Consider the following 143,171-nt stretch of genomic DNA (forward strand, 5'->3'; position numbering starts at 1 on the left):
AACAAAATGGGATCGGGAGGGAGACAAACCATAAGAGACTCTCAATCTCACAAAAGAACTGAGGGTTGCTGGGGGGAGGGGGGAGGGAGAGGGTGGTTGGGTTATAGACACTGGGGAAGGTATGTGCTATGGTGAGTGCTGTGAAGTGTGTAAACCTGGCGATTCACAGACCTGTACCCCTGGGGCTAATAATACATTATATGTTTATAAAAAAATTTTTAAAAATTATAAAAAAAAGAAAAAAGTAAAAGAATGGGAAAAAAAGATATGTGATGAAAACATCTGCAAAGATAAGAAAGATGAAGTGGTTAGTCACTGGACAAAATATACTTTAAAAATATTACTAGAGATAAGGAGGGTGATTTTATAATGATAAAGAGTCAAATCATCAGTAAGGTGTAACAATTGTAAACATATAAGCAGCTGACAGCAAAGCCACAAAATACATGAAGCAAGACATAATTGAAGGAAGGAATAGGCAATTCAACAGTAATAATTGGGAGACTTCATATGTCATGCTCAGTAATAGATAGGACAATGCCATAAATCAACAAATAAAAGACCTAAATATCATTATAAACCAAGTAGAACTAACAGACATCTAAAAACTTCCCACCCAACAACAGTAAAATATACAATTTTTTCAGCTGCACATGCAACATTCTGAAGAATAGATCATATGCTGGGCCATAAAACAAACTGAAATAAATTTTTAAAGATTGAAATAATACAAAATATATCCTCTCACCACAATGGTATGCAATTGCAAATCAATAACTGAAAGAAATTTGAGAAACTCACAAATATGTAGAAATTAACAATACACTTCTAAATACCCAATGGATCTAAGAAGAAATCACAAATGAAATTAGAAAATACTTTGAGATAAATGAAGATATAACATACCAAACTTATAAGATGCAGCTAAAACAGAACTTAGGGGGAAATTTATAGCTGTAAAGACTGATGTTAAAAAAACAAGACCTAAAACCAAATAACCTAATCTTCCACTTTAAGACAATAGAAAAAGAACAAACCAACCTAAAGCAAGCAAAGGAATGTGATTAACAAAGAACAGAGTGACTATAAATGATGCAGGGAACAGAAAAATAATAGAGAAAAATCAATACAACCAAAAGTTAGTCCTTTAGAAAGATCATCAAAATGGACAAATCTTCCTACTTTGGTCAAGAAAAAAGAGAAAAAATTCAAATAACTAAAATAATGAAAGAAATAGGAGATATTATTACTGACAGAAATAAAAAATATGTTAGAGGAATATTATGAACAATTGTATGTTAATAAATTAGATAACAGATGAAATGGATAAATTTTTGCAAAGATACAAACCACCAAAACTGACTCAAAAAGAAATAGATAATCTAAATAGACTTAGAACAAGAAAAGAGACTGAATTCATAATAAAACCCCAAACCATACACACAGAAAACCCAGGCCCATTAATGGTTTAATCCCACCAAATATTTAAAGAAGAATTAATATCAATTCTTTACAAACCCTTCCAAAAAATGGAATGGGAGGAAACAAAATCTTTGTAAAGTCAATATATATATATATATGTATATTTTTAGAGAGGGGAAGTGGGTCAGGGAGAGGACAGAGGGAGAGGGAGAGAGAGAATCATAAGGAGACTCCATGCCAATGTGGAGCCCCATGCAGGGCTTGATCTCCTAACCCTGAGATCATGACCTGAGCTGAAATCAAGAGTCAGATGCTTAACTGATTGAGCCACCCTGGTGCTCCAATAAAGTTAGCATTATTTGGATATTAAAATAAGACATGGACATCACAAAAAAAGAAAACTACAGATAATATTTCTTATGATTATAAATGCAAAATTCCTCAACAAAATATTAGCAAACCAAATTGAGCAACACATGAAAATATTTATACACTTAGACCAAGTGAGATTTGTCCCCAGAATGCAAGATTGGTTTAACATCCAAAAAATAATTAATGTAATACATCATATCAATACACTGAAAACAACAACCACATGTTTATTTATCAACTGTTAATAGATTAGACAGCAGGAAAACTATTTAATAAAATCCAACCCCCTTTCATGATAAGGCATTTAACAAACTAGGAGTAGAAGGGAACTTCCTCAACTTAGTAAAGGCAGTTACAAAACAAACAAACCTAAATCTACAGCTAACATCATACTTACTAGTGAAAGATTGGATACATTTTCCCTAGGATCAGGAACAAGACACGGATGTCTGCTTTCACTATTTCTTATTCAATATTGTAATGTAGATTCTAGCCAGGGAAATTAGGCAAGAAAAAGAAATAAATGGAATCCAGATTGGAAAGGAAGAAATAAAAGTTTCTCAGTTTATAGCTGACATATCTTATAAAAAGTAAATTCTAAGGAGTCCACAAAAAAATTGTTAGAACTGATGTATGAATTCATCAAGGCTGCAGGATACCGGCACAATATACAAAAACCAAAATCAAAACCAAACCAAGGGTATTTCCATACATTGGAGTGAAAAATACAAAAACAACATTAATAAAACAGTATTAAGAGGAATAAAATACTCTGGGATAAATTTAACAAAAAGAGTATAAGCCTTGCACATGGAAAACCACAAGAAATTACATAAAACTTAAATGGAAACACATTCCATATTCATGGATCAGAAGACAATACTCCTCAAATAGATTTACAAATTCAACACCGTCCTTCCCAGAGTTTGAGCTGGATTTTTCATGGAAATTAACAAGCTGATCCTAAAACTCATGTGGAAGCTCAAGGGGCCCAGAATAGCCAAAATAATCTTTAAAGGAAAAACAGTGTCAGACAACTCACATTTCCCAATTTCAAAATTTACTACAAAGCTGTATTAAGACAGTGTGGTATGGGCATAAGGAAAGACATATAGATCAATGGAATAGATGAAAGTCTGGAAATAAACTCTCACATTTACATTAGTTGATTACTAATTAGTTGATATAAACAAAACAAACAAAACAAAACAAACAAAAACAACTAATTAGTTGATACAAAAGGATCAAACTAATTCAATGAGCAAAAACCAGTCCTTTCCACAAATGTGCTAAGACAACTGGATATTCACATGCAAATGAAAGAAATTGGACCTCTACCTCATACCACATGTACAAGTTAACTCAAAGTGGAGTAAAGACCTAAAGTAAATGTGAAAGCTATAAAAATTTTAGGCAAAAGCATAACTTTTATAACTTTGGATTTGGAAATGGTTTCTTTCTTTTTTTTTTTTAAGATTTTATTTATTTATTTGGCAGACAGAGATCACAAGTAGGCAGAGAGGCAGGCAGAGAGAGACAAGGAAGCAGGCTCCCTGCAGAGCAGAGAGCCCGATGTAGGGCTCGATTTCAGGACCCTGGGATCACAAACTGAGCCAAAAGCAGAGGCTTTAACCCACTGCGCCACCCAGGTGCCCCTGGAAATGGTTTCTTAAATATGACATCAAAAGCACAGAAAACAAAATAAAAAGTAAATAAATTAAACTTCATCAAAATTAAACATTCCTGTGCTTCAAAGAGCACCATGGAGAAAGTAAAAGCTGGGGCCCCTGGCTGGCTCAGTTGGTAAGCATGTGACTCTTGATCTCAGGGTTGTGTGAGTTTGAGCCGCATGTTGAGTGTAGAGACAACTTAAAAAAAAAAAAAAAAAAAAGTAAAAGCCAACCCACAGAATGAGAAGAAATATTTGTAAGTCATATATTTAATAAGAAACTTGTATCTACAATATAAAAAGAACACTTACAACTCAATAATAAAATGACTAATAACCCAATTAAAAGTGGGCAAGTAATCTTGTAACCCATGTTGTAACCCAGACTACACTGATAAGGGGGGGTGAGTCCAGGATCTCAGGCAAAGTTACTGTGATGAAGATTCACTTGCTAATGTTGTATAGACTATGGGGGCAGTGTTCCTTCCAAGTTGTCAGGATGCATCAGCTCCATCTTTCAGGCTTTAAGAGGTATGCCAATAGGACACACATCCAACTCAGGCATGCTCAAGAAAGGCCTCCTGGAGCCTCTAAGCTTTAATCCCCAGCTGCAATGTGAGTCAAGTTCATTCTGCTAAGCTCATGAGCTAAGCAGGGTAGCACAGCTGAAGGACCAGCTCATCTTTCCCCCAGAACGTGCAGCCACAGGGATCCTGATCCCTTCCTGAACCATAGCATGCTGCTAAGAATAGTGAAAGTACAGTATATGTGTCTCTGAAGATCTTCCCATGGAGTCATGAATATTTACAAGCTTTCCTGGGATAAAGAGATCGTCAGCCTGCAGTACTGCTCTGAGTGGTCTCTCTCTTCAGAACACAATCTTAAATTCCTGTCCTCCAGGAATCATATCCTGATTTTACCACAGCGTTCTAATTAAATTTATGGAATGGTGAAACCTGAATTTGGCTGATGAATAAGAATAAGAATAAGCCAGGGCTGCTTGTAAACTAGGTCTGCTAGGCTATATAAGGGAGGACGCTGGCCCTAACATTTCTTAACCTAGTTATCCCTTTTTTGGGTAAAATAATATATGACATGAATATTAGTTATAACTCTCTGGTTGCAAGTGACAAAAACCTAACCCAAACTTGAGCAGTAGCTGGGCTGATGGATCTAGGGATGCAGTGCTACAATGACATCGTCTCCTTTGTGGCTTCTGCTCTCTTTTAGCATTGCCTTCATTCTCTTCTATGGCACACTGTCTTTCTTCTAGAGCATGGCCCTAGAAACTTCCAGGATTGCCTTCTCATGTATTTGCCACCTGAGAGGAGTGGTCAGTCCTTCTGACTCTAGGAGTCCTTCTGACTCCTAGTTCAGAAAATCCCTGGGAAGGGCTCGGATTAGCTCAGTCTGAGTCAGGTGCTCACCTGTGAGCTTATTAACTATGGCTGGGAGGTGGGTCAGACTACACTGATATGGAGAGGGAAAAATCCCCAAGGAAAGAAGTGCTGTTTTTAGAGGAATGGGAGCATGAGAGGCAGAAAGACAACAGACCTCTGTTACATGATGCTGACTGGATTCTTTGATGTTGAAGCTGGTCAGGTTGATAAACTCCTGGTATAGCAGGCCAAGAATGATATTTACTATTTTTTGTCTACACAGTACTCATTCACCTTTTCCATAACAACCACTGCAGTTTCCTCTGAGCAACTACTCTACTCCTATTTCCAGCCAATGTGTTGATATGGGACTCCAGCCCAGTGAGGAGTGCAATCCATAACCTGGACTGGTCAGTTAGCATAGAACAAGCCCTATGGCCAGCTACCCTGATGGTTCCTATGAGTGTCTTCGGGGCTGGAACTGTGTGTCACTCAGTGCTGGGTCTTCCACAGCAGTGGTTCCCAAACCTGGATGACCTCACAAACACTTAGGGACTCCTTCCCAGATGTAAAGAATCTATAAATGTGGGGTTTGTCCTTGGCATGCATCTATCTATCTATCTATCTATCTATCATCATCTTTTTTTTTTTTTCCTGGGCATCTGTATTTTTAATAAGCTTCCTAGTGAATAGGGATGTTTGGGTTTGGGTATCATTGCTCCACCATGTTTGTATACAATAGGTAGTTTATGATTGCTGGTATACTGGAAAAGCTTGGGGTCAGTTTTCCAGATGTGATCATACTACCTGTCTTTGAATTGCCTGTGGGAATAGAGCTGCCAGGACTCCCTTGATGTGTTTTGAGGTGGTCCTGCTACTTTCAGCTAATGATCTAGGTCCTCGTTTTTGGTGACATGCCACTTGCTGATGGAAACAAGGTCTTCCAATTCCAGGAGCTGGCAGAACCCCAGAGGTCTGGGACACTTGAGGAGACAGCCAAGCTTGAAATGGGCTTGCCGGGTTAGTTCCAATCAGGCCAGGATGACTCAGTTTGAATGTCAGGACCTTCTAAAATTAATCTGCAGCCACATCTAAAATCAGCACCTCACACAAAATCACCAGCTCCCTCCTTGCCCATGGAGGATTTGGGAACCTGGGGGAGCTGGGACTGGACCATCTCCATTTTTCAGCCCCTCAGACATTTGTCTGAATTTAAACTTGCTAACAGACAGTTTTCCTTCTGCTTTTTCTCTTCTTTTCTTTTAAAATTCTTTCCCTTCCAATTGCAAGCAAAGGCTATTTTTATGTCCAGGAGTTTCATTTCTCAAAAGGAGGATGACAGGCGGTAGATATTTTAGTACCATGTCCTTAGTTCTTATTAATGGAATTAAGGTACAAATTTAATCCAAAATATTCAGAGCTTTTTTTAAAGTTATTTTTTCAATTAAAATAGTTGTATACCATCATTGTAAAAAATCAGATAATACAGAAAGTTCTAAAGAAGAAAGTAATAATTATTGGAAATTTGTCATCCAGAGATAAATAATTGCTGTCATGTTGGTGCAAGTCTTCCTAATGTTTTTTTAACTAGTCCTCAAATTATGCACACTTAAAAAAAATAAAAAGGTATAAGTTGCATAAATGGTAAGCCCAAGAAAGTCTTTGGACTCTTTATCCAAGACAGTCTCCTAGAGGGAAGAAATCAGATATTGAGAATCTCTACATCAATGTTACTTTAAAACTGTCTTTAATTTTCATAGTCTGTTGGTTAAATTATAAATAAGAACTTTCTGGAAGGCAATTTGGTGTTATGTATTGAAAAAAACAATCCTGCATACCACTTGAGGCAGCAAATGAATTGTAGGAATTTATACTAGAGCACAGCTTCCCAAACTTTCTGGTTTTTGGTGCCTTCAGGGTCTCAGAAATTTTTTCACAACATCTCCTAGGCCAAGGAAGCACGTAATAGTTCCATTTATTAAGTAATTATGTCCAAACAACTTAAGTATTTATGTCCTAACAACTTAGAGGTCAACACTATTTCAGATTCTCTTGCACAGGTTCAGCAAAACAGGAGTAATTATTATATTTATCTCATAAAATTAAATGAGTTTGACAGCATCCTGGCATTTGATTAGCACTCCATAAATATTAGCAATTGGTATTAGTGGCTAGTCATTTAGAACCATGTTTCCAACATGTAGTTCACAGGAGGAATGAGAGAGGGCGCCCGTGGGTATCTTCTGAGCTCAGGGCTGTCTCAGGAGCCTCCGCCCCCCACCTTTGCCCCCAGGTGGGCAGACTCCTTACATTCCCTTGGCTCCTCCTTACCTCCTCATCTCCCTCTTTACATTCTCTCCCACCATCCTGCTTTTCCCACCAAAGAGGAACAGGAAGTGAAACTAATGAAAGACAAAAAGGAAAAGGATCTTTTCTTGTAGGGTAAGGATGCCTCCTGATTGAGTGGGCTCCCAACCACCCTGATCTTGGATATGGGCTCTTTGAGGGCAGCCTACAGGACTTCCTGTGTGTTCTGTGTAGAATTCTCTGGAGAGTATGCTTAAGGCTTGAACTAACTCTTGTAAGATATTGGTCCTGGCATGCCTTGCTCATTCTGTAGTGGAGGGGTCTGATTGCCTACTTCCTTGCAATGCCCAGACTCCCTGAAGTCCACCAGTCCAGCTGCTCCTTAGTGTTGAGACAGGCCAGGGGATTGTAGCAGAGGAAAGCTAGTGACAGCAGATTCTCCTTAGCTTTGATCTGGCTCAATTTCTAACATCCCTTGGGCATAAGGATCAAGCTAATTCCTTTGGGAGAATGCTTGAAGTGGACAAATCTAATCATCACCATCACACAACAGCTGTTAATTTAACACCTACAATGAACCAAGAGCGATACCTTTTATGTACCTTATCCCATTTAATAATGATAAATACCATGTACAATATATGTCATTTATCTCATTTTGCAGGTGAGGAAACTGACAACCAAAGAGGTTAAAATTTGTCCCAAGTTCACACAGAGGGCAAAGCTAGTATCAGTCACAGTTTGTTTGTCTTGGAGATTAGTATTATGAAATCTGAGAATACTATTTGCAAGATTGATGTATAATCACAAAAAATTGGAAATTGGCCTTAATTTCCAACAATAGCATATTGATTACATAATGTGTAATACATCCATACAATGGAGTGTTGTACAATGAGTAAGATTGGCAGTGTGATATTTATTGACATGGGATGTTTTCACAGTATATTTTCTTTCTTTCTTTCTTTATTTGACAGAGAGATCACTGCAGAGAGGCAGGCAGAGAGAGGGGGAAGCAGGATCCTTGCTGAGCAGAGAGCCCGATGCAGGGCTCAGGGTTCGATCCCAGGACCCTGGGATCATGATGTGAGCCGATGGCAGAGGCTTTAACCCACTGAGCCACCCAGGTGCCCCTCACAGTATATTTTCAAGGACAAATATATAGTATGATTCTATTTCTGAAAGATAAAACAAGTGTTCTAAGACCTTACAAATATTGTTAGGTTAAAAAAAATGTATGGAAAGAAAGATATTTAGAAGTATAAATGCCAAAATATTAGTCTTAGACCTTTGCAAAGTGGGATTGTGGGTGATTTTTATTTCCTTCTTCATTGTTCACGTCTATTTTCTTGTCTTCCAAAGTATCTGTGTATTGCTTATAAAAAGACAGAGGTGATGAGCACTGGGTGTTATACACAACTAATGAATCATTGAACACTACATCAAAAACTAGTGATGTACTTACTATGTGCTGGCTAATTGAACATAATAATAATAATTAAAAAAAAGACAGAGGAAAAGGGGATACAGGTCTGGAAATAAGGAAATTGTGTTCTAATGCCAGCTCTGACTTATTTTGAGCAAGTCATTTTCCTTATGAGTTTTGGCATCTTCATTTGTAACATGAGTGATTGCTTAGTAGACAGGAAAACCCATGAGAGTAAAGACCATGTCTATTTTGTCCTAGAAATGTTTGTAATGCAGGCTTTACTAAGTAGTGAATTAATGAACGAATGATAAGAGATTTAAAAATTCGGGGCTATGTGGTGGGAGAGTTTCAGAGACATGGCATGCAGCAATGGTCCTCAAATGCGATCCAGAGGCAGAAGACTTAGAGATTGTGGGATTTTTTTTGTGCACACCATAAAATAATCATGAGACTGGTCTCTGTTACATTCAGTTTGGCAGTTTGGGAAGTTGGTTCAGCTCTGGGCTTAGTATTGAATGGACTTGGGTTCCAGTTCCTATCTGCTCTTTGCCAGCTGTGAAATCTTGAAATTATATATCTTTTTCTGAGCTTATTTTCTCATCTGTAAAATGAGAGTAATAATTAACAGTTAGCTCAGGGTTGTTCTGAGCATTTAAACACTCTGTTTAGAAATTAGTTCAGAATGGTAGACTAAACTCTAGCCACTTTTTCCTATTCCAAATACTTAGAAGCATTAGAAAAAAGAAATTTATATAATCCATAATGTTCTGGCAAACAAGAAAGAGCAATCTCAGTGGAACTGAAATTGTGAGGAATTGACGAGAGCAAAAAAGATGCCGGATTTGGAGGAATGAAAGCAGTGTCTTAAACATGTGCAGGAAAGACCTATGAAAGGTGGAAGTGGTTTTGATGGTGCTTCAAGCTTGAAGACAGTGGATGGGGCAGGGGGTGGTGGTAGCTGACAGGGTAATGTACTCAGATGTTGCGGTAGGAACAGTCAAGCCAACCAGCTACTTACTCCTCCCACCCCATCTTTCCCCCTTAGCCAAACAGCAGCATCAGGGATATTTGCCTCCATCATACAAATGTGGGCACTCAAACTGGGGAGGCAAGGCAACATCTAGGAAGAACAGACATCAGGGTTTTTTTTTTGTTGTTGTTTTTATCATTTTGTTTCTTACACTCTGTCATCTGTCCCGTGTGATGACTGGAGACATCACCCATAGATTAAGTAACAAAGAATCTCAAATCCAAGGTGAGTGCACAACCTAGAACCACTGGCCACTGAGAAAAACCACTACAATGACACAGGCACAGGGTTTAATAAACAGAAACACTAGCTCCCAAAGAAACAGAACTAGAAGAACAGACAGATTAAACATTTAGAATGAGCAAAAATATCCTCAGAGAATTATTAGAGAAAGTCTGAGTTCTCAGAAATAAGATAATAAAATTCTCAAAGGCATCCTCAGTAAATGGGCTATGAACAGGTTAGACATAGATGAACAATAGCATATAAGTGATCAAATTGAGGAATTCTTTTACAATACACTGCAAAAAAAAAAAAAAAGGAGAAAGCATGAAATACAAGTTAGGATATATGAAAAGTTGATCCAGAAGTTTCAATATCCATCAGATAGAGGTTCCAGAAAGAAAAAGAGAGACTAGAAGTGAGGAAGACTGAAGTAAGTACAGGAGGAAGTTTCTCAAGTTGATGAAAAACAAAAGTCCCCATCCTGAAAGGGTCCACCACATGACAAACAGAACAGAAATCTTAATATGACGAATCGTTATGCTATGGTGAAATTTGGAACATGAAGCATAGAGAAAAGGAAAACAGATTACTCATAAAGGGAAGCAGATGAATGTCAGATTCAACTACAACACTGCACACTGGAATATCTTCAGAGATCTAAGAAAAAAATGATTTGTGCCAGCCTAGCCATCTCTCAAATGTGAGGGCAAAATATATAAAGACAATTTCAGGCATCCAAGGATGAGTAAATAAATTACCTTCAGTTTTTTCCTGCAAGAGGATGTACTCTAACACAATGAAAATAAATCCAAGAGAAAGCTATAGGATTCAAGTAGCAGTGATGAGTAAAAAAATTATAGGAATAGTAGATGTCTAAATAACTGTTAACTGAAAAAAACAAAAACGTCACCATCTGGAATTGAAATCCTAAAATGTACCATTGTAGGTGGGGAGAGAGGAGGCGGAAAGGAGTATGAGAGGAGAAAGGTCTCTGAGGTATGTAGTGGCTGCTCATGAGAGGCACGACACTTATATAAGCCAAAAAGGACAAAAAATAATGACCAGATAATGGAGTTAAAATTTAAAAGTAAGCACTTGAACATCAGAAATTAAATCAAGAAATTAAATCAATCCATTGACAAAAAGTACAAAAGTGGGGAAAAATAGAAAACATGATGAACACAAATATAAAATAAGACAGCAACAATAGGCCTGCATATATCAGTAATTATAATAAATGTGAGTAGGTTAAAGTGACTTATGAAAAAAAAAATAGCAGATCAGGAGAAAAAGAAGTCTTTAAGATGTAGCTTCAGAGTGTTTCTAAGAGAGATAGCTAAAACGAAATGACAGAGACATTGAAAATGAAGGGGTAGAAGATATGATGAATATATGCTGACAAAAAAGGAAGAATGTCTAATCATATTAACATCAGAAAAAAATGGAATATAAGACAACACGAATGTTACAAGGAATAAAAAAGTTCATACATAACGGTATAACAATTATGAACTTTTATTCACCTAACTACCTAATGTTAATATATAGAAAAGAAAGCATACTTTAAAAAAATGGAAGCCACAACAAAATGGGGTTTGTTTAATAAATATAATCTGTTAATAAATTCAAAGTTCAGAAGACTATATTTCCTGTTGATGCTGGAAGGGTATTTGATAAAATCCAATGTTGTTAATAGAATAATTTAACGAACTAAGAATAGATGGACTCCTACTTAACATGATAAAATATGTACATATTGCCACCAAGAAGGGGAAGCTTAGAAATGTTCTTGCTACAGTTAGGAAGAAGAGAGGCTGCCCCATATCAGTAATATTATTTAATATTGTTCTGGATTTATCAGTTAACATAATTGAACTGGAGAATAAAATAAGAGCACTAAAAATGGGGAAAAAGTAATATTATTTTTACTTGTAAACACTGTTGATTACTGGGGCAACTCAAGATAATTTATTGGAAAATTTTAACACATGATAGAGAATTCAATAAGTTTGGTGTGTGTAAAATTATATACAGAACACAATAAACTACATATATATAACCAACAATCAAAAGTTATAATGGAAGAAACGACTTAACTTACAACAGCAATAAAAGAGATGAAATGCTAAGGTTGATGGTGTCATGATGGGTTAAATTGTGGGACAGACTCACAGCTGGTGTTGCATGCAGGATTGTTTGGTGTGTGGAAAACATGTATCTGGTGTCAGACGCGAGGTAGTGTGGTAGTAACAAATTAAGAGTAGAAGAGACTGGAGATGTAAGTTTTATTTTAATTCTTTTAGGGTAGAAAACCTTAAAATATTCCATAAAAAACCTTGGTTGGAGCTAATAAATTCAGCAAAGTTCCAGGATACAAAGTCAACATACAAAACCAAGTTCCATTTCTATATGCCGATGAATAATCTAAAAAGGAAATTAAGAAAACAATTCCATTTACAATAGCATAAAAAAATATTTGTGCCCTGAAGGCTACAAAAAATTGCTGAAAGAATTAAAGAAAACACAGATAAATAAATGAACACATAAATTAAAATCCCTTGGTCCTGGACTGGAAAACTTAATATTATTAAGATATCACTATTACCCAAAGTGATCTACAGATTTAATGCAGTTCCTATCAACATCCTAACTATGATTTTTGCAGAAAGAGAAAAAGCCACAACTAAAATTTATATAGAATCTTAGGGGACCCTGAATAGCCAAAACAATCTTGAAAAAGAACAAAGTTAGAAGACTCACATACCTTGATTTCAAAACTTACTATAAAACTACTGTAATTAAAACAATGTGGTACTGACACAAAGACACACATACAGATCAATAGAATAGACTAGAAAGCCTAGAAATAAACCCTTGCATATATGGTGCCAAGACTTGAATAGGAAAAAAGATAACCATTTAAACAAAGGTATTGGGAAAACTGGATATCCACACGCAAAATAATGATGCTGGGCCCTTATCTTATACTATACACCAAAATTAACTCAAAATCAATAAAAACCTAAAAATAAGAGCTAAAATTTAGAAGAAAGCATAGGGGAAAAAGCCTTTTGATAATGATTTGGCAATGGTATCTTAATATGACATGAAGAACACAGTCAATGAAAGTGAAAACAGATGAATTGGATTACATCAACCTTAAAAAACTTTTGTGAATCAAAGGACACAATCAATAGCGTGAAAAGGTGAAGAGGGGAAAATATTTACAAATCATATATCTGATAAAGGGTTAACATCCAGAATATATATACACATAAAACATCCAGAATATGTATATATTTAACTCTTACAACTTAACAAAAACAAAACAACCTGACTTAAAAAAATAGGCAAATGGAGGCCCCTGGGTCACTCAGTCAGTTGTGTCCTACCCTTGATTTCAGCTCAGGTTATGAACTGGTGGTCTTGTGATCAAGCCCCTGGAGCCTGACTCTGCACTCTGCAGGAAGTCTGCTTTAGGTTCTCTCTCTTGCTCTGCCTTACCCCCCTTTCAAATCAATCAATCAATCAATCAATCAATCTTTAAATTCTTTTGGCTATATTTCCAGAAATGGAAATGCTGGATGAAATATGGTAAGTCTATTTTTCCAAAGTTTTGGGGAAACCACCCTACCATCGTTTCAGCTATGGTATTGTCTTACATTCCCACCAACAGTGCACAAGGGCTCCAATTTCACGTCCTCAACAACACTGGTTATTCTTGACTGCACAGAGGGACCAGACAGACGTGTGAGGGAAGAAACTTCCAGCAATTCCAGCTTGCAGCCACTGGGGGCTTTTCAGTGAGATCCTAGATATGGTTGGAGCAGAGGAAAACCAATTCCCTAGAATCCTGCAAAACTCCTCACCCAGAATCTGTGGCTTTCTACAATGGTTGTTATTTTATGCCAAGTTTGGAGTATTTTGTTACCTGACAATAAGTACCTGGAAGACACTTTTTGTGGGGAGGAGGGGACGAACACATGGAGGGGTTCGTACCCACATGAACTATCTCCGAAGGGCCCACAAAAAACTAGCTACAGTGGCTACTTCCCAGGGAGGGGACCTGGGTGATAAAGGGGATGGGAAGGAGAGACACTGCCCTTCCATTTTAGGACCTCTTGTCATACACATTCCTGTGACTCAAAGAGGAAATAAAATGTGAAGGTACTGGAAAGGAAGAGACAAACTGTTCTCGATGCCTTCTACCTGGTTCTAGGAGCGTTGTTTTGGCAATGGTTAAAGTGAATAAGGGGATGTAGCATGCTGGTCAGGTTATATGAGGTGAATGCGGCGCTTTCTTAGGTCCCAGTGACAATCAGGTTGAAAATGCCACAAAAGCATTTTCTTCTGGCCTGCCCTCTAAAATGAAGCTCCAGGACAGCCATCTTTACTCTCCTAATGTCGCAGGTTGAATGGCTCTTTCTAGAGTGCAGGGAGCAGCTGGGAAGAGGCCCGCCCAGCTGACATGGGGAGTCAAAGGGTGCAGGCAACAAGGGGACGAATCTTCTTACCCTGGAAGAGCTGCTGGTTTAGGCAGGATGCAAGCTGGCAGCATTGAGGAGCCTTCAGCCAGCAGAAAGAGGGCTGGGAAACCACGCAGGGAGGAGGTTAAGTAATCTCTGATGGGACTGCAGCCAGGGTCGCACTGGACTGGCTCTCCGGTGGAAACGGCCCTCCTCCACGCCTCTGCCTTTCCTGGCTGGAACTCATCAAGAGCCTCTGAGTGCAGGGCAAAGTCCAAGAAATGGAGGATGGAGGATATGTTCCAAAAGAAGGGTTAATGCCTAAGCCAGTGCTTCTAGGCCTTTTGTACCCCCAGAACCACTGAGTGGGGACGTGCTGCAGAATGCAGTTACCAGGGCTCCTCCTCACTCCCCCCACCCCAGAAGCCCTCCTTGAGCAGTCATGATGGGGTCTGGTATGCAACAAAGCAGGGAAACCCAGCCCCCAAACTCATGCATAAGCAGGGGTGGGGACCTCTTCTACCATGATGGCCCTCAGGAGGTCCAGCTGCTGGAAGTGTGTTGGTTGTTCTCTCTTTGACATCTCCTCACTCTTGGGGTCCCATCACCTGCTCTCTTCACCTTCTGACTTACTCATTTTTTCATCATCTCTTCATCTCCACCATTAATGATGGCAACAACCAATTTAAAAAAAAAAATCCAGGGCACCTGGGTGGCTCAGTGGGTTAAGCCTCTGCCTTCGGCTCAGGTCATGATCTCAGGGTCCTAGAATGGAGTCTGCTCGGCAGGGAGCCTCTTTCCTCCTCTCTCCCTCTCTCTCTGCCTGCCTTTCTGCCTACTTGTGATCTTTTTGTCGAATAAATAAATAAAATCTGTAAAAAAAAAAAAAAAAAATCCCAATGCCTTTGCCAGTGCTCCACACCAATTCAATACACATTTCTTGGGGTAGGTTCCCAAGCTCATGGTTTTTTGAAGGTCGCCAGGAGATCCTATGTGCAGCGAAGACAGTCATTACTGAAGGGTAACCCCTTTGCCCTTGCCAGTGATAGGCTCAGAAATGGGCATGTGACTCGATTCTGCTCAATGAGACCTGAGAAGTCTTGGGGGTGAGGCTTCTGAAAATCTAGCAGTTCTGGAAGATCATTCAGTTGTAAAAAGGAATGAAATACTGATGCATGCTACAACATGAATGCATGGGATGGTGAGTTATCACTCACTGGTTATGAGGGCTCCTTCCCGGGTGACGAAAATGTTCTGGAACTAGACAGGGGTGGTGATTGCACAACACTGGGAATATACTAAATGCTGTTAATAGTAAGTTTCATTACGTGTGTTTTACTAAAGAAGATGGCACTTCTCCTTTGTGTCACAGTGAGAAGAGCAGCCTGAGGAATAAGCCAAGAGTAAGAAACACAGAACAGAAAAATGGGGGCAAATCTGGTCACATATGACAGGGTTGGGCTGCTGAATTGGCACGCGCTGGGGTCTGTGTTACTTCCAGGGATCTTGTCATAGGTGATGATAAATGCCCTTATGGTTTCAGGCTGTCTGGGTCAGAGTTTGGTATAAAACGTTTTAGATTTTCCTTCTCTAGTCCTTGGAACTGGATGATATCAGGTGGCCTCTGAGCCTGCCTGACTGAGACCACCCACCTCTGCACAGAATGCCCACCAGCTCCCCAAGGCCACTCCATCTCTTCCAGCTCTCATGGGCAGCAACACTGGGCACCAGACCTTAGTTCTGCAGGAGCTCTGAGAGAATAGCATGCTTTGGCCATTGATTGGAGGGTCAAGTCCTCCCTAAACTGCCTCCTGTCTTTCTAGATGGAGAGCAGCTTCAGTCAGATTCCCCACAAAGAGATTATTAGTGTGTCAGTGACTTCAAGACTGAAGGGAAAATTGTCATGAGCCTCATGACCAACTTCCATTCTAAATTAGACCTCTTGGGTGACCTAGCACTTGGGAGACTCAGGCTTGAGGCTTTCTGACACCATCAACACTGTCATGGATATTGGACTAGGAGTGCTTCCAAGCTCCTCTTTGGAGTTAATCATGCCCCCAACCCCCACAGGAGAGCTCTTCTCTCAGTCCTCTGCCTCCCACACCCCTCCATACTGCCAGGGTAATGCCCACCCCGGCAAGGCACCTCTCTGTCCATCCTCCCCACCCCATTCCTTCTCTCTCCCACCACCTGGAGTTCCTGTTCCATAGCCAAGATGTGCCTGTATCACAAATCTTTGTGTAAACTTCCAACCTTTTCCTCTCATAATGGATGTGAATGGTCTCTAGACCATACACTTCACTTGGTCACCCTTTCCTTTGTCCCGTTCCATCTTGGGGGTGGGGAGATGGGGCCAGCAGACTCTCAGCTTCTTTCATGGCCATTTTCAGGCCTTTGCTTCCTCATTTATTCCTCATACCTCTTCTTCTCCACTGCACATTCCAGCTTCTCTACATCTTTCCCCATTCCCCAAACCTGAGCCCTCTCTATTCACTGAAGCTCTGCTTCTCCCCTTTCAACTCTTGCCAGCACTGGGACCAATGGGGCATCTGCTCCATGGCATGTCTAACCAGCCTCACCATTCCTGGACTTCCCATCTGTTATTATGGCCAAGTTATACTGGGTATGGGTAGGGGCCAGACCTTGCCCACTCACCTCACAGCCTTCTCATAACAGACCCATGTTGAGGCACCATTTTCAGGCCTGCACAGTGAGGATGATCATGTGAATGCCTGCTCTTCTTCTAGGTGAGGGCTGCTCCAGGGCCTGCAGCTTCAGGATTTGACAGAGTGATGCTCTGAGAGTAGGGCTGAATCATCTCATGGTATTAGGGACTCAGTGTTTGGGCTTCAGGGGTAAGGGGAATAAGTAGCCAGCCTGACTTGTTAGGATAGATACCCTGGAGTTGGTAGGTTGGCTAACAGTATGCTGGGTCATTGTCCATAGATACTTCTTGGACAGGCAGCTGAGATCCTCTGAGCCCTTCCCATCCATCCGTCCATCCGTCCATCCATCCATCCATCCATAAAACAGTGCAACTTAGTGCAGGCTTCCAAACTGTCTTGTGTACAGGACCATGTGGGTACCATGACTGAGTGGAGCAGACCAGGAGGAGGATGGTCACTAGCTTATGACACTTGCTGGAGGTGCAATAGAGAGCAGTGAGGACTGGGGGAAAAGTAGGGAGAAGAGTCTGATATAAAAGGATCAGCTCAGTCAATTATTGGCAAGAGGAAATATGGGCCCAACGGGACCTGATATCCTGATTTTTCTAGAAAATCCAGAAATGTGAGCTTTTATATAAACTCTCCCAATGTTAAATGTTAATGACTAATCAAATTTAAAACTTTGGGCAGGCTCCAGTTATGCAAGTCAAGCAAAACATGTACGGGTTGGAATCAGCCCTGGGGCCCCCTCTGGCATGAGATCCAAAACACCGACTTTGGAAATGTTCTAGCACTGGCTAGCTGAGAGATTCAGGGCGAGTCATTCACTCACTTTGAACCTCAGTTTCCTCTTCTGTAAAACGGAGTAAGACCTACAGGGTTGATATGAGGGCTGAAGTGGACAACGCATGAAAAGCTCTGCACAGTGCATACTTAGAACACATGCTCAAATGGGTGGCTGTTGTCACTGTTTTGTTTTGTTTTGTTTTGTTTTTTTTGGTTTGTTTTTTGTTTTTTAAATAGCAAGTATCTGCTCTGGGCCTGGCACAGAGGCAGACATGGGCAGTGAGGACCCTCACAGGCTTGGTGGTGCTGACTTCAGTGGGGCTGGTGCCCAGCAAGCTCCAAGGACATGGACAAGGATGACGGGCCTCCCAATCTGTACCCAGACTTCCCCTTCTCTCCTTCCACCTTCCCTTGGCATCCGCCCCTAATCTTTTTTGGTTCCTTCTGCTGAAAATGAAAAGGGGAAAGGCAATTTTTAAAAAGCAGAACAGAGGTTTTGGTTTTATTTCTTGTTTGCTTTTTAAGCGTATTTAAAATCCCGGTTTCCAGAAAAGTCAGCAAAGATCATGGGGTAAGTGCAGGGAATAGAAGAGCTTGTCTTTATGGGGGGTCAGAGCCTAGGGTACTGGGAACCTCTATGCTCAGAGGCCTTTCCTCTTCCACGTATCTGCTCAGTGAGTGTTGTGGGGCAAGAGGTGCTGCAACAAGCAGGCAGGGGCTGTCATACACTTCATAGCAAGGGACATGTTTCCCTTGGTTTCCCTCTGTGTCCATGTCAAACATCTTCCTGGTTGCTTGAGTTGACCTCAGTTAGTTTCTGTTATTTGAATCCCAGATGAGTGGCTTTGGTTCCAGGGAGCAGTGATCTGCCCACATTCTTATAGACTGAGGAGGGGTTCACTGTGGATCCCCAGCAGCTCTGCTCTGGCGTTGGGCACCCCAGAGCTCTGCTTGTTTCCTGTGATGTCACTATAGCTCCTGCCTCTCCTGTGACTGCTGTAGGTCCAGCTCCAAATCCCTCTAACTGGGGCCAGTGGTCAGAGTTGGGGCCTGGGCATGCCGGGGTCCTTGGCACTGCTCCTGCTTCCCTCTCCTCCTCCCCTTCTCCTCCCCTTTCCTTTCTTCCTCTCTCCCCACCACCTCCTTCCTCCCTCCTCCTCTCAGCACCCTTCTATCCATCTACCCCGCACTGAAGGAGCTTCTCCAGGTCCCCAGTTCAAAGAAGAAGACATCTGGGGGGTGGAGGTCTGAGAAAGTTTCTGGTTGATTTGGCTCCTGTCTTTGGTTGCTGCCTGTTCTTGGACTGATTACCCTATATGGGTCAGGTGTCAGTTCTAAGTACTGGGTGATCTTGAGCAAATTCCTTCACCTCTCTGAGCTTCCATTTATCCAATCTGCCAAATGGGACAATGATATTTATCTTACAGAATTATGTGAAGAATGCAAATATAATCCAGGTGCTGGGAATTCCTTGAGACCAGGGGCAATGTCTTATTTATGTCTGAATCCTTAGACTCAGGTTCATGTAAGTGCTCAATACTTGGCTGTTGAATTAACTTGTTTCTAGGTGGTATATATGTATATATCAGTTAAGAATACTTTCTGGGGTTGGGGGAAGGGCAAAATAGGATAAGCGAATTAAAAGACATAAACTTCCTGTTATAACATAAATTAGATTTGGGAATACAAAGCACAGCATAGAGGATGTAGTTGATAATATGTAACAACTTCATATGGTGCCAGATGGCAGCTAGATTTATCATGGTAATCACTTGACAATGTATATAAAATGTTGAATCACTATGTTGCACACCTGAAACTAGTATAATATTTTATTCAATACAATTCAAAATTAAAAAGTAAATAGATAAAAATAAGACATAAAAAGATATTCTGATCAAAATGATAATATTTAAATATATTTATCAATTGTGATTCATATAAGTAATCATTGTAACTTGTACTTGTGATTTCTGCATAAAATATTCAAACACACACACACACACACACACACACGAATACTTTTTGCTACAAGAAATGGAAAATGCTCTCTGTAGAGCCCTAGTCACATAAAAAGATTCTCCAAATCATGCAACTGCTTGCATTGGTTCTGTAACTCACAGCATCAGTATAAGCTTATGTGCAAATCTCTTGCTTGTTGTCTTGTGAAAACAAAATAACTGCTGGTGCTCCAGACATTTCATTGTGTTCAAAGGCAGCAGGAAGGAGGAAGAGCTGCAATTTCCTTTTATTTATTTTTTATTTTTTTAGAAGATTTTATTTATTTGTTTAACAGATAGAAATCACAGGTAGGCAGAGAGGCAGGCAGAGAGAGAGAGAGGAAGGGAAGCAGGCTCCCTGCTGAGCAGACAGCCCAATTCGGGGCTCTATCCCAGAACTCTGGGACCATGACCTGAGCCGAAGGCAGAGGCTTTAACCCACTGAGCTACCCAGACGCCCTGCAAATTCCTTTCAATCAAGCAAAGCAGAAAACTTTCCCAATCCCAGAGAATTTTCACTTAAGTCTCATTTCCCAGAGCTAATGTCAAATGTCCACTTGGTTTCAGGGGAGGCTGGAAAGTATTTAATTTTCCCAAGCACTTTAAGAGAGGTGGCAAGAGACAGGGGAGAAATCCTACTGGTTTAGACTACTGCAGTCTGCCCCAGTTTGTGGTGCTCCTGCCCTCTGCTTTCTGATGGAATTGTGGGATAGAGGCATTTTGTGAGCTTATCAGGTTAATGCCTAGAGTACATAAAACAGCAAGTCAAGTGTGGGATTCAGGATGGGTCCAGAGGTTTGTCTCACTAGAAGGTGTGGCCATCGTTTAGTTCATCTTTCTTTCTCGATTTTGACTTCGAGGCTCCTTAAAGAGCCTAACTGGACAAGATGGTGTCTGAGAGCCCCTTGCAGCTTATTATGGTCTACCTTCATGACTGTATGAGTCCAGAGAGGAAGGAAGACTAGGCTGGAAGGCAAAGAGTTAAAAACAATACTATGTATGATTATGTGCACATAGGTATAGATGCATTTGTAGACAACAGGAACAGAAATGCTGGTTTGAAGCATTCCCCACGCTTGGTCAACTGAGGCAGAAGTGAGAAAGCTATGGGTTTCTACCTGTGACAGTATCAACCCGGCAGGCAGTCCTGGGCCTCAGAGAGGGCTCCAGCCACGCTGATCTAGCCTGGTGGGGAAGAGGGCCGCACGGGCCCTAATCATAAAAGAATGAGTCAGGGTATCTTGGACTCATTTCTCCTCCTTCTTCCTTCCAGGAAAGCACTTCTTTAGTATTAGCTCCAAGAGCAATCTCTTTCTCGAGCTTGTCTGTGCTTTCCACCTTTTCTAAAAGCCAGGTCTGGGCTTATAGCAACGTTTGACATCTCTTAAAGGAAGAAATTCTCCCTTACCTCAAGTGTGGGCTTAAATTACATTTTAAAAATAGCTTTGTTTCTTTAATTATTATTTTTTAGTTTGTGACAATGCTCTAGGCTAATTATAAAGAAATCATTCACTGTAGAAAAATACAAAAACTGAATTTGTAAGTTTTTGTTGTTTTTTCTTTTTTACTAACTTTGTATGTTTTCTTGTTGCTTAAGAAAGAAGAGCCTATAACAGGTTTTGTTGTGAGATCTTTACTTGAAACTATGACCTAAATGGTTTTGATTATAATGTTCTTACATATATAAAATATAAAATTAAGCATAAACTCCTTATGCTTATGGCTCTTATACTGCTATAAAACCAAAGCAAATTTAGAAACCATATATAAAGAGGGTACCTGGGTGGCTCAGTCAGTTCAGCATCTGCCTTCAGCTCAGGTCATGATCTCAGGGTCCTCGGATTGAGCCCCTCATAGGACTCCCCTGTTCAGCGGAGAACCTGCTACTCCCCTTCCTCTTCTCTGCCCCTTCTCCCATTCATGCTTGTTCTCTCTGTCTCTCATAAATAAATAAAGAGAAATCTAAAAAAAAAAAAAAAAAAGAAACCATACATAAACACAATGACAAAACCAGTAAGATTCAAAATAATATTAATTTAACATGAAGGGTGTTCATATTTTACTGAAAATGAGTAACTTATAATATGACTGGGAGACATAAAATGCTTTACTTTTGTTTTTTGTTTTGTTTTGTTTTGTTTTATTCTTTGTTCAATATGCCTACACTTCAAAAGAATTGAAAAAAAAATCTTAAACTTTTTACTTAAGAGTTTTAGTCCTCCAGGTAATATTAGTAATGTAATTTTGGACTTATTTGATGCATGGTATAGGAGAAAGTGAATAAGTAAATGAATAAGTAAATGCTAATTAAAACCAAGATTTTCAGCCTAAGGGGAAAAAAGATATAAATACAAAATCAAAGAAGTTGATAAGGATATGTAATATTTGCAATATTAAATTTGAATTTGAAATATTAGTAAGAAAGCATGATTTTCTTAAATGTGAATTTTCTAGCTCCATCCACAAAGAGGCCCAAAGAGCAATCATATCTCAATGGGCAATGGGCAAACTGACCATCCAGATTTTGTTTGTTTGTTTGTTTTTTAAGATTTTATTTGTTTATTTGACAGACAGAGATCACAAGTAGGCAGAGAGGCAGGCAGAGAGAGAGAGAGAGGGAAGCAGGCTCCCCGTTGAGCAGAGAGCCTGATGCGGGACTCAATCCCAGGACCCTGAGATCATGACTCGAGCCGAAGGCAGAGGCTTAACCCACTGAGCCACCCAGGAGCCCCCAGATTTTGTTTTTTACTGCCATTTTCCACTGCAACAAATTAGAACTTTTGGAGAATTGGCTCATTGTTGGAAAGGAGAGAGAAAATAAAAGGTAAGTTCAATACTTACACAAGAATGGTGAATTTTATGTATTAGCTTAGGCAAGGTTATGGTGCCCAGCTGTTGGATCAAACACTAATCTAGTGCTGTTGCGAAGGTGTTCTTTGGATGTAGTTAACATCTAGAATCAATTGACTGTGGGTAGGGGAGCTCACCCTTGATAATGTGAGTAAGCCTCATTCCGTCAGTTGAAAGCCTCATGAGCAAAAATGGAGGTTTCCTGGAGCAGAAGACATTTTGCCTGACTATAACATAAAAATCCTGCCTGTGTTTCTAGCCTACTGGCCTATCCCACAGATTTCAAGTTTGTTTGTCCAATTGTGTGAATTATATTATAATTATGTAACAAATAACAAAAAACTTAAATATTTGCATACATTTATATATAAATATATAATTACATATAACATTAATATACATTACTATATATTAACACATTAAATACATTTCTATATTTAAATAATATATAAATAATTATAATAATTATAACAGTATTATAAATTATTGGTTTGGTTTCTCTCAGAACCCTGACTGATACCCCTTTAAAGACTAGTAAGGAGATGGGCATCTGGATGGCTCAGTCCTTTAAGCATCTGCTTTCATTCACTTCATGGTCCCAAGGTCCTGGGATTGAGCTCCCACATTGCATTGAGCTCCCTGCTTGGCAGGAAGTCTGCTGCTCCCTCTCTCTCTCCCCTCCCCCTCTGCTCATGCTCTCTATCTCCCTTTCTCTCTCTCTCAAATAAATGAATAAGATCTTAAAAAAAAAAAAAAAAAGACTAATAGGAGCATAGCAAAAGAAAAAGGGGCCAGGTAGATGGGACAATTTGAGTATCAAATTTGGGACAATGCGAGTATCAAATAAAAGGACTGAAGTGACTGAAAACGCTCAATAAGGAAAAACCCATGAGTCCATAGTAATGTTTAAAAAGAAAGAGAGGGGCATCTGGGCGGCTCAGTTGATTAAATGTCTGCCTTCAGCTCAGGTCATGATCCTGGAGTTCTGAGATCAAGCCCTATGACAGGCTCCCTGCTCAGAGAGAAGTTTCCTTCTCCCCCCGACCCTCCCCTATCTTATGCTCTCACTCTCTCTCTAAAATAAATAAACAGGGGCGCCTGGGTGGCTCAGTGGGTTAAGCCTCTGCCTTGGCTCGGGTCATGATCCCAGGGTCCTGGGATGGAGCCCCATGTCTGGCTCGCTGCTCAGCACGGAGCCATTTTCCCTTTCTCTCTCTGTCTGCCTCTGCCTACTTGTGATCTTTGTCTGTCAAATAAATGAATAAAATCTTAAATAAAATAAAATAAATTAAAATAAAATAAACAAAAAAAAACCTTAAAAAAAAGAAAGAGAAAGAAGAAGAGGAAAACTCCATTTCACTTATTACTTTAGATGGTTATTGTACCAATTCCTAACCTAGAAATAAAGAGAAAGAATTAAATATTCAAACTATCTTTTTAGCAGAAAATATAGAAGGAATGTTAGAATGAAAAATTATTTTGCAATCCCCAGTGAAATAACTGACTTAGCTCATCAGTAGACATTAAAACCATTTAGTTGAAAGTGTGTTAGGATCAGGATACTTACATGACATTTCTCAGTTCATCTGCTGATTGTAAAGCAAAAGCAGAGCTTCACAATGGAAAGAGTAGGCTGTCACCACCTTAGCCAAGTGACCAAATGAAGTATCACTAATAACGGCATGAGCCTACATCATGTACTTCCTGTTGTGATATGGTGTGAGGTACACAGCCTCAGGGGTCAAGTGAGCCTGCTGATGAGTGGTTAGACTGAACCAGTTGCTAGTAAGTTCAAGGGAACAAGTCAAACAAACCTTGAGGAAGCGTAGTTCAGAACATGGGACAGTCTATAGGACAACTGACCTGGTTTCTTCAAACAGGTAATATCATACCCTAAACCCCCAAAGGAGGACGGTTTGAGATGGACTAAAATGTTCCAGGAATAAATGCAGTATGTGAAACTTAACTGACTCCTGTTTCCAAAAAAAAAAAAAAAAAAAAAAAGTGGGGGGGGAGAAAAGGAAAAAAACCCAGTAAGAGTAAAATTAAATTGGTAAAACTGGTAGAATTAAATTAAATTTAATATGGATTATATGTAAGATGCTATAGACATATTACTGTTAAATTTCTTAGGCATGATAATGGTCATTAATTTATGAGGTGCACACAGAAGCCTCTATAAGTGAAATGTCATGATACTCGCAGCTACACTTCAAATAGGTCATATATATTATATATTTATTTAAATTATATGTTATATATAAATTGTGTATACATTATATATAATATAGAAATTATGTATACTATATGTAAGTTATATATATTATATATGTTATATGAATATCATGTATATGTAATGTTTTACTATATATATAATGTGTCCAAGTGTTCACAGCTGTTGCACTGAGGAGATGGGTATATGAGTGTTGTGTTATTTTTTTCAAAAGAAATTCTAGTATTTATTGATAAATGAAAGACTGATGCTAATAAAACACATTTTTAAAAAAACTGAAGTCTAGTTAAGATACATTGTATTAGTTTTAGGTGTACAACATAGTGATTTGGCAACTGTATACATTATGCTCACTGTGCTCACTGCACCATCTGGCGCCATACAAGTTATCACAATATTATTGACTATATTCTCTATGCTGTATTTTTTATCCCTGTGATTTATTTATTTTATAACTGGAAGTTTGTACTACTTAATCCTCTTTGCCTATTTTGCCCATTCCTCTGTTCCTTCCCTCTGGCAACCACCAGGTGTTCTCTGTATTTACGACAATGTGTGTGTGTGTGTGTGTGTGTGTGTGTGTGTGTGTTTGATTTATTTTTTTAGACTCCACCTGTAAGTGAAATCATATGATGCCTGGCTTTCTCTGTCTGACTTATTTCACTTATCATAATAACTTCAGGGTCCATCCATGTTGTCTTGAATGGTAAGATTCCATATTAATTATGCCTGAGTAATATTCCCTTGTGTATATACCACATCTTTATCCATTCATCTATCATGGACACTTGGGTTCCTTCCATATCTTGGCTTTTAAGAATACTGCTGCAATAAACATAGGAGTCCATCTTTTCAAATTATGTTTTCATTTCCTTTGGGTAAGTACCTGGCAGTGGAATTAACTATTTTTAGTTTTTTGATGAACCTTCATACTGTTTTCCACAGCTGCACCAATTTACATTCCCATCAACACTACACAGGGGTTCTTTCTCCACATCCTCACCAATACTTGTTATTGCTTGTCTTTTTGATATTAGCCATTCTGACAGGTGTGAGGTTATATCCCAATGTGATTATGAGTTGTATTTCTCTGATGATGAATGATGTTGCACATTTTTGCATGTGTCTATTGGCTATCTGGATGTCTTCTTTGGAAAAAAAAATTCAGGTCCTTTCCTAATTTAAATAGGATTACTTGTGGATTTGTTTTATTTTTTATTCATTTATTTATTTGGTGTTGAGTTGTAGGATTTCTTTATATATTTTGGATATTAACCCCTTATTGGCTATATCACTTGCAAATATTTTTCCCTTTCATTCTGTTAATGGTTTCATTTTTCTGTGCAAAAGCTTTTTTAAAAAAATATTTTATTTATTTATCTGTCAGAGAGAGAGAGAGCACAAGCAGGGGAAGCAACAGGCCATGGCAGGGGGAGAAGCAGGCTCCCTTGCTGAGCAGGGAGTCTGATGTGGGACTGGATTCCAGGACCCTGGGATCATGACCTGAGTCAAAGGCAGGCAGTTAACGGAGCCTGAGCCACCAGGCATCCCACTGTGCAAAAGCTTTTTAGTTTAACGTAATTCTAACAGCTTATTTTTGTTTTTGTTTCCCTTGCCTGCAGTAAGTGAGGAGACAGATCTGGAAAAAAGTTGCCGAGGTGATTGTCTAAGAGATTATTGCCTATGTTTTCTTTTAGGAATTCTATGGTTTCAGACCTCACATTTAGGTCTTTAATCCAATCTTAGTATACTTTTGTGTGTGGTGTAAGGAAATGGTCCAGTTTCATTTTTTTACATGTAGCTGGCCAGTTTTCCTAGCACCATTCTCTTTTTTTTAAAGATTTTATTTATTTATTGGACAGACAGAGATCACAAGTAGGCAGAGAGGCAAGCCCAGAGAGAGGGGGAAGCAGGCTCCCCACTGAGCAAAGAGCCAATGCAGGGCTCGATCCCAGGACCCTGGGATCATGACCTGAGCCGAAGGCAGAGGCTTTAACCCACTGCGCCACCCAGGGGCCCCTCCTAGCACCATTCTTTGAAAAGACTTTCTTTTCCCCCACTGTATATTCTGGCCTCCATATAAGCGAGGATTTATTTTCAGGCTCTCTATCTTGTTCTGTTGATCTATGTGCCTGTTTTGGGGCCAGTGCCGTAATTACTGGCACTACTATAGCTTTGTACTATAGCTTGAAATCTGGAGTGGTTGTGTTAGTCTTTCTATATTTCTTTATGCTTGAAATTTTCCATTAGGGAAATTTGGAAAAATCGAACATAATAAAGGACCTTGCCTTATAAAAAAGAAGTCATGCTCTCCAGAGTGGCTAGCTGGATGCTAGCTCTTGCTGCTGTTTTAATTCTCACGTGCAGCATGCCCATAGAAAGTAGTTCTGGGAGAAGACCCAATTCTCCAACCACTTTCTCCCTTCCAACTATTGTCAAACTTTTCATGGGGCAGTATGACAGTGTTTGGCCTTCTCTCAACTTAATGTCAACATTGACATGTTAAATCTGCTGGCTTTTTTTTCTTCCATTTATCATTAGACACAGTAATTTACTTGGTGCCAGCATGATTCTAAATGGAAACAGATTCCAGAGCTTCTACCCTGGTGTGGCTGACAGCACTCACTTATGAGATGGTCATGCAGATAATCCAGGTGCCGACACTGGTTTTTGCCTGCCTGGCTCCCTTTTAACAGCACATTGATGACAGCACAGTGCTAGCTTTTTAAAAGACAAATTATTTATTTATTCATTTATTTAGTAAAGGCAGAGGGAGAGGGAGAGAGAGAATCTCTAGCAGACTCCATAGTGAGCACAGAGCCTGAGGTGGGGCTTCAATTCATGACCCTGAGATCATTACCTGAGCTGAAATCAAGAGTAGGATGCTTAACTGACTGAGCACTCGGGTGCCCCTAGCACAGTGTCACCCCTTTTTATCCCCCCAAAGATCTTATTTGTTTGTTTGACAGAGAAAGAGAGAGAGAGAGAGAGAGAGAGAGAGAGAACACAAGTAGGGGGAGCAGGAGAGGGAGAAACAGACTCCCGCTGAGCAGAGAGCCTGACATGGGACTTGATTCCAGGACGCTGGGATTGTGACCTGAGCTGAAGGCAGAGGCTTAACCAACTGAGCCGCCAGATGCCCCATGGTGCCAGCTTTAATGCTCATGTTCCCAAACTCTCTTGTTGCAAAGCATGACATGTGACCCAGTTCTAGCCAATGGATGAAGCAAGTCATTCATGGGGTGAGACTGGTGAAGAATCTCTGTACCAGGGACACACTTGGAGGGCACGAGTCTTCAGTCTTTTACTCTTTGCTCCTCCATTTCTCCCTGGCTAAAATTGGAGGTGCAGTAGCCATATTGCTGCTATGAGCACAAATGTCCTATAAGCTAACTAGAGTACCTTAGCCAGCAGATGGAAGAAAAGAAAAGAAAAGAAGATGGAAGGAATCCTATGTCCTTGATAACATCTTTGAATAGTTGCATCTGCCCTAGACTGCTTTTCTCCAGACTTCTTTCTACATAGAAAATATATGCTCATGTGTTTAAGCTGGTGTTTACTGGCTTAACTTGCAAATAAATATATTTCTGTATGATTCATCCTGAATATACTAATGTTAGATGTTTAGGTTACCATATATGACATGAATGTAGATGCAAAAATTCTTAACGAAATATTAGCAAATATAATTTAGCAATATATAAAAGAAAATATACACCATGACAAAGTGGGATTTATTCCAGTGATGCAAGTTTGGTTCAATATTAAAAAAAATTAGTCAATGTAATCTATTACATTAACAGTCTAAAGAAGAAAAATTATGTAATTTCCATTGATACAGAAAAATCATTTGAAAAATTCAATAATTATAATAAAAACTCAGATAACTGAGTTATCTGAGTATATATATAATATATATTATTATATATAATATAATATATATAAACTGAGTTTATATATATAAATATATATAGCATATATATTTATACTATAATATACTAAAGAATTTTACTGGAATCTGTCCCTTGTTCCTTGTACAAATTTCTCTGTATATGTTATTATATAATAGCTAATATAGTATAAATTTCTATATATATATAATTTAGTAATAGCTAAAACAGTTTTGAAAAAGAAGAATAAAGGGGGAAGAACCACTTTATCTGTTTTCAAGGCTTATATAGCTAATGTTATTAAGAATATCTGGTATTGGTGAAGAGAGAGACACATAGATCAATGGAAAAAAATAGAGAAACCCAGAACAGACCGACACATGTGGCCATGGTGGTGGTTTATATTAATCTACACATGTGACAAAATGACAAAGAGCTTCACACATATGTTGTACCAATGTCAGGGTCTGGGTTTTGTTTTTTTTTAAAGATTTAATTTATTTATTTGACAGAGACATAGTGAGAGAGGGAACACACCCAGGGGGAGTGGGAGAGGGAGAAGCAGGCTTCCCTCTGAGCAGGGAGCCCGATATGTGGCTTGATCCCAGAACCCTGAGATCATGACCCGAGCCAAAGGCAGATGCTTAATGACTGAGCCACCCAGGTGCCCCAGGGTCTGGTTTTATATTGTATGTGAGATGTTAACTCTGGGGGAAACTGGGTGTTAGCTCTGGGGGGAAATGTGAGATGTGAGATGTTAGCTCTGGGGGAAACTGGGTGAAGGGTACACAGTCTTTCTTGCTACTATCTTGCAACTTCCTGTGAATTTGCCATTATTTCATGGTTGAAAGTAAAGAAAAAATGGGAGCAAAATCAAGACTTTTCCAGAAAGAAATTATAATAAAGGATATGGACTGCCTTGTGCACTTCATTATACTTTGCTCCCCTCCAGAGCCCACAATCCCAGTCTGAGAATCAGAAAGGTAGAGAGGCTGGATTTGAGTCCTCCTATGTGCAGATGCCGTCTGCTTGCCCTGGGGTTGGGGGCCCTGATGGTTGGCAGAGCTTGTCCCAGAGAAGGGCTTCACCTAGTCAAAAAAGGTACAAATAATAAAATAGCCCTTGCTCTCTCTTTCATTCTCATCTCAGCTTCTCCCATGCATTTGAGTGCATTCCACCTCAGATGCTGTGGGCACGGACCTCTCCTTGGAGAGACAAACAATAATACAAAATAAATGCTATGGGATTGCAGAGCAAGGGCACTGGGCTGCCTGGTTGACCAGAGGAGGCTTCTGGGTGGTGGGATTCTTGAACTGGGTCTAGTGTTGAGCTAGAAACAGTGAGGCAAAGGGGAGGATGCGGGTCAGACCCAGGGAACAGCTTGTGTCAAGGCCTGTAGAGGAGAGCTGGCAGGTAAGGGTTGGGGCTGTCTTTGAGCCTAGGTGTGTGGGAAGAGGAAGGTACAGAGGCAGGTGGGAGCTGGGGCACCAAGACCCTGCACATTAATATACAGTGTTTGGAATTTATTTTAGAATCTCCGGAGGCAGTGAAGGGCCGGAGAGTTGCACTGTCAGAATAACATTTGAGAAAAATCTCCCCAGGCAGAGGAGAGAGCAGATGGGAAGGGAAAGGTCAGGGTTCAGACAGGAGGGCAAGGCAGATGGAAGGTGGGAGGACTGAAGAAAGACAGCTATGGGCACAGGAAAGAGGATTCAGAGGGAGACGGTTTGGAGGGGCAAAGTTAAAAAGGGCTGTGTAGACACAATGTGGCTATAATGGCTTTAGAGCCCAAGCCAGGTCCCTTTCAAGTATCTCTGGAACACAGCTTTCTCCTGGCTGCCAAACTGTCCCCGCCTGGACCCTGGGGCAGCGTGGGTCCAGCCCTGGGCTACCTCATAGCATTCTCAGAGATGCTGAGCCAAGAGCCTGGTCATGGCTTAGGAATGTCTTAATTTCTGTAGATGACTTGCACCAATGTCAGAATTTTAAAATGGGTATGTCAAGGTGCTCACTGCAGGGACCTCTCCCTCTCCAGGGGGGCTGCACCTGCACTGGTGAAGACCTCAAGCACAGGGCCCACACAAGGCAGTTGCTTTCCTCCTGAGGTGTCTACATTTGTGTATCTGTAAAAGTCAACCAATTCGAAATACCTACCTAGTTCACGTTTCCTTCCCCCTCCCACTTGCAGAATTTGGGGCAAAAGGCAACATTTTACTATGTTACAAGTTATCATTTACTATGGGTAGTTCGTAGAGTATTTCCTGTACCCTTCCAGACTGAGGACTCCTTGCAGGCAGGGACCTGCTGTATTCTCTGCTGCGTGTGTCCCCAGTGTCTGGGGCCAGCCGGCCTAGTGCTTGATGATGGGTGATCTGGAGATTTCACTCCCCGGAGGGCAGACAGTTCTTCCAACAGCCTTTGTTTCTGTACTTATAGGCAGGCTGTTTTGGGGTCTAATTAGGCTGTAAAAAACACCTCCCTGCTTCATGTTTATGGTGGGGTTTACATAAACTGTATATATATTATATATACCTACACACATGTAATTTGCATAAACCATATATGTACATAAACTGTGTATGATATATACAGTATAGCATTGGGAATGCTAACCACTGCTTTGTCCCTTGGCATTTCTGTTGCTCCTGACCTTTCCTGATTCAGACAGATGAGCTTCAAGGGACAGGTCAAATTTTTGGCTTCTGACACTCGAAAGCCAGGACCCGTTTGTAAGCCAGTATACCGGGGGCAGTGCCGTATGAGTTAGCCTAGTCTGTCTCCTATCAGACCAGAAAGTTACTCTTAGGGTGGGACTGTGGAGAGTCAGAGGGAAAGTGAACACAAATTAGATGCTGTAGGTTCTGATGGAGACCAGTGCCCAGGCACAGGGAGGGTGATGGAAATCCCAGCCAGGTCTGGAAGAACGTGAGAGCATAGTACACTTTGCACAGAGTCCTCCCAGAAGTCATGCACTAGGCACGGGACGCTCTGCTGTCTTTTCTGGACAGTGGGCTAAGGAAGCCTCAGAAGGTTACCCATGGCCCCAACATGGAGGGGCAGGCAAAAAGTTTCCTATGTCTGCCTCACTGCCAGAGAGGTGTCCTAGGACATAAATCATGAAGGATGTAAGATGTAAGATGTTCCTCTGTGGGTGACACAGAGAACCCAGGCTGGAAAGAGATGGAGGAGGCACACGATGGTGTGGAAGTGGCCAGAAGACAAATGTGAGGACCAGAGCTTTCTAAGTCTGGAGAAATGAGAAAGGGGGAGGGAATGACTTCTCGGTGAAATAAGGCTTAAGAGGGAAGAGTAAACGAAGTCAGTTAGTTCTAGCATAGCCCAGACTGTGGCTGGAGCTCTGCCCCTACTACCTATGAATATGCATATATTAAGCCATTTTTAATTTAAGGAAGCATTGTGTTTTGGAAGCAGAAGCCATTGAATTGGACATTGTCAGATGTTTACTTAAAGTGAACAAAAACTATTATGTTCTGTGTCCCAGTCCGTAAAATATAAAATACGAGAAACATGATTTCATGGCAAGAGTGCTGCAGGCCACCTGCACTCCGTGAATGTGGATCACTGTCTGTGCGGCCGCTGCCGCAGCCCACACGGCAGGCCTGCCAGTCAGAGCTCAGCTGGACCCTCGGTGCCTCTCCCAGCTCCCAGGGGGCCAGGAACGAGGCTGGGTGGTAGAAACCGGCTTAAATGCAATGCCGGTCAGCAGGAAATAAGTGAATGAAGAGGCATGGCCAGTGAGTTATAAAACCATAAGTAAATACAGCGTCCTAATGCAGCAAGTGTCAGCTAGAGAGAGAGGAAGTGACAGGGGTGGGACCTATGTGAAGACAGAAAGGCAGGTGACTTTGATTGAATACAGCCTGCCCACGAAAGAGACACCAGCTCTAGGTAGGTCTCCTCCACCTTGGTGCTGAGTGCCTGGGCTGACCGTGGGTGGACCATGCCCAGAGCCAGGTGCAGTGGCAACATTCTAGCAGGATTTGCTGAGTGTCTGATCCGTGCTTCACGGAAAGGGAGAGCGTTGGGAGTCAGAGCTAACCAGACCCAGTCCCTGCTGCCCAGGAGTGTCAGCTGGGGCTGTGGTTCTCAAATGGAGCTTGGCCTCCACTCAAAGGCCACCACAATTCTGTGTAGGAGGTTGTCATTTCTCAGCTCATCATCTGAGAAAAAAATGATTCTTCCCCATGAAGACGCATAACCTCTACTTCTGCTCTGGTCGCCACCAGGCTGGGAGGAACACATTGGATGTATCCCTGCTCACTGTCAAAATTAAGAATTGGGTCCTAAAGTGTTTTCCCCTAACAATCACGGATTGGGTTTTGGCAGATATCAGGTATGTGAGAAAGCAGGCACAGAGAAGTGCAGAGAAGGGTCACTTAACCCTGCCTGAGTTAGGTGGGTGGAGGAAGGCTCGCAAGAGGAGATGACTTGTAAGCTGGGTCCGAAGGAGGAGTTGGTGGGTAGCCAGGTGAAAACACGGGGCTGGGGGCTGGGCGTGGCAGCAGATGCAAATGAGACTTTAGGAAGCATACATTCAAAGGCCCAGCACACCTGGGGGCTGTCTGGACAAGGAGACACGCATCAGGGAGGCCTTGCTTGCAGACACAAGGATGCTCAGAAAGCAAAACACTCAGCTGGGCCACAATTATGTTTCAGGTATATATGGTGAACTTGAGTAGAATAAGTAGGAGAAAAAGATGAGGAGAGAAAAATTCATCATAAAGAAGGAAGGAGGAATCTGGTATAAGGGGAGAAGAATTTTCCTAAAAACGAATGAAATTTACTGTCTTCTCATGTGCATTTTGCAATCTTTGATGAAGGGTCTCTTAAGATCATTTGCTTGCCTTTTTGTTGTTGTCTCTTAAAACAGGTTGTTTACCTTCTTGTAACTGAGCTATAACAGTTGTTCATATGTTTTCATTGCAAGTCCTTTCTTCGTATGCATGATGAGTGGATTTTATGTGACTGAATGACCTCATAATGGTCTCTTTAAAAGAACAGACTTTTAAAATGCTGAGGAAGTCCCAATTATCACTTTTTAGTGGGAGCTTAATATTCAAAATTTAGATGTGCCAAAACTTAGAAATTTACTCATTTAACCAGCCCATGCTTGGATATTGAGGCTGCTTCCCACTTTTTACTTTTTCACTTGTGAGGAGTGTCACACTTAAACCTGCGTTCTGTTCTTAGGACGCCAATGCTTGCAAGTCTTTTGTTACATGCTCTGAAATGTCTTTCCTGGGGGCTCCTGGTCACTTGTATATGAAGCTCAGTTTCAAGGGACCATCCAGTCCTCCCTCTTAAGAGTCCAGTAGCTTGTTAGTTTGTTTATAAATAAATGAAACCCTAGAAATGTCTGAAAACGTGCATGTGGCATTTGGTCCCTGCTCTCTGTTTGGGAAACCATTTTTTTTTCATAGATAATACAAAGGCAATGCTAGTAAATTTCCAGTGAGCCTTTCCAAAGTCTGGAATCTTATTTCCAAAGGAAGTCAGCAGTGATTTATTGAAGGAGCACCGGGCAAAGGGTTGTTTGCTTTTCTGCATCTCTATTTGTCCGTCAGTAAAGCTGGCAAAGGTCATCCTGCTATGTCTCACCACAAAGACGGCCACAGTCCAGGTTAACTGAGAGACACAATTGTTGGCCTTTAAGACAATGTGTCATGATAGTAACTCCCATTTATTGAGGCCACTAAGCCCTATGTTACCTCTAATTCTCAGTCTTGCCCTGTGTGTATTGTTGCTTCTCTTAGAAGCTACAGGGAGTTACTGGCCCAAGGTCACATGACTAACAGTGACAGAATATGATGTTGTCATTTTCTTGCTGTACTACATTTTAGCTGCACTGCAAACCACACACATGACAGCAAAAGTTTAAAATATGGAGGAGAAGCACAAGTAAGTTGATTATCTTAAAAATTTTGCTTTGCTCTTGGAGACTTCATTTGTTGATGGCGAAAGGGAGTAACTGGTTCTTACTGGAAATCTTGTTTCCCAGAAGCCTTGGAAATATCTTGGAGGCATTTGGTGGCCCAGTGATGGTCCTACTCCCTAGACTCTTCCTGCAGCACCTGGTTAAATCCAATCAAGGCTGGGGTGGTAGTTTTGAAAACCAGGCGGCAAATCCCGGGACAAGTCTCCTGTCAGAAGTTCCTCTGGAAGGTTGCCCTGCCTTTTCTGCAAGGATCTCCTAAATTATGGCTGCACAGGCTGGGGAAAGTGGACAGATGTCCACTCAGCACCAGCTTGAGCAGAACTTGTGAATTGCATGTCTTCAGCTTCCTTTTCCACCTTTAGTCTTGCCTCCTATCCCTTCACTAGGTACTCATACATCCTGGTTTGCCCAGAACACTCATGGTTTATGTCTACTCTCAGTTGTAATCCACCCCCCAACCCCTTTCAGTTTATATTAATAAAGATGGACCAGGGAGAGGCAATTCAGAGAAACTCCTACTTGATACATCAGGGAGTCAATAGGGTTATCTCTCAGAAGGGCATTATTATGAGAACACACATTAGCCATGACTCTTTTGATTGTAAGTGGCTTCCAATTGGCCTCGGCAAGAAAAATTTGTATTGGTTCATGTAGCTAGACTGTTGGAGCTGAGGGGCATGCAGTTCCCAAACCTGATTGGAACCAAGTTCTCAAACAATGTTGTTACATCTGTCTCTCTGTCTCTATTTCTCTCACTGTCCCCAACTCTCCAACTCTTTGTCAGTTTCATCTTCTAGGCAGGATTGTCCACACAGTGGGCAAAGTGGCCCCTGAGGACTCTAGACTCACATCCTCTCATCTTAGCAAGTTTTCTGAAAAGAGGAACTTTCCTTTCCTATAGGCCTATATCCCTTCATGCCCAAGGAAGGCTCTGATTGGCTCTGCTTGGGTCATGTGCTCATCCTGAGCCAGTTGTTACTGCTTGGGTGAGTGGTTTGCCTGGGGCACCTACACATAATGGCAAAAGGACACGGCTGCGCCAAACCACACCAAATGAGGAAAGAGTCCTTAAAGAAAGTAGGTCAATCAGCTGAGCTGACCAAATTGCATCCACTATCCACTATATACAGCCCAGAACACATTGTATATTTACTTGTCTGTTCATTTATTCTTGCCTTAATATTTGAGGCTCCATTAGGCACCAGTTTCCCTTCCTGTTCTCCTATCAATGCCCATTTCAGGTCTTCAATATCCTTCCCTTGAAGACCCCCCCTGCCCCTTCCCAGATCCCATCCTGTCCCAGATGTGGTGCACTCCTGGGAAAGGAGCCCTATGGAACCCACCACCGTTTCTGCCAAGCCCAGCTCAGGGCCGGTACCTAGGAGGTGCTCAGAACTGTTTGGAGACTGAGGGACAGAGCAAACATGAATAATAACAGTAAACAATGGCAATAAATAGGGGAATAAATAGCTAACACTCATGTTTTCAGTTTTGCATGATCATAAATTAAGGTGACAGAAGTTTGTGTGATTAAACTTTACTGAATTTTTATTTATTTCCTAGACTTGAAATTCTAGGATTGAAGAATGAAAGCATTTGATGAATCTTAATACATACTGCAAGATCACTCTCCAGAAATTCCATTTTCTGTTATACTCTCAGAAGAGTGCCTGTGAGTGTCTGTGTTTCTGGTTTTAAGTAATGTAACTTAAAAAACTGTTCACTGATTTGATGAAAGTGGAGGGAGGAATGATATTTTCATTGATTTAATGAATACGTTTTAAATTTCCTGATAAGACTGGACATCTAAATTTTTGCTTTTTTTTTTTTTTTTAAAGTAATCTCTATACCCAATGTGGGGCTTGAACTCATGACCCTGAGATCAAGAGTCACATGCTGCTCTCACTTAGCCAGGCAGGTGCCCCAAGACTGAACTTTTTTTTTTTTTTTTTAAGATTTATTTATTTATGAGAGAGAGAGAGAGCGAGTGAGAGTGCCGGCACAAGCAGGGGAAGTGGTAGAGGGAGAGGGAGAAGCAGGGAAGCTGATGCAGTCTCCATCTCATCCCAGGACCCCAGTATCACGACCTGAGCCACCCAGGCAACCCAAGACTGAACTTTTAAAACCTGTTTATTGATCATTTGAATCTCCAATTTTGTGACTTGTCCATTTGTGCTATTTGCCCAGTTATATTGGGGTCTTAGTGTTTTTCTTGTGTATTGTGAGAGTTCTATTTTATTTTCAAAAATATTTCCTTAGGAGGCGCCTGGGTGGCTCAGTGGGTTAAAGCCTTTGCTTTTGGCTCAGGTCATGATCCTAGGGTCCTGGGATCAAGCCCCGCATGGAATCCGGCTCTCTGCTCAGCAGGGAGCCTGCTTCTCCCTCTCTCTCTGCCCATCTCTCTGCCTACTTGTGATCTCTGCCTGTCAAACAAATAAATAATATCTTAAAAAAAAAAAAAAGGATTACCGTGTTTAAAGATAGAGCTGTGTGTGTGTTTAGTTATTAAGGCCAAATAGCATATTACGGAATATTTAGGGAATTAAGAGGAAAGAATCAGCCATAATGCTTTAACCTTAAACACATCTATTTCTTTTGTGCATGGTCCTTTTGAGTCTTGGATCATGAGCACTTGTATTTATTTTTAGTGCTTGCAAGGATAGTGATCCCAGTTTTTGGTCTTCTCCTTTTCACTCACAATTATACTGTAAGCATTATTTTCATGTTGCTATAGCCCTGCAACAGTTGCTTAGAATGATCCCTCAACGGCCCCTTCCGTTGCTGTGCAAGCTAACTTATTCTATTCTGCCGATAACTGTTGCTTCTAATTTTTTTTTTTTTTTGGTTAAGTGATACTTTGAAACACCAAAGTCCAGCAAAGCAGAATCTCCCACTGTTCCCTGGGAGCCAGCTGGAATACAGTTTGACTTCTGCTCCTTTCCTCGGAGGAGTGTTGGGAGAAATCACTCTTAGGGAATGGTTAGAAAAATGGCAATCATAAAATTAGGAAAAGAGACCATGAGGTGAAAGCATGTTGAGATTTTAGAAGAAAGTTGCTTTAGCAACTCAGGCCGGGTCATTTAGATTTTGTTTTTGTAACTTGTGAATCGATCATGAGTCTATAATAATAATTTTGACAGAATGCTTTCCATTCGTGCAGTGCTTGGTGTTTTTTCTGGGAAGCAGTTCAGTGTTTCAGCTGAGGGCTTTAGTGCCAGAAGACCTGGGTTTGGATATCTGCTTATCTCTTGTGACCTTCAGCAAGCCTCAGTCTATCTTTCTGCAAAAGAGGAGTAATAATAGGCCAGGAGGGAGGTTACGATCATCCTCTGTGGGTGCTGAGCAGTAATGGGAAGAACCAGGAGGAGCAGCCAGAGTTCGGGGGGGACTTCCAGGCAGAGGGAAGCCAGAACCTTTTATCTCCTGGGCCTCAGTTTCTCCACTTGTATGAGGAAGGGTTTTGGTGTATGATCTGCAAAGCCTTTCCTGCTCCTCCCAGGAGCCTCGCAGGGGTCCCTTCCCTGGCTTCTGTCCATTGTCCTTGGCAGGGCCTCCAGGACTCCTTTCTCCACTCAGCTCCACCAAGTCTCTGAGAAATCCTCCAGGGCTGTCCTTGGCCTCCAGGACAGCAAAGGGCTGTGGCATCCTTCAAAGTCTCTGACGTGACTTGGGGAAGGGGTGTGAGAGGAATCAGTACATTGAATATATACTTACAAATTTCGAATGAGTGTCATTGATTTGTTGGCAAAGCTGGTTAGCAATAACTTTATCCTCTCTTTGAATAATGATCATCAATCATTTTTTTTTTTTTTTCTTTCCCCCAGCATAGAAGAGAAGACAGCCCACAGTGTAGTGTTTGAGACCCTAAAGTGCAGAATCAAGAGATTTGGTTTCAGGCCAGTCTGTGCTTCATTTTTTTTTTTTTAAGATTTTATTTATTTATTTGACAGACAGAGATTACAAGTAGGCAAGAGAGGCAGGCAGGGAGAGAGAGGAGGAAGCAGGGGCTCGATCCCAGGAGCGGGGCTTTAACCCACTGAACCACCCAGGTGCCCCCCCCCCCTTTTTTTAAGATTTTATTTATTCACTTGATAGAGAGAGAGATCACAAGTAGGCAGAGAGGCAGGCAGAGAGAGAGGAGGAAGCAGGCTCCCCGCTGAGCAGAGAACCCGAGGAGGCAGGGCTTGATCCCAGGAGAGAGAGGCTTAACCCACTGAGCCACCCAGGTGCCCCATATGCCTCATTTGTAAAAGGGGAATGATAATAGCACCCACCTCTTAGGGCTGTCCTGGAAGCACTTAGCTAAGTGTCAGGCACACAGTAAGCGTTTAGTAATGTTAAATAGTAGTAGTAGTAATAGTAGTAGTACTAGTAGTAGTAATAATAACAATCAGCAAATGGTAAGATGGAGATCCTGGTTGGCATGGAACTAGGTGCCAGGGACAGAGATGTGAAGTTGTCCCAGAGGCCCCCAGAGAACCCAGGTGGAAACCGGTGAGTCTATAGGCCAGGAGGAGGCGGAACGTCCGGCGAGAGGCCAGAGACGAGCCCCAGGAAGGGGAGCGGCTTTTTTCCGCGCGCTCGCAGTCGGCGTTTCTCTGATTCCAGGGACACGCACCAATCGTAGCTCTTAAACCCTGGTCTTTGAACGCACCGGTCTCAAAGTGGCCTCGTCTCCGGGGAGGACAGGCATCTTTGTCTCCGCCCCGGGGCGGTGTCATAGGAGTGTCCCAGGAGTCCCACTCGCCGCAGCTCCCGGTATCCGCGCGCACCGCTCCCTCCTTCTTAGCCAAGCGTTCCCGGGCCCGCAATGGCCCTTTAAAAGGCAGAGTCTAGTCCAGAGGGGGCGGGCGGGGGGCGCTGACCGCCGTCCGAGGCCCGGCCCCTCCTCCCTGCCCCTCCCTTGGTCCGTCCCTCCCTGGGTCCCCACGTCGCTCGCCCCCTCGTTCGCTCGCCGGGCGCACGCTCCGCCTCCGTCAGTCGGCTCGGCTGTCTAGCGCGCAGCGTGGAGCCGGAGCCGGGGCCGGGGCCGGACGCGCTGCTAGGGGCTGGGGGCTGGGAGATCGGCGCCCGCCACCGGGCCAGGCCTGAGCCGCGATGGCTGAGATGGGCAGCAAGGGGGTGACGGCAGGGAAGATCGCCAGCAACGTGCAGAAGAAGCTCACGCGCGCGCAGGAGAAGGTGAGCGAGCCCGATCCCCGGCCTCCGCGCGGTCCAAGCCACCTGTCCCCTACTTCCCGTCCCTCCCCCCGCAGGGGCTGGTCCTCACCCGGGATCGGGCGCTGTCACCTCCGGACGACCGCTGCCGAGAGCCTTCGGGGCTCTCCATAGACTGCGGCCCCCGACGTTCTATGCGCCTCTCCGGTCCGCGTCTTCTGTCTCCCCACCCCCAGCGGGGGCAGAAGAGGGCGCAGCTGTCCTCTCACCCCCTCCTTCGCCCCCCACCCCGCTCTCCCCACCGCCAGCTTTGTATATTCTCTGCCTGTCCACGGAGAAGAGGCGGCCCACGCTGTTCTCCGGGCGCGAGGTCCAGTAAATCCTGCCCTGGAGGCCGAGGGCCGGGGGGCTGGGAGGCGAGGTGGCGCCCCTAGTCCCGCAGCCCTGCGCGGGCCACGCGGGCTGGGCTCTTGCTAGGGGGAGGGAGCCTACCCCTTGTGTCCCAGGGCCGCTCCGCTCCGGGAATCCCGAGGCTGTCCCTCAGCTCTCGGGTGCCAGCGGTCTAGCTCCAGGCCTTTGGGCGCTTCCTGCGCCCGCCGTTCCCTCCTCCCCACCCGCCTCTCCACCTTCTGTCCCCGCGGGCTGAAGGAGGGATCGGGTTTCCTTTCCTGAGAGGTGCCGGAGGCCCGGACGCTCCCGCCCGGCCCCCGGGGAGCACAGCACTGCGCGCCCCTCCCGGAGGTGCCCTCCTCCGAGCCCCGGCTTTGCGTTTCCCGCGGCTGGGAAGGGGGTGGTGGCTTCGGCTCCGGGAGCCCACCACCTGGGTGGGGAGCTGGCCCGAAGGAGCTGGGGCCACACCGGGGGCGTGGGGGGCGCCGCAGGAAACCCGACCCCTCAGTGTCCACAGCAACTGGTAGCAGGCGAAGGGAATGGAGCCTGGGCTTCCCGTGGCACCCTGACAGTGCAGGAAATGCAGCATTGGGGGGCGGGGGTCCGCGCCTGTTCAGCTTTCTATCCCAAGCCACCTCTGGTTCATTGAATTGGATCACGCCAGCTGCTGACGCCACTTCCCCTGCCGACTGGGACTCTGAAATCTAGGATTGCAGATTCTGTGCTCCAGCCAGGGTGGTCCCTCAGTGCCCCCCAGCGGAGTCTCTCCCACCCGACACTCGGGCAGCAGTGGGAACCGGAGGACAGGCCGGCCTCCTTCAACCAGTCTGTGGCTGTTTATAAACAATGACTTTTGCAGCTGAGACCTTCGGGCTCCCTAAGGATGCAGTCACGTGATGGGGGGGCGGTTAGAGCTTCCTCAGCGCCTCCCAGCGAGTCCCGGTGCTCATCCTTGTAGTCCCAGGCTAAGGAGATGCGTGGTTTGCATGGAGGTTAGGGCCATCAGCCAAGCTCGGGATCTGGCCTGCCTCAGCCCCTGTATAGCCTTCCCACCGACCCCCCTCCCCCACCTCCTGCCCCAGGCGGGAGGAGGGATTAGAGCACCACAGATACTGGCGGGGGGCTGGGTGGACTTCAATAAGCTCTGGTTGTGGTTGAGGGGGGCAGATGCTGCTGCCCTTGCTTCCTCCCCCCAGCCTCCTCCTGCCCAGGACCGGGTAATCCATCTAGGTGCCTGGAGCCGGCAGCTATGGGCTAAGCCGACTTCCTGCTCCTCAGGGGCTAAGGAAGATGAATGGGTAGCAGGTTAGGTGAGACAAGTTCCCCGCCCCCACTCCATTGATGTCCTACTCTTCTCTGGCTCCCCTTTGATCTTTCGGTGTCCCCTTTGCCCTGGTTGTCTTGTCTCTGCGGCAACATCTTTCGCTAATTTCAGGGGCAGTAGGCATGAGATTTGTCCCCTCCTTGTAAGTGGCAATAGGTCATCACTGACTCCACTGAGCTGCCACCGCTCTCTCTTTAGCTCCTGGTCTGTGGCATGGACAGTTGGCTGACAGCTGGTCGGCCATGGATGCTGGCCTTGGCCAAAGGCTGGCCCTTTGCAAGCCTGAGCTGCAGGGGACTGGGGTTGTTTAGTGGTACTGCTGTTGTCTTCCCCTCTGGCACGGCGCACTGGTTAGGAGACCCTCCCCTACTCTCAGAAGCCAGAGAGTAGCCTTCCTTCAGGCCCCTCCTTTGTTGGCTCTGCCGCAGTACCCCCTTCTGGGGAAGCCCGAGGCCTCAATGCACACCAGCCTCTCCCCTTTGCCCTCTTGTGGCTCAGAGATTGTTGCAGCATGGGTCAACTCCCCAGCGTCTTTTGATGGTGTTCACGACCCCATCTGACTCACATTGCCAGTGGTCTCACAGGCACCTCTGCCCCTGCCTCGTCTCTGGCAAACCAATGAGTAATGGGGACAGTTCCAGTTGCGTTGCCATAGGAGGGCATTTCCTGACCAGGGACAAGTGGTGGCTTTGGTGTGGGGCCTGGATAATATTCCCTTAGGTAGGAGGGTCTCATCTCTCTTTTTCTTCTTTCCCAGTTTCCCCTCTCAGCCCAAATATCCACCAGGACTCAGAGGGTGACAATGGAGTCAAGGAAAGTTTGCCCTCTGGTGCCCATGGGGCCAGCTCTCCTGTCCGCTGAGTATGTCTCTCCTTGGGTCTTGGCTTGGCATTACCATGTCATCCTACCTTGACCCTGCATCACTGGTCTGGGTGCACCCCCTGAGGGGAGGGCAGATCTGTGTGTGTGTCCAGGCATTTACCTGGCCCCAGCAGGTGCAGAGTGACTGTTTATGGACAAACAAAAGAGCATTTGGGGGCTTGGCTGGGGAGCCCTGATGCAGGCCTGTGGGTGGGCTGATTTGTGCTGTGTGCTCCTCTGCTTTCCCTCCTTCAGCAAATCCTGCCTTGGACATGTGGTGTGTGCCTGGTCCTGGGCAGAGCCCTGGGTGCAGTGCAGAGCGGGATGTGTGAGGCTCTGATTGCTGTGGAGCTTACTGTCAAAAGGTCCCACGGCCTCTGGCCCTGAGGAGACATAAGAGTGTATTGGAAGGGTAACGAGGGTCTGAGTATGCACCGCACTTCTCGCCTGCTAGCCCCTGGCTGCCCCCAGAGTGCTGGGGTGCAGAGCGTGGGCCTGGAGCTTGGGCGTCATGAGGTCATCTTCCTATTACGTTTGGCTTGTTGGACCCTCTGTGAATGACTTTGTCCATTTTTGGGCCTCAGTAGGGTGTCTGGGCAGAGCCAATGTAGGGTGGAGCCTGGGTCAGATGACAGAGGATTAGAGGTTGGCTGCCTAGGCCCGTTGGGGGAGGGGCAGATCAGGGAGAAGGGACAGCTGTGGTGGGGGTGGATTCTGGCCTGCTGGGCCCTGCCCCTGAGGCCCACTGCTTAGGAGTCCTCACAGAGGGGGGCCAGAGCTGGGCTGAAGATGAGCAAAGAAGAAGGCTCTGGCAGGGGTGGGAGTATGCACTCTTTCTGTCCCTCATGGCAGGCCCCAAGCCTGGTGCGAGTGGGGAGGCCCAGCTGGGAGGGGGCAGGGCCCAGGGCTGGTGAGTTGGAGTAGATGCTCATCAGAGGGAAGGCGCAATGGCAGTTATTTATAGGACCCTGACACATGGCCATGATGGATCCATGCTCGTCTGCTGGTCAAGGTCTCCTAACAAAGTAGCCCCATCGGCTTCAGCTGGAGCCAGGCCTGTACAACCAATCCTTAATCTCACGACAGCTGTAAGAGGAGCCATATGGCACAGAAGAGCAGGAGCCCTGGAAGGGGGCCCATCCGGGTCTGGGGGAGGGCCTGTGCTCCCCCCATATTCTGCATTTCTCTTTCCACATCTTTCCTCTCTCTGTCCCTGGGTATATGAGGACTCTTATTGCCCCTCCTTCTCTGCCCACATCCCACCCAGTGTCACCTTTTCCTCCGCCTCTCTCTACCTCCCTGCTCTGTGTCTCTTTCCTCTGACCTCTTCCCTCAGAGCAGCTTCTCCCTGAATCTGAGTTATCGGTGTAGGTCTTTCACCTTGCTCGCTGAGGGAAGGCTTCTGAGCTAGCCATCATTTCTGGTAGGGTGTCTTTGGGGACTTGGGAGACATTTGGCTGGGGAAAGTGAGCATGGAGAGGGTGGAAACATGGCCTCTAGACTTTCTCGAGCTCCAGTGTGCCCTGGCTGGGCTAGGGCCCAGGGGGGAGCTGAGTCCCCACCCAGGAGAGTCTGTTGGCTCATGCCTGGACTCAGAGGGAGGCCAAGGCTGCTTTGCCCAGGGGCGGGCAGAGAAGGGTGTGCTTCCTGGGCTGCATGGGACATGGAGAAGGTGTTTTGGAAGGGTCCATGTGGGCCAAGGTGCAGGATGAGAGTGAACACAGGAGACCATTAGTTCCTTTGAAGAAAAGGGGCACGGTTGGGAGTGGTGAGGGGTGTCTGGGTGGTAGATTTGGGCCACATTTGATCAAGTCTTGTGGGGAAATCTTTGTATCTCTTGGATTCTCAGAGAAGCCGAGGTTTGAGCTCTTTTCCTCTCTTCTTCGCAGATGACCCCATCGGGGCCCCCTTTCCATCTCTGATTTCTGGCAGCCAACCAGGTCCCTGACTCTGGAGTAGGCGGTCTTGATCCAGCTTGTCCCTTACAAGCTGTGTGACTTGGACAATATAAAGAGAATGCTTCTTTCCCTCCCTGCTGCCTTAACCCAAGGCCAGGCTTTGCCTGGTTCTGTTTCCATCAGGTTCTAGGATCCCTGGGGCCTACCCTCAGCATTGGGCCTCTTTCTCACCACAGGAGAAGAGAGTACAAGGGCACGTCGGAGAGACAACCATGCGTGGACTTGGCAGGCGGGCAGTCCTCAGTTCCCTGTCTGTGGGCAAGTGGCAGGACCTTCCTGTATAAACTGAGGCAGTAATGGTTCCTCTGCACATACTGGTTTTGGAGAGTAAAGCCTTGGACAGGGCCCAGCACATGGCAAGTGCTCCCTAGATGCCTGCTCTGTGGGGCAGGGCCGTACGATGAAGCCACCCAGGAGCTTGCCATCCCTGCCTAGTCCTGCTTCCCAACCCTGCCCCTGTGAGTGTCCATTTCAGGCCTCTATAGATAGCTAATCCCTGCTGAGCCCTAGCTGATCAGGGCTTATGATGCCCCAGTGCCAGGGTTGTGGTGGCGGTGTGTGTGTGTGTATGTACGTGTGTGTGTGCATACATGTGTGCATAGAAGGGCAGCCTAGAGCAGGGGAGGGAGTCAGACAGTTCTGGAGTGAATCTTAACTCATCTTACACATAAACTCGGTGGTTCCAAGTAAGTCCCCCCTCCCCTCACTCTGGGCTTCTTCAGTTTGGCCCTCAGTAGAGTGATGGGGGTTGCTTATTCATTCTTCTACTCATGAAATGAACATTGAGCACCCCCCTCTAGGTGCTGGGCCTTCTTCTAGGCACAGAGGGTATAGGACTGAACAAAACCACACCCTACCCTCAGGGAATGGACCCATCAGGGAGACAGGGTGGGGGTGAGGGTGGGGTCGGGGGAAATGCTGGCAGCTAGTGAAGCAGGAGGTGGCCCTTCACTTTTTCTCGGGAGAGTCTAATTAATGGGTGCAGCTTTTCCTGAGCATCCCTAGTGTCCCTGCTGAGGGCTCAGGTGGGGTTGTGAGCGTGGGTGCTCATGCAGTACATAGGATCAGCCAGAGAGAGGCTGAGTGGAAGCTTCTGGTCTCCAGGTAAGAGGGCACCTGGGGGAGGAGGGCTTTCTGTTGGATGTCACCCTGGTATGTTGTGTTTTTCTAGAGCCTCTTTGGCAAGTCTCCTTTTGGGATTAAAGGTACAAAGAAAAGGATGCCAATGCTACAACCACTCAGCAGGGCACTGACAGAGGACAGGCCTGGACACTTTCAGAGGAGCCTGGGCAGGGGCTCTGGATGTGGGATGTAGGATTGCAGGATGGAGATCATGAGGGCCCTGGAAGAGGAAGAGGGAGGCACTGAATATGGCCCAGACTTGGGGGCAGGCACTTGTAAGACTTTTTAGAAAACTGCATTTGCATTGCTCCCTAGGCCTTCCTGCCTTTGGGCAAGTCTGGTTCACTTCTCTGAGCCTGCTTCTTCTCCTGCTGTAGGGGACAAATGCCATGCAGCATGCTGTGCAGATTTGGTGGTCAGAAGCAAAGGGCAGGGCTCATCGTTCCCCAGAGGGCTGCTTTTGTGCCATGGAAGGAGCCCTCTCATGGGAGCTGGGGTTTCTGGGGCCTCCCCAAAGAGGCTGCCATCTCCCAAGGAAGCCACCCATTTGTGGACTGAGCAGCAAAGCTGGCTCTGTGCTGAGAGCTGCTAGGGGTCATGGTTGGGCAGTTGAAAAAGGAAAGGCATATTCTTCTTGCTCCAAGGGAAGCCTTTGTCAAATATTAACTTAGCAATAACAGCCATGGTTTATTCTATACCTACTGAGTGCCAGGTACTTGGTAAAAATTCTCATCCCAACTTCAACCAGGTGAGGTCATAATGATTCCCATTGAGCAGATGAAGAAACTGAGGCTGAGCCGTGGTGTGACTTGGCCATGGGCTCTTCTGGTCAACTATCTGGCTTACCAAGTCTCTGGTGGAACCATGCAAATGAGATGGGAATCTCTAATGACCTTTCTTGACCCCTCCTGACCAAGAACTCCTTGCCTATGAGGGGGATCATTTGACAGATTTGGGTCCCCAAATTAAAGGAGGGGTCTTCTTCCCCCATTAATGGAGATTTGAGGGCCCTTGTCCCCCACTAGATTCTCACCTGTGTGTGACCTCTACCCTTTTGGGATATTTGGTGGGCTCTGGGGTGAGGGGTTGGCCTGAGGTTTCCTGATGCAGTCTAATGCAAGAGCTTCTGCAAGAAAATGATGACAAAGGAGGCAATGTGGTGTGTATGTGAGTGTATGTGTTTTCCCAAATATAAAAGCTGCATCCAGTTCATTTAGTATAAACAAACCCTCTTTATTAAGAGAGTCTGTCTACTTTTGTTTATGTTGTTGTAACAGTGTCTCTTTTATGAAATAATGTTAGTACTAGTTATTAATGTTCTTGGGGAAGAAATAGTCATGCGATTGACCACACATACACAGACACCAAACACACACACACACACACACACACACACACTTTCTCTCTCTCTCTCTCTTTCTCTCTCTCTCTCTCTCTCTCTCTCAAGTCTTTTCATGGAGTGGTATCTAAAAGTCTGGGACCCACTGCTCCTGGGGAGCTTGCTGCCCGCCCCTGCAGACTGGCTGTGTGGAGTGGCAAGGCAGCACTCCTGGGTTCACGCTTGAGTGTGGGCCGTGGTAGCCTGGGACCAGCCCCTTAGAGTATCTGCTTCCTGAGGGTGGGTCCTGCCTCCTGCAGTGGCTGTGGCCTCTCCCAGCTCAGTGCACTGGGTGTGTGCTCTCAAGGATGCAAGGACTCTTCAGGCAGGGTTGGCAGAGGCCTGGGAGATCCCCTGGGTTTTTAGGGTGTGGGGTGGGTGGGGGAGGGCAGCTGAAGCTGTAGGACTTCAGGACTTTAGGGAGCAGAAGAGGCCACAGTTAGAGCTCAGGACTTGGAGTTGGATGGCTGGGGCACCTCCCCCTTGCCACAGTCACCTTCTGAAGGACTTAGGCATCACTACAGAGTACCGTCTTCCACAGTAAAATGGCCTAGGACTCTGGTGGAGCTTCCTGGAGACGGGGGCTGCAGCACTTGGTCCCAGAAACTGAGGTCCTCAAGAGTGGGCTGGGGCCCTGCTGAGGAGCTCTGCCTGGCTCTAGGCCATATGCCAGAAAGGGCTTGGCCTAACCTCTCTCTCTGCCAGAGCCTTCTTCTAACTAGGAACAACTTTTGGGTGACAGAAATGCCAGGGATCGCTGACCTGGGGGTCTGTGTGGTTTGCTGGACCCATGACTTCACTGTTACGGCCAGTGAGCTGCTGCCCTCAGACCCATTTCCGCTGGACTGTCTGCAGGCCTTCTTCCCTCCGCTTTCTGGACCTCCCTTTCAGCTCTGCTGCCCAGCCGATAGGGTAGGATTAAAGCCCCAGCATGCGCCAAGACGGGGAGCTGGAGCCTGGCTGAAGACAGTGGCCTCAGGGAACAGAGAGCCGGGGTGCCCTGGGGTTGGGCACTTGTGCTTCGCATGCAGTGCGCAAGCCTGGGGCCATGGGCCAGCCCCCCACCGCTGCCTCTGCAGAAGGGTGGAGAGATGCAGACGTGCCTGTCTCTGCAGTGCGAGGGCTGCAGTGGCTCTGGGCTGAGCCCCATGGGCTGGGGAGTGAGTGGGAGGTTGCCAGCATCCACCACCACATGGCTGCAGGGAGGGACTCGTACTGGCTGGTGCCCGGCCACGGCTTCGGGGCCTTCTGGGCCCCTGCAGGCCTCCCTGTCTGGAGCTCCCAGGGCACCTTCGTAGGGACATCCCTGCTGGCTCCTTGTTTTAGATGCTTCAGCTTACATTGAATTAGTTCCCTCAGGTTGTGGTGACCTTATTTATTCTGTCATTCCCCTGTTTGTGGCTTGCCCACTGTGGGCCAGGATGCTGAGGTGCTTGGGGTACCAAGAGAGAACCTGCTCCTGACCTCAAGGAGCTCCCATCACAGCAGTAGGGAGAGATCAAAGCAAGGGTGCTGGTGCCTGAAGTGCTTCTCATCCAGCCTAGGCTATCAGGAAGTCTCCCTGGAGGAGGCACTTTCAAACCCTGAGCTGGATTTGAAAGGCAGAAAAGGTGGGTTGTGGGGTAGGCAGGGATGTTTCTGGTAGCCTGTCTGGGGTGGCTGGAATGTGTGTGAGTGAGGGCGGTCTGGTGAGGCCTGAGACTGAAAGGATAGGTTGGGGGAGAACAGGCCCCGGAGGGCCAGGAGGGACCCCAGACCCCTATGTGCCTCAGCCAGCTCACCTTCCTTCCTCACGTGCTGCCTGAGCCATTTGTCTATTGGTCTGTCTTCCAGCCTGGGTTTAGCTGAGAACCCGGTGTCTCACTGTCCAGGGCCGAGGAAACCCCAGGCTTTCTGAGGAATAGGAGGAGCCCTGGGGTGAGGGGGTGAGTCCTGAGTCCTGAGGGGATATCCTCAGGCTTGGTTAGGTTAGGATCTGGCTGTGCCCAGGAAGGCACAAGGGGGTCTGGGGTTGGGCTACCATCCTGGAGTCTACCCTGTCAGGGCTGGGATCACAGGTCTGGGTGATGTCTGTTCCCCAGGCTTGCTAGAAAGACATAACATCCTACACTCCCCACCCCACATGTGCACCTGCTTCTTTGTTTTGGGGTCCCAAGGTGGCACGGTGGGGGGGGTGACACTGCTAAGTTTGGAGAGCCTAACAGCTGGGAGAGGCCCTCTGTGCATCAGTTCACCCCTCTTCCAGGCACCCTGTGTGCTCTGCCCTTCGTGGCCAGGCCACTTGTGCGATGGCCATGTGGGGGTCCCCCAGCTTCTGGGTCAGAGCAGGGGAGGGTCATCAGAAGAGGAGCATCCTCAGGGAAGGAGGGGTCATGCCAGCAGGTGGGGGGCCTCTGGCTCTAGGTGCAGACTGCTGGGAGAGGAGTGGACAACGGGAGCAGTAATGTTGGTACGGAAGGAGGCTTGGGGGCAGCTCTGGCTCGTTGGGGTTTCCATTCAGGCCTGTGGCTGGAGGAGCCATCAGAGGCTGTGGCGCTGGACGAGGGTATCGGGTGACAGCAGAGCCTTTGTCAGACTGGCCCCTTTTCCAACAGCTGCTGCTACTTTCTTTGGACCCTTTGGTCAGCTCAGCATCTCCCCAGGACCATCGCCAACATGCCTAAGGACTGGACGAGACTGGGCCCACCACTGGGCACCAGGGACAGACCTGGCACAGGAGACCTGGACTGGGAGAGGCCCCTCAAGGGGACCCCCACTTCCCACTTCCCATCTGCCATGGGGCCTATTTCTCTGCTCTGGGATGACATCCACTCTGCCAGGACATGTTCACTATCTTCAGGGCAGATACAGGTGGTGGGTAGATGCAAATGCTAACCCGGGGCCCCAGAACACTGGCAGCTGGGCAGGGCCAGAGAACAGATTGATCCGTGGTTAAGAGGTGTGTATGGGAGGAAGACAGACCCTAATAGAGAGGGTGGAGTGTGGTCCCAGTGACAACTTGGCTCCTCTGAGGTCCAGAGCAAGTTGCGCCCCCATTTCCTCCTCTGTACCTGGAAACAAGAGGAAGTGATGTGACCAATGCCTGGTCCCTGGTGGGCACCGGCACATGGTTTTTTTTTGGGGAAGCCCCTATGAACCCACAGGTAGGGACCATTCTGGCTTTTGTGTTTTGAACTATTTGTTTTGCTTATGAGAGGATTCTTGAAGTTAAACTGTGGTGTACATTTTTTCCCTGTGCTGGTTGAAAAAGCTGAACTGGGAGGTCGTGGTGTCGTCTTCTCGAGGAGGGAAGTCAGAGGCCTCTGAGCCAGAGCCCCATTGAATGAGGTTGGGGAAGGACACAGGGTTCCAGGTGGGCTGTGCTTCCAGGGACCAGATGAGGCGTGTGGAGCACGTTTCCCATCATTCCACTCAGGGAGCCTAATGTGTGACAGAAGAGTACAGGCTCTAGAGACCTGGCTTGAACCCTAGTTCGGCCCCCAAACCTCAGTGTGCCCATCTGGGATTTGAGAAGCATGAGGTCCTCTTCTCAGCGAGATAAGGTGAATGCTGCTTGGGGTAGAGCTGTGTCCGTGCTGGGTCCAGCTGGCTCCAGAGGGTTGGGGGTGGGAGGGTGACAAAGTCTTTATCCTTGTGGTGTTGTGTAATTTATGCAGAACTCTCCCACCCACCTTTTTTTTTTTTTTTTTTTTTTTTTTTCATTTGAGTCATTGTCTTGCTGAACTGTGAGGTAGGCAGGACTGGATTATGGTTCCATTTGGCAGATGAGAGCACTGAGGCTCAGGGAAACCCTGGAATGTCCTCCCTTCCTGCTATCAGACTTGGCTCTAGGTTGGCCTTTCCCAGGTGCTGCCACCCTCATCCCTGAATCCAGGGGTAGGGAGAGACTTTTTTTTTTTTTTAATGATCTCCACACCTAAGGGTCTTGAACTCACGACCCCTGAGGTCAAGAGCTCTAGCTACTGAGCCAGTCAGATGAGTCAGGCTCCCCCAGGGGGAGATTACTAAAGTGCAGATAAATGCTCAGGCCTGTGCCGAGTGTGTGTGTGTGTGTGTGTGTGTGTGTGTGTGTGCTGCAGCCCTTCCCTGAGTCTGGGGTTCCCTCATAGCCAGGTGTCCACCAACCCACTCCATGAGGGAGGTGGGAACCCGGCTGCCCCCAGGAATCAAGGTGACCCTAGAGGGTCAGATTTGGACAGAGCTGGCCTGATCAGGGAACCCAAAGGTAGCTAAAGAGCTGAGCATAGGCCCTGTAGCTCACACCTCCCATGAAGAAAGAGTTGGGGGATCCTGGGACAGGGAACACTTAAGAATGAGCTAATGGCTAGGGTGTGAGCTGAGTCCTGATCCAAAATGAGAAACAAAATCCACAATTAGTTGGATACATTTACTGAACTTGGGACAGGACACAAATAACTGTTATTTTTCTGAAATAGAAACTAAGCTAACGTGTTATTTATTTGCATCCCTTCCACACCTAACAGGACAGTTTAGCAGTCTGTTCGGGCAGTGGTCTTGGCTCAGCTAGAATGTCACCACCTTCCCCCAAGTTGACCGCTTAGCCCTCCTGGTTGAGTGGACTGTGGGTCTGGAGGAGGCCACGACCAAGGCCGGGCCCTGGACCCTTCCTGAGGACGCTGGGGGAGACCCTGTCTGGATCTGGTGGACCGGGAGCGGTGGGTGGCAGGGGGGCGTCTGATCCTGGCACCTCTGGCCCAGAGCACTGCAGAAGCTACCTGGAGGGAGAGCTGAGTCAGCACTGTTGGAAACCCATGGTCCGCAGCAGGACAGAATCCAGTGCCTGCATCCCTGCTTTGTGCGGCTGCACTCACAGGTCACCCTGGACGTTGTGCACCCCAGGAGAGCTGGGGAGGCCGCCAACACATTCTGCAGCCAGTGCAGTGCTGCTCCTGAGCAATGCGGTAGAGAGAGAAGCCTCCAGGCAGTCAAGTGCTTTCAGTGCCACCCTGAGTCCCGGGATTCTAGCTCCTGGTCTCCTTGTTTTATCTAGGACTTGGTCTAGCTACTTAATCCTTCCTGCTTTGGTTTGCTTCTCTGTAGAATGGGGTAACCATCCTCCCCGCTAGATCCAGAGTCTTTGAGGCTGGAGGCTGGTCCCATGGTGGGTCTGTGACCCAGGCACCTGTACATAGTAGACACCTAATGTTAAGTGTTAGGCACTGGAGTATGAGGCTCCAGTGCAGAAGCAAAGGTGAATGTTTTGCATAGTACCTCATATATTGTGGCAAGGTAAAAGGCTCGGGTTCATATCTCAGCTCTGCTCCTCTCAAGCCCTTGACCTTGGGCAAGTTACTTATTCCCTCTGAGCCTCGGTTTTCCTATTTGTGAGGATTAAATGGGAGAATGGTGTCTCCATTTCACACCAAGGACACTGAAAGTTGGGATGCCAGCTCGTGGACCCAGCTCTATTCTGGGGTGGGGGTGCTGAGGTTCCTTGGGTGGGTGTGGGTGTTCGACTGTGCCTTGGCATTTTGTGTATGTCTTGTTGGGCCATCCTGGCCCATTGGTGGTGCAGAAGACCAGCCCAGCTTGGAATGGTGGGTCTGAGGCCTCCAAGAAGGAAGGAAGGAAGGAGGCATTGCCTGGAGAGGGCCTCATGAGGGCAGGTGTGGGACGCCGGGGGACAAGATGGACCCCCCCTTTATTTCCCACTCTTTCAGTTCTCCCACGCTGATTTCCTCTCCCTGTAGGCAACAGAATCCTTTCCAGCTTTTAGATGATCGAGAAGTGTCCAGAACTGTAGCTGGGGAAAGGCCAGGGGCCGACCTTCAGAATCTGGGATCAGGTGTCCATCCCTAGGTCTTGCTCTACTCGGATCTTTCCTGTGTGCCTCCTTGGGCACATTCCCATGATTTAAAAACTTTTTTTTCTTTTTTTAAAAAGGATTCATAACTCTGTCTGGCTGTTCAACTTACCCCCCGTGTTGAATTGTGTTTCTTCTGGTAAGGAGAGCCCCAGGGGAGGAAGGGGAAGTGGGCATGAACCCCTCTCCAGCAGGCACAGAGGGTGTTCTGGTATTGGCTGTGGTTTTGTTTGTGTGTGGGGGGGGTTCTGCGATACCTCCCTGTCCTCACTGTCTCAGCCCTTCTGGAACCTTGGTGGGAGCCTAGATGTGTTGAGTGGAGGGATGTGGGCCAGATCCTGGGGTCCCTCCTTAGTTGGTGAGATAGGGGCTCCAGGGCTGGTGGTCTGCATGAGCCCTGGGAAGCCGAGATGGACAGGCCTTTCATGCTCACTTGGTCCTTACTTCCCTCCTTTGATTTCAGAGGTAGGACTCTGAGACCTGGAAAGTAATGACGTGCCCAGGCCTCTGGTGGGCCCCACATCATCCCCCCAGCTGTCCCTAGCAACAGGGAGGCCTCCAGGGCTCTGCTCCTGTGCACTGACCTCCTGTGTCTGCTGGGGCTTGGGGGGATGGTGCCTCCCCGTTCAGCCTGCCCATTGCCCACCCTATTTTTCTAACCTCCCCCCAGAAGCACAGAAAAACAGGATGCAGGATCAGCAGAAGGAAGCCTGCAAAAGCCCCTGAATATTCATTCCATTTCCCAGGGGCAGGGGCAGCCATGTGACGTCCCCCAGTCCATTGCTGGTCCCTCTTGCTTCCCTGACCCCAGCCTTCACTCTCGACCAGATTACCAGATTACCGGATTACCGGATTACCGGTTTACCAAGTGGTCAAACACCCCTTCCCCTCGGGTTCCTTCCCAAATTCCCCCCTGCCTCCTCTATTGAAATGCAGTGGAACTAGTCCTCGTCTGCTGGGGAGCACTGAACCAGCCAGTCCTCACCCACTGATTTCCCATCTATGAAGCTGGGGGTCCCTGTGGTGCTCTCACAGGTACTGGGGATTTGTGGACAGTCCAGGGCTGAGGCAGGGAAGTCTCGAGCACAGCTTTTGGGCCGATGAAGGCCTGGGAGTGAGCACAGAGGCCGGGCTGAGTCTCCCCCTCCCCACTGACTCCTGGGCTAAGTGTGAGTTGTCTGCACTTTGGTGGGCCGGACTGGGTGCGAGTTATTTAAAAGTGATTGTGGGCATTGCTCCTTTGAATAACAAAAATAACAACAAGAACCAAAATAGTAGGAATAATATATTTGGAAAAAATATCAAATATCTTATCTCCATTAAGTACTGTTTAACAGTTAAAATTTCACAGATGTGGACTTGGAGGATTCCAGTTGGTGAAATAAATAAATGACTTGTTTGCATATTTAGGTCGACTTTCTCTGATAGGAACAGAAATATGCGAAGGGCTCAGGCCATCCAGAGGGGCAAGTGAGTCCCAGTGGCTGGGGTGGAGTCAGGGAAGCCTGCCTGGAAGAGGTGATGTGAAAGGCCAACATGGACTGGTATCATGAGGAAGCAGGGTCTCCTTGTGGAGCTTGTGGGTGCCTAGGGCTGAACTTTCTTGGCTCCAGTCCATGTGGGTACTTCACCCTCTCTTCCCCCGGCTCTGGGTTTGTATTCTGCTGGGCTGTGGGCTGGGCCCATGCTTGGTTGCTCTTGAATGCAGGCTGTTCCCCCACTGAGCTAAGGCAGCAGCTGATGAGGGATCTGTGGGAGGCAGTGCACTAGAGGGCCAGATTCCCTCCTCTGTCCATGGCCCAAGTCCTGGAGCCTGGGGCTGAGAATAGCACTCACACTTGCATGGTGGAGACAGATGGGGTGGGTGATGGCTCTGGGGGTGGTTGTGTTGACATCTCTCAACAGGTGGTATGGGGTGTTGGGCCAAGGGTGGGGTTGTTCCCGCCCCTGCAGGCCCCACCCAGCATGACAGGAGGCCCTGTGTCACTCAGATGGGCTGGCTGTGGGCCTTCTCTGGACCTCTGGACAGTGGACTGTCTCCCAGCCTCCATGCCAGGAATGTCAAGCGCATTAAGGCTGCTAGTGGGGGCTGCCACTGCTTGTAGCTGATGTTTAGTTTCCATGGGATCTACCATTTTGCCTTCTTATTGCCAAAGAGGGGCAGGGTAAGGGGGTGGCTTGCAGGACCTCTGCAGAGCTGTGGGGTGGAGGAGGCTGCTGCGGGGAGGTGGGGTGGATTAGTGTTTGCCGTCCACCAGGAGTGTCATGCTCAAGCCTGGGTGAGTCACGGGGAGCAGGTGCGCTTGGTGGCAGGCACCATGGAAGGCATGTGTGGACCGGGGGTGAGAGGGTGGGGCAGGGTGGGGACTAGGTGGGAGAGGCTGCTTGAACTTTCTGGCTTGGGTATAAGGAATCCCAGGTCAAGTTACGGGCGAAGGAATAGAAAGGAAATCAGCTACCACTTTTGGGCTGCTCAAGCCAAACTTAATCCTCCCTTGTCTTGCTCCGTGTTTCCTGATGAGGCTCAGGGCTCAGAAAGGGGTACTCCCTGCCCAGCGTTGCAGAGCCTGGGCCTGCTCCCTGAATCTTCTGCTGTGGGGCTTCTCACACCAGAAGAAGTTCTGAGCGGGAGATGTTCCTCCCTCTCTCCCCTTCCCCTGCAGCTGTCCAGACTAGACACTCTGAGCTGGACATCCCAGACAGGAGTGACTGAGGGGGGAAGTGGACAGGGAATGGGGGTTCAGGAGCCCGATGGTGCGTTCTGCCCTGGCTGCCCTGGGGTCCTGGCTGTTGTGTCCCCACTGCCCTGCCCTCCCCGACATCTCTGGGCACCTCAGACTCACCATGTCCCTATCTTGGGTAATGACTCCTCCTTCCCTTTGTCGCTCAGACCCTGGAGTCTCCTTCATTTCTCTCGGTCATCCCATATTCAGCCACTGCTCACATTTCCTGCCTTTGCCAAACCTGGCATTTCCTGCCTGTGGCTCCATCTGGGTCATTGAGGACACCTTTTAAATGGGCTCCCTGCTTCACCCTGCTCTTGGGTCTGTCCCCAACAGCAGCCTTAGTGTTCTAGCACTGTGGGTCAGAGCAGAGCTCCCCAGGGCTTCCTATTTCCATGCAGAGCTTCAAAGCAGAGGCCTCCAGCTAAGGCCCTGTGGTCTGGCCCTGGCTGCTAGGGTAGTTTGTGCAGTGGTAAGAGCACGTGGCCTCTGGGACCAGGCTTGGGGTTTGGATTCCCGCCACCCTGCTGACTGGCTCTGTGACCTTGGGGAGATTTTAAAGCCATGCCTCAGTTTCTTCATCTGTAAAGTGGGGGATCCTACTACTATTCCCTTGTGAGGATTCCGGGAGATTGTGTGGAGTGCTCAGCTTAGCTCAGCTCAGAATAGCATTTTAGGACTTCTTCCTCCTTCACCCACCTTCTTACCTTCTCTTTGCACTGACCTTGCTCTTCCCATCTCAGGGCCTTTGCACTTGTTTGTACTCTGTTTGGCCTGCTCTGTCTCCTTCATCAGGTCTCAACTGTCACTTCTCTGAGCTGCTTCCTAAGAACAGCACCTCCCTTGCCTCACTCTTTCTGTGCACTGCTTTGTTTTTGTTTAGAGACTTGTATTATCACCAGTCATGCCTTCTCTCAAGTATTGGCTTAGGGATCTTGCTTTGCTCCCTGCAGAACAGAGCCAGGGAGGCTGGGGGAGGGTGTCCAAGATGAGCCTCCGCTACAGCTCTCCCAGCCCAGGAGGCCACATCCCAGAGTCCAGGAGTAGGGACTGCTCACTGTGGGCTGTATGTGAGGGTCAAAATCCAGTGGGATCTCATGAGAAGAGAGCAGCTTGACCCCTCCTGGGAAGTTGGTAAAAAGTTCCTTTCTCCCCCTGGAGTGTGGATGGGAGGAGTGGAGGGCTCTTTGGGGAGGTCTGGACAGTTGGGTGGTTTCTGATTGTGGAAGGGGGTGGCCTGCCTCCATCTGGGTGGTTCTGGCCCTTCCAGAAGAACTATTCACTTGGAAGCCTGATTTTGCTATTGACTAGGGATGGCTCAATCTGGTGGGTGGTCCCCGAGGGGAGGGGAGGGGAGGGGAGCCTGTCCCCAGCCAGGGCCCCTCCAGCACTCGGTTGGGGCTCCAGTGCTTCTTTTAGCCTAAACTTCCTTTCACCTGACTTTGCCCTGAGATCCCAGGCTTTGAGCCCCAGTCTCCTCATCTGTGGAACACCTCCCTCTTCTCACAGATGTGGGGAACTCCTGTAAGCCTTTTAGACACCTTTGGATGGGTGACTGCTGCTGTTTTATGTCTTTCACCTCAACTACCCTAGCTCAGCTGGGCCCTCTGGGCTTTCCTTAACCCCTTCCCCATCCTGACGTGGGCCTCTGCTGCCTCTGCTCCCCTATGCTCTGTTGTGGGCTGTTCCAGTCTCCCCCGCCCCATTGCACTGTAGCTTCCCCTGGGCTCTGGGTGGCCCCACCCTGGCCACTGGCCATAGGCTTATCTGCTGAACTGGCTGGAATTTCCCCTCCCAGGAGAGAGGGGAGGAGGGTGGTTTTCAGCTGTAGGCACCTGGAGAGAGAGCCTTCCCTTCCATCTGGAGAGGTGGGTATGGAGGAAGAGCAGACCCCAGTCCCTCACCTGTCTCCGGGGTTAGGCTTCCAGCCCTGGGACTGAAGGATTGATGGACAGACAACTGACATGGGCCACGGAGCTCTCTGCACTCTGGCTTTTGACCAACCAGTCACATTTCAAGGCATTGTGGTGGGACTGATATCCGTGAGGGCAAAGTGTTTATATATTCAGTTAGGGTTGTAAAAGAGAGAACCAAACATCACTCTTCACTCTCACCAGTATTTCGTAAAGGAAAGGGAAAATCAATAAAAGAGGAAGGAGGTAATTTTAGAGTGACCATCTCCCAAGCAAGGCTAGTCACTCTTTGTAGACTGGTGTCAGGGAACAATGACTTCAGAATACAAGGACTTCTTAAAAGAAACAGATTACCAAGCCGAGATGAGGGGAGGAGCTTCCTGGGTTGGGAGAGGGCAGGGGTGTGGCCAGCCCAGCCCAGCCCAACCTCAGTGGGCTAGTGGGAACCTGGAAATGTTTTTCTAGTTTTGTATTTCATGGCAAAAATCTTTGCAAACTTTGCATTCTGCTACACAATCTGTCTATCTGTGTTGGTTATGTCACAAAAGTGCCTTTTTTTTTTTTTTTTTTTTTTTTTTTTTAATAAAGGGTGAGAGTTGGGGACAGAGGGAATAAGGAGAGAGAGGCTCAACGCCTGGCCCAGTGCAGAGCTTGATCTCACAGCCCTGAGGTCAGGATTTAAGCCAAAATCAAGAGTCAGATGCTTAACCAACTGAGCCACCCAGGTGCTCCTTCAAAAGTGCTTTCTTTGCCAGTTAAATTTTTGGAATGCAGCAAGATGGAATAGCAGCAAGATGAATCTTTTGTAGTAAACCCTAAGTGTGCTGCCTGTGACTGTTGGACATCTGTGCAGTCCTTACTGGAGAATTACAAGTTGAATTTGGGCTTTGGAGTCCATTGGGTCTGGGGCCTGGCTCTGCCACTTACTAGCTAAGTAACCTCTCTGAGCCTCAGTTCCTTCATCTGTTAAATGAGATGACAGTCCCCACCTCAGGATGTTCAGTAAGCCCAGTGAAAGCGGGTGTCAGAGGTGATGGGCCTCCCTCAAGGTGGGTCCTTGGACCCAGCTTGCTGGGGTCACGCCTTGTAGTGTGATCTTTGTGGAGCTCAGGAGGAGGGCTGTTGCAGTGCCCACAGCTGGAGCCTGCGGGGAGCCCGCTGGGCTGGGATCTGATGGTGAGGGGACCCCTCCAGAGCGGGAGGTGGGCAGGCATCTCTTTTCCCCTGGGAGGAAGGCAGGATGCCAGATTCCAGTCCCTAGAGCCAGCCTCCCTTGCCACCACCTTGCAGCCAGCCTGGGGAAATGGAGGTCCTGGGATGGGGGTGCAGTGAGACCAAGAGAAGGGACTAGGGCCCCTTGGCCAGGCTTGTCTTTTGGGGGCAGAAATGTGTGCGTGTGCTTGAGTGTGTGTGTGTGTGTGTGTGTTTGGGGTAGGGAGAGGGAGCTGGAGTCTTTAGGGTCTCTCTCCTCCCAGAGACCCACCTGCCTGGAGCTGCTGGGTCCTTCCCTGGCCTAGACCCCAGCTCTTGTGCTCTCTGGGTTCCTGCTGGTTTCCCTTTCTCTGGTTTTCTCTCCATTTCCCCTTCCTCATTTTGGCTTCTTCTTACACAGCGTCTCCTGGTCTCTCCTCTGCTTTTTTCCTGCCTCTGTGGCCTCCTTGTGGTTCCCGCTGCCTTCCTGCTGTGCCTGGGGGCCACTGAAGGGCCCCATCAGGAAGTGTGTGTGAGCGTGTGTGCGCAGACAACGTGGGCGAGCATCAGCACGTGAACACGAGGGTAGTAGGTGTGCCTGCCGCCTGTGCCTGGGAGCCTGCGAGTGTGCAGCCGGGTGCTGCGTGGGGGGCCTCGGTGCTGGGGAGCATTCTCCCGGGGATGGAATCCTGCTCCTGGCTCTTGCCCAAGGCTCGTGTTTCAACATTTACCTTTCTTCAAAAGTCTCTGAACCTCTGGGAAGTTGTAAGGGAAAGCCTGATGTGTGGCCAGCCTGGGGCTGCCAGAGGGCTAAGGAGTTTTACTGGCCAGGGATACTCTGCCGTGTGTTGGATTTGCTTTCTGAGACCCTGGGCTCTGCTCCCAGGCAGGAGCCTCAGTGATTTCTCCCTACTGCTGGTCGAAGCAGGGCTGGAGTGGGGCCAGACTCCTTCCCAGAGAGGTCAGGCCCCTCATTCTCCCCTCCTCTCCTTGGCACACCCGAAAGGCACAGCAGGCCTGGGGCTGCTCAATGGCAAACTGGTCACTGGGAGACCCTCAGCCTTTGGGGGAAGCACAGCTGCTTGCTCTGAAGGCAAAGCTGACTGACTGCTTCGTGAGTGAGTTCATGGGGCTCTCTGGAAGGAGGGGGCAGACTTTGCTGGGGCTGGATGCTAGAAGGGAAGACGCAGCTACTTCCTTGTGCCCAGGAGAAAGGACCCAGGAGTCAGGAGCCCTGGCTCTAGCCTTGGCCAGGCACCAGGCTACTTTGGCACTCTTTGCCTCTATCTTCTTTCTCATTAAGTGAGAATGCCAGGCTCTCACTTTGGAAGAAGGGGCCAGGGAAGGAGGGCAGCATAGCAGGGTTCAGCGAGGCTGGTGGGGTATTCCCAGGCCAGATTCACCTGTTGGAGCCAATTGCCTCTGCCATCACACCCCCCTCCCTGACTCAATCACTGGCCAGAGAAGCCCATGGACTGTGTGGCCTCAGCGGGGACACAGTGATGGACCTAGAGGTCTAGGTCGTTTGCCACAGCAGATGAGATCTGAGCCACACTTGTTCACGGCCACTGAAAAGCCACAGAGTCCTGGCTTTGCTCCTTCTTAGCCATGTGGCCTTATTACTTAATGTCTCAGCCTTACTTTTCTTATCTCTAAGGTTCGGGGAAAGAATGTGTAGCTCAGGAAATGGCCTGAAGATTAAATGAGATACTCAGGAGCAAGGATACCTAATAGCAATGAACACACCTGCTCCTGAAGACAGCCAGGGCTCCTTGGAGAAATGGCTCATTCTGGAGTCATCTGCAGTGTGTCAGTGAGGCATATGCAAAGTGTTTGGCTTGGGGACCTACCTTCTTCTTCTCCTGTGCTCTCTTGTGGGTGCTGCTGGGGTCCTGCCCAGATCCTGGGTTGCCAGAGGGTCTCAGAGGAGCATGGCCACAGGCTCACACCACTAGTGTCAGAGTCCGTCACGTGGGTCAAGGGCCTCTGCAGCATAGGAGCAGGAGGAATGGGGCTGGCTCTGTGGGGCCACAGAGCTCCCCAGCCTTGCCTGGCCCACCCCTGCTGTGCGTGGCAGAGGTGGTGCAGAAGGAGGCAGCCAGAGCTGACCACAGAGAGAAAGCCCGGGGTGACAGGGAGTGAGCCAGAAACCCAGAGGCCCCTTGGGGAGAGGGGGCAGAGTATGCCAAACTGACATGTTTGCCTGGGGAGGGGGAAGCTGTGGCTTTTTCCCTCTTGGGGTGTCTTCCTCAGAATAGGGCCTGGCTGTGTGTGCTGAGTGCTCTGTGGGAAAATCTGGCCTTATACCTGCCTGCCCCCTGTGTGTCAGTCTGTGTGTCCTGCCTGTTTGGGAGCCTCTGTGTGAGGTGCGAGGACGTGCATCCTGTTGCTGTGGTCCCCCCGGACCGCAAGCTCTCCTGGGAGGAAGCAGTGAGGTGGTGACGCCCAGCCCCCCGGATACAGCTCACTTCTCCACCAACCCCGACAGAGGCAGCCACTGGGCAGGCGCCAGGAGGAGATGATGAGGAAGATGAAGGTCTGGCGGGGTCTCAGCAGCTGGGTGGTGGGTCCTTGGAGGGGAGCCAGATGAGGCCTCTCCCCACTGTGTATGTGTGAGGGTTGGGGTTCTGGGGACACTGGGGTAAGGTGTGGGTGGGTCCCCACCCTCTTTGGCTGTATGAGATGCCTCTGTAGCAGCCATGACAAGGTGTGCCGTAGATGCTGGAGGAGCCCCCAGCCTTTCTTTCTGGCCCAGAGCCTGGGGACCAGGGCTGATTGGGAACATGGGCCCTGCCTCCCTGGGGTTTCCCTCCTAGGCCCCTGGACTTGGTGCTTCTCTCTAGCCTTGGGTTAGAGAGCACTTATTCCTGCCCTGTGCCATGCCATTCAGATGTGAACGTGTGTCCCCTCAGTGCAGGAGAACTCAGTCCCTCTCTGGAGGAAGGAGGGCTTAGAGCCCCTGGGAGGGGACTGTCCTGAGTTCAGGGCTCCAAGCAGGGCCACCCACCGTCAGCCCAGGGGGTGAGGGCCTGCAGACATGCTCACCTATACTGTATCTGCTGGGCTGGAGTGGCTTGTGCCGGGTGAGGCCTATGGGGTGCCCCTCCTCAAGTTTTGGGGGCCAGGAGCAGCAGAGAAGCTCAGAGCTTACTCCCTTCTGTAAGACCTTAGGCTGTGTGTCCTGACTGATCTGTACTCCCCTGCCATCTGTCACACGGAGGTGAAGACACTCAACTATAGGAGGGGGCGCTTGGCGACTATAATGTGCTTTGCTCAGGGCTCGGTGAGAATTGAGTGATCAACTGCTCCTAGTTCAAACCAGCCTGGTCCCTAGGGGCTTTCCTGTTCTTCTGGGGTTGGTGGTCATGTAAGCATGGCTGTGCAGAGACACAGGTGTCTTGTCCCAGGGGCCATTTGCTGGCTGGGAGGAGGAGAGGTGAGGGTTTGGCAGGACGCCCCATGCTGGCTGTGGGAGTGGGATGCTCTGGGCTGTGAGAAAGGTCAAAGCACAGAGGCTGGGAGAGGGGCACCTCCTTCCTCCGAAGCTCCCCCTGAGCCCTGGTGTGCCTCCTCCACTGCTCAGAGAGGGGCTGCTGGTGCTGGGTCATGGCCCAGGCTCAGTGAGGTGGGAGTGTGGATGCTCTCAGAAGGAGGTTTGTTTCTGCCACCGGCTGCTCGTCTCTGCCCTGCCCTGCACTGTCCCTTTGGGGGCACCTGGGCTCCACTGCCTTCTGGCTGGGGTGAGGACGTGCTGAGAAGAGGTGGCCCTGATGAGGCTTTCTGGACTGCTGGCCGTTTGGGCTGCTGAACCGTCTCTACGCCCCCGCCCTGGGCTAACACCGAGGTGGCAGGGCCTGTGCACCTGTCCTCTGTCCCATAATCAGAAAGGCTCCCCTTTATTTTATAGCAAAGGCAGACATAGTGTGAAAGGGTGTGACATAGTGTGTGACAAGTGTGAAAGTGTGACGCCAGAGTGTCTGGGGCTTTCCCCCTACATAACCCTCGGCAGGCAGTGGAAATCCTGCCTCTCTGCCTCCAGACCTTCCTGCCCACCGACTCCTGCTCCAGGCCTTCCTGCCCACCGACTCCTGCTCCAGGCCTTCCTGCCCACCGACTCCTGCTCATCCCTTGTAACCGCCTTGGTTGTCCTGCATTCCCTGAGTCCCTGGGAGCAGGCCCCTCTGGACACCCAGAGTCCCCCTGCTGCTCTCAGTGGTCTGCGTGTGAGCTTGGCACAAGAGCCAAGAGGCCCCACTAACTGCGTGCTGAATGGATAGAGCTCTGGTGCTGCTGAGGCCCACGGCCATGGTTGGGAGGGGACGGGCTGTGGTCATGGTCTGGGGCTTGACAGCAGCTGATCAGAAAGGCCTCTTACCCAGTGGCTGGGCCGTGGTAGGAGTTCCAGTTACAGCGGTTGGAAAAAATGGAAGCTGGTAGCGGGAGTTTGTGGGATTTTACTGGACCGAGTTTTGTCCTGGTCTCTCTTCCGAGGCAGGCATGTCCAGCTTGTTTTTAGCCAGTTCAGCAGCGCCTTGAGGTTGGGTACCCAGGCTGCGTCATCTGTTAAATGGAGGTGGGTGCAGTGAGGATTAATGAGGCCAAGGCCAGCACGCACTCACCGGGCGTTTTCTCAAGCCTTGGCCACAGAGGTTAAGCTGTTAGCCTGAGGTCGTGCACAGTGGGGAGCTGGGCCACCTTCCTGTGCCGATCACTCCCCCGCACCCTGGCTCTTCAGGCCTGGGACTCCTTGGCGCTGGCCCATGTCACCCTAGACCAGACCTCAGACTGATGGAAGTGCCCCCTCTAACCCTAGTTCTAAGGGTGACCTTCAGCTTTCTGTCCGCGTGTCAGGCCGAGTACTTTACACAGCCTTCCCTTTTGCACGAGGATACTTTGCCTGAGAGATGGGATGTTTTGTTCAAGGTCTTGACTCTGTCCTCAAAGCTCACGGCTTAGATTAGCCAGCAGCCACCAAGAGCAAGTTCTGGGTCTGCCCTGTCCCCAGCCCTCTGCAGGAGCTGGGGACATGGAAAGGACTGGACACCGTCTCTGACCTCAGACTCTTCATGGGCTGGACACAGCCAGAGGCAGACACTTGGGCACATGGCGCAGCAGTGAGGGGAGTAGGTCCTTGGCCCTAAGTGGTACCGGAAGTGTTGGGGAGAGAGGGGGTGGGGGTAGCTTCACGGAGGTGTCATCTGAGCCAAGTTTTGAAGGATGATAGGAGTTTGCTATCCATCCTGGAGGAAGGTTGGTATCAGGCCTGCACCCCCCCCCCCCCCCCCCCCCCGCCACCCCGTTGTGTGAAAGCAGCTCTGAAGGCCGGGTGAGAGACTGGTTACTCGAGTGTACCACACACAGAGATACACTTTACAGACACGAGCCTTAAGGTGGGTGCTCATGTTCTCTTTATGAGAATGCCCTTGAGGCTCAGAGAAAGTCCCTTTTCTCAGTGGTCTTCTCACCGCCTGGCCTGCTTGCTGTGGCTGGCGTGAAGACCTGTCTGGTGCAAGACCTATATCCCGGCTGGGGAGCTGGGGCCAGGTGTGCATGTGTGTGTGAGGTTCTGAGGGCTTGGGGCCCTCAGGCGCTCTGGTGGCAGGACTGGGACTAGGGACCTTTGGCCGACTGAGTACATCTCCTCAGGGAGAAGAGAGATAGGGGGTGGACAGGGCTACCTTCCCAGTCCTCCTGTCTTGAGGGCCGACCTGGCCTTGACCAAGCTTCCTGGGAGCTTCGTGCTCATTTCAGTGACCTCTGTTGACTTCTGGAAGTTCTTTCCCACCTGGTGTTCCATTTCTGTCTTTGGAGGTGGTGGGGCCTAGGGGCTCGTGTCTGATGGGGGGTGAGTCACTCAAGCTCCGTGCAGAGAGGCCAGGCGCTTCCACAGCTCCACCCCATTTCCATGGGACCATCTGGGTATGGTTGCCAAGGGGGAGGTGGCGGGGGCCTGTGGCTGGTGGGAAGTACTGATTTTCTTGCTCATGGTTGTTTTGTTTTGCTTTTTGCCTCTCACCTCAGTGTCAGCCTTTGGCCTACAGCTGCACTTGCCCAATAAACTGTGTTGTGACCATTACAGCACAAAGTTGTAGGCGGGCTGCTCTCCCATGCCTATTCCTACTCCTCCTGCTGCCCATATCCTCCCTCACCATCCTCTGTGGCTTCTGGTCACCTCAAGTTATTTGAAACTCCCTGGTAACATACCTTACATCTCTCTGGTCTCCCCGCCTTTGCTGCATGCTCTCTCCCTGCCATCTGAGCAGCTGCCACTTCCCCCAGGAAGCCTTTTCTGATTGTCCAGGCTATATCCACCCAGGCTCCTGCAGTGCCACACACTGCCCTTTCTCTGGCTGGATTCATGTCTGATTAGCATCTGCTCCCACAGCAGTGGTGCCCATGGCTGTGCACAGAGCAGGCGCTTGGTGATGTCCTTAATGTACACACCGAGAGAAGGTCTAAGAGCCGATGGGCCTGGCTGTGGCCCCCAAGCCTGCTGGAGATGGTGCAGCATGGCAGCCTGGGCCATCCTACAGCCAGTCAGGGCTGGGAAGGGTCCAGGCTCTGTTCTGGGACAGAGCATCCCTTGGTCCAGGCCGCAGTTTTCACCTCCGCCTGCCACCCCCCCGCCACCGCCACCCTTCCTTCTCTCCCTTTCTTTCTTCTTTCTTTTTAAAAAAGATTTTATTTATTTATTTGGGAAAGGGAGAGAATGAACAGCAGGGAGGGGTGGAGGGAGAGGGAGAAGCAGACGTCCTGCTGAGCAGGGAGCTGGGTGCCAGGCTGGACCCCAGGACCCTGAGATCAAGACCTGAGCTGAAGGTGGACACTTGACTGACTGAGCCGCCCAGGCTCTCTTCTCCTTCTTTTTGGGCTTTGGCCACTGCCTCTGCTGAGCATCTCAGTGTTGTCCTTCTGCTTCCTGTGGAGGTGCTGTGAGTGGGGGTCTCTGTCTCCATCGTGGTCTCTGCTGTCCTCTCTTCCTGCAAACCCGCCCCATCTCTGCCTCAGCTTCCCCTTTCTGCAGCCTTTCTGTCCTCTTTCTCTTTCCCTGCCCTCTCCTCCCCTGTTGCCCTTACCCCTTCTTCCCTCCACCCCTCTGTCTCTCTCATGATACTTCCTCTCAGGCTCCTGATCCAGCTCCTCCTTTTTCTAGGTCTTTCCTCCTTTTCTGGTCTTGGGTCTCTCTGCCTCTCCCCACCTCTCTCCCTACATCTGCCCTCCCCTCCTGCCCTCCCCACACAGCTGAGAAAGCACAGTTGTGACTCATCAGAAGAGTCTGCCTCTGAGATGTCTAGATGGGAGTAGAGCGGGTGGCTGTGAGCTATATGTGTGTGTGCATGTGTGTGTGAATGTAGGTGTGTTAGTGTGAGTGTGAGTACCACGAGTAGGCCCAGGGTGGCCTGCTGGCTTGTAGAGAAGGGAGCAGCATGGCTAGAGCAGGTCCCATCTGAAAATCTAGTCAGATTGCGAGCTGGCTCCTAGTGATACAAACAGCCTGACCCCTGGCCACCCCTCGCTGCCCTCTGTGTCCTGGGGTGGCTACCACCCAGCTCAGGGCTGCTCTGCTCCTCCCTCTGGCATTCAAGAGTCTTGGGACCAGGAAATGGAGTCATGTGGGGAGGTGTGGCTGCCCTTACCTGGCCCTTCTTTTGCTCAGCTCACTTTTTAGCCACCAGGATTGGGTGGAACCCACAGAGGTGCAGTGTGAGATAGCAAGGAGGGGTACCTGACCCCTCAAGCTGTCTTTAAGAGTGTCCCCCTCCTCCTGGTTTCAGTCATTCTGGCAAGCCTGACCTAAGCTCCTCCTCTTGGCCGATAGAGGATGGGGAGGTCTCAAGACTTGATGGACTGACTGGCTTTTGAGGATCACAGCAGCCACAAGACCTTCTGATGGTCCCAGTGCCCTGGGCTGTGTGATGCTGGCTGTGGGCCTCCAGGGCGTTGGCTGGGTTGGGAAGTCATCTGTGGTGTTGGTGACTGGGCGCTTTTGGTTTGGCCACCCGCTTTCCTATGGTAACTCTTTCTCCTGCTGCCTTGGCAGGTCCTCCAGAAACTGGGAAAGGCGGATGAGACAAAGGATGAGCAGTTTGAACAGTGTGTCCAGAATTTCAACAAGCAGCTGGTGAGTGTGGGTGACCTTTTGCCTTAAGGGGCAAGGTCTTTTGCCTTCGGGACCTTTTGCCTTAGCTTGTGCAAAGTAAAAGGACAAAGTAAAAGTACAGCTGGAATGGAACCTGGGAGAGGGGGCCTTCTTTGGAGAACTTTGACAGTCCCCTCACTGGCCAGGAGCTGGGAGCTGGGGAGCATGCTGGGAGAGTGTGGGGCATGCTGGGAAAGGGCCAGAGGGCATGCTGGGAGAGGGCTGGGGAGCGTGCTGGGAGAGAGTGGGGGGCATGCTGGCAGAGGGCTAGGAGGGGTATGCTGGGAGACGGGGTGGGGGGTTATGCTAGGAGAGGCCCCAGGGGGGTATGCTGGGAGAGAGTAGGGGGCAAGCTGGGTGAGAGTGAGGGGCATGCTGGGAGACAGTAAGGGGCAAGCTGGGAGAGTGCCGGGTCTGGGCAGATACCTGATGGAAGAGAGGGGTTTGGAGAGCAGCTGGGACAATCTCCAGGGCCAAGCCCACCCTTGCCTGCCAGTGGAACTCACTGAGAGTCTCTTTAGAGCAGGGATGGGAGCCCTTAAGGCTGCTTGTCCCCCAGGCCACAAATGGGAGGAGTTTCAAGGCCCAGGTATGTGCCATGTCAGAGCCATCTATGGGCCCTGTGCCCTTGTGTGTCCTGTTCCTTGGGCTTCGGTTTTGTTACCTGCAAAATGGAGGCTTAGACAAGCAAGGCCTGATGTCTTTGCTTCTGGTTCTTTCTGCTGAAAGCCCCTGTGGTAGGTCCCCTGATCAGCTGGCTTCCTCAGGCTGTGTGGGATGCTCTGAAAGTCCTTTAGGGAATCACTGTTTCTAGATCCCTGTTGTGGATGAGGTTCTGCTTGTGTGTCACAGACCCGAACCTTGTGTTCTTGAGGTGGGTGCAGATACTCTCTTCATAGAGTAGGCACTTGAAGCTCAGCAGGGTTAAGTGACTCTTCCAAGGACACACAACGCATGGTGTCCAGATCTGTCCACTCTCAGTTTCCCTCTCTGGCGCTGAGCCCCGGTCCTGAGGACTGGCTGGGCTGGGGAGAGAGATTGGGGCAGCTCCTGATCTGGGTGGGGGGTGATGGGGCTGCCTCATGAGCAGGACTGTTTGGCAGAAGGTGAGCAACGTACGCATCGCATCTGGGAGCTGAGGTTCCGCGGGGTCTGGCCCCAGTGCAGGGACCAGAGCGTTACTCCCTGCTTTCATCCCTCAGAGTCACCCCTGCTGGGCCCCAGCTCTGGACGAGGAGTCACTCTGATTCTGAGCAGAGCCACCAGGGAGTGAGGCCAGCAGTAAAGACAGTTAGTGCTGGTGGCCCCCTAGAGGTGGACACGTAGTGGTCACTTGAGCTGGGGCTCTGTCTGCCTTTAGGTCAGGTGGGGTGGCTGGCTTTTCAGGGGCCAAGTAAGAGTGGGCAGATTTGAGGTCTCATTTGAGACTTGGGGTAACATTGTCTTGGGGGTTAAGACAACCATGTGATTCTGGATTTGATGTGTGTATGGGTGAGGCTGGGTCCCCGGGCTAGGGAGACCCTGGGGAAGATGGGGTGGACGTTGAGCATGGGGAGTCTGCAAGCTGAGTGTTCTCCTGCTCTTTTATTTGTGAAGACCACATACAGTGTGCTAGCTGGGGACTGGGATGGCAGGGAATGTGGCCTTTAAGGAAGCAAATCTGTTACCCCTTCCTATAGGTGCCCTAGGTGAGGCCATAGATCGCTGGCTCTCACGAGAGGCAGGTTTCATAGTCCTTCCTGGGTGTACTCAGTACCAGTCTTGGCACTTCTGCCCTCTGTCCCTGCACGGAGAAACAGAGCTTGGCCCACGCAGAGAGATGGCTCCTGGGAAGGCCTGAGTAGGACCTGAGCTGGGGGGCTGTGGAGCGAAGGGGAGTGGACCAGGCTCTTCCTCCTGGGACCACCTGTAGTTTGCACGCAGGGGCTCATTATTGCTGTTGGCTTATCTGTTGCCGTGGTGGGGCCAGGTCGACTCCTTCTTGTTCTCAGGGCCCACTGTGGTTGAAGGGGGGATCCTGGACTATTGTGTGAAGATCCTCTGGGATTGACCGCGAGGGCACAAGTCAGCTGGAGCCAGAGGGAGTCCTGCAGGAGGGATGTCCTTTCCCCCTAGACTCACTGGGAAGATGAGGGCTTGGGTCTTCAGACCACTGGTGGGGGCTGGTGTCAGGGGAGGCAGGGGAGCACCCTTTGAAGGGAGGTATAGCAGGGATGTGGGGTATGGGCCAAGTCACCCCCGTGGAGCTACGCTAGGTGTTGGTACTGGGTTGTGGTGTCCTTCCAGACTCCGAGTCCAGAGGCAGGAGAGCAGGCTGAAGGGATCGTGCTCCAGAATTTTATTGCTCCCTCAGCTGCTCTGCAAGGAGTATGTTAAAGCCCCCGGGACCTCCAGAGAGCTGTTTCTCAGGTGCCCTATGTGGGGGGGCCAAGGGAGCCAGTTTGGAAGCAAACACACAGGTTCTGCATTGGCCTGCTGGGCACTGCCCTGCAGGAGACAGCTGCCTGGGGGAGGGCTGGGCCTCATCCTGGGCACTGACTGGGCTGAGGGGCCCAGCTGCAGCTGGCACATGTGAGGCAGAGCTCTGGGAGTGGCTCCTTGCACATCTGTGCCCAGTGTGCCTGATCACAGCATGGCCTTGTTTGGGAAGCACAAGGGGCCCTGGTACGGCCTGAGGCATTGGGCAAGCAGAGCAGCCCGCCCCTGGGGAGACCCCTTCCTTGGGGTGCAGAGGAGACAGGCTGTCGCAGGATGATGAGGAGGGGAGGGAGATGATGGTAGCTTGTCAGGAAGAGAAACCGAGTCTGTAAGATTCTGGGGCATCAGATGAATGCAATAGCCTCGAGTCAGAAGCACGTTTGAATCCTCATTTCTGTCCCTGAAGCATCAAGAATGGGACGGGCCCTTCCCCATTCCTGGTCCCGTAGGGCCCACATCTGATCCCTGATGGAATTCCAGAGAGGTTTCAGTGCTGTGGACTGGCCCTTGTTTCTTCCTTTATCTTTAATCAGCAGGCCACAAGCTTTGAAGTTCCTCAGAATTATGGGGGGCTAGGGTTCTAGAGGCTAGTCTGTGGTCTGTGGGGATTGATGGAATTTTGGAGAGGGTTTTTCTTTTCCTTTTCACCACCCCTTGTTCCCCCCCCCCCCCGCCCCCCCGCCCCCGTACCGCCCCCCTGCCGCCACATTGTACATCTTATGTGCTGCCCTGGAACTGTCCCTGCACGAAACCTCTCTGTCTTCTGGAAGCCTTCATCATAATAAGCAGGCCGCTGCCTTTGGGGCCTGAGTGCCCAGGCTGTGGGGTTACTCACTGGTTCTACCAGTCTGCGTAGCACTGGGCAGGTCACCGAACCTCTCAGCTCCCTCAGTGGTCAGGCAGGGACAATGATGCTATGGAGACGAGTACAGGGCAAGAGCCAGCCCCACTGGACCACTGCTGTGTGACACTCTGAGGACACAAGGAGAGGAAGAGCAGGACCTGCCTATGAGGAGGGAGAGCCTCTTCCCAGGGGGTGGGGAGGCAGGTGCAGGAGAGGTTTGAGGGTGCCTAGGGTGTGTCCAGGAGGCTGTTATGCCCCTGCTTGCCATGGAGACCACCTTTCACCTCCTGTAGAGGCACCACAGGCCAGGAGGGGGACTGTGGCATCTTGCCGGGTCTGTGTCTGCCTAGTGCTCTACCAGGGCAGGGGGTTTGCCGAGATGTGAGAGCCTCAGGCAGGGACACTCCAGGAGGGTGCTCTTCCCCTGCAGAAGCCAGCCTCTGGCACTGCTGTCCTTGGCCCTGCAGAAGCCCTCTCTCCTCCTGTCCCCCCACTGCCCCGTATCACCATCCTCAGCATAAGGCCCATCTCCTGCAGCGGGCTTTCAAGGCTAGGGGCCTGGCCTGGCTCACTTGTGCTATTCTTCCTGAGCATGCATCAGCCTGTGGTCTGCCAGGCAGGGGACATTCATCCCAGCTAACAGAGGAAGAGACTGAGGCTCAGAGAGGTTTGGTCACTTGCTTAGGGCTATATGTCCAGTGACAGCCAGAGTTGGGTGGGTCTTCATAACCTCAAAACCAGTGTGCTCTTTCCCCCTTTGTACATGACTTCTGGAAGCTCCAGCATCTCACTCTTGGTGCTCCCATACCTCATCTGTTAGCTCAGCCTTTCCCCCCCTCTCTCACCTGGGGCTCAGTTTTGCTGAGCTCAGTTTTGTGTGGAATTGATAATCCAGAGGAACTAGAGGCTTTGCCTATGGGTGTGTCGTCTCTGCTTGTCCTGCTGTCTCAGCAAGTCCCTGGGGCTGCCTCCCCAGCTCAGGGCCTTCCCTGTCTGGCCCAGTCCCTTGGCCAATCTTTTCCTCTTACATCCCATATCCTCCCTTGGCTGGGCCAGTGTCCTGAGAGTCATGGGCATGACCCCCACTCCCCACTCTGTGCAGCCTGGCTAAGCCATTCCCTTCCACCTTCTAGAGTCTACCTCCAGGGCCATCCTCCGTCCCTGGCATGAGACAGTGGGAGCCTGCTGGCCTAAGCTTTTGGGGCAGGGTGTTGGGTGTTCCACTCCCCTGTTCTGTGCTCATTGGTCCCCTGGTCTGTGGTTGTTGAGGGCACGCCTGCGACATACGCCAGTCCCACTATACATGGGTGCTGTGTCATTTGTATCATTCAGCCTGTGCCTTATTTGGGGTGGCAGGGTCTCCACTTTCCTGCCTTCCTTACAGGACTGAGAAGATTACCCGGTAGAGATAGGTGCTGCCAAACCAGGAGGAATATCCCATGGCGCTCAGGGCTCCAAGGCAGGGGTGGGGATGAGGAGCATGGGATGCTCCGTACGCATTTGCATCCAGAGAGGAGTGAGCTGCTGTGCTCGGAGGGGTGCTCTGGGCCAGGTTTTGCCCAGGAACTATGCACAGGTCTTGTCTTCTCCAGTCCTGCCAGTGACCCGATGAGGACAGCTGATCTGGGGCGGCCATCATCTGCAGCCTGCGTTTCTCCACATGGGAGTGTAGGAAGAACAGGGTCAGGCACAGCGTGTGCCCCAGGCCCTCACCCTGGCCTTATCTTTCTCTTTGCAGACTGAGGGCACTCGACTGCAGAAGGATCTCCGGACCTACCTGGCCTCAGTCAAGGGTAAGGGGCAGGAGAGGACCTGGTCTGAGTAGATGGGCTTCGTGGGACACTGAGGGGCCTTTGCCACATGAAGCTGATGGGGGCAGAGCTGGGACGGGGACCAGGGTTTGTGGTGGAGGGGTAAGTGCTGGCAGTGGGGACCCACATACTTCCTGGGCCTTCAGAATTATGGGCAAGGGCGACCCTCTGTGTCCCGCCCCGGCCCCTGTCTTCGTCCCCCCATGGCCCTGGCTGCAGCACGGCCCTTCTGCCCCACAGCCATGCACGAGGCCTCCAAGAAACTGAATGAATGTCTGCAGGAGGTGTACGAGCCCGACTGGCCTGGCAGGGATGAAGCCAACAAGATAGCTGAGGTGAGTGTGAGGTACCTCCGTCCTTCCCAAAGGGCCCTCTGGTTTCAGCCCTAGACCCATCCTGCCCTGCCTGATGCTTGGGGCAAGCCCTTCTGGTCTTCGGGCATTCACATGCTATGTGCCCTTGGGCAAATCACCTCCCCTCCCCGACCCTCCCAGCTCTGGGCTTATCTGTTCCTTACAGTGGCCCTGGAAGAGGCTGTTGGGCAGGAGTTACTACCCCTATTTTACCTGAGGTTCTGAGAAGCTTCTGGGCTGTGAACCCCAGGTCTCTGGGAGGAGAGAGCGGGGGACTGGGCATGGCCTAGCTCCCCTGGCCATATTCTTATGAGCCCTCACCTCCTTCAGAACAATGACCTCCTCTGGCTGGATTACCACCAGAAGCTGGTGGACCAGGCGCTGCTGACCATGGACACATACCTGGGCCAGTTCCCTGACATCAAGGTGAGAGGCACCCTTTGTAGGTCTGTCCTGCTCTGGCCGGGTAGCCTGTGCAGGGGAGGCAGGCACTGAGGTGACCCTGCCCTGAAGGCGGGCACCTCTCTCACCAGGCAATTCATCCTTCCCTCTGAGGCCAGCCCACCAGCCCCCAGACCTGGGCGTTTCTGAGCTGAGGCCTTTTGGGTCTTCAGACTATGGGAAGAGACCCTATGATGCACATATGTCTGTTTGACCATGTCATTGTGGAGCAACTATAAGGTTGTAGGAAGTATATAAGGGGAGGTGAGGCCTGAGCACGGGTGCCTAATAGGTACCCTCCACTGTGGCCGTTGGGCCCTGGGTGGAAGCAGAGGTGTTGAGGCCACTTGGTGGTGGTTGTGCTAGACCTGATCCCCTGGGGGTTGGGCCTTGTTGGCCCCCATGGCACCCAGTGCAGATGCCTTGGGCTCCTCAAGATGCCTTATGGGGAGGGCAGGAGGGAGGCAGTGGTGCTAGCCTGGGAGTAGAGAAGCCTGGGGTCCGGCAGAGAGGAGGCTTGTTGACACATGGCTGGCTGGTGGGTACTGGCAAAAGTATCTGGATATTGAAGGCAGTGGTTTCACCTCTGGATAAGGACGGTCATAGGCTGCCTTGAAGGGGTGAGCTCTTTGCCTCCAGAAATGTTGGAGCAAGCGAGTCAAGAATGCATTAGATGCACTTTTGAGCTTGGGATCGATTGCCCTGCACCTTTTGGCTCCATCCAGTTCCCAGTGCCCACAGCCCAGTTTCTCTGAGCCCAGCCTGGGTCAGCATCCTAGTGTGGGTGCCAGGCCCTGTTCAGCAACCCTCCCCCCACCCAACCGCTGTCTGTCCTCCAGTCACGTATTGCCAAGCGCGGGCGGAAGCTGGTGGACTATGACAGTGCCCGGCACCATTACGAGTCCCTCCAAACCGCCAAAAAGAAGGATGAAGCCAAAATTGCCAAGGTAAGGGCTGGAGGGCAGGGCTGGGGGAGAATCTAGAGGGGGGAGAATCCAAGTACCCTGGAGGGGCCTTCTTCCTGGGCCGTATTCACCTCACCCCTTTGCACTGTTGGGTCTCACTGCTCCCCTGGGGCAGGAATCATCCCCCCACTCACAGATGGGTTTACAGCTGGTGACTAGTCCCAGGTAGTGAGTGTGGTAGGGGATGCTGCTGGGCCCACGGCAGGTGAGGGAAAAACACTTATGAGCACCTGGGAGAGGGCCCACCCTGCCCATCCTATGGTGCTTGCCCTGGGCCCTGGGCCCTCTGCCCTGCTCTGAAGCCACTTTCCAGGATGAGAACAGGCCTGGCTTGGGTTTCACTGGAGCGGCCCCTCCCGACCTGGCGTGCTTTGAGTGGAATTCTGTCATGGGAGCCGACTGACCCTGTCTCCGCTGGAACAAGCCTGAGGGCACAGGGCTCGAGCTGGTCACACTGTCCACAAGTGAGGGGCTGAGGGTGGATCCCCTCCCCAGTCCACCCTGGGGCAGGAACAAGCTTGCTGAGCCCCTGCTAACGATTCTCACATTTTGCTTTGCAGTTGGAGTTCACCCCTTTCTCTGCCCCTTCCCCAGGGCTCCCCTTATTTCTTTTAGCCTCAAGGGATCTTACCTGCTGGGGGGCTGGACCCCTGGAGGGGTGGCCGGCTTGTCTGTCACTGCATTTGGGACGTTTGGACTTGGTGTTTAATATCTGTGTCTTTGTTTCTCTCTCCCCATCTCCCTCCTGTTTCTCCACTCTCCTTTGCCTTGACCTCCCCTCCCCCACCCCCAGCCTGTCTCGCTGCTTGAGAAAGCTGCCCCCCAGTGGTGCCAAGGCAAACTGCAGGCTCATCTCGTAGCTCAAACTAACCTGCTCCGAAATCAGGTGACACTGGCTTCTAACCTTGCACGTGCTGGCGCCTTCTGGTCTGTTGTCCTGTCCTTGGCGCTGGGCACCTGTCTTGCACTGCCCAGGGCGGGGGAGGGCTCAGTCACTCTCCTGGGTTGGGGGTCAGGGCCGTTTTTAAATGCCTCTACAGAGAGAGCACCTGATTTAGATGAGACCTGAGGTCAAATGTGGCGGGGGTCGGGGGTTTGCTGAGAGCGGCTTGGGGCTCTGGTTAACCTGTGTTGGGCCCCAGTCTATTGCTTCGTGCCCAGGTCTCTGGTAGTCCTGGGACTTTGTGAAATCCTAGCCTCTGGGAACACAGGAAAGCCTCTGAGCCATTTGTCCTCCCTGAGGTCTCCTGTCCTGACATGTATGATTTTTTGAGCCTCATAAAAGCTGGAAGCTATCCAGAAGTTACCAAAGAGACAAATCTGTCCAGAGAGGCAAAATCCCCAGCTCAAAGGGACCCTTGGGACCTGTGGACCCTCATGATGCTCCTGGATGGGGAGCCCTGGCAGGGCTCTTCAAGTGTGGCTGGGATGCTGAGACCTGGGGCCTAAATGGTCTGCCCCTTAGGAGTTCCATGAAGGGCAAACTATGCACCACAGTGGTTCTGGTGGGCTTCTTGGAGGAGGGTCTTTGTACAAAACTCCTGACTGGTCCTAATACTCTGACAGTACTTCACTCTTCTTAGCCCTCTGTCCTTGGGATGGGCTGGGGTCTGGGTGAGCTCATTGTGTCCGAGGACCACTATATACACCCTAGGAGAGGTTGCCTCATGGTTTCCTCTCCAGTGAAACTGACAGGACTCCAATACCCCTTCATGGTCCTGAGGTGGGGATGGGCCATGGAGCCCTGACCCACAAGGTTGGGTTTCTCTTTGGGCAGCTGCCCCATGTTTTCTGGGCCATTTCCTGATTTCATCATCTTCAACCCACATGTGTTGAATGCCTGTGATGTGGAGAGCTCTGGGCTCAGCATGGGATCACGGCCCAATTTCTTACCTGACTTGCTGCCTGATTTCTTTTAGGCTAAAGTTATGGGCTGACTTTGGAGTTGGTGACAGTCCCACCCTGAGGCTGGGGTAACCTGGATCTCCACAGTCTGGGGGAGATGGTCCATGGGAAGTGGAGAAGAGTTGGGGCTGGAGCACCAGCCTGACCTGTAGAGTTCAGGACTTCTGGCTGGAGGGAGAAGGGGCCACTGACCCAGTGCCAGGGTGTCTGCATAATTTTCCCTGAAATGGGTTTCGTGGGAGACCAGGTGAAAATTTTTGTTGTCCCTGAGAAACAGGGACAGAAGGGGCTTGGGGGTAGTGCCTATGGTTTGATTTGGGGCTCCTGAGATGGGTGTGGATGGGGGATCCTGCTGGGAGGGCCCCACACCCCTACCTCAGGGGAGCCACTAGGGAGGCTAACACACATGATCTCATTTTTGGATGTTGGACTGCAGATGTTTGGCCTTTCGGCCAAATTGGCTTTTCCATTTGGACCCAATTTTTATTTGAGCATATCCTCTTTCTGCTCCCCACCCTGCCTTATGCCTGACTGGAAGCAGGGGAGCCTTCCGAGTTCCCATGGGCAGCTGGCTGGCTGTGAGCTGGGGCACTGGGGTCCTGAGACTGTCCTGTTGGTTAACCTGACTTTGGGGAGGGAGTGTGACCTGATGAAGCTGTGCTCTCTCAAGCTGACCAGCACCATATACCCTGTTGGCTCATTCTGAGCTGCTCTCCACACTGGCCACAGTCCCCTCAAACCTGCCTGCAGGACCCCGGTGCCCTGCAGTCTGGTCAGTGGCCTGTTGTGGCTGCTCCGTGTGTCCATCTGCATCTAGTTGAGCCGTTGCGGCTGCAAAGCCTCCCCAACAATGGACAGCTCTCCCCCAACTTCCTGCCACCCCAAGTGCTTCTGAAACAGCCCGAATATGAGGAATGAGACCCAAAGGGAATAACAGACACAGGCCCTGAGTTCCAGGAACACTAAAATAGAGGCACCCTGTTCTTTTAGCATCGCTGGGTGTGTGAATAGGGTTTGGGCTACCCACGTGGGCTGCTGTGCCACTGTCATCATCATTGTCATGGATGTTCATCTGAGGCGTTATGACCAGCATTTGGGGAGGTGGCTGAATCCTCATGTTGAGGTGGTCTCTGGGGGTATGGGAGCCAGACCAAGGCAGGTTCCTGGGGAACACGGGCCTTGAGCCAGACCCTCAGCAGCTGGGTCGGAGGGGTGTGTGACAGTGCCGGCACTGGTTACCCCTGTGGGAGTCATTCGTTCTAGGGGTTATAGACTCATGTTAGTGGCCTCCAGTCAGGTACCAGGATGCCCGTGGGGTAAGGCAGAGAAGGCCCTCTGGATCTGATCTTCTGTAGGAGCTGCACCAGGCATGCATGTTCAAACAGTCATTTCTTTTCTTTCTTATTTTTTCCCCCCCCTCCTCTACCTTTAATTTTTAAATTAGATTTTAAAAAGTTAGGTGTGGAGCTTATGTTCCTTCTAGCAAGTTCTGATAACCTGAAGGTAATTGTAGTCAGGAGGAAGGTGGCCTCTCTCTCCTCCTGCCCCTACCCATGTCACTGAGGCTGGGCTGACTGGGGCTGGTGCCTGAAGCTGGATGGGACAGCTGGGTGGGCTGTGGAAATTGTGTGCTTTGTGGCAGTTTGGCGTTCTGGCCAGTTGGCTTGCCTTTGCCAGAGGGCCTGAGAATGTAAGGGAAGTGTTCTCCGGGGAGGGGCCTGCCACGTTCCTGGGTTGTGACTCAGACCCTGAATCCAAGTCACCCCCCTGAGTCACTGTTTCCAGCAGCCCCTTCCAAATGAGCTAGCAGAGCTTCTTCTCTGCCCAGGGTCTGTGACTCACCCCTACCCTTCCCTCAGCTTCAGCCTGCTGCCTTATTCCCTACAGTCTTTGGCTGTGGGATGGGGCCTTAGCGCCACCTGATGGTGGGCATGAGCAGGCCTGGAGGGCACTGGGCCTGCCCCTGGAAGGGTGAAGGCTTTGGGGGTGAGCACAGGCACCCTGCCCAGCAGCCTAGCTCCCTCCTCCCTGGCCCTGCCCTCTCCCCCATCTTTCCGCCGCCTTTCCTGGATGTGCCTGAGCTGCTGCCTCTGGCCTCCAGCTGGTGGGGACGGGTCACAAGAGAGAGGAGGAGAGATAGGAAATACTGCTGCCACATCCTACAGGGAGGTGGCTGAGGCAGAGTAGGACCTGCTTTGAGAAAGGGGCACTCAGGCAGGGACAGCAAGGGCAAGGCCAAGGGAGCTGGGCAGCAGGTTGATGCTTGGCCTGAGAGGGGGCTACAGGTAAGTGGGCAGAATCCCTGCTGGGCTTGATCTGGGGTCTGCCTCTGCCTCCTTCCTGGGCCCCAGCCCCTGGGCCCCTTGTCTTGAGCTTTCTTGAGCTTTCTTGGAGTGCCCTGTTCACTTCTCATCTCTCTTCTGGCCCACGTGGGCCTAATGGGCTGCTCTCCTTTCCCCTTCCTGGAGCAGACCTGGAGGCAGGTGCCCCAAGAGGGGCCGCATGGGGAAGTCCCCTTGAGTGTCCTCATCTGGTTTAACCCCATCTTGCCCAGAGCCCTGGTCCTAATGTGTTGGGTGGGAGGTTAGGGGGAGCAGGTCTTGGGGGTGGGCTTGGCCTGGCCTGGGCTGGCTGGGACTGAGGCCCAGCAGAGGGGAATGACCAGTCCCCCCCCTCAGGCAGAGGAGGAGCTCATCAAAGCCCAGAAAGTGTTTGAGGAGATGAATGTGGATCTGCAGGAAGAGCTGCCATCCCTGTGGAACAGGTAAGTCCCAGGAGGTCGTGGGGCTGAGCCTTGGCCTCCCTCCTGAGGCTTCAGGCAGTATCTTCCTGTGTTTGTCCACTGGGCCCCATGACTTCCCATGGTTTGGGTCTCTGGGGAGCGTGGAGGTGCGGCTCTCCTGGGCTGTCTGCACTGATCTGTGTGTTCACTTCGCCCTTTTGCTTCCCTCCCTCCCTCCCGCAGCCGTGTAGGTTTCTATGTGAACACATTTCAGAGCATTGCGGGCCTGGAGGAGAACTTCCACAAGGAGATGAGTAAGGTAGGTCCTGGTGACCCCTGTGCACTTCAGGCCTTGGGCTGTGCTCTGGTGCCAGGACCAGGGGCAGAGGCGTACAAGGGGCTGGTCAAGTGCCCTCTTTCTGGCGCTGGGGCTTGCTGCACACTGGTGACCACAGCGCCACCTCTGGGCCCTGGCGAGGAACCACCTACCCCTGCCCTCCAGGAGCTCTCCATTCTTAGAGTGTCCAGGCCCAGCCGTTGTGCTTGAGAGGCTGTGAGCAGGACCCCTAGGCCTAGCCCCTGTCTCCTTCCAGTCCCCAGTCCAATCCTCCTGCCTGGACAGAGCCAGCCCCTCTCCAGCTGTCAATATTGACCCAGCGAGCTCAGAGACAGAGAATGGTGGCACCCTCTCCCAGTTGATAGGCAAATAATAAAGTACTGGAATTTTCTCAGTTTTTCTCTCATCTTTCTTAAGGCATTGAAACATGTCTGTTTAATCTGCCAGAATCTGGTATAAGAAGGGATCTGATTAGCTTAAATTTTTATGTTGTGCTATGTTCATTTTAACTTAACTGGCAATTAAACTTGCAAAGCAGGTTGGAGAAACTCAGTGTTGGCAGCCCTTCCCTCTATGCTGTCAGCAGGTCTGACTCTGTCTCTTGGCCCCAGAGGAACAAAGTGATGGTAGTGGATTCCAGGCCCAGGGTGGGAGGAGAAAAAGCATCTTGGGGCCTCTCCTGAGTCACCACCCTGACCATGGTTTCCTGCCTTTTAGGTCTTCCCTTTCTTTTCCTTCCTCCCTTTAAAGATTTGAGACAACTTATGAAAAATTCAAACAAACAAACAGAAAAAGGCATTTGAGGAAAGGAAACATTTATATAAAGTAGGAAGAAAATATAGTTCTGAGTTTCCTGGTGGCCAAAGCAAAAGAAGGAAACTTTCTCAGTAGTGAGAATGTTCTTTATACACAGGATAAACCTCTTATCTTGCCTATGCTTTTGGTGAAATCTCTGGCAGTCATAATGTGGCCTGGAAACATCTTGGCAAAATGACCTTAGCAGTTAGAATCTGAAGTTAGTTTGCAAAAACAATTAAAAACATTTAAAAACAGTACATGCTGTGTGAGGCATTTTAGGAAATTTCTATGAGTCGAAAGAAAAGACAGTCCTCCGAAACAGTAATGATTTAGCCATGGAGCCCATTTCCTCCATTTTCCCCCTTTGGTTTTCTGGGTTTGGTGTGTGTTTCCCAGTTCCGACTGATATAGTAAGGAAAGCTTATTCCTGGTCAGGGACAGGGGTGCCAGGAAGGGGCCAGGGTGTGGGAGAAGCAGGGATGTGACTGGGGACAGTGGGCCTGTTTGGTGGCCCCAGAGGCACTGCCCACCTGCCTGCTGTTCCTCCTGCAGCTCAACGAGAGCCTCAACGATGTGCTGGTCAGCCTGGAGAAGCAGCACGGGAGCAACACCTTCACAGTCAAGGCCCAGCCCAGGTGTGTGACACGCACTGCGGTCCGGCTGCAGATGGCTGGGGGGAGGTGTGGTCCTGGGTGGCTCATTCCTGCCGGACCAGGGCGAGGCTTGATGCCACGTCCTTCCTGCGTGTCCCATTGGGAAAGAGCACTCCTGGGCTGTGTATGCCCTGAGCCTGGGCCTGCCTCTCCCACTGGTGGAGTCGGAGTAGCCAGTGATGCTGTGTGGCTCTGGAGGGGAGGCCCAGGAACTAAATGATTCAGTGCTGGTGCAGAGCCACCTGGGAGGTGAGCCTTCCTCCTAGAGCTGGGAGGCAGCGCCACCTTTCCCCTCTCCTGCTCCTGGGAAAGGGCGAGTCCCTGGAGAGGGATTCTACATACCCACAAACGCATCCTTATTGCAGTCCTCAGCCCAGCCCGCCTCTCAGAGCCCCTCCAGCGGCCAGGAGATTCCTGCTTCCTGAGGGGAAGCCATGAGGGAGGGGGGAAGTGCCTTGCCCTCCTGCTGCGGCTCAGAGGAAACAGTAGCGAGTCTGGGGTTTTCCCTTCCTTTCTGGCTTGCACCTGTGGCAACACAGTGTGGTGAGCATGGACGAACCTCACTGTCCTGTCCGTAAAACTGGTGAATATATCTGTGCCTGAGGTCGCTGGGAGATACCCCAGGACTGAGAAGGTAGTGGGTGTTGCTGCTCTCTTCTCCCGGAAAATAAGACCAGACGCGTGTGACTGAGGGGGGCTGAGGCAAAGGACTACATCCGGGCCAGGAGGGGGTGGGGATAAAGGCCAGAAGGCCATTTCCCAGGTCCCTGCTCTGCTCCCGCCTGGCCTCTGAGTCACAGTGGGAGGGTCAGGATGGGTGAGGAGGGTGGCGAGCAGCAGCTGGCCTGGGTGGCCGGATCCGTGCTTCCTGTGGGAGAAGGCTGCTCTGAGCATGGGGAACTTTGCGAACCTCCTTGACCACGGTGGCCCATTTTGTGCCTGGTTGCCTCCTCTCACAGCCCCCACACCGGCCAGTGGCCCTCCCACCCCACCCGCTCCCTCCTGGCACTGTGGGCCCCTAGAGCCCCTGGGTGCTGAATCACAGGCCGAGTGGGTGGCTGGTAGTCTCCCCCAGCTTATCATGCTCTATTTTGGGGCTGCTCCTTTTGCTCATTTTTTCAGCCTTGTCCCAGGACACCTGGAAGCAGGCCGAGGCCAGTAGGGTCCCCAGGACCGGGCCATGGGGTTCTGAGGGCAAGGTCAGGCCCTCTTCATGGTCTTTGAGTATTAGGGGAGGCTTGCCTCTGTGGCACTCCTCTGAGCACAGGGCTTGCTGATGAGGGAAGGGAACAGGCCAGCCAGCCTTGAATCAGGTATGATTCATGACCGAAATGAAGGCCTCTGCGTCCCGTCCGTTCCCACAGAAAGAAAACTAAACTGCTCTCCCGGCTGCTCAGAAAGAAGAACAGGTACCAGCACCGAGTGCTGTCTTGTGGGGGTGTCCGAGGCCAGCACCCTGGCCATCCGGCCCCGTGCATGCACCTAGAGCCCTTCTCGGAGGGTACTACTAACCCCTAACCTGTCCTCCCGTGTGCGGTGCTATGGGAGGGGGCCGGCAGGGCGGCAGGCTGCGCTGTGTCCTCTGTGTGTTGTGGGGGCAGAGGGCTTGGGGGCTGTTGGGTGGGAGCAAGGGGGGCACATGGCCAGAGCTCAGCTGAGTCTATTCCTCTCTGTACCACAGTGTGTCCACCAGGCTGTGGCCCAGACCAGGAGGTTAATGGGGGAATGTAGCCAGAAAGGAGGCCTGGTGAGCCTCAGGGGAAGGGCTCTGGTAGCAGGCGGGGTTTTTTAAAAATTGTGCGCCCGTGTGAGTGTGTGTGTGTGTGCGCGCGCGCGCGCGTGTGTGTGTGTGTGTGTGTGTGTGTGTGTACTGTGTTACTATACATGCTTTAAGGAGGCAAATACATTCCCATGAAACACAAATTGACGAGAGATGAGGCGAGACGATGATGTCCCTCACACCTGTCACCTGTCCCATCATCTAGCCCCCTGCTCCCCAGGTGATGTGGTCGCTAGCTTCTTTGTAGCCTTCCAGAGCTGCCCTGTACGATAGATATGCACCTCGAGAGGCTGGTGAGCCCTTGAAATGCGGCCAGGGCCACTGAGCCACTGAGTGCTGAACTGTTAATTTCACTTAATTTGAATATGAATTCAAATAGCTGCCTGTGGCCAGTGGCTCTTCTGCATCAGGGCGGGTCTAGAGCTTCCTAATGCAAGGACAAATACACGTTTTGTTTTCTGCCCCCTCGCTGGTGATGCACACCGTTTGCCCTTGTTCTCTGTTCTATCCTGAACATATGGCTGGGAGACCTCCCCTTCTCATCCCCAGCAGCCACTCTGGCAGTGCCTCTGGTTGGCTTCTTCTGTTTTCCCCCAAAGGGCCTGGGGGGGGGGGGCAAAGGTGTGGAGATGGTGATGGCAGTGTGGGTGTGGAGTGGTGGGCAGTGTGGACCCTGGGAACGGGGCAGTGGTTGGTGTCCTGGTGTGAGTGGGTGGACAGGCAGGGAGGCCAGCCGAGGCCTTGGGGAGCTGGCTGAGGAGTGGGGCCCACGCTGGGCACTGGGCTGCTGCGTGACATGTGGGATGAGACTCATTTGCCTCTAGGATGTTTGGCTTTCTTGTGCTGTGGAGCAGGGCTCCCTCATGGAGCCTGGCAGCGGCCTGTGAGGTGGTTTCCCTGGGGGCTGAAGACCTCCAGCTTGGAGTTCTGCCTGGGGCTGTCACTGTCTCCGAGGCAGGCCCTGTGCCCACGCCCCTTCACTTCCCCCCACTCTGATACGCGTGCACATGCATTTCTCCCATGTAAGCATGGGAACATACACTCACGCACACGTGGACATTACATTTTCACAGCAAATCTGTGTGGACAAACATACCCCCTCCTTTTCACACATTGGTGGACACACATGCCCACACGGACACATGTTTTCACATAGGGATCCCTGGGGTACACATCCCAACCCATGCACACCTATGGATTCCTACATTGCCTCTTGTAAGCGGTGACCTCCCTTGTAAGCTTCCTCTCTGGTCTTACCTCCACAGTGACAACGCCCCTGCAAAAGGGAACAAGAGCCCTTCGCCTCCGCCAGATGGCTCCCCGGCTGCCACCCCAGAGATCAGAGTCAACCACGAGCCTGAGCCGCCTAGCTCGGCCACAGCCGGGGCATCCCTCCCCAAGTCCCCATCTCAGGTAGGCACTCTGTCTCCTCCTCCCCTTCCTCGTCTTCCTTCTGCATTCCCGGTGTCCCCCTCCTTCCCAGTCTTCCGTCCCCAACACTGGCCTGGGCTCCCCTCAGTGAGGGAGCCCTGCCTTCCCTCAGGAGCACCTGTGACTGTCTCTCCCTCAGCCCCCACAGCATCCTCTCCTTCCCTTTCTCCCTAACCCTTGGGACTGCTGACTTCCTCCTCCTCCTTTCCTTAAGGGCTCCCAGGGCCCTCAGCCCCAGGGCACCGAGATCTGTAGAGGTGGCTGCTTTCCCTCCTCCTCACCTTCCTTCTCTCTAGGTGTGGGGCCATGCAGGACCTTTACAGGGTCAGCAAGGGAATGGGCTCACGCTCAGTCAGGGGTGTGCGGTAGCCAAAGGGACTTGCCATGAGCTTCCTGAAGGCCCCTGCCCAGCCTAGCCTGGCCCCCACCCCTGCCAGTTTCTCCAGGTTTTAGCCATGTCCCCAGGAGCTCGCCAGGAGCTCTGTTTGAGCTGTCAGCCTTCTCCTACCATCAGTTCCTGGCAGCAGCCCTCTTGGTGGTGGGTCATCGCCCGCCCCGCAGCTGATTAGGATAACCACGTTAAGAGTGTGACAAGAGCCCACACTTGAATAGCACTTGCTCTGGGCCTGACACTGTGCCAGTGCGTTCTACATTTTCATCCATTCAGTCCTCATAACCACTCTGTGAGGCCCAGCCCAGCTCAACATCTGAGGAAACCGAGGCTTGGGGGGTTTCCTTCCCTGCCTGAGGTCCCCCTCTGCCAGGCGCTGGCTCCCGCTCTGCCACAGGGGACAGGCAAGTCAAAGCTCCTTGGGCAGGAGGTGCAGGGAGGGTCCAGGGAGGGTACAGAGCCCAGGCTGGGAGGGAGGCTGTCTTATCTACTCCTCTCTGCTGTGTCTCACTCAGCTGGGTGTCAGCCCAGTTTTTTTCTAGTGGCGGCCAGGTAGCTTGCACGCTCTCCCTTTTCTCTCCTTTCCTTTCTGCCCTCTCCCTGTCTCTCTCTTTTCACTTCCTCCCCCATCATCCCCTCCTCTCTTCCTCTCTCTCTATACATTGTTTCTGGACCTCTTGCCTCAATCTCCCTCTGGGGGGGGTCCTGTAATTCTGGTGTCTGTGCCTTGGGCGGCAGTGATTCCTCTGGCTTCTTGTCTCCTTCAGTTGCCTGGGTGGGGCCACAGCCTGGGGTGTGACTAACTGTGGCTTTGTCTCTGTCTGTCTGCCCCGCCCTGCCCCCCATGCTCCGCTGGGCCTCCCCGTGCGGCCCCTCACCCGCGGACCCACAGCTCCGGAAAGGGCCACCAGTCCCTCCGCCTCCCAAACACACCCCGTCCAAGGAGGTCAAGCAGGAGCAGATCCTCAGCCTGTTTGATGACACGTTTGTCCCTGAGATCAGCGTGACCACCCCCTCCCAGGTCAGCCGCGGCCACCGCGGCCCAGCTCTCTCTTGCTCTCTCGGGATGTGCATGGCCTTCTTCCTTCATCCCATGCCCTGCGCCTCTGCCTCAAGAGCCAGAATCTGGCCCTAGAGGTTGGCCCAGAGCCTTCCCCTTGCTCATTCATCCATCCCTCCATCCATGCTCCCTCATCCATCTCTGAGCATGTACTGTGGCCACCTATGGGGACACAGGTGGGTGGTTCTTGTGGAGCTAGTCAGCTCAGTAGTGGCTTCCTTGTGGCTTCGTGTCAGCCTTCTGGCTGTTGTGATGGCCAAAGGGCAGAGTGGGAGGTGGGGGAGGACTTGGGCAATCAGGGAAGGCTTCCTGGAGCGGGTGACATTTGCCAGGTGGCTGTAAGCAGACTCATTGCTTTACCTAGAGAAAGCAGCATGTGTATAGGCCAGGAGGGGTAAGACATGGGCTCAGAAACTTCTGGAAGTTCAGTGTGTCTGCAGAGTGCTGCAGTATGGCAGTAAGAGGAGGCAGCGAGAACACAGTTGGGAAGACCCTGGTATATCTGGCCAAGGCACTTAGACTTTAGCTCCCAGAGCTGCTCACTGGCTTTGGAGGTGGGATGGTGCTTGGACTGTAGAGCAGGGCTGCTGCTCATAAGTGCCCTGAGAAGGTATGTCATGCCCAGATGGACAGAAGGTCACTGTGGTGGCACGGGAGTGGGCTGCACATGTCAGATCAGTTTGCAGAGGCCACACTGGGCTCACCCCTCTGAGTCTTGTCTGTAGGCCTTACAGCCAAGGCCCTTCCCACTAGGGTCCTCACTTGTGGTGCAGGCTGGCTAATCCTAGGTTGTGGTCCCCTGCCCTGGAGCACTGCCATAGAGTTGCTCTGCCCAGGGCCTCTGTGCTCTGCCCCCGAAGGCTCCCTTGCCCAAGCTCAGATACCTGCAGGGCCAGAGAGTGTAAGTATGGAGGGAGAGCCAGTTGACAATTGAGGACAGTGGTCTCTGCTCAGAGGAGCCTGGGGAGAGTGGGCCTTAAGCCCCAGCAGGAAGACTCCAAGTTAGGACTAGGAACTTTCAATACAGTGTGGCTACTGGGCAGGTGGGTGACACCCTGGCTCAGGGCCCTGGGAGGCAGGCGAGCTCCCCTCTAGATGGCCTGCGCTGGTCCAGGGGTGCTCCTGAGCCGTGAGGAAATCTGGTGGCACAGCGTCTCGGGCAGTGTGCTGCTGGAATGCCGGAGTAGGTCTTCACCCTGGCACTGTGCTCGGCGGAGACAGGAGGATGCAGAGTGCTAGTAAACACTCAGTGGGGAATGGCGCCAGCCCTTTATCTACGGGAACTTGTTGGGTTTTCATCTACACTCCGGGAGGGGGTTGTTGTCCCCATTTAACAGGTGAGGAACCCACGGGCCCGCCCTGGAGCCAGACTGCCTGTACCGAGTGTGTCGGCCTCTCTGTTCTCACGCTCACTGCATGCCTGCCTTGCTACCCTATCTGCCCACTCCAGGGAGCCAGATCTTTGTTCTGGGGGAGGGGATGCATACACCATGGGTGCTGTTGCCTGGGGCTGGGGTGGGCTGTTAGGCTGTGCTAACAGGGCTGCTCTGCAGGGCTCAGGTGAGTAGCCTGTGTCCCTACACCAAAGGACAGTTCTGATCCTCCATGAGGGGGAAGCTGGCCAGCTGGGAGGTAGGGCAGGAGGATGTGGTCTGCCTTTGGCCTGGCGCCTTGTCCCCTTGGAGCACGAGAGGGCAGCTGTGTGGGCTTAATGGATTTCTGACAAGGGGCTGGTGCTGGGGCTACCTGGGGGAGGGAAATGCTGCCACCAGCAAGTGGGAGGACACCTAAAACCATGCACTCATGGAGTCTTGAGCACTCTCTAGCTTAGAGAGGGCAGGGTTTGGGGGTCAGAGCAGTGACACCCCCTCCCTCCACCCGCCCCAGCCCTGGCCCATTAGATATGGACTAACCTAAGGAAAATTAGTGGCTGGGGGTGAGCCTAAGGCAGAGGCTTGAAGATCGGGACCCATGTTGAGGAAGTGAGACCACTTGGCCTGGGCTCTCTGTCTGTGGCTTGGCCCAGAGTGGATGCCTTATCCTCCGAGCTGTGGGACAGCTGGTACTTTGGATTCTCAGAATTGAGAGTCTTGGATCTTTCCCGGTAGGCCACAACTCAGGTGTGAAGGTCTTTCTGGGGAGACCGTCTCCCTAGGACCAAAACCTTGGGTCCTTGTTGATGGAAGACTTCAGGTGGCCACAGGCAGGAAGGTGCTTCTCTCGGCACTGGGCACCATCAAGACCGAGTAGACATGGAAAGCTGGGCTGGCCCTCCTGGCATGCATGAAGTAGGGCAGGAGGACCCAGGGCCAAGCCAGGGCCCTTTTCTCTCAGGCAAAGTGTTCCTTGACCCCCAAAGGGCAACCCTGTGTGTCCCTGCCCTTGAGCAGGCCCCTCCTGACCCAGCCTAACCTCCTCAAGGGCAGCTCTCCCTCCGTTGTCTGGCCCAGCTTCTCAGTGTGAACACCGTATCCTATTACAAGCATATTCCTAGGCTGCACTCAGGCCCCCTGAATAGGAGTCTCTGTGGGTGGCTGGGGGTAGGACCTGTAGTTTGAGCACAGGTGCTGCTAGTGTTGGGGAACCCACACTTAAGATTGGGCTCCTAGTCAGTGTGCTCTGGCTCAGCCCTGTCTTCACTCTGAGGAGCCGATGGGCAGGTGGGTGTCCCTGCAGATGACCTGTCTGTCTAGGGGTAGCAACAGTTGGCCAGGGTCTGTCCTAGGGGCCCCCTCTCAGTTAGAGGGAGTGTGTGTGGTCTTGTCCAGCCCAGGGTGGTGGACTGTGTTGCTTCTGGGGTGGGGGTGGGGAGGCTGGGAGAGCCCGAGGATGTGGGGAGCAGAGAGGAGGAGCAGGGGCTGGGAGACCGTCTGGGCCTGCAGGACAGAGTTGGGGCTGGTGCTGGTGGATGGCTGCCCCGGTGGGTCTGTTGCTGGTGTCCTAGGTGGGGATGGGTGCTGTTTTTGTGTGCGAGGAGCTCATGCCAGGGTTGTGCACAGGCTGTGCTCCTTTGTGTGTGAGGCGGAGGTGTCTGTGAGTGTGTGCACCTGCCATGTGTACCCCATGGAATGCTCCCAGCCGGTCACTAACTGCCTTTCTCCTCTGCCACTGCTGCCAAGTTTGAGGCCCCGGGGCCTTTCTCGGAGCAGGCCAGTCTGCTGGACCTGGACTTTGACCCCCTCCCACCTGTGGCGAGCCCTGTGAAGGCACCCACACCCTCTGGTCAGGTTGGTCTGAGTCTACCAGCACCTGTGGGCCCATGGGTCTATGGGGCGCTGGGTGATGGGCTCAGATCTGGCCATGTGTGCCCATCTGAGCCAGGCCTTTGGGGTTGTGGGGTCAACAGGCTCTCTTCACACTCACTGCCCTTCCCCTGGCCCCCAGCTCTTGTCATCTCCTTCAGCCTTGAGCAGGAGGAGGGTAGGAGCACACACAGGTCAGGGAGAAGGCCCTCAAGAGGAGGGTCAACTGAACACTTACTCGGTAACTTAGGGCCCCTGTCAGCGTCTTTCCCCTCTCCTTGCAGCAGAACCACGTCTGGGTGCTCGCTGGCCTGGGGTCTCCGCCCCTTGGCTGGCATCCAGGACTCAACGCTCTGGAGACCCAGGAGCCTGGTTCCATGCTGCCCTGTCCCTGCTGAGCTGTAGGGACCTGGGTTGGGGGCCACTGGGGACAGCTTCCCCCCTCTCCCCGACTAACCTCTGTACTAACTCTCTCCTTCTCCCTCTGCTGCGTGTAGTCAATTCCATGGGACCTCTGGGAGGTAAGCGTGTTGGCTCTGTGCCCACCCCGGGGGGAGGGGCTGCTGCTCTCTATGTGTGTCTGGTCATGCCCTGGCCTTATCACAGGTGCCTGCACATGCCCGCACAGGCCAGTGCTTGTGCGCACAGGGAGCGGGCAGCCACTGCTTGTCTCCAGCTGTCCCACGGCTTCCCGTCTGTGGAGAAGCTTCTCTCAGCCAAGCCCTGCTGGCTGGGGAAGGGGCTCCTCAGCTTAGCTGGAGAAGAGGGTCAGGGTCTGTGAGCAGTTGCCTGGGAGGGATGTGTTGTCCTCCTGCTGGGCTGGGGCCTGTGAGGGGGGCCTTGGGGTGGAGGGTCTTTGTCCTTAAGGAATTGTCTATCTGTGGGGGCCCTACAGGGCAGTGGCATCAGGTAGCTGCTGGGACAGAGGGGAGAGGGAGGGTGGCTTGAGATACAGGATGAACAGGGTGAGGCCAGGTGTCCTCGTGTGAGCAGGTCTGTTGGGTGGGCGTCATCATCACTGGGTGGCTCGGGCATGCGACTCAGGGAGGGCATGGGACATCATTAGCAAACACAGTGCGGCTTCTGCAGGATCAGGGGCAGCGGGTGTGGAAATGCTGGTAGCACAGTCTCTCGCCAGCTCCAAGGCACCACATAACCTGACTCTGGGGGAGGCCAGAGAAAGCCTGGTGTGGGCAGCCACCTTGATAAGTGGGTTTTGGCGGGTGCTGAACTGTGTGCGGCTTGTTTGCACCTGCTCGTCCCCTTGGCAGTGCTGGGAGCAAGGAAGTGGGTGTGGTTTTCTCTTTACGGGTTCCATGTCTGTCCCCTGCTGGGCCAGGCTGCCTGCCACAGGTACCCAGTCTCCCTTCTGCCAACACTGGGCTGCTCACGACTCTCTTCTCTTGTCTCGTGCCCTTGCCCAAAACCTCTCCTCCCTGGTGTCCCCCCTCCCCCCACCACCCTATTCTCCCTGGTGGCCCATCACTAGCCCACAGAGAGTCCAGCTGGCAGCCTGCCTTCCAGGGAGCCCAGCGCTGCCGAGGGCACCTTTGCTGTGGCCTGGCCCAGCCAGACAGCCGAGCCGGGGCCTGCCCAAGTAAGTGTCCACCTGCCAGCCTCCACCTGTCCCCAGTCTCTGGGGGTGTAGCAGTGAGGAAGAGCCCCAAGGAGGGGGCACAGGATGGACAAGGCCTCTGGGCCTGAGGGTGAGGCCAGGGCCATGGGCCAGGAGGCCCCAGGATGGGGGTGGTCACTCCTGGTTGCAGTGATTCAGGCCAGATGAGCCCTTCTTCTCCTTGCCAACCCCAGCCTCCCAACTTAGTCCTCCCGCAGATGGAGGGAGGTGTGGTCAGAGCATCTACTGACCTATGGCAGGCACTTTCCAGAATTTTCTCATTTAATTTTCTCCCTAACCTAGACATTTCCTCCTTTTACAGACGAGGAAGGTGGGGGCTAGGAAGCTTGAGTGATTGTTCCCAGAGCTTGGAACTGGCTGAGTGTGAGTGTTGACCCAGGTCAGCCTGACTGAGGCTGGGCAGTGTCCACTCTGTCTTGGCTGGGCCCCCACCATGGTGCCCAGCTCTGTGCTGCCCCCTTCTTGGGGTTTGCTTGGCCTGCCCTGGGTTGTTGGGGCTGGGACAGGTGCTTACTGTTGTCCCCAAGTGTGGGGTCTACTGGCTCAACCACCAGGCCAGGCAGGTGGGAAGAAGCTGAGAGTTGGCCAGGTCTTGGGCGTAGAGAGCAGGGCCTGTGAGGGAGGGTCTTGGTGGCACCCAAGGGCTTATGTGGCAGGTCAGTTGGCATCTCTGTGCTGCCAGCACCTTCTCTAGCTGCTTCTCCAGCTGTTTCCCAGGGCAGGAAGCTGGCCTTTCCTCCAGTGGCTCCCTGTACCACACAGCAGCACTGGCGAGCTCTAGATACCACTTGGGGTACTGCCCTCCATGCCCCCCTTCCTTGTCCTGGTTACAGTGTCTGTCCTGTGTCTGACCCCATGCCGGCATTTATATTGCAGCCAGCAGAGGCCTCGGAGGTGGCGGGTGGGACCCAACCTGCGGCTGGAGCCCAGGAGCCCGGGGAGACAGCAGCAAGTGAAGCGGCCTCCGTAAGATGACAGGGGCCAAGGCCCTGTCTTTTCTTTTCTGCTGTCCACCTGCCCTCCCGTTCGTGGCTCCCCAGCCCTGTGTCTTGCCTATGCTCCTTGCTCTGTGCTGGTCCAGGTTACAGTTCCTATCGAGGAACCCGGAGGCAGACCAGTCTGGCATCAGTCACAGGGACCCTCCCTTTCCCTTGCCCCTGTGGCCCCTGCCCTCTTGGGACCAGCTTCCTGCCCATGCTGACTGTGCTTCCTCTCCCCAGAGCTCTCTCCCTGCGGTGGTGGTAGAGACCTTCTCAGCAACTGTGAACGGCACCGTGGAGGGTGGCAGCGGGGCAGGACGCTTGGACATGCCCCCGGGGTTCATGTTCAAGGTAAGCCTTGGCCAGCTGACCCCACAGCCTCTGCCATCATCTGACCCAACAGTGCCCTTTTATAGACGAGGGCACTGAGCTAGGACGCTACATGGGTTTGCCCAAAGTTCCCCTGCCCCCACTACCCCTGCTACCCAGTCTGCGAGGTGGCATCTTGAGCCCTGGTCCTTTTGCTTTCCCTTGCTTCCAGTCACCATGTTTCCAGGGCACACTGAAGCCGCCACAAGGACTGGTGCTCTGAGCTAGGTTGCAGGTGGGACCAGAGGCCTCGGAGGATGGGGTGTTGAGCTCTCCCCCAACCTCTGCAGGTGCAGGCCCAGCATGACTATGTGGCCACCGACACGGATGAGCTGCAGCTCAAGGCTGGTGACGTGGTGCTGGTGATCCCCTTCCAGAACCCTGAGGAGCAGGTAAGGGGCAGGAGTGGCCAGCAGGGGGCAGCAGAGACCCATCAGTGTGCAGCTGCTCACCACCCCCCCCCTCTTTCTTTTTCTCTTCTCCCCTCGCTCATTTCCCCCTCCCTTCACCTCTCTCCCTTGTCTCTCCCTTCCCTTTGGTGTCTCCTCCCGTGCTGTCACATTTCCCTGGGTCTTCATGTCCCCTCTGTCCATTTCCTCGGGCTGTCAGCTTTCCTTCTGGCTTCCTCCCTTGGCTCTGCCTTTCTCTCAGGTTTTTGCATCAAGTTGTCTTTCTCCCCTCCTCCTCCCCGACCCTTAAAGTCTCCTTCCCCTCCTAGGACAGGATCCCTGGCCACCTCTCCATGAAACCTTTGGCCCAGCAGCGAGCCGGTGAGGTGTCCTCTCGTCAGCCTCATGCTGGGCTGCCTCTTCCAGGCTGGCCTTGCCCCCTGCCCACAGGGACAGTGTGTGGTTTCCCGCAGAACCCCCAAACACCCCCAGCTGTGCCCCCAGCTGCTTCCCAGGCCAGATACCTTTCCCTGCGGTGGCTTCTCCTCGTTAGTCGATCTCAGAGTGAGCTCCTAGTGGAGGCTGGGGCTGGCACAGAGTAGGGACTGCCCTCCTAAATTCCCACAGGCTCCTTGCTTTGGGTAACTGTGGGTTCTTAGCAGGAGCTCACTGTGGGTGCTGAGACTCGAGTGTAATAGGTATCGACTGAGGCCACAAGGGCTAGGAGGTTTAATAAGGATTTCCTGTGCCCAGTGCTAAACCTGCCAATTCCCCTCAACTCCCGGCTCTCCACTCATGTCCTCCCAGGGCTAGCCCTGGACTGGGTGGGATTTTAAGAAGCAGAATCCTGGCCCCCAGCTTGCAGTGGGAGTCATGTGGGTGGGTGGACATGGGTCAGAGAACATACATAGGCTCTGTGACAGGTAGGCCATGACATAACGAAGACCGAGGGAGATCCCAGGCTTAGTGGGGTCAGTGATGGCCTCCACCTTGGGCAGGATGTATGGCTCCTGTGGGCCCAGGGGTCAGAGTCTGGGGCTAGGGACCTTGTCAGGGCTTGGGCAGGTGATCCCTGTGAGGGGGTCTTTGAAAGCAAAGGCCAGGTGTGTGGTAAAGGGCTTGAGGGGGTGGCCTTGAGTCACTTGAGAAACTTTAACTGGTCAATGCTCACCAGAAATTTCTGGGTCTGTAGAAGTCTGGAAGAGCAGCTGATGTGCTCTGTTGGCACCAGACAGTGGGAAGCTCCTGGCCTGGGATTGAGGGTGTTCAGATACATTCAGACCAGTGCAGCAGTTAGGCTGCCTTTCTAGAGAGAGGAGGACTCGCCCAAATGCCAGAGTTAAATCCACCTGCTAAATGAAAGGCAGATGGCTCCTAGCCTGAGCTGGTTTGAGTCTGGGGTAGCAGGGAATGCTGCCTGGAGGAGGCATTCTTTCAGGTGGGTGTGATAGGCTAGAGGAAATGATCAGCAAGAATGAGGGGATATTCTCCCAGCAGGTCTCCAGTGTGACCCATGCCCTGCAGGGTTTGAGTGCCCTCTGTCCCCTTCCCTGTGTGACCTGGGTGCTCCGCTTCACTCTCAGGATGAAGGCTGGCTCATGGGCGTGAAGGAGAGTGACTGGAACCAGCACAAGGAGCTGGAGAAATGCCGGGGCGTCTTTCCGGAGAACTTCACCGAGCGGGTTCAGTGAGGGCAGCAGCTGGTGCAGCTCTCTGGGCGTGTGAACACCTTTTCCCGAAAAATGTGTGGGCTTTTTTTTTTTTTTTTCCTGATTTTGTTTTTAAACTTTTGAAAAGAAAAGGGAAATTGAGAGGAGAGACCTAAGTCAAGAGGTGTTCTCCCAAAGATTAGGTTGTTTTCCAAAGAGCCTGTTTTCGGCAAGTCCAGTGGAATCACCAGTGTTCCTGAAGCTGCTGTGTTCCCCTAGTTAGGTTCCCAGCCACCCCGGTCTCTCCCGCCCCCACACTGTGCCCGCATGTGTGCCTGGCCGCAGGGCGGGGCCTGGGGGCTGCTGAGCCACCACGCTTGCCTGAAGCTTCGGCTGAGCAGCCCGGGCAAGGGTCCTCTTTTTCCTGGCAGCTGCTGTGGGTGGGGTTGGGTCTCTCCAGAGACCTCAGGGCCCAGACATCGGCCTGGCCTGGCCCTGCCCTGCAGACCGTCTGTGTGCTGTTTGAAAATAAATCTTTAGTGTTCCAAACAAAATGAAACCAACTGACAAAGACACGCAGAAAACTTGTGTTCATTTATTTGTCCTCACTCCCTTCCTGTCTGCAGTGCGGCCACACCGTGATTATCAGTGGGTTTTCTACCGAGGCAGTCCGCCCCACTGACCCTTTACCCAGGCGGGTGCTGCTGGTCAAGAGCCTCCATTCTCCCAGCTGCCCCACCAGCTGCGGTGTGCTCGCCATCGCCTATGGAGTTGCTCTGGGCCCCACTGAATGCTTCAACCCCTGCCCCCTGGCCGTTAGCCTGGTGGTCGGTTAGGGTGTAGGTGTTGGGGGCCAAGAGACAGGCAGGGAAGGAGCTTGAAGAGCCAGCTAGGTGCCGCTGTAAGTGACATTATTTAATATGTGTGAGAACTGTGGGCTCAGGTGCCAGGACTCCATTTCGCAGATGTGGAAGTGGAGGCCCAAGGAGGGTGGGTGGCTGGCTGGTGAGTAGTGGGACAGGATTGTGAATCTTCACAGTTGGCCTCAGGGGCATGGGAAAGGCCCGAGCCTGGTGCCAGGAGGGACTAGCACAGCTGGGACAGCTTCTCCCTCTTTATACCACTGCCTCGCTTTCCAGCACGAAGGTCCCCACTGCACGCGGCCCAGCTCTTCAGCTGCTCAAAGACACGCTGTGAACAAGCCTGTGACACACACCGTGGTGGCCTGGGTCCAGAGCTGTGCTCCTGGGCCCGGGGACCTGCCGAACTAACAGGTGGAAGGGACGTCTCCCTACATAACTTTGAAGAGTGGAGAAAAGCCAGTGAAGGAGATGAACGTCAGAGTCTTATATAAACCCCTGAGCTTTGCTTCGGGGCGATGATCACTGCTGTGGCCTTCCCTTGTCTGTGGCTGACCTTGTTGGCTCTGCCCACCATGGTTTCCGTGAGCACGGTGGCGCCGGGGGCGCGGGTGCAGGCACTGAGCTCATTTCCAGTTACCCCTGCTTCAGAAGCTTTAGCTCTTCATTCATTTGTCCATTCCTCCCACGTTGACCACGCATGCTGGCAGAGGTGGGCTTGAAGTTCAGGCTTGGTCCCCTCCACTGTGCTTCAGAACTTGGGATGGGGGGTGTGCCATGAGAATCTTCCCTTTTATTTCATGGTGAGAAATTTAAACACATCGTGCAGGAAAAACATTTGCCTTAGGTTTGTCTCAGTATGAGATTCATGGATGTATCAAATGGTGGCTTTGAGCTTCATCCCTTGACCCTCAAGGAGGTCCTGCCCCTTGCGGCGGGGCTGTGTTCAGCAGGAAAAGCCCTGCTCCGTCTCCCAGGGGTGGCGCCTGCAGGGAGCTCTGTGTAGGCGGTGGAGGAAGCTGACCCTGCACAGATTGCTCCCAGAGAGAGGGAGCCTGGGTGCGGTACCCCTGCCCAAATGGTAGGCAGTTGGCCTGCAGCCGAGTGTCTGGGAGCTGGGACACTACCAGGTTTGTGTCTGTCTGAGAGACATTCAAAATTTAGAGGTGAACAGCACATACCTTGTCATGGCTAATGGTCCCTCTCCTTGCCCAAGGCCACAGACTCTGCACAAACAGTGACCATCCCTGGGAAGTCCCCCTGGTCTCCCCTCCCTCCTGCCAGCTCCCAAGCTCTTCCACAGCGACTCAGACACTGGTCGGCTCTGGCGGGCCTCTTGTTCCTCATCCTTGGTTGTATTTGGAGAACACACTGGCATTGCTTCTCTTGGTCCCACCAGCCCTGACATCACCTGTGGTTTTTGCCTCTGGGAATTTAAGTATTCACACCCCTAGTGTCACCCATTCCCAAAGACCAGGTCTGAATGGAGACACTGTGACCAAACTTTGGGTTCATTTGCTCAGCAAGCCTTGGCTGGGCATTCTGGGCATCTGAAGTAAGTGGGCACTCAGGCTATAGCTTAGGCTTTCTGTGATGCTCTTGGGTCCCCTGTTGCCTGGGGTTGGCTTCATCTTTGGACGGGGTTCTCAAAGTTTCAGGTTTGATGTCTGTCACTTGCACTGTGCAGAAGAGACCTCCACAGAGGTACACGAGTCTTCCTTTCCAGAAGCCCCTCAGCAAAGTTTTGTCTCATTGGCCTGAGTCCCCAGTGCTGAGTCTGTTTCTGTGGCTGGTGGTGGGGCCTCTGATCAGCCCCTGAAGTTACAAGGCCTTGAGCCAGAGGTGGGGCTGAGCTGAGTGAAAGAGGGTGTACACCTGAACACAAATTTGGGCATGGCTTCCAAGGAGATAGAGGATGGTTTCTAGGAGCTCAAACCAGTGAGTGTGCACTACATGGTGTCTTTCAGAAGGGGCTACGAGACCAGGGAATGTGACTGGATGGAGGCTACCAGTAGGTGTGTGTGTGTGTGTGTGTGTGTGTGTGTGTGTGTGTGTGTGTTTGGGAGTGCAAGCATGTGTGTGATACTGGGTAGACCCTTGCATTACTCACCTCAAGAGGGTCAGTATGTGATCAGGAAATATAACTCATGTGGGGGTGTTCCTCCATGTTCCAGCAGGCCTCACTCCAGAATTTGTCCCACTACGGGAGATGGTGTAGACAGTGTGTTGTCTTCCTCAGCCTGTGTGGTTGAGGATACACCTGAGTCTGTATAGATCCAGTCTCCTGAGCATTCATTCACTTGCTCATTCATTCATTCATTCATTCACTCACTCACCAGCCATCTCCCACACAGTCCCTGAGATTACAGAGATTACAGAGAAGTGTGGTTCCTACCTCTGATGCACTCACAGCCGAGCAGGCAAGAAAGGACCATAGGAGGTCCTATTGTGACTGTGTCTTCAAGGCTCTGGAGACAAAAGGAGCTAGCACCCTGGCTTCCCATGGGAGGAGGAGTCTCTGCTGAGCCTGTCAAGGTGATAGGCGTCTCTGGGAGCGGAAACAGGCAGGTGCCAGCCCACACAGGGAGAAACAAGTGGAAGAGGAGGAAGCCTGGGCAAGAGGAGGGGGTCGGCTGAAGAGGCCTGTGGGGGTTCAGGGCCTCGCTGAGGAGCCTGGAGCTCAGGGGAGAGGTTGAGGCTGAGGGGCACTGAAGGAAGCGATGAGGGCACGTGGGGGAATTTGTAGAGGAGGCAGGAGGAGGGCCTCTGGGCGGCCTGACCACCAATGTCAGGAGCGAAGGAAGAGGTTTTGAGGCAGGACTGCTGAGGAATTGAGAGACATCTCCCTATAAGAAAAGCCCCATTCAGAAGCCATTTATGGTCCACGAGGTCAGAGAGGGGCAAGGCAGTCAAGACAGCCTTCCTGGCCTGCTCTCAGGCTGGGGCTCCTAAGAGGGGCCCCTGTGAGCCTGTTGGCAGACAGGGCAGGCTGCTGCCAGCAGCATCCCAGGCCCAGCTCTGGCTGCGGAAGAGCAAATCACTGAGGAAGGGCCCTTCTCAGCATAATTAGAAAGGATAATTAACAAGCAAGAAAGCAGCCTTTCTAACAACCCTGATTATAGATGAGGACTCCGGCTGCGGCGGGAGGGCTGGGGGAGATTCCCTGTCCCAGCCAGCCAAGGTCAACACACAGTGACAAAGAGGGACATTGAGTCTTGCTCAAGGAAACACTTTGTTCAAGTCTCAGGGTGGCAGAGGTCCTGGCCACCAGCCTGTCAGCCTCCAGCGTTTATCTCCTATCCTCGATGTGTCCTGCTCTGGGGGCCCCTGGGGGCTCAGTGGGTTAAAGCCTCCACTTTCAGCTTGGGTCATGATCCCAGGGTCCTGGGAACCCTGCATCCCCTGCATCGGGTTCTCTGCTCAGCAGGGAGCCTGCTTCCTCCTCTCTCTCTGCCTGCCTCTCTGCCTACTTGTGATCTCTGCCTGTCAAATAAACAGATAAAATCTAAAAAAAAAAAAAAAAAAAAAAAGAAAGAAAGAAAAAGAAGAAGAAAAAAAAGAACTGTGATGTGTCCTGCTCTGTATGAATGTCTGGAGGCGACCAGGAAGGAGGTACAGCTCTTCCCCCAAGGAGATGATAAGTGCACGGTGGGCCAAGGTTCTTACACAGAAACCACCCTAGAGGCAAGGCCATGGGGTTCCTTCCTCTAGAAGCCTGATATGACACTGTCATTCTTACTTTGGTTGTCCTGGAGGATTCGTGGTTTCTATAGAGCAGAGTTGCAGAAGGGGCTGGGAGGATCCTCCTTCATTAGGAGCTGGTGACTTCAAGTTTATGGCTTTAGGTCAGGGTCCTCACTGAAGCTTCAGGTGGGTGTATCTAGTTGCCCATCTTCTCTGGAGGTCAGTGGTCACCTCAAACTGTTTATGCCTCTAGGCTAGGCTTGTCAAACCCGTGGTATCCCCTAGACATCTGCCACCTTCCCCAGGGGCAGACACTGCTAGGCACCCAGACAATACTCCTCTGTTTCTCCTCCCTAACCAAACTCAGGGTACCAACGAGCTCCACTAAAGTCACTCAGCCTTCCTTGCAGTTATGGGTGGCTGTATGATGCCGTCCTGGCCAATGGCATGAAGGACGGCATCCCTTCCCAAATAAAAAGTCGAAGCTTTTTCAACGGAAAGCTCCTTGCCTCCTTCCCTGTCTAGAAGGAAGGCTGGAGCTACAGCAGCTGTCTTAAGAGCCTGAGGCCACATGAGTAAGAACAGAGGACGACTCACTGAAGATGGTGGGATGGAAAGGTGGAGGGATAGCCTCCTAGAACTGTGTTCATTCCAACCCGCCTGTCTTTTCCTGACTTGGCATGTGAAACAAATAAGCCCATCACATCTGGGGGGTTTCCATTACCTGAAGCATTCTTGATTACTTCAAGCTCCCAGGTCTGCCACCGAGTCCTCTGGCCTCCTAAAATGTTCATAATTGGTTTCTTCCTGCCCATCTTCCCTTCCTCCTGGCTCAGGTCCTATCACCTCCTCCTGCACTTCAGCTGCAGTGTTCTGGTGGGTCTCACTGCCCTCTGGCATCTCCCCCCAGTCCATCTCTAGAGCGGACCATGGCTGCCAAGGCAATTTTCTGACTCATTCCTGAACACATGGCTCCTATGTTTTCCCACAGAAGCCCAAGTCCCTCAGCCAGACCCTTAAGGAGTTGGCCCCCAACCATCTCTCTACCCCATCTTCCTCTACTCCCTGCCTCAAATCTACTGTCTCGGTGACATAGGTGAGCCACCTGGCCTCTTCTCGCTGTCCCACTTTTCTTTGCTGTGCTGTGGCCAAGTGCCCTCAGTGACAGGTCCTCTCCTCTCCTAGTGACACCCACTCCCCTTTAGAGCAGAGTGCCCAGCCCCAGAAGTCAGCCACCTCCTCTGAGCTCGCCCCCATCAGTCCCTCTGTCTGTCCTGGCATTTGTCATGCTGCATGTAGTGGGCTGAGCTTAGCTGTTCCCTCCCCTGAGCTCCCTCTGCAGCAGGAACTCTCTGTGTTCCCTGGCTCCATCCAGGTCAGCATCCTGCCTCCGGTGCTCCACCATGCTCTTCTTGGACCCTGCCCTCTGGCCACAACAGCTAATTGCAGAAGCCAGGGAGCCTTGTTTGCTAGAAACTGGAGCAAAGGAGCACCAGTCCCATCACCCCAACCCAGCAATCTGTTTTGTTTTTGCCTGTCTGGGAGTGTAGTTTTTAAATACTCAAAGGCAGATCGGGGCTTCACCTGGCTGCATTTTGCCTGTTCTTTTTTTTTTTTTTTTTTCTTTTAAAGATTTTATTTATTTGACAGACAGAGATCACAAGTAGGCAGAGAGAGAGAGAGAGGAGGAAGCAGGCTCCCCGCCGAGCAGAGAGCCCAATGCAGGACCCTGAGATCATGACCCGAGCTGGAGGCAGGGGGCTTAACCCACTGAGCCACCCAGGCCCCCTGCATTTTGCCTGTTTAATTTGACCTGAAGACTGAACCTTGTCAGCAGTCTGTGTGGGCTCTGCGTCTGTCACAGCCAACTTCCGTCTCAGCCTGGGTCCAGTCTTGGCTGAAGCCCAGCACCCAGGGTGGTGGCCCGATGGTGGACAGGAGAACAATGCTATGATGAGTTGTAAGACAGTCACTGAGATTTGGTGAGCCCCAAGGCACACCACCATAGACCCACACTTGCTCATAGTCTCTTCTGAAATGTTGGTTTCCCCAGTGTGACATCCACCCCCCGCTTCACCGTTCTATGAGCTGCAAACCTTTCTCTATTTTGTTCACATGAATTTTTTTGAAAGACCATAGGCAAGATTTACATTTAAGATCTTTCAAAATAGTGTGCTGTGTGTATGTGTCCTTATTCGAACAAGACTGCAGTTGCTCAGCACATTCTAGAATTTCCTCTCCAAGTGTCTGCAGGCCGGTGGCAACATTGTTTGGGTGCATTCCATGGTGACAGATTATCACCTTCTGTCGGGGAATTCGATTTTTGTGTAATAGGAAGAAAGCAATTTCTATTAGAAAAGTTGCCCACAGTTTAAAGTTGGAAAGGATCGGGCCAGCAGGAAACCAAAAACTCCTCTAACAGAGTCAAAAGGTCATTTGTTGGGCTGAAAAAACCAACAACCCCAAGATCATGTTTACTTCTGAAACATGATTCTTTCTCTCTTTCCCACATGGCCTGGATAGCAGAAGCCAAAGAAGAGGGTTGTTCTTCATGATAAAGTAGTTTTGCCTCTGCCTGTGGGGGGTGACGGAGGTTGGTGTGAGGATGTTACCAGGGGCAGGGTGGGGAGAGATGGAGTCTGGAAGAAGACAGGAACCCGAGGAGGGAGCAGTGAGCCAGGCAAGGAGCAAAGGTGAGTTGTATGTCTGGTAGCAAACACCTGGTGTTTGTAAGACACTAAAGACTAATATTCAATTTAAGTTGTTTCTAATTCTGTTCTGGGCTGAAAATCCCACCTTTAATCCTATACCTTTAGTTGTGTCATTGTTGCTTTGAGGAAACCAAGGAGCAGGGCTGAGTTGCAGGCAGGAACTGATGCAGGGCTGAGAGGGGGGCCACCGGGGACAGAAGTCTCCCTGGGAGCAGAGGACCCACAGAGCTGTGCATGGAAGAAAGGCCACTCCCCCCCCTCCCCCCCACAAGTCCTCTGCCCAAAGGAAGCCCTAGGAGATAGCTGGAAGGAAATAAGATTTTCAAAATATGTAGGGAAGGGACAGTGAGCTGCTTGACTCAGGAGCAGAGGAAAGGTTGATTCCTGCGGAACAAAGGTGCAGAGCACTGACAAGATGGATGTTCAGACTGTATGCAGGCACCCGCAAGCAGGCCTGGGGGTGCTTAAGAACTGGGGTCTCACACTGGACGCATCTTGCCTTAATGATGTGACCCAGCCTTGGGTCTCAGTTTGTGGTGATAACACTTCATTCACAGAGTGGTTGTAGGAATTAAGAAGTACTGCAGAATAATTTATTTATTTATTTTATTTTTTTAAAAAGTTTATTTATTTGAGAAAGTGAGCATGATCAGGGGGAGGGGGAGGGGCTGAGGGGGAGGAAGAAGCAGACACCCCACTGAGCATGGAGTGGAGTGGGATTTAATCCCAGGACCCTGAGATCATGGTCTGAGCCAAAGTTAGCTGCTTAACTCACTGAGCCACCCAGGCACCCCAAAGTATTATAGAAAATTTAAAAAAAGTAAAACCAGGCATACATATCTACATATGTCTCATAGAAATAAAAATGCAGCATATTTATTTAACTAATTAATGAGGAGCTGGTGAGCTGCTACAGGCATTCTACATGAGAACAGGATTTACGGAGATTTATAGTTTCTCCTGGACAATACTTATTTGCATCTCTGTCAGCCCGCATTAGCTCACTCTGTCTTTACAAAACAGCCCAACCCCAGACACTCAAAGGCATGCATCCCACAGAATCAGACAACCGCAGGGTCCACTAGGTCATGTTCAGATTTCTAGTGAAGAAATACACAGTAATTCTTTCTCTTATTTAAAGTCTTTCACATTTTTTAAAAAGACAGTCTCCACCCCACCCAGGGCCATAATAATCTCCAAAAATTATTCTTGATCCCCAACCAATGGGTCTGATCAGGCTTGGCCTGATTATTATCATAGGTGCAGTAAGTAAATTAATGTTCATTAATTTACAGGCTCCTTGAGTTTGCTTTCAAATCTAGGAAGCCATGCAGCATCATTGAGTGATTGCAAAGGCCCTGGAATTAGCTTTTGTCGGGAAGTTTTCATAAGGGCCCTCAGCCTGGATTTTTAAAAGTTTCTGTTTTTTGCTAGGAAACGGAGCCTACAAACTGTCCACACCAGGTGACTGGATGATTTCCTCTCTTACCAAAGTTCCTAAGCCAGGGGAATGGTCCTGCCCTGCAGGAAGCCACCTTATTTCCCACCTGTGAGGCCAGTACCCGGTACACTCTCTGGGGAGGACTTGGCAGCACTGATTCTGTACATAAAGTGACTCATCACACCTGGTTAAATGAGAATTATCCCCAGGTATGGTATCCCAAATGCACAATCCAATTATATTTCAGTAAAAAGGAGGACAGTTTCTCCTGTCATTGAATCTATGATGATAACTACACTTCCACGAAAAGCTGAAAGAATGAAGTAATTCTGAATTCTGGCCGGTCAGTGGGAATCAGATGAAAATGTTTCTTCTTGTGCTCAGCTATGAGCTGTTTAACAGCTAAAACCAGTGCCGGTTTTCCACTGCGGGTTCTAATACTCAGTAAGTAGGTCATTGGACCTGTACAAGATGTTTAGTGCAGTGCCACTTGTAAACAAACAATGGCAAAGACCAAAATGTCCACCAACAGGAGATGGATGGACTCTCGTCACTCGAAGGGAAAGTGAAGGGCAAGAACTACACGTATCAATCTGGACGAATTTCAGAAACAATGTTCACCACCTTCTTCCCAGAAGAGAAAACTGCAGGGGGAGAGTTACAACATGCTTCCAATTTTATGAAGATCAAAAGCTTGAAAACTATGCCATCTATTACTAAGGGATATCTATCTATAACAAAGTATTCAAAAATGCATGGGGATAATAAATATTAAATTCAGAAGAATAGCTACTTCTGTGGAAGGAGGTATATGGGAGAAAAGGCACCCAGAGACTTTAGTAATTGCTGGGGGAAAAAATCTTTCTTTTCAATATACTAAAGCAAAGTGTATAAAATTTCAGGCTAAGAAGGAAGAGAAAGGGCATCCTCACGGATCTGTAAATGAAAGATAACTAAAGCAATATCAAAAACGTTTCAAAAAACAATCACAGTAAAATGATCCCATTCAATCTGAATTAATTCTCATTTGTCGTTGGCTTTCAGAAAGCTTCTGCTCTGAACTGTGTCCCACAGATCCTGATTCGTCTGTTGGTGTGGCCTAAAGGCCTAAAGGTCCAGGTGAGGTCAGCTAAGCAGGCTGTCCCCAGAGGTGACTCACTCAAGTGTTGGTGTTTGGAGCCACTGGTAGAGTTTCTTCCTGAGGCGCTCAGGCTGCCCTTCTGTGGGCACATACACCGTTCCTGGCCTGCAGTTCACGGCAGAGCTTCCAGACAAACAGAGTTAAATAAGAACAACCTGTGACAGAACTGTGGCTATTTTTTTTTTTTTTTTTTTTTTTTTTTTATAGCAGCCAGTAATACAAAGACAGAAGAGAGTAAAATACTGTACTCTGCTGGGAGGGCACTGACAAGCCTTTGAGGCCTTCATGTAAAGCATACAGTATCTGTAATAGTCACGCTGATGACATTCACGGAGACAAACTTAACCTAGGGAAGGCTGAGGGTCTCTTCTGATGTGACAACGCTTCCAATGCAGTGCTGATAAAGGAAGATGGAACCCAGTAAACAAACATAATGACTTAGCACCTCTTGTCCTCATTTTATAAGGTGAAGGAACAAATCTTTGTAAGTTTCCACAGGCTTTTTGGGAAGTTTCAAAGAAAGTTTTAGCTGAAGATATCTGAAAGTTTTGTTTTTAAACTGTTTCTGTATTCAGGATCTGTTCCTAAGGAATCAAAAGAGTTGTCAGAGAATATATGGGTGCTTGATTAAGAAGGTATCATGGGTCCCCAGAAGTAATCCTTGGTCACCTACTTAGTACTAAAGGAAATTGTAGGTTGCAAGATTGGATCAGTATTTGTAAATCAATCGATGTGATACATCACATTAATAAAGAAAAGGATAAGAACCAAATGATCCTCTCAATAGATGCAGAAAGAGCATCTGACAAAGTACCGCACTCATTCGTGATAAAAGCACTCAATAAAGTAAGTCTGGAGGGAACATACCTCAACACGACAAACACCATATATGGGAAACCCACAGGAGACCTCATCCTCAATGGGGAAAAACTGAGAGCTTTTCCCCTAAGATCGGGAACAAAGGAGGATGTCCACTCTCACCACTTCATTCAGCACAGTACTGGAAGTCCCAACCACAGCAATCAGATGACAAAAAGAAATAGAAGGCATTCCAATCAGCAAGGAAGAAGTCAAATTTTCATTATTTGCAAATGACATGGTACTATCTGTAGAAAACCTGAAAAAGACACTACCAAAAAATGGCTAGAACTGATACATGAATTCAGTAAAGTTGCAGGATACAAAATCAATGTGCAGGAATCTGTTGCATTTATATACACCAATAATGAAGCAGCAGAAAGAGAAATTAAGAAAATAATTCCATTTACAGTCACACCAAAAAAAATAAGATACTAAGGAATAAATCTAACCAAAGAGGTGAAAGATTTGTACTCTGAAAACTATAAAATGTTGATGAAAGAAATAAAAAATGACACAAAGAAATAGGAAGACATTCTGTGCTCATGGATTGGAAGACAAGTATCATTACAATGTCTATACTACCCAAAGCAATCTTTGTAAACATATAATGTATTTTTAGCCCCCAAAGCAAACTTTGTTGGCAAAAAAATGGTCAATAGCATTTTTCACGATTCTAGAACAATCCTAAAATTTTGTGTAGAACCACAAAAGACTCTGAGTAGCCAAAGCAATCTTGAAAAAGAAAAGCAAAGCTAGAGGCATCACAATTCCAGACTTCAAACCACATACATTGCGATTCCAGACTTCAAAGCTGTAATCATCAAAACAATGTGGTACTGGCACAAAAACAGACACAGAGATCAATAGAACAAAATGGAAAACCCAGAAATGGATGCACAATTATACGGTCAAATAATCTTCAACAAAGCAGGAGAGACTATCCAATAGAAAAAAGTACAGTCTCTTAAATAAACGGTGCTGGGAAAATTGGACAGCCACATGCAGAAGAATGAAACTGGATCATTCTCTAATATCATACACAAAGATAAACTCAAAATGGATGAAAGACCTAAGTGTGAGGCAGGACTCCATCAAAATCCTAGAGGAGAACACAGGCAGCAACCTCTTTGATCTCAAATGCAGCAACTTCTTGTTAAGACATGTCTTTAAATGCAAGGGAAACAAAAGCAAAAATGAACTATTAGGACTTCACCAAGATAAAAAGCTTCTGCACAGTGAAGGAAACAGTCAAGATAACTAAAAGGCAGTCTATGGGATAGGAGAAGATATTTGCAAATGACGTATCTGACAAAGAGTTAAGATCCAAAATATATAAAGAACTTATCAAACTCCACACCCCCAAAACAAATAATCCACTTAAAAATGGACAGAAGACATGAATAGACATTTATCTAAAGAAGACCTAGAGATGGCCAGCAGACACATGAAAAGATGCTCATCATCTTATCATCAGAGAAATACAAATTGAAACTACCATGAGATATCACCTCACACTTGTCAGAATGGCTAAAATAAAAAACACAAGAAACAATAAGTACTGGTGAGTTTGTGGAATAAAAGGAACATTTGTGCACTGTTGGTGGGAATGCAAACTGGTACAGCTACTCGGAAAAACGGTATGAAGTTTCTGCAAAAAGTTAAAAATAGACCTACCTTATGACCTGGCAATCATACTACTGAGTATTTACCCAAATAGAAGAGCTTAATTCAAAGGCATACATGCACCCCGTGCTTATAGCAGCATTATTTACAATAGCCACAATATAGAAGCAGCCCAAGTGTCCATCAGCTGAAGAATGGATAAAGAAGTGGTACATATGTGCAATAGAATACACTCAGCCATAAAAATAAGAATGAGATCATTGCCATTTGCAAGGACATGGATGAAGCCAGAGAGTGTATCACTAGGCAAAATAAATCAGTCAGATGAAGACAAATACAATATGATTTCACTCATATGTGGAATTTAAGAAACAAAACAAGCAGACAGAAAAAATAAAAGAGAGAGAGACCACCAAGAAACAGACTCTTATCTATAGAAAACACACTGTTGGGGGCACCTGGGTGGCTCAGTTAGTTAAGCATCTTCCTTCAACTCAGGTTATGGTCCTGGGGTCCTGGGATAGAGCCCCGTGTTGGGCTCCCTGAGCAACAGGGTACCTGCTTTTCCCTCTCCTTCTGCCCTTCCCCTCCACTTGGGCTCTTGCTTTCTAATAAATAAATAAAATCTTAAAAAAAAAAGAAAGAAAACACACTGATGATTACTAGAGAGGAGGTAGGTGGGTGGGGGATGGGTGAAATAGGTGATGGGGATTAAGGGGGCACTTGCTGTGATGTCCGCTGGGTGCAAGTGTTGAGTCACTATATTGAGTCACTATATTGAGTCACACCTGAAACTCCTATAACACTGTATGTTCACTAACTGGAATTAAAATAAAAACTTAAATAATAAAAAGAGAAAAAGGAAAATTGTAAAGCGAACATAGAAGGCGATATAATTTTGAAGATCAGCATCTCTTTTATAAGTGAGGTTTTGTGTGTATTTTGTTTTTTTAATAATCAGGGATGTAATAAAGTCAACAGAAAGCACAGCAATTTTTATGGTAGGACACAAACTATCTACTATGGGGGCAAATTATATGAAAGTGAAGAATAGCTTCTGCATAGTAGACAAAGGCACTTATCCATGAACCAAGGCAACAAACCCATCAACAACGAATGAGTTTTGCCAAATCTTTAACATATTTCATGGATTCATTTCAGACGACACAGGTATTATAAACCCAGACAAATAAAACATACTTTTTTAGTTTGTCCTTCGCTGTTCTCTCTTACATTTTGGGAAGGAAACTGCCCTTTACTCCCTCACAGATCAAAAGCACATACACAGTTGTATTTCTTTGATACTATTGCTTTGTGTATAGCATCAACTACCCTTATTAAAGACAACTGTTATCTGAAGTAACCAACTTCTGTTATACAGAAAAAATCTGGGAGGTGGGTGGAAAATTGAGGTCCATCTCCGGCCAGCTTGTGTGCAGGTGAGCAGTGTGCGTGAGTACACACACACATATTTTGGCAGTCACGTGCATCCATTTTACCTCCTCTTAAAGTGGCAAACATGAATACGTTTATCAACATGATCTAAATATATGGTATTTCAGTAGCATATAAAAATAAGAGTAAACTAACATAAAGTTGTGCTTAGTAATTATATTGTAGTGTCATATCTTAGAAATTACCTAGGTAGCCAATGATTATCCACCAATTAGGTCCATTCAACCTCAGCTTAGGGTTTTAAGTTATCTGGAGTTATTGGCAATTTACTCAGTTGCATGCACTACAAAACAGATGCTAAGTTTGTCTGAATAACCATTCAATTTAGAAGAACATAATTTATGGTTTTCATTGTACCATGTAAGAGTAAGGCTAGCTTTTTGATCTTTTATCAGTAACTATCTGGGAAGTTCAAATGGACTATTTTCTTCATGATAAAGCAAACCAAAAAAAATGTGTACTTGCATTATACTTGACAATGACAATGACAATGAGAAAGAGATAGAGAGATAGAGAGAGAGAGAGGGCACAAGCAAGTGGTGCGGCAGGCTGGCAGAGGGAGAGGGAGAAGTGGACAACCCACTGAGCAAGGAGCCCAATGCATGACTCGATCCCAGGACCCCAGGATTATGACCTGAACTGAAGACAGTCCCTTAACCAACTGAGCCACCCAGGTTCCTCTGTATATGGATTTAGAAAACGTTTTTTAAGTTAGCAGATTTTTATGATGGATATTTTTTCAAAGCCTAACACTTGAAAGTATTATAGTTTAGGAATATTAGATTTAATAAGTGCTTATTTTTTTCTATAAATGAATCAGAATAGAGCTCCTTTGATTTAAGAGACATAGTAATCTAATGTATTATACACTCATACACCAAGAGGTCAAGGCCTTTCTCACAGTAGGCTCATAGACACAGGGATGGACAGATATGTTGAGAGATTTTGATTTCAGTTCCACAGTTTTAGCCACAGGCCAAAAATAAACAAAGACTTTGACCAATCCTAGATCTCAAAGAGATATTCTTCCCAGGGGGCACTAAATTCTTAATGGACTGACCCTCAAATAGACAAACAAAGACCAACAAGCTGTATTTTCTGTTGTTTCTCATGCAAAAGGAGATAGATCTCTATCATCTGTCTACAGAGATCACCAAATGGTCAAACTGTAAAAACAAATTTTCAACCACCATAGCCAAGAATGGAGAATAACTTAGCAGTCATGCAAGAACCAGAGCTAAAAACACAAACATAAATTCAGTTAAGATTAAAACAGAACCAGAGAGGGACGCCTGGGTGGCTCAGTGGGTTAAAGCCTCTGCCTTCGGCTCAGGTCATGATCCCAGGGTCCTGGGATTGAGCCCCACATCGGGCTCTCTGCTCAGCAGGAGCCTGCTTCCTCCTCTCTCTGACTGCCTTTCTGCCTACTTGTAAACTTTGTCAGTCAAATAAATAAATAAAATCTTAAACAAAAAACAAAAACAACAGAACCAGAGAAGCAGAGGATGAATGAGCAAAGCCAAAGTTCTGTTGCTGATTGGGACTCACTCTGGGAGTCTTGAAGGGCTATGTCAGAGCTCAGTAGCCCCGGAAATGTCCTCTCCAGCATGTTGTTTACCTGGCTCTGTCCAGTGAGTCCACTGGGTATCTCATAGCACCTGTGAAACTACTATAGGATAATATTCAAAGAGGTGAAATTATGACTCTCATACATATATAAATACATGGAAGATTTTATTTAACTACTAGTGAACAAGGGAGCCAGTTCAAATGACAATTGGGTTTATAGAGATTATGTTCTCCACTGGATTCAATTCATTTGCATTGCTATGGACAAAGAAGTCTTCATAACCATCAACCCTCCAAAAGTTAATTTCTCTATAGGCTTGCTAAACAGCCCAACTACAAACAACCAAAGGCACACATCCTCATCGAATCAGACAGTTCCTGGAGGGTTTGCTAGCCAGCATTCCATTGAAAGGATACCTGTAATCGTTTTCCCTTCCGGTATGTTTCCTGGTAGAAGGATGCAGAAATGTACCTGTCACAGAGGGGAGGCCAACTGCTGGTCAAGTCCAGTGGCTGTGAGTCATTGGGTGTTCCACAATGTCTTCAGGCAGGAAGGAGGTATACTCCTGGGTATTGTCCAGACTTGGCTCATGCCCTGGCTTCTCTGAGTTACCTTCCTTTCTTCCTGGGAAAGAGAAGTAAGTGTTGGGAGGGTGGGGTTAAGAAGGGGGCTGAGTTGGGAGGGGGTCACCAGCTAGGGACATGGGCTTGCTGGGTTCCTTCAGGAAGGTAAAGTGGCCCCCTATTCCCTCCATTTTTCTGGAAAGTTGAACAGACTGTTCACAAATAAAAATTTATTTTGAATGTACTGAAGTTGATACAGAATTGAACATTATACTAATTCAAAAGTAAATATACTATTTTTCTTCCAGAAGTGACTTAAAACCTTTTTAATGACCAAATGGCACAGACAGTGACAATTAAGTCCCTGTGCTGACAGATGAGAATGGATGTAGGTTAGGGACCCATTAGATCCTTTTCGCCAACCCAGCTCTTTCATGGAAATTTCAACTTGCTGATAGAAGAATCAGAAAATGTTCCAAAGGAATATAGCTTCAATTAATATTTTGTGCATATACTTTGAGGTTTTTCTATTTATCTGTATTTCAGTACATCTCTACTTTCAAATATGGATTAATACTATCTGTTATTTTGCAATTAAAATGAAATATGGAGAATATTAACTACATGTGTATCTGTAACACCCTTCATATGTCTAGTAACTGTCTATAGGTAGTGTTAGGTTTCTCCACCATAAAATTACTCTTTTCCCTTTTTTTTTGTGGTCTCTGGAAGGAAGTTACTATGAACATCCTTCCACTTAAGAGGTGGGGAATTATGGGGTGCCTGGGTGGCTAGTTAGTTAAGTGACAGTCTCTTGTTCAGCTCACATGATGATCTCAGGGTCATGGGATTGCACCATGTGAAGGATTTTGGACTCAGCTTGGAGTCTACTGGAGATACGTTCCTCTGTTTTCCCCCCCTGCTCCTCCCCTCATTTCTCTCCTTCCATCTTGCATGCTCCCTCTCTCTCTCTCAAATAAATAAATAAATAAATAAATAAATCTTAAGAAAAAAAGAGTTGGGGAATTATGCTCTACATCCTTGAGTGGGGAGTACTACACAGGAATTAGAATTTGGGATTCATGGGAGATTTTCCTGTTCTTCCCATTAATTTAATTACTTATGCACTCATTTATATCAGAATGGACTCATGGATATTGATTTTATACTTTGGGTTACTACCCAATGCTACTTTATTTTGTTGGATGGGGTTTTTTGTTTTTCCTTCTTCACTTTGCTCCAGACTCATCTTGAATATTTCTTGCCCCAGTTAAAGAAACAGCCATTTTTCTGTGCCCGGGGCACACATTTTTGAGGGTCTTTAATACATGTTGCCCAATTATCTGCTAGAAGGTTTACGCAATTTATAATCTACCCAGGAACATGTTTGTTTCTCATCACACGGCGATGACTTAAAACAATATTGAAAAATAGTATTTCATCACTTTTAATTCATTTCCTTTGATAATTAGTGACTTTCTCTAATTTTTGTAAGTTTACTAGCCATTTGTAATTAGGTAAATTGCTTTTTCATTATCCTTAACTATCTTTTTATTAGAGAGCTCACTTTTAACATGTTATAACAACTGTTTGTCTAGAACGTATATTGACTTTTTGACTATCATATAAATTGCAAATATTTGTCCCAGTTTCTTACTTGGTTTTTGAATTTATTGAATGTCTTTAACTTACACAGATAATAGACATTTGCTTAGAAATTTTAGACATACACAAAAGTAAGGAGGACAATATAATGAAGAATTCTTATGTCCCCCGTACATCAATTTCAATAATTGTCACTATTTTGCCATCTATATTTGAGCTACCACTTCTCTCACATCATTTTTAAAAATTGGAATTGTTTAAAACAAATTCCAGACAGCATGTAATTTTACCTCTCAATACTACAGTATGCATCTCTGACTAACAAGAACATTTAAAAAACCCATCTGATAGGTATTATCACACCTATCAAATTAAATAAACCATAGTTCCTTGATATCATGTAGTACATAGCTAAGGGTCATATTCTCCAAAATTATCTTTTAGAGTTGATTTGTCTGAATCAGGATCCAAAGAAGACCCACATATCACTTTGGGATATATCTTAAATATTCTTTGTTCTTTTCACTTAATTTGTTATTATTATCATTACTGAAAATGTTATTGATTTGTCAGAAAAACTAGCTCATTGGATTTCTAGACTCTCTTGTACCCTAGATTTGGCTGATTGTTGCATAGAGGGCCTCTTTAACTTCTGTCTCCTGTATTTCTTATAAAGAGGTGGTTGCATCCAGAGACTTTATTAAGTTAGGGCTCCTTTTTAAGGCAAAAATCCTTTATACAGATGGTGCTGTGGCTTTTTATTGCATCTCACTGTGGTGGTGTGCTGGGAGGCTCATCATATCTGTTGTCCTTTTTGTAATGATAAGATTGGTCATAGGTTCAAGTGGGGTCAACCTGTTCCTTCTGTTATAAAGTTCTCCATCAAAGTTTCACCTAATAAATTCATTGGTTCCTCTGGAATATAGTTCATAAGAGAAAAGTGGATGTTTGATTTTGTCCCTTTATCAATTTATCAATTTTCAGAGTAATTATTGATGTCCTAACAATTTGCTATGATGATTGAAGAGTTTTTATTTTTATTTTTTAAAAAGATCTTATTTATTTATTTGAGAGAGAGATTGAGTGAGAGAGAGTGCACACGCTGGGGGCAGTGGTGGACAGGCAGAGGGAGAAGCAGACTCTCCGCTGAGCAGGGAACCCAATGTGGAACTCCATCTCAGGACTCTGGGATCATGACCTGAGCCAAAGGCAGATGCTTAATGGACTGAGACACCCAGTCTCCCTGACTGAAGAGTTTTTAAAAATGTTTTATAGACTCATGAACTTTTATATATTTGTTGTGTTTCATTTCATGACAATCACTTTACTTGTGGTCAAATGGTCCCATCTTAAGCCAGTGTAGCATTTTAAAATTGACTACTGTATCTCTTCTTTCTTTTCAGATTATAACACTTGGCTCTGTTGGTTAAGTGTCTGACTTTTGATCTCAGCTCAGGTCTTGCTTTCCCTAGGGTTGTGAGTTCAAGTTCCACCTTGGGCTCCATGCTGGTTGTGGAGGCTACTTAAAATTAAAAAGACCTAAATGAATGAAGAGATAAACTATGTTCATGGATTGGAAGACTCAGTAGTGTTAAATGTGTCATTTTCTTCAAATATATTTATAGATTTAATGAAATTTTAATTAAAATTCCAATAAACTTCTTGGGAGAACTGGTTGGGTTCACTTAAAAATTTATATGGGAATGCAAAGGCCAAACAAAGATACTATTTAAAAAGAACAGTGTAGGAAGACTTCAGCTTCCAGATACCAAGACCTATTGTAAAGCTGTTGTAATTGAGGCAACATGTTATTGGTGCAAGAATAGACATATAGACCATTGACCCAAATATACAGACCTATACATTCATAGACCTTTGATTTATGATAATATGAATTATTAATGTCTCAATAAAGTGACAAGTAGAAATCAATGAGAAAAAAATAAAATGGAATCTCTACCTTGCACAATACATAATCTTTTCTAGATGTCTTAAATACCTAAATATAGAGAGTAAAGCTATACAAAAATTCTTAGAAACTAAAATAGAATATCTTCATGACCTTGAGATAGTGAAAGATTACGTTTTTTAGTTTTAAAGATTTTATTTATTTATTTGACAGAGAGAGAGAGAGATCACAAGTAGGCAGAGAAGCAGGCAGACAGAGAGAGAGGAAGGGAAGCAGGCTCCCCGCTGAGCAGAGAGCCCAATGCGGGGCTCTATCCCAGGACCCTGAGATCATGTCCTGAGCTGAAGGCAGAGGCTCAACCCACTGAGCCACCCAGGCGCCCCTTCTTTTTCTTTTCTTTTTTTTTTTTTTTGAGATTTTATTTATTTATTTGTAAGAGGAGAGAGAGAGAGAGAGAGAGAGAAAGAGAGTGAGCAGAGTAATAGGGAGGGGCAGAGGAAGGAGAATGAGGTTGAGCGGGGAGCCCCATGAGGGGCTGGATCCCAGGACTCTGGGATCATGGCCTGAGCTGAAGGTAGATACTTAACCAATTGAGCCGCCCAAGCACCCCTGAAAGATTTCTTAAACAAGAAAGAAGCATTAATGCTAGAGGGGAAACATAAGATAAACTGTGCTATTTTCAACATAGTAGGTGGAAAACCTCAGGCTGCTGGCATCTGTAAATTCTGGTTTCAGTTTGTGATTGGACAAGAAGACATACTGGAAGTCAGCTTTCAGAAACATTAATGTCATTTTGACAGTATACTTTATATCTGCTACATCTGTAATAAAAAATTTATTTCTATTTTCTCTTTAATAAAAATCTTTTCCTATCATCATATTTTTGATGATTCTATTTTGTCTCATTTTGTTGACTTAGAAGCCCACTTTGTCTACCTATCTATCTTAGATTGTGAATGCCATTTTAAAATTTGTATTAACTATTTTATTTTATTTTTTATTGGTCTGCCACTGTTGGAAATGAAAAAAAAAAAAAGAAAAAGAAAAAGTAACTGATCTGTCACCACAGATAATTTGAAAACACTGAAATAAATAACATAAAAATCAAGAAATCAAGAAATTCCACTAATGAAAAGAACCTCATAAATGGAAAACTTTTTTACAATACATTAGGTGCCAAGACGCTGTAATAATCAATTCAAAAAATCAAGAAAGTTGGGCAGAAAACCGTGAACACACGCTGCATGAGGATTTCTAATGCCGGATCAAAACGTGAGAACTGGCCAGCCTTTCTGTCTTCTCGAACATGAACGCTAAAACCACCAGGAAGGCAGTCAGCAGATAGCAAAAGTTGAAAAGTCCCCCAAAGGTGTCAGGGAGGAGGCAGAGCGTCCCGTGTCCTCCGAAAACCCGGCGGATGGGACAGTGAGGCTGTCAAGCTTTCCTGAGAGCTCTGCAGCTTCCCCTCCATATAAATATCCACATCCCAGAAGCGGCAGCTGAATGCAAGCCCTGGCTGCCAACACAAATGCTCTCATAGGACCCAAAAGACCCCAGATGGTGAGGCGGGTCACGCCTAGCAGCATCACTTATGGCTGCGTAGTAAAAACAAGCAATGCTCACCTTCCTCAGGTTGGATGGATAAAGGTCGGTGCTCTTATGCTGTGGAAGAGTAAAGAATGGGGAAGACCACCAACCACAGCCTCAGGCACTTCTGGGCATAGGTCGCAGGGAGAGGGCACCTGGTTGCCTGGGGCTCCCCGGGCACACGCAGGGTGGTACAAGGAGACTCCCCCAGAAATTCAGTAAACGTCCTGAATGGGGGAATCCTTCCAGCCACTAGGCCAACTTCCCCATAGTATCCAGACATCCTGGGGGATAAGGAGGATTCCCCCAAGGGGTTTTGGGTGGGAGGAGCCCTGCCAGGTCAAGGAATGACACTGACTCTGGTATGTATCCCAAGCAGAAGGCTCCTGAACCTAGGCTAGGGCTGGAGAGAGTGGGTTTTGCTACTGGGGAGCTAGCCCTGGGGTGGAAGGAGGGGTAGGACAGGGGTGCTGCAGACACCTGGGGCCCTGGGGAACAGAGGTCGGCAGAGACAGGGACCAGACAATGTGTGTGCATACACAGGCTCTGGGTCACTGGCCTGGCTGCCATGATGGCCCCTGCTTTTAAGAGCATTTGGTCCTGAGGTTCTTTTTTAAAAAAGATTTTATTTATTTATTTGAGAGAGAGAGAGAGAGAGAGAGAGAGAGATTGAGCATGGGGTGGGAGGGGCAAAGGGAGAGGGAGAAGTAAACCCCCCACTGAGTGGAGCTGCATGCAGGCTCTATCTGAGGACCCTGGGATCATGACTGGAGCAGAAGGCAGCTGCCTAACCAACTGAGCCACCCAGGCCCGCCCTCTACCCCTGCCCGCCAGGTCTTCCGCTTCTTGTACCAAACCTGCTCTTGGTGTTCCTGCAGGCTGAGTCTAGTGCCCAGGATCCCTTCAGCCCTTACTACAGCTCCTCCTGGGTATCAGGAGCTCTTTTTTTAATGGTTTCTCCGGTCCCTGCCACTATTCCTTGCCCAGAGTCTGGGGTTGGTGGGGTCCCCTGAGATACTAAAGTTCTTGCATCCTCATTCTTGTTCTGTTCCTTGCTCGGAGCCAGTGCCTGTTAGGGCTGAGTTTCCATTCCACTCTCCCTGCTGTGCCTACCCAGGCCCACCCTAGTGGTGCTGGGACTCCTCCTTGTCTCACTCCCAGCCTGCAGTCCTCACACCTGTCTCAGATGAGTCTTGCAGCCATGGATTCATCAGTCCCTCCATTACTGAGCAGCTGCTACAAGCTGCAGGTGCTGTCCTGTATCACTTCTGTATGACCTCATCGGTCTTTGATAGCTCCCTGGCTCTCTGGTACAAGATGACTCATTCTCATTTTGTACATTTTTCGCCCTAGACCTGGAATTAGCCCATTTCCCCGGTAAATGGTATCTAGAGAGCACAGCCTGGCTCTAAGAGTTACTCGTTGTTATTAGGTGATCACTGCTTCTAGCCTTTCAGTGAACAGAGCTAGGACACATGTACTTTTAAAGAGAAAAATACAACATGAGTTCATAATGCTATTTCTGATTGATTTTTAAGATTGTAGGATTTTTACTTAACTTTCTTGATTTTATACTGTATCATTTTTATGCTGAAAATTATGGTAACTAATGATGGCAACATAGTCATTTTATAGCAAATATCAATACTAATCACATGACTAGTGAATGTAGTTTATCATTTGTTTCCTTTTTTTATTATCTATACAATATCTCCTACTTGAGATGCAGAGTCAAAACGCTGTGTTTTAAAACTACTTTAAGTAATTGTTTTCTTTATGTGGCTCTGCCACATATTTATATGCAGTTAGTCTCCTTCATTTAGGTGTACTTTCAGATTTTAAGGGATTGTTTTTCTTTTGTCTAAACTTTAAAAAAATTATTTAAGACTTTTAAAGTCCAAAATAAAAAGCATCTAACAATTACACCCACAGAAGTCTTGTCTTTATAGCTATCCTCTTCATTCTTTTTTTTCCCCTCAAAAACCATTTAAAAATATTGGTTTTTGGTTTATCATTTTATTGTTTCTTATGATACTACAAGTAAATGATCTATCTATGTTTCTATCTAGTTTCCCCCCTTTCTTCCATAAAAGGTATCATATTATAACCACTGCTCTGCTTGCTTACTTCTTTTGCCTTCTTTATTCTCCTTATCAGTGTACAGAGATATTTCCCATTTCTAGTTATAGCTGCTTAGTACTCCCTTGTGTGGCTGAAGCATAGTTTATTCAGTCACTTCCCTGCACTGGTTTAAGCTCTATAGAGACTTTTCTCTTATAATTTCTACTTTTCACGTCATTTTAATAAATTTTTAAGGTGAGGAATTAAAAAAAATCTCCCTCATGGTTTATCTTAAAAATTCTTAAAGTTCTCCCTTTAATACCAATTAGTTAATATACAGTGTAATATTAGTTTGAGGTATAGAAACACCTGGTGCTCATCACAAGTGCCATCCTTAATCTCTATCACCTATTTCACCTACCCCCCCCCCCACTTGCCTCCCCTCTGGTAAACATGTTTATTCTTTACAGTTAAGAGTCTTTTTCTTGGTTTGTCTCTCTTTTTCTCTATGCTCATTTGTTTTGTTTGTTTGCTATCCTATGATCCAGCAATTTCCCTGCTAGGTATTTACCCAAAGAATACAAAAATACTAATTCAAAGGGATATACGCACCTTGATGTTTATAACAACATTATCTACAATAGCAAAATTATGAACAGAGTCCAAATATCCACTGACTGATGAATGGTTAAAGATGTGGTATATATACACAATGGAATATTACCCAGCCATAAAAAAGAATGAAATCTTGCCATTTGCAATAACATAGATGGAACTAGAAAGTATAATGCTAAGTGAAATAAGTCTGAGAAAGACAAATATCATATGATTTCACTCATATGTGGAATTTAAAAAACAAAACAAGTGAGTGTCTTAAAATTTTTGATTTTTGTCAGAGTTCCTTAAATGAGGCATTTAAAAAAATCTGAGGGTGCACAGGATGCTTCAAGTTGCCATCACATGAGAATGCTCACTGCTGGGCTTGTTACATATGACCCTAGCCCTCATGCAAGTGTCTCTCACTGCTGTGGGGAGCCTGTCTCCTGGCTTTGGCTCTCTTACTGTCCAGCCTTCCCCTGATGGATGGATATAGTAGAAGCATACTGCTGAGCCAAATTAGGATTTTGTAGAAGGTGCTAAATTTTATGAAGCTGTCAAAATGCTATGTGCAACAGAATAAACAACTTGAACCCTAAAACCATAAAGCCAGGATAGTATATGCCTTTACTGGCAAGTTCAGTGTGAAGGTGAGAGCTCTTGACTATCTCACAAATCTGCTAGCACACATTTTAAGGAGAAACCACCTCTCCCCCCCAAACAACACTTGCTGCTTTCTCTTGATCTAATAATTAAATTTAATAAAGACTTTAGCTCTAACTTAGAGTTTATAAGCAATACAGGGGGTAAAGAAGTGAATTAAATGACAGCACAAAGAAACAGTCAGTTGAGTCCAGAAGGTGGGCATTCCAAGTAACAACTGGCCATATCTTTTCAACAGATCAATGTTAAATATAAAAAAGAAGAGAGTGAGTGTGCTCAGAGCAAGGGGAATGTTCTAGATTAGCACTGTGGAGTAGAACTTTCTGTTATGATGGAAATATTCTATCGTATAGGTGTGATTGTTAAGCACTAGATGTGTGGTTAGTGAGATGAGGAGCTGTATTTTTAATATCATGTTATTTTTTAAATTAAAATTCATTAGCCAACATATAAGAACATCATTAGTTTCAGATGTAGAGTCCAATGATTCATCAGTTGTGTATCACACCTAGTGCTCATCCCATCACATTCCCTCCATGACGTCCATCATCCAGTTACCCCATTTCCCCCCACCTCCCCTCCAGCAACCCTGTCTGTTTCCTGTAGTTAAGACTCTCTCATGGGTTGTCTCCCTCTTTGTTGACTTCCCATTCCATTTTTCTTCCCTTCTCTTATGATCCTCTGCTCTATTTCTTATATTTCACATATGATTGAGACCATATGATAATTGTCTTATTCTGATTGACTTATTTCACTTAACATAATACTCTTCAGTTCCATCCACATCAGTGTAAATGGTAAATATTCATCCTTCCTGATGGCTGTGTAATACTGTATTGTATATATAAACCACATCTTTATCCATTCATTTGCCGATGGATATTTTGGCTCTTTCCATAATTTGGCCGTTGTGGACATTGCTGCTATGAACATTGGGGTGCAGGTGCCTCTTCTTTTCACAACATTGGTATCTCTGTGGCAAATACCCAATAGTGCAATTGCTGGTCATAGGGTAGCTCAACTTTTAACTTCTTGAGGAACTGCCATATTGTTTCCCAGAATGGCTGTACCAGCTCGCATTCCCACCAACAGTGTAAAAGAGTTCCCCTTTCTCCACATCCTCATCAACATTTGTTTTTTCCTGATTTATTAATTTTAACCATTCTGACTGGTGTGAGGTTGTCTATCATAGTTTTGATCAGTATTTCCCTGATGTCAAGTGATATGGAGCATTTTTTCATAGGTCTGTTGGCCTTTTGTACATCTTCTTTGGAGAAATATCTGCTCATGTTTTCTGTCCATTTTTAAGTGGATTATTTGTTTTTGGGGTGTTGAGTTTGATAAGTTCTTTATAGATCTTGGTTACTAGCCCTTTATCTGATATGTCATTTGCAAATATCTTCTCCCATTCTGTAGGTTGTCTTTTAGTTCTCTTGACTGTTTCCTTTGCTGGGCAGAAGATTTAATCTTGATGAAGTCCCAATAGTTCATTTTTGGTTTTGTTTCTCTTGCTTTTAGAGACGTGTCTTGCAAGAAGTTGCTGTGGTTGAGGTCAAAGAAGTTGTTGCTGTTTTCTCTTTCAGGATTTGGTGGATTCCTGCTTCATATTTAGGTCTTTCATCCATTTTGAATTTATCTTTGGGTATGGTGTAAGGAAGTGGTCCAGTTTTGTTCTTCTGCATGTATCTGTCCAATTTTTCCAGTACCATTTATTGAAGAGACTGTCATTTTTTTTTTCTATTGGATATTTTTTCCTGCTTTGTTGCAAATTAGTTGACCATAGAGTTGAGGGTCCATTTCTGGGTTTTCTATTGTACTCCATTGATCTATGTGTCTGTTGATACCATACTGTCTAGATGATCATAGTTTTGTAATATAGCTTAAAGTCGGACACTATGATGCCCCCAGCTTTGTTTTTCTCTTTCAACATTCCTCTTGTTATTTGGGAGTCTTTTCTGGTTCCATACAAATTTTAGGCTTGTTTGTTCCAGCTCTGTGAAAAATGTTGATGGTCTTTTGATAGGGATTGCTTTGAATGTGTAGATTGTTCAGGGTAGCATAGACATTTTAACAATATTTATTCTTCCAATCCATTAGCATGGAGTGTTTTCCTATCTCTTTGTGTCTTCCTCAATTTCTTTCATAAGTGTTCTGTAGTTTTTAGAGTATAGATCCTTTGCTTCACTGGTTAGGTTTATTCACAGGTGTCTTGTGGTTTTTGGTGCAATTGTAAATGGGATTGATTTCTTAATTTCCCTTTCTTCAGTCACATTGCTAGTATATAGAAATGCAACTATTTCTGTGCACTGGACTTGTATCTTACTATGTTGTTGAATTCCTGTATGAGTTCTAGTAATTTTAGGTTGGAATCTTTTGGGTTTTCCACATAAAGTATCATGTCATCTGCAAAGAGTCAGAGTTTGACTTCTTCTTTGCCAGTTTGAATCTCTTTTATTTCTTTTTGTTGTCTGATTGCTGAGGCTAGGACTTCTAGTACTTTGTTGAAGAACAATGTTGAAAGTGGGCATCCCTGTCCCTTCCTGACCTTAGGGGAAAAGCTCTCAGTTTTTCCCTATTGAGAATGATATTTGCTGTGGGATTTTCATAGATGGCTTTGTGATATTGAGGTATGTTCCCTCTATTCCTACACTTCCAAGAGTTTTAATCAAGAAAGGATGCTGCATTTTGTCAAGTGCTTTTTTTTAATGCATCAATTGAGAGTATCATATGGTTCTTGTATTTTCCTTTTTTAATGTAATTTATCACACTGATTGATCTGTGACTGTTGAACCACCCTTGCATCCCAGTAATAAATCCCACTTGGTCATGGTGAATAATCCTTTGACTGTAATGTTGGATCTTATTGGCTAGTATCTTGGTGAGTGTTTTGGCATCCATGATCATCAGGGATATTGTTCTGTAATTCTCCTTTTCGGTGGGGTCTTTGTCTGGTTTTGGGATCAGTGTGATGCTAGCCTCATAGAATGAGTTTGGAATTTTCTTTCCATTTCTATTTTTTGAAAGAGCTTCAGTAGATTAGGTATTAATTCTTCTTTAAATGTTTGGTAGAATTCCCCTAGAAGGCCATCTGGCCCTGTACTCTTGTTTTTTGGGAGGGTTTTGATTACTGCTTCAATATCCTTGCTGGTTATTGGTCTGTTTAGATTTTCTATTTCTTCCTCTTTCAGTTTTGGTAGTTTATAAGCTTCCAGGATGCATTAATTTCTTCCAGATTACCTAATTTTTGGCATATAGTTGCTCATAATATGTTCTGAAAATTGTCTGTATTTCTTTGGTGCTGGTCATGAACTCTCCTCTTTCATTCATGATTTTATTAATTTGAGTCCTTCCTCTTTTCTTTTGGACAAGTCTGGCTAGAGGTTTATCAATCTTATTAATTCTTTCAAAGAACCAGCTTCTAGTTTTATCTGTTCTACTGTTCTATTTTTCTGTTCTGTTTCTATACTGTTCTGTTTCTACAGTTCTATTTCTATTTCATTGATTTCTGCTTTAATCTTTATTATTTCTCTTCTTCTGCTGGGTTTAGGCTTTATTTGCTGTTCTTTCTTCAGCTTTAGGTGTAAGGTTAGCTTGTGTATTTGAGATTTTTCCAGTATTTTGAGAGAGATTTGTATTGCAATTGATTTCTCTCTTAGGACTGCCTTTGCTATATCCCAAAAGTTTTGAACAGTTGTGTATTCATTCTCTTTAGTTTCCATGAATTTCTTAAATTCTTCTTTAATTTCCTAATTGATCCTTTCATTCTTTAGTAGGATGTTTTTTAACTTCCAAGTGTTTGAGTTCTTTCTAAATTTATTTTTTTGATTGAGTTCCAGTTTTAAAGCATTGTGGCCTTAAAATATGCAGGGAATAATCCTAATCCTTTGGTATCAATTGAGATCTGATTTGTGACCCAGTATGTGATCTATTTTGGAGAAAGTTCCTTGTGCACTTGAGAAGAATGAGTATTCTGTTGTTTTAGATGGAATGCTCTGCATATATCTGTGAAGTCCATTTGGTCCAGTGTGTCATTCAAAGCCCTTATTTTTTTTTGTTGATATGCACAACTTCTCAAATGAAATCAGCAAACACATGAATTATTGCTCTTTGTGGCCTAGGGCCTCATCTCCTTGTTGAAAAAGAAACCTGTTATTTATAATTTTTCATATGAAACCAGCAAGCACTCTTTGTTGATATTCTGCTTAGATGATCTGTCCATTGCCGTGAGTGGGATCATGAAGTCCCATTCTACTAATGTATTATTATTAATACATTAGTTATTAATGTATTAATAATGTATTATTAATTTGGTTATTAATTGGTTTATATGATTAGCTGTTTATATTATTAGATCTTCTTGTTGGATAGATCCTTTAACTATGATATAGCGTCCATCTCTTACTACAGTCTTTGGTTTAAAAATCTAATTTGTTTGATATTAGGATTGCTACTTCTCTTTTCTTTTGATGTCCATCAATGTGGTAAATGGTTCTCCATCCTCTCACTTTCAATGTGGAGATGTCTTTAGGTCTAAAATAAATCTCTTGTAGATAGGATATGGATGGGTCTTGCTTTTTTACCCAATCTGATACCCTGTGTCTATTGATTGAAGCATTCAGCCCTTTCACATTCAGAGTAAGTATTGAAATATTCAAATTTAGTGCCATTGTATTGCATATAAAGTCTCTGTTGCTATAGATTGTCTTTGTTACTTTCTGATATATGTGACTCTTGGGGGCTCCCTTCACTTACAGGATCCCCCTTAATATTTCTTTCAGGGCTGGGTTGGTGGTCACAAGTTCTTTCAGTTTCTGTCTGCCCTGGAAACATTTTATCTCTCCTTCCATTCTCAATGACAGCCTTGCTGGATAAAATATTCTTGGATGCATGCTTTTTCCATTTAGTACCCTGAATATGTCAAGCCAGCATTTTCTGGCCTGCCAGGTTTCTCTGAGTATGTCTGATGTTAGTCTGATGTTCCTCCCTCTGTAGGTAAGGAGCCTTTTATCTCAAGCTGCTCTCAGAATTCTTTTTCTCTAAAATGTCAAAGCTTCGCTATTATATGTCATGGTGTTGATCTATTTTTATTGATTTTGGAAGGGGTCCTCTCTGCCTCTTGAACATGAATACTTCTTTCCTTCCCCAGAAATTCTCAGCTATGATTTACTCAAATATACTTGTGGACTCCTTCTCTCTTTACCTTCAGGCTCTGCAATTATTCTGACACTGTTATGTTTCATTGCATCATAACTTTTTGAAGCCTTTCTTCATGGGCTATTGGTTGTTTTTCTCTCTTTTTCTCAACTTCCTTCCTTTCCATCCACCTGCCTTCTAGATCATTTAGTCTCTCTTCTGCCTCATTCATCCTAGCTGTTAGAGCATCCAATTTAGACTGCATCTCAGTTATAGCATTTTTAAGTTTGGCCTAATTACATCTCATTTCTGCCATAAGAAATTCTCTAGAGTCTTTTATGCTTTTTTTAAGCCCAGCTATTAACTTTATAATTGTTATCCTGAATTCCATCTCTGACCTCTTACTTGTATCCATATCAATTGGATCTGTAGCAGAGAACATTACCTTTGGTTCTTTCTTTTGTTGTGAATTCCTCCTTCTAGTTATTTTTCCCAGAGAAGAATGGGTGAGTGAGTAAGAAGAATCAAAAATATAAACCACAACCCAAACAAAATACACACTAGACAAATACAAAGCAGTCAGAACTGGAAACAGAAAAGCAAACAAATACAAAATACAAATACAAAATAAAATACAAATACAAAAATAAAATAAAATACAAAATACAAATACAGATACAAAATAAAACAAAACAAAACAAAAAAGGCAGGGGAAAGAATATAATCTCATAGGGTGGACAAAGCAGGGTGATCCACTTGTTCCTGAGTAAATTTTGGTCTATGTGTTAGAAGACACTAAGTCCCAAAATTGCAAAGAAAGCAAAACTGACTGTGTGTGTGTGTATATATATATATATATATATATATATATATATATAATTTTAATAGCATGAAAAAAGGCAAAAAATGAAGGATATATCTATAAAATGTAGATGTAAAAAATAAAAGTTAAAAAGGAACTTAAAAACAAAGAGTTAATAAAATAAGAAACTAGTTTAAAGAGTAAAAAAGACAAAAAAGAAATGGAGAGTTTTAGACTGAAAGATAAATGAACCATGAGAAAAATTCCTTGATTTCTTTATACTATTTCTCCCTTGTACTAGAGTTTTACAGTGTTGTGAGATCTGTAAACTAGTTGTTCACCTGTTCTTCCAGTTGGTCTTTTGGGGGAAGGGCCTGCTATGCTACTTGTCCTTGCCTGGGTGGAGTTGCACTGCCCCTTGCCAGGGGGCTGGTTTCAGTGTAAGCTGGTCCTCTGTGTGACTTTTGTTTCTTGAAGGCTTTCTGTGCCTTTTAAAACACCACAATAAAAATGGCTGTGTCCTGATCTCCAACCCCAGGACTGAAAGATTGCAGTCACTCCTCTGCAGTAAACCCTCTGAGACAAAACAGTCTTCATGTTTGTGTGTGCTAAACTCCACAGACTCGTGCAGTGGGTGCCCACAGCAACCCTTCTGGGAGGAATCCAAGGGTCTGATGTTACTACTGTTTGTAGTGCCCTGGGGCTGATAGCATTCACTGGCTCATGTGTGTACCTGCTGTGCTACTCCTGGGGGACTGCTGAGTGTTGCCCTACTATTCTTTCTGGGGTTTCTGCCCTGAGAGCTGTTGCCTGGTCATGAATACACCTGTTTCTCCCCTCCAGGGGGGATGGCCAAAGGTTCTGTTATTCCAGTCCTTTTCAGGCTGCTCAGGCAGAAAGTGGTCACCCCATCTGCCGGCCTCATGGTTTATGGCAACTGGAGCTGAGAGTCCCCTGCTGGGCTCGCTGATGGTAACCAGTTTCCCCACTCCACTGTTTGAGTACTCTCTGGCCCAGGTATCCCTGTTAGTTCTGTGACTCCTGGGACCCTAAGTCCACACTGACCCACCTAGAATTATGCTCTTTTTATTCCCTGAGCCCCTTTCAGACAGGGATGTTTCTCACTGAAGCAGATTTCTGAGGGTTCTGATTTTGCCCTCTGGGGCTGTATAGCTTATGGAGACTCCCTCTCCCTCCACTCATCTTCTGATATCTCCCCTCAGAGTTATGACTTCACACCTCCTATCTTGGAAAAAACAGTTGCTTTTCTATTTGTAGAGTTCCAGATATTTTTCCTTACATTTCAGGCAAAAGTCATGTGTATTCAGAATGGTTTGATAGTTATCCAGCTAAATTCAAGGGACTAGATGAAACAAGATCCCCTATTCTTCCACCATCTTGCTTCCTCTCCCCATATCACTTCATTTTTATTATTTGTTTATTTTCAATTAACTTAGGTAGCTACATGTGGCCAGTGTCCACTATTTTGGACAGGGCAATATTCAGAGTAAAAGATACCTAGAAATCATAGTAGCTGAATGCAATGAGTGTTTCTTGATTTGATTTTTCTTTTTATTATTGAGTTTTATTATTATTTTATTATTGAATATTGTTATTATTAATTATTTATTAATATTATTTATTATTTTATTATTGAATAGTATAACATTGATATACAATGATATACAATGTATATCATTACTAGTATAACATTGTATATCAATGTTATACTAGTTTAAGTTACGACATTGATATTGATATACACTATATTGTTATATAGTATAACTATATTATACTATATTGTTATATAGTGTAACATTGATATATAATGTTATACTAGTTTAAGTTACAACATAGTGATTTTATACTATATTGTTATTTAGTATAACATTGATATACAATGTTATATTAGTTTAAGTTACAACATAGTGATTCAACCATTCTGTGCATTTTGCAGTGCTCACCACTATAAGTGTACTCACCTTCTGTCACCATACAATGTTATTACAATGTTATTGGCTATATTCCCCATGATGTACTTTTCATCTCTTTGACTTATTTATTTTAGAACTAAAATTTTGTGCCTCTTAATCCCCTTCACCTATTTCACCCATCACTGTCCCTCTTGGCCACAGGTTGGCAATCACCACTTTGTTCTCTGTATTTGTGATTCATTCTTGTTTTTGCTTGTTTATTTGTTTTGATTCCACATAAGTGAAATTATATGGTATTTCTTTTTTATTCAAACTTATTTCACTTAGGATAATTCTCTTCCTTAGATCCACCCATGTTGTCACAAATGACCAAAAAAAAAAAAACCACCCCGCAAAAAAATCTCATTCTTTTTTATGGCTGTGTAATAGTCCATTGTATATATGACTGGATATTTGTGTATGTGTGTGTGTGTTTATTAACATATAATGTGTTATTTGCTTCAGGGGTACAGGTCTGTGAATCATCAGTCTTACACAATTCACAGCACTCACCATAGCATATATCCTCCCCAATGTCCATAACCCAGCCACCCTATTTTTCCCCCCCACTCCCAGCAACCCTCAGTTTGTTTCGTGAGTTTAAGAGTCTCTTATGGTTTTTTTTTCTCCTGATCCCATATACCCATTATCTAGATTTAATATTTAATTGTGTGTGTATATACACACACACACATGCACTATATATATAATATATATTAAATAAATAATAAATATATATAATATATACAATATAATATATATACATACATATATATATATATACTATATACAATTAAATATTAAATCTAGGTAGTGGATATATGGTGTTCTGTCACCATTCTCTTTCCTTTTTTGCTTGAAGCTTTTTATAATATAAAATAAAAAAATCCACAGAAGTAAGGAGTCATTGTACTTATAAATCAGGTTTTATTTAAGATATGGTGAATAGTATTATTTTTATAATTTTTAGTTTTATTTTTCAAATAAATTCTAAATATAAGGTTTTTTCCCTATTCTTTCTAATGAATTTTAGTTTCTGCTTTAAGCAGATAAATTTTGATAAGACTTTTTTTTTTTTTTTTTCGGTGCCAGTATCTTTGGTAACATGAATGAAGTGCTCACAACCTTCACAAGTAAGAATACTAAAAAAAATTCCCTTTGAAAATGAAAGTGGAAAAATTTCTTTTGAAATCAAAGCCAAAGCTGAATGAAGGTCTACATTTGGACTTGCTTAGTCACTGCCGACTGTTTTTGCTGGGCCACTTCCTCTAGGCCTCACATGTGCCATCTCTTCTGAGGTGCTGGGTTCCAGGGTGGGCTCTGCTCCCACTGGCTGTGCAAGGGCAGGGTTCCTTGACTTTCTCTCTGTTATCTGGTGGTAACCCTGGCCTCTCAGGAGGTAGTGAGGAGTAAGTCAGCTGCCTGAAGTGACTCTAAAGCTTCCTGCACCTCCCAGGAGCACTTTGGAAATGAAGCCACTGAAGGAATTTACAAAAGGAGATTAACTAGGGCTGGAAGATTCTGGATGGTTTGGGGAGTGGACAAGGTGATGGTCAGCATAGCTCAGAAAGACTAAATGGTCTAAGCAAAGACAAGGGAATGGAGGATTTGAAGAGGTTGTTTTGGTGAGTAAATATTTTGACTTCCAAGCATTTTATTGGCTGCAATACCTGGGCCAGCTATATTTTGGGGATAGGAATGAACTGATTATAACCTCACTCCAACCTCCACTGGAGATCCTGGCCTCAAGTAAACCCACTGCCTGGGAGCTGCTATTTGGTGCAATTACCATGTGTATATGCAGATGGCTCTCCATTTCTTCGAATCTATAGTTTAACCCGGTCCTCTGAGCTTTACATGGCAATACCCAGCTATTCATCTAGTGGCTACCACAGATTTCTCAAAGGCATCTTGGATATGGCCTACAACATAAGACAAAATGCCTGGCTTGAGGTGTCCCCAAATCTGCTTCTCCATTAATGAGAAATGACTCCCAGATTCTGGGAGTCATTTGGATACTCCTCCTCTTCTCTCCCAGAGTCAGTCCTGACCAGGTCTGATTAGTCTCACCTCTATTGCCAGATTGCATACACTCTTGCCCCATTTTGTAATGAAACCAATGTGAGCTCACTTCTTGGTGAGTCATAGAAACTAGACTAGGTGAGTTGTACAAAGAAAACTATTTGTAGCAAATAAGGAGCTCATGATGGATAACTTCCAAAGCTATGACTCCCTGGGCAAGGGTGGATAGGTTCCTTTTATTTAGGGTCAGGAAAATATTTAAAAAGGGGGTTTCTGTCATGGTCTGTGGAGAGGGGCACAAGATGTGCATGTCCCTTAAGGAAACATGTCTGTATACATGTAGCATGTTATGTAAATGAGGCTTGCTCTCCCCCTTGGGCTGAGATTTTAGTAGTATAATGATGTAAAGGTAGTTTTGGGGCATTCTAGAGGTCACACTGTAAGGGCCTATTTAGCCAGAGTTATTCCATCAGGTTAAACAATGATTTTGTTGTTTATGCAGTAAAACATAAACTGACCCTGTATTCCCCCCACTCCCCACCCCAGGGGACTTACTTAAAAGCAAGTCCGGGAAACTAGTCCCAGGTAACAAAGCCCAAATACAAGGGCAGGTCAGGCCAGGTGGAGACAGCCAATCAGTGGGACATGCATACTGTCTCCCTAGCTACCAAGGAGTGAAGGCCCTGTCTTTTGGGCACGTTTTGGGTGCCAATTCTGACCAAGGTGATAGGCTAGTTCAAATATCTACAATAGGATAAATTGTAATTCAATTGGTCACTCCTGTGTGACCTAGCATAACTATGCAACTTTCCCTGTGTGTTACAATCTCATTTGCCACCTGTGTGTGGCCAGGATCAACCACATGGCCTTTGCCCTTTAAAAGTCAGTAGGCAAGGCAGGGAGGGGTCGCCCTCTCTGTAAGAGGTGACTCTGACCGGTCGGTTTGATTCTTGATGCTTGGCGTGAAATAATGCTTTGCTTGACCTTCGCTTTTTATCAGTCTCACTCCTTTGATTACGGACCCAACAACACCATAGTGCATCTGCACAGGCATGAGTTGGGAGTTAGACTCAAACAGTCTGGGTGGTTTGAGCTGGAGAGAGGTCTCAGCGATGACTATAGCTCAGAGCCAGTTTTGCTTTCCATTTACCTGGGTCAGGAGATAAGGTGGAAAGAAGAGCTGAAGGGAAAGTGTGGGGCGAATGTGAGTACAAGCAGTAAATGTCAGGTCTTGGTGATGAGGCAACAGAAAGCTACAGAAGGCTAGCTGAGGACAAAGCAGAAGCTGACACACTGCAATTCCCCCCATCCTCCACCCCTGGGTGCGACATGTGTGACATTCTTCCAGGAATCTCCCACTTATCTTAATGTCAATACCTTGCTAAGAAGGGAAAAACAACGCTAATTTGACAATGGCAAGTCCTCTAGTATGTATCTTGTAGGTCTTCTTTAGCATATGAAAAGTTCTTTGGAAACCTCCCTTTTATCCTTATCTCCCCCAATCCCATAGTATATAATCAGTCACCTCTCACAAACCCAGGGCAGCAACTCTTTCTGGCCAGGGGTCCTGTCCCTGTGCTTTAATAAACCACCAATTTGTACCAAAGATGTCTCAAGAATTCTTTCTTGGTATAGATTCTGTGTCTCTTTGGTTAGGTTTATTCCTAGGTATCTTATGGTTTTGGGTGCAATTGTAAATGAGATTGACTCCTTAATTTCCCTTTCTTCTGTGTTGCTGTTGGTGTAGAGAAATGCAACTGATTTCTGTGCATTGATTTTATATCCTGACACTTTACTGAATTCCTGTATAAGTTCTAGCAGTTTTGGAGTGGAGTCTTTTGGGTTTTCCACATATAGTATCATATCATCTGCAAAGAGTGATAATTTGACTTCTTCTTTGCCGATTTGGATGCCTTTAATTTCCTTTTGTTGTCTGATTGCTGAGGCTAGGACCTCTAGTACTATGTTGAATAGCAGTGGTGATAATGGACATCCCTGCCGTGTTCCTGACCTTAGTGAAAAGCTTTCAGGTTTTCTCCATTGAGAGTGATATTTGCAGTGGGTTTTTCTCAGAAAACTATAAAGTACTCATGAAAGAAATTGAGGAAGACACAAAGAAATGGAAAAATGTTCCATGCTCCTGGATTGGAAGAATAAATATTGTGAAAATGTCTATGCTACCTAAAGCAATCTACACATTTAATGCAATTCCTATCAAAGTACCATCCATCTTTTTCAAAGAAATGGAACAAATAATTCTAAAATTTATATGGAACCAGAAAAGACCTCGAATAGCTAAAGGGATATTGAAAAAGAAAGCCAACGTTGGTGGCATCACAATCTCGGACTTCAAGCTCTATTACAAAGCTGTCATCATCAAGACAGCACGGTACTGGCACAAAAACAGACCCATAGATCAATGGAACAGAATAGAGAGCCCAGAAATAGACTCTCAACTCTATGGTCAACTAATTTTCGACAAAGCAGGAAAGAATGTCCAATGGAAAAAAGACAGCCTCTTCAATAAATGGTGCTGGGAAAATTGGACAGCCACATGCAGAAAAATGAAATTGGACCATTTCCTTACACCACACACGAAAATAGACTCAAAATGGATGAAGGACCTCAATGTGCGAAAGGAATCCATCAAAATCCTTGAGGAGAACACAGGCAGCAACCTCTTCGACCTCAGCCGCAGCAACATCTTCCTAGGAACAACGCCAAAGGCAAGGGAAGCAAGGGCAAAAATGAACTATTGGGATTTCATCAAGATCAAAAGCTTTTGCACAGCAAAGGAAACAGTTAACAAAATCAAAAGACAACTGACAGAATGGGAGAAGATATTTGCAAACGACATATCAGATAAAGGACTAGTGTCCAGAATCTATAAAGAACTTAGCAAACTCAACACCCAAAGAACAAATAATCCAATCAAGAAATGGGCAGAGGACATGAACAGACATTTCTGCAAAGAAGACATCCAGATGGCCAACAGACACATGAAAAAGTGCTCTATATCACTTGGCATCAGGGAAATACAAATCAAAACCACAATGCGATATCACCTCACACCAGTCAGAATGGCTAAAATCAACAAGTCAGGAAATGACAGATGCTGGCGAGGATGCGGAGAAAGGGGAACCCTCCTACACTGTTGGTGGGAATGCAAGCTGGTGCAACCTCTCTGGAAAACAGCATGGAGGTTCCTCAAAATGTTGAAAATAGAACTGCCCTATGACCCAACAATTGCACTATTGGGTATTTACCCTAAAGATACAAACGTAGTGATCCAAAGGGGCACGTGTACTCGAATGTTTATAGCAGCAATGTCCACAATAGCCAAACTATGGAAAGAATCTAGATGTCCATCAACAGATGAATGGATCAAGAAGAGGTGGTATATATACACAATGGAATACTATGCAGCCATCAAAAGAAATGAAATCTTGCCATTTGCGACAACATGGATGGAACTAGAGCGTATCATGCTTAGCAAAATAAGTCAAGCGGAGAAAGACAACTATCATATGATCTCCCTGATATGAGGAAGTGGTGATGCAACATGGGGGCTTAAGTGGGTACGAGAAGAATAAATGAAAGAAGATGGGATTGGGAGGGAGACAAACCATAAGTGACTCTTAATCTCACAAAACAAACTGAGGGTTGCTGGGGGGAGGGGGTTTGGGAGACTGGGGTGGTATTATGGACATTGGGGAGGGTATGTGTTTTGGTGAGTGCTGTGAAGTGTGTAAACCTGGTGATTCACAGACCTGTACCCCTGGGGATAAAAATATATGTTTATAAAAAATAAAAAAAATTATATTTAAAAAAAAAAAAAGAATTCTTTCTTGGTTTTTGGCTCCTGACTCTACCCCAATGAACCTCACTTATATTCTAAAACTTCATCATTGGGGTCTTGCTGGTGACAATTTCAGTTCCCTGCAATCTTCTAAGGACATGGATCTCCTGATATCACCCTTCTGCTTATAATTTTTCAGTAGCTATCCATTGTTATTGGGATTAAAAATCACATTCAGTAATATAGGGACATCAGGGCTCACTATGTCTGACCCTTGCTCTGCTCTTCTGCCTTCTCTTGTCCCATTCTCTGCTCTGATTCTAGTTCCACTGAGGAAAATGGGCTCGGCCAAGAAAGAGGCTATTTGGTAATAGTTTTGTGGAGCATAGACTTGGGAAGAGTCTGTCCTGTCAGTTATCACAAACCTACTACTTTGGAAACAGGGTGCCTGCCATTAGTGAAAAGACTGGGTTTTAAGAAATGAAACTGGCTCCTTTTAGCTGCCCATTTGCCTCCTTTTGGGTGCTATTCATAATTACAGAAGGACAATAGGTGCAACGTGGGATGTCTGGCACTCTGGGTGTGGAGGACCATCTTTCTCTATACTGTGGCTTTTGTTCTTACAGATAACCCAGCAGTGAAAGGTTAAGGGGCTGCCATGTTAAGGGCGGAGTGGAAAATGCATCTGTAAATTGACATGTGTTTTAGGTCCCTGTGGAAATTATGTCAACTTCTTAGAGAATTCAAGATAAAAGTAGATTTGTTTTTGGAAGCCATTAAATTACACAATTTAGTCCTGCTATTGTGTCTGCCAATTACAAATACTAGCTCTTTGAAGAGAAAGCCTTCAAACCCCAAAGGAAGCCAGCATCGGCTGGTGGGTGTCATTTGCATAAATCCTATAGTCAGTGGCTTGGAACTGGTCCTTTCTCTTCTCTTTAATCTTTTGTGTTTTCTACTTCTCTCTTTCTGCTTTTGTGTCTTTGTTTCTCTTCTCCCTGGTCCTGTCTGTTCTCCTGTGGCTGACTTAATTACTTTGGGTTCTGCTTGATTTGCACAATACCACTCAGCAGGAAACACTTATCTGGAGCCACTTTCCATTAGAAGAAAAAACTTGCTTTGGGGCAGGGGTGGCACTAGGGTGAGGGGAATGAGGGCATTGCCATGCCTGTAAAATTTAGAAGGGCACCAAAACCCCCCAGTAATCAAGATATATACTATTTTAATGTGAGATTTAAGAAAAGAAAACAAATATAAAATTTCCATCATGAACAAAATGTCAAAATTTTAAAGACAGGGTTGGTGCTGAATTATATTGGACTCTAAGGCAAAGAAAATCTGTAATATTGATCATGTTTCTAATGAAAAATTTGATAATTTTTTGTATTATGATTTTTTTTTTTTGCATTAAATCTGCCACAGGGAGGATCTAGAGCTGAAATTCCACGAGGACTCCCATCTCATTACTATTGGATGTATTTCTGTAAAAGGGCTGGATCCAAGAATAAATCATCTATTTCATGCTGCAAGGGCAGAGGGAGAACAAGGTCAAGGTATAAATGCTGCTTAGGTGGTGGAGGTGAGAGAAGCCTGGCCTTTAAGGATGGGCAGTGATAAGGGGAGGTCAAGGTGGGTATCTTCCTGGAGGGTGTATTTGTGGGGTAGGGTAGGCTGGGTGGTATGTGGCACTAGCTCAGGGCTAAGACAAGAGATGCAGACCATGTATGAAGAAACTTGGATTTCACTTTGTGAACATGGAAAGTGAGCATCTCAAGGAGTTTGGTTGTCATTGTTTTGGGAGGACTTGCTCTGTGCCAAGCCCCTGGAAGGCCCTGAAATCAGAAGGCACAACACACTCATCTATCAGGAGGCCACAGGGTAGCTGGGGAGACAGGGTCTGAGGAGCCATCCATTTCATAGCCTTCTTTTGGGCGGCTAGAGAGCTGTCCTCTCACACACTCTCTCTTAACCAGTAGAATCTCTGCTGGCATTTCCTTCAGGTCTGAAGCTGGTAGTGAATCCTGGAGAGGACCCCAAGAATATAGCTGATGGTGGTGGGCTTCCTTCTGCTGCCCTCTTTTGTGCTGGGAGGGACTGAGACAGCTCCCATTGTGTTTGTGACCTACTCAAAGACCCACAGATCCCCAGAATTCTTTTGTTGTCCCTGAGAAGGCCACCCCACCATTGTCATTCCATCCAGACTCTCATAGCCTGAGAGGCTGGCAGAGGACTCCAGCAGAGTACTCTGGACCTCTCCAACCATACTACAGAGCACAGCACTGCAGAGCCTAGCCTTCCGCTGTAGTTTGTGTTCTTCTGGAAACAGATTCTGAAGAAGTACATGGGTATGGGAAGTTTATTTGGGAACTGGTCCCAAAAGGAAGAAGAACATAGAGGATGGGGCAGAATGAGACAGGGAAGGAGACAAGACCAGTTTCAGGTAGGATTTTGAGACTGTCACTGCATGTAATTGGGCCACTTCCAAGGGTTATCCATTGGAAGATCAGGACTGGAAATTTGCTGCTTCTGTCTCCCACTGGTTGGGATGGTCCCCAGAGGCATTCATATGGACTTTGACAAAGGTGGATAGACACACAGCTCCTGCTCACTCTTTTGTCTTTCTTTTTTTGAAAATTGAAGTAAAATCGGTATAAAATATTTTATATATGCTTCAAGTGTATAACATTATAATTTGACATCTGTATACACTACAAAATGATCACCACCAACAGTCTAGTTACCATCCATCACTGATACAGTTGGCCACCTTCACTTATTTTGCTCACCGCCAATACTTTTCCCTTCTGGTAACTGTTTATCTGTGACTTTGTTTTCATATTATTTCACTTGTTTCATTAGATTCCACATATGAGTGAAATCATACAGTTTTTGTCTTTCCTTTTTGACTTATTTTACTTAGCACAACACCCTCGAGGTCATGATATCATGTGGCTCAAATCCCCATCCCTGAAAAGCCCCAACCAGAAAAACGGGGTGGCTGGCCCCCATCCTGAAATTATCTTGGGGCTGCCAGGAGTTGTCTAGTCAGCATAAACTATCAGGGACCACCATGAATAGCCAAGATGCTCCCAGTACTCAAGAAATCTCAAGGATTTAGAGGTGACCTCCCAGAGGACAAAGACCAGTCAAATTCTTTATTGGTCAACATATGCCACTTTTGATTTGTTAGAGGTGCTTTGAGAACTGTGCTAAGAAAGATTCTGAGGAAAGACTCAGGCTCAGTAGAGGAGAATGTCATGGTGGATGGAGGTGGTGGGAGCACTCATGTCCCTTCTTTGACATCCCTGCACTAGTTAGAATTCTCAGAAAGAGAGGCAGCTTTGTAGACACTGGAATACTTTATAACTTATCTAATGAATAGATTAGTAAAGCCCAGGGAAAAACACTTGGAATGTAGATTTTTGCAACAGAGAGGAAAGAAGCCCTTTTCAAGGTGATGGCAATATTAGTTTCCCAGAAACTAATATTAGTAACCAGAAACTAATATTAGTATCCCAGAAACTGCGATAAGTGCCTTATATATGTTTCCTCTTTTAATGTTCATGGTGTCCTCATAAACACACCTTTTTTTTTAATTGAAATATAGTTAATACACAATGTTATATCAGTTTCAGGTGCACAGCATAGTGATTGGACAAATCTATATGTTATGTTATGCAATGCTCACTACAAGTGTAACTACCCTGTCACCACACAAGGCTATTATATTATCATTGACTATTTTCCTTATGCTGTGCCTTTATTCTGCATGACTTATTCATTTCATAACTAGAAGCCTGTGTCTCCCACACCCCCTCACCTGTTCTCTGCATCCCCCCACCTCCCTTTCCTTTGGCAACAATTAGTTTGTTCCCTATATTTATGGGCCTATTTCTGCTTTTTATTTTTTGTTTGTTTTATAGATTCCACATATAAGTGAAATCATATGGTATTTATCTTTGTCTAGCTTATTTCCTTTAAGCATAATATCCTCCAGTTTCATCCATGTTTTTGCAAATGTCATGATCTCATTCTTTTTTATGGTGGAATAATATTCCATTGTACATAAGCATATTTTAAAAAATTCTCATTTCTCTGGACAACCAACCTGAGACTCTGAGATGTTGAGTAGCTTACCCAAGGCCATACAATTATGTAGTCTATATTTTGATTATATCACTAATCTGCCTTACTGGCAAACTTCAGGCATGTGACTGGTCAACAGTCTGAGGACTGTAAGTGGAGATGTTACTTTGTCATACACAGTGTTCTAAATATGAAAAGATAGACCTAAACTGTGCAGGAGCCAAGAGAAAGGAGAGCTTAGGCTGAGCTGGTCTCAGAGGGCTTCCTGGAGGAAACCAGGCCTGGGGGAGGAAGGGGAGATGGAAGAAGAGGATATATGGTTGGTATTTGGGTAGGGAGGGAGTGGGGGGTAAACATTCTGGGAAGGGTCCAGCCTGGGTTAAGTAGAGGGACATGTGGGTGGCAGGAAGGGCCAAGTCAGGCCTGGCCCAAAGTTGATAGAGGCATTTAGACTGGAATCAGGAGCAGTAGAAAGCCAGAAAGCTACAGATCAGGGAAGGATAGCAGAACAGTTCAATAGGTCAAGAAGATTGCCCTGCTCAGACGAAGGGCTTACAGACTGTAGACAAAACCTTGGTTCATGCTCCTTTCCCAGTGGAGAAACCAAGGCTCAGAGAAGTGCTGGTGTTCATCTCAGGTCACCCAGGAGGAGAAGAAGAAGCCAGAACTGGGGGTCAGATCTCTGAGCACAGAATTGTGTTTTAACTGCTATGTGAGCTGCATCCCAACAACCAGTCAACATGTGACTGTGGGAAGACCCACCTTGTGGCAAGACCATGGTTGGGAGAGAGCCGGGGGGCCAGAGGAAGCCCAGGACCCTCTGTCAAGGTGAAGGAGAGTCACTGTAGAGGCTGAGGATGGACAGTCATCTGAAGAGAGCACTGCTGGAAACATGGGATGAAGAGGAGACAGGTCTCAATGAGGCTTTTGTGAAGACTCTAATGTTTTCATAATGACCTCACATACTTGCTCTTATCCCCAAGTGCTTGCCCGCCTGTGCCCTGGCTCAAGAGGGAGCTGTGTCCTCCAATGACTGGTACTTCAGGATTAATACTATGTTTCTTTGCTGATGGGTTTAATCATAAGAGAAGGACATTTCTGGTGTAAGAGAGAAAGAATTACAGTGACTCTTTCTTAAGGGTAAGAAAACTAGCCCAGAAGGTGCTAGCAGCAATTCTCCCATTATGGACCATGGGTTTATGCCTTGTGGTGTGGAGGCTGTTTGGCTAGAATCAACCATATTCCTAAGCCAGTTGCTAAAGAGGGTGGTGGTTGGATTACCTATACACTCTATCTCTGGAACTGGGGAGTAGTCCCCACAGGGGACTGGATGGTGGATATCTGAATGAGTCCTAATCAGAAAGGGTAAGATGAATATAGTGAAGGCAGCTACCAGTGTCCACTGGGGTCTGTTTCCCTGGCTACCAATACCCCCTACACCTATGCCTTCAAAAACACTCACGTACCCACGGGAAAATTCCCCAAAAAGAGTCAAGGCTGAGATATCACCTCCTGCACTCTGTGCCAGGACTTCAGGATCAGGACAGGAGTCCAATTAGTTTTAAATGCCATGTCTTCTTGTGTAGTCACCTATGGCTTAAATACTTGCAATTCAGCCCCAGAACATCAGATGTGCAATGGTAGAGTAAGAACAGGATGGTTATTAAGAACAAAAACTACCTGTTGGTGAAGGGGAGTATTGGAATGTGTTCACAGCTGTCATGGACCTGCAGTGCACACAAGACTAGAGAAGCACGGTAAGGCTCCTGTTCCAGGGCCAGCTACTGAGCAGCCCCTGCAGTGCCCCCTGTGCACCTCTATGGCCATTAATTTCTGTGAAGTCCAGAAGATCCAGGCTCTGGGAGGCTCCATCAGCATGCTGCAGTGCTGTCCACTCCCTACTGGTTTGGATATTGCATAGGGCAGAAGTGGTCACAAGCTGTGGTTAACCAGCTCAGTCTCTCATTTATTTGCTTTGGGCTATTCTCACAGTCAGAGGTCTTACTGGTTTTAATCTTTGAGTGTGGGAGTGTCTACCTCTTCCTGACAAGCCATTGTCCTTGCGTCAGTACTTCTCAAACTTGAGCTTGTATCACAATTGTCTGGAGGGTTTACTAGAACACAAGAGTACCGCGTCCTCAACCCCAGGATTTGAATCTAGTAGGTCTAGAGTAGGAGCCTGAGACTTTGTATTTCTAATACATTTCCTGGAGCTGCTGATGATGCTGGTCTAGGGACACACTTTGAGAACCAAGTTGGATCTACTTTAAAGGCTTCTACCTTCATCTTGGCTTCTATGTTGTGTGTGTGTGTGTGTGTCCTCTACCCTGCTGTTGCATCTCAGAGAACACTTTCTAGTGAAAGTTCCTGTAGTCAATCTGGAAATGCTGACTGGGGGTGTATGGAGGGGCAAGGCACAGGGTGGCCTTTGCCCCAGCTTTGTTTCCAGCTCATAAGCCTTCCTCCGTTTCCACTTGAGCCCCAAAAAATCAGCTTTCCTAGTCCTGCAGGCTTCAAATTAGAGAACTCTGGTCCTATGCCACCCCTGGGACATCTGGTTTCCTTAGGAATGTCAGGCAGAGGTGATGACCAACCTTAGGTGAATCCCCCACTCAGAGACTGCTGCAAGGAAGGGCTTGGCCTCTCCCTGCCATCTCCTGTCTAGGAGAGAGAGGAAACAGCTTCCTATTCCTGAGGGGAGAAAGGAGGCCTTTCCACGTGGTTCATAAAGAGGCTAGTATCTCTTCTGCAGAATTTATCTCACTTAGTCTCCTCAAGGATCAGTATAAGGGTAGAATTTGGCTCCTGCTTTACAGAGAGGCAAACTGAAGTTCCAAGCAGCCATAAAACTTGTCCAGGGACATTCAGCTAGGCAGTGGGAAGCTGGGATTTGAGAGCAGCCAGGTTTATTTTTAAACTGCTCTTAATTACCATTCCTTTCCAACTCTTAGTCTTGTTCAATTGGGACTATTTGGTTTTCAAAACCACAAACCAAGTCCAACCAGCTTCCCAACAAATGTAAGGGTTGAGGGGTGCTCCACAGAGCCATGGGGCACGAATGTGCCCAAGCCTGGGTAATGCCTGGAACTAAGTCTTTATGTGGTCAGGCTTTAGGGATACCCCGGCCCTGAGGCTCATGGTCCTTCTCCTTCTGTCTCTCTCCTCCACATAAATTGGCCTTCTCTTCTCCTATAGACATAGAAAAACATGGATGCTGAGCCCAAATTTGATCCTTCTACTAGGAATACCCCTTGTGGAAACCAAGTAGAAGGGCCAAGCTGGGTAGACTAAATATATTTATGTGAGAGAATTCTGGAACCACTCTGCCTGGATTTCAAGCTCAGGCTACAATTTACCAGTTGTACCACTTTGGCATGTTACCTCACTTCTCCAACAAAATGACGAGAACAGTAACATTCACTCACATGGTCAGTGTGAGAAGTAAGTTACTACATGCAGAATGCTTAGAACAGAACCTGGCATATGGCAAGTATTCAGATAGTATTAATGAATCTTCTTCCACTTCTTGCCATTGTGGTTGCTCTCTCTGAATTCCAATGAGAGTTTCTGGGAACCAGACTTTGACTGGTCCAGTTTATGTTGGCCTGTATATTTGGTATAGTTGGTCCAATTAGCTGTGTGAAAGCCTGTGTTCCAGTGCCACTCATGAGGATGGGAAGGGGTGAGGGAAACAGGTAGACCCCTGGAAGGGCAGGGGTGTGTTGATGGGCAATCCCGAAGGTGTCTGTCAGATCTAGGGTGACTAATCATCCCTATTTGCCTGGAACTGAGTGGTTTCCTGGGAAATGAGACTTTTAGTGCTAAAATTAAGAAGATCCGAGTCAATTCCAGAAGGTTGGTCATCCTATAAAATCAGAACTGACTTAGTGATTCCCAGGAACCGACAACGTACCCGCATAACATGTGTTGAGACTTTTCTTAAAGCCTTGGAGAGAGAGTGAATAGATAGATGAAGCGGTTTTGGAAATATTTTGTGATTTGTCCTGGGCTGCTCCAAAAATTCTTTTCTATAATCCCTCTCCACTTTCACTTTTCAGCCCTAACGCTTGCTGTCTACTGGTGTCCCTAAGATTCTACAGTGCTTCCAGTTTCTTAGGTGTTGTTTAATATCATAGCCATTACTAAGAAGGTATTTCCCACATCCCAAGCCTCTCCTTCCTCTGACCTGCCATGGCACATGAAACTAAATTATTTCCTCCTTTGGCTTAATGCACTCAGACTGAATTAAAATTCAAGTGTTTTTATAGAAGACAGAGTCCATTAAACTGTTATGGCTCATTAGAGTCTTAGCTTGGATAACTTCATTGCATTAGTCAGTCCCTGAAGCAGTGTCCAGTCTGGGACACAGTAACTTGTGCTGAGAGGAGAGAAAGGAAAATGGAGTGTGAGGATGCACTAGGGTAGGAGAAGAGGAGAAGAAGAAGAGGACTTTGGCCATACAGAGGCAAGGGTGAGTCCTGTGGAGGCAAGCTACTTTCTTCCCAAGTCAGTTGTCTAGTCTGTGCTGAATCAGAGGTGCTTCCTTTTCCTCTACCCCATGGAAACTGGCTCAGAATTGTGGGCAACTTTTCAAAGGGATAGAGAGAAAAATATAAGCCTGAGAATAGTTTGGGTCCCAGAGGTTGGTTGGATATTCTGAATGGGTCTCTAAGAAAAACTGGCTTTTGGGATCTTATTTTCTGAACCTCATTCTTTTTCCCAATGTCAATACATGGTGTTTGGGGGTGGGGCACTGGGACATTAAGAAAGGAATTATATGAAACATTCACTCACCCACTGTTGGAACAGAATTTAGGTAAATTCACACTGTGAAAATAAGATTATACGATTAAATAAGGAAAAAAGAGGAATCAAATTTCTAAATGACTAAAATCAGGAATGAAAATGGGATTGTTACTACCAAGGATTGTAAGAGAGTGCTATGAATAATGGTAAGCCAAAATATTGGATAACCTGGGTAAAATGGATAGATTCCTAGAAACACAGAACTTATGAAGATGGAATTATGTAAAAATAGAACATCTGAGTAGACCTATATAGCTCATAAGGACATTATATCAGTAACCAGAAGCCTCCTAACAAAGAGAACACTTGGATCTGATGGTTTTATTGATGAATTTGACAAAACATTTAGTGAAGAACTGATACCAACCCTTCTCAAACTTTCCCAAAAAACTATAAAGGAGAAAGAACTTCCTAATTTATTTTGAGGCCAGCACTTCTTTGATGACAAAGTTGACAATGACACAATGAATAAAGAAAACTACAGACCAATATCTCTGTGATTATTGATGTAAAAATCCTCAAGAAAATACTAACAAATTGAATTTAGCTGCATATTGAAAGAAATATACATCAATATCAAATGGGATTTATGCCTGTAATGCAAGGATGTATCAATAGATTAACTTGATCAGTGTAATATACCACATTAGTAGAATAAGGAAAGAAAAACACATGACCATCTCAATTGATGCAGAAAAAGTGTTTGACAAAGTCCAATATTCTCTCATGATAAAACACTAAAAAAAACTAGGAATGGAAAGAAACTGTCTCAACATAATAAAACCCATATATGAGTTTAGCTCTTACTCAATGGTGAAAGACAGAAAGCTTTTCCTTAAAGAACAGGAATAAGGGTATCATCACTTTTATTCAACATACGACTGAAAGTTCTAGCCAGAACAATTGGGCAAGAAGAAGAAATAAAGGACATGGAAAGGAAGAAGTAAAATTATTTCTATTCCCAGATTATATGATTTTATAGTGGAAAACTTTAAAGATTTTACTTAAAACTATTAGAATGAATAAATAAATGCAACAAAGTAAGAGGATACAAAATCAACATGCAGAAGTCAGTTGCATTCATATACACCAACAATGAAAAAAATTTTTTAAAAGATTTTATGTATTTATTTGACAGGCATAGATCACAAGTAGGCAGAGAGGCAGGCAGAGAGAGAGGGGAAAGCAGGCTCCCCGCTGAGCAGAGATTCCCAATGTGGGGCTCGATCCCAGGACCCTGGGATCACGACCTGAGCAGAAGGCAGAGGCTTTAACCCACTGAGCCACCCAGGACTTATACCATGAACAATTCTAAAAGGAATTTAAGACAGTTCCATTTACAGTAGCATCAAAAAGAATAAAATACACAGGAATTAATAGGGAGCTGAAAAACTTTGTACAATATAAATTACAAAACATCACTGAAAGAAATTAAAGAAGACATAAATAAATGGAAAGACATCCTATGTTCATGAATTGGAAGACTTAATATTGCTAAGATATCAATACTTTCCAAAGCAATCTATAGACTTGACACAATCTTTATCAAAATCTCCATGATATTTTTGGCAGAAATTAAATAGAATGCATCTTAAAATTCAAATGGAATCTCAAGGTACCATGAATAGCCAAAACAAACTTGAAAAAGAGGAACAAAATTGGAGTACTCAAATTTTTTGATTTCAAAACCCATTACAAAGCTGCAATAATGAAAACTGTATAATACTGGCATAAAAGACAGACCAAAGGAATAGAAGAGAGAACCCAGAAATAAACACTTGAATACGATCAAATGATTTTTGACAATGGTGTTGACAAATGATGGTGAGTAAACTTGATGTCCACATGCTGAAGAATGACGTTTGCCCCTTACCTTATACCATATACAAAAATTAACTCAAAAAAATTAGATCAAAGACCTAAATGTAAGGGCTAAAGCTATAAAACTGTCAGAAGAAAACATAGGGTAAAATCTTCATGACATTGGATTAGCAATGATTTCTTGGATATGACACAAGAAGATAGGCAACAAAACAAAACAAAATAGATGAATTGGACTTCATCAAAATAAAAAAACTTTTGTGTATCAAAGGACATTGTCAATAGATTAAAAAGACAACATACAGAATGGCAGAAAATACTTGCTCACCATTGCACATTCCCTCCCTAGTGTTCTTTACCCAGCCACCCCATCGTTTCCACACCTCTCTACTCCACCAACCCTCAGTTTCCTTGAGATTAAAAGTCTCTTATGGTTTGTCTCCCTCTCTGCTTTCATCCTGTCTCATTTTTGCCTTTCTTCACCCATGATCCTCTGCCTTGTTTCTTAAATACCACATATCAGTGAGATCATATGATTGTAAATTCTAATAAGAGATTACCATCCAGAATATATAGAGAACTCCTACAACTCAACAACAAAAAGACAAACAAACCAATTAAATAAAGGGAAAGGACTTGAATAAACATTTCGCCAGGATATACAAATGGCCAATAAGCACATGAAAAGATGCTCAACATCACCAATCATTACAGAAATGCAAGCATTATTTTAAATGAGATTGACATTTTTTTATGTATAGATGAGAAATTCCATGGACGTAAAGAGTTTATTTTAGTTATTTTTTTTATTTTCAAAGATTTTTTATTTAAGAGAGAAAGAGAGCAAGTGAGTAGGGAGAGGCAGAGGAAGAGGGAGAAGCAGATTCCCGGCTGAGCAGGGAGCCAGACATGGGGCTCAAACCCAGGACCCTGGGATCATAACCTGAACTGAAGGCAGATCCTTAACCAACTGAGCCACCTAGGTGCACCTTAAAGATTTTGTTTTTTAAAAAAATTTCTATGTAAGCAAGAGAAGAGGAAAGTAGAAATGGTCATTTTCTGCCTTAATTATAAAATATGCCAAATATTTATTATTTAGAAACAAGGACATTGAATATTTAAATATTATTACCTAGGCAAGTAAGTTATTAAAAAAGAAAAGGGGGGACGCTTGGGTGGCTCAGTTGGTTAAGCAGCTGCCTTCGGCTCAGGTCATGATCCCAGTGTCCTGGGATCGAGTCCCACATCGGGCTCCTTGCTCGGCAGGGAGCCTGCTTCTCCCTCTGCCTGCCATTCTGTCTGCCTGTGCTAGCTCTCTCTCTGATAAATAAATTAAAAAAAAAAGAAAAGGGATCATAATTACATATTTAGGAGTCAAAATTAGTTTCATAGGCCATAGTGATAACTTCTGAAGTCCAGATATATATTTTGTTAAAAAGAAGAAAAAGTAAGGATATTTAATAATGCTTTTCTGCACCTATTGGGAAAGAGGCAAAATTTGCT

At 47.3% G+C, this 143,171-nt stretch overlaps 1 protein-coding gene across 24 annotated transcripts; it reads left to right on the plus strand.

Moving 5' to 3' along the window:
- The first annotated feature begins 39,423 nt into the window (after nt 1-39,423).
- On the plus strand, nt 39,424-93,479 carry BIN1 (bridging integrator 1). Of its 24 annotated transcripts, none has more exons than XM_059166568.1 (20): nt 39,425-39,861; nt 66,563-66,643; nt 71,722-71,776; nt 72,035-72,129; nt 72,478-72,573; nt 73,428-73,535; nt 74,347-74,439; nt 78,137-78,222; nt 78,424-78,499; nt 79,868-79,950; nt 81,333-81,377; nt 83,014-83,161; nt 84,463-84,591; nt 87,750-87,857; nt 88,370-88,393; nt 89,362-89,469; nt 90,385-90,474; nt 90,729-90,839; nt 91,148-91,249; nt 92,830-93,479. In XM_059166568.1, exons 1-20 carry the CDS (start codon nt 39,778-39,780, stop codon nt 92,935-92,937), a joined length of 1,830 nt encoding a protein of 609 aa, XP_059022551.1. In that variant the 5' UTR covers nt 39,425-39,777; the 3' UTR covers nt 92,938-93,479. The 24 variants fall into 24 exon arrangements, with proteins under 24 accessions (XP_059022556.1, XP_059022551.1, XP_059022555.1 ...); XM_059166570.1 differs by lacking the exon at nt 39,425-39,861 and adding an exon at nt 60,960-61,057; XM_059166573.1 differs by lacking the exon at nt 73,428-73,535 and having other exon boundaries at nt 39,424-39,861.
- Nucleotides 93,480-143,171: the final 49,692 nt, after the last annotated feature.

The sequence above is a fragment of the Mustela lutreola genome, chromosome 3 (assembly GCF_030435805.1).
Source record: "Mustela lutreola isolate mMusLut2 chromosome 3, mMusLut2.pri, whole genome shotgun sequence".
Classification (NCBI taxonomy): Eukaryota; Metazoa; Chordata; class Mammalia; order Carnivora; family Mustelidae; genus Mustela; species Mustela lutreola.

Bases quoted from the DNA above. Each gene is read 5' to 3' on its own strand.
- BIN1 (XM_059166568.1), top strand. From the start codon at position 39,778: ATGGCTGAGATGGGCAGCAAGGGGGTGACGGCAGGGAAGATCGCCAGC. The intron at 78,500-79,867 runs GTAGGTCCTGGT...TTCCTCCTGCAG, and splicing joins TCCACAAGGAGATGAGTAAG to CTCAACGAGAGCCTCAACGA. The intron at 79,951-81,332 runs GTGTGTGACACG...CCGTTCCCACAG, and splicing joins ACAGTCAAGGCCCAGCCCAG to AAAGAAAACTAAACTGCTCT.